The sequence below is a fragment of the Sus scrofa genome, chromosome 9, assembly GCF_000003025.6.
Source record: "Sus scrofa isolate TJ Tabasco breed Duroc chromosome 9, Sscrofa11.1, whole genome shotgun sequence".
Classification (NCBI taxonomy): Eukaryota; Metazoa; Chordata; class Mammalia; order Artiodactyla; family Suidae; genus Sus; species Sus scrofa.
The window spans coordinates 50993947-51111291 of NC_010451.4; the positions used below are offsets into that span (position 1 = coordinate 50993947).

A 117345-nucleotide genomic window follows, 5' to 3' on the forward strand; every position below is an offset into this window, starting at 1 on the left:
GGGCTCTTCCTTCCAATCCCAAATCCCCAGGCACGAGGACATGCTGTCGGGTTCAGAACACTCACTCCTGCAGGTAAGTCTGTGATACAGTTACTTTGCAGTCTGTGGGCTTCCCACTCTGTGGGGATGGGGTTGCTTCTATCACATAATTGCTCCTCCTACCATCTTGATGTGGCCTCCTCTTTGCCTTCTGGAGTAGGATATCTTTTTGACGGTTTGCAGTCCATTTGGTTGCAGGTTGTTCGGCATTTGGTTGTAATTCTGGTGTTTTTATGAGAGAAGGTGAGCTCTAGTCCTTCTATTCCCCCATCTTAATCCCGCCTCTCTTTCTTGATGCTTGACATTGTTTATCCATTCTAAATGCAATAGTTTGCGTCTACCAACCCCAGACTCCCACAAGTCTATTCTCTGTCTGTGAGTCTGTTTCTATTTTGTAGGTAGGTTCATCTGTGCCATATTTTAGATTCCACATATAAGTGATATTATATGATCACTTTTTGACGTGCCTCTTATCTACTAAGGCAAATTAAAATCCTATGTACTTGGCTTTACTGAATAAAATATTAATTTTAAAAGTTGTATTTCATTAAATATAAATATTAAATATACTCAAGACACATATAGAATCTACATTTAATAGAAATAACTTGGGTACAGGTTTTAGTTATGCTAGAGGAAGAAATTCTAGAATAAGCTCCATGATTTGGGGAGCATTATGTTTTTTGTTCCTAATTTTCCTCATCTGTAGAAGACGTCATCAGAGTTTTATGAGGTTTAAAAAAGACTATCAAGCACTTTTCCTTCCAGATAGACTCTTTTAAGTTTTTTAAGCAAAGGAGCTGTTTCTGAAACTCAGCCTCTCTTGACCAGGTTCTGAATAGAAATGCAGAGACAGTGTTTTGGATGAAACAGAAAAGTATAGCTTTCTTGCCTTGCCAGGCAAAAGAGGCCACAGTAGGCTACTGCCCTCCAAATTGTGTCTGCCCTGGAGGGGGTAGTGAGGGTCTTATAGTGTTGAAGGAGCGGGGCGTGATCAGCTCGTGGACATTCTTTTGATTGGTTGCTAGTAAGGTAACTGGGAGTCAGCATCATCAACTTTCTGCTTTCAATCAGCCTGGGGTCTGCGTGCTTGTGGGCAGCATACAGTTAACTTCCTCCACGTGGCAGGAGTGTTATCTGCAAAACAGCTCAAAAGACATGGCTCAGAATATTATGTGTAGTCCTTGAGGAAGAACTAAAGATCCTTGACTTTGTTGAATGGCTAAAGTATTATTATTTTATCTTGCTTGACTTTTTTCCTTGCTTTCTACATTTTCTCACTTCTCTGATTAAATTGATTCTTGACTTTTTTTTTTCCCCAACAAAAGGAGGACATGGGTGGGGTCCATTCTGGGAAGGCCTCATAGGATTATGTCTAACCATCCCCTCCTCCACTTTTCTGGCTTTCCTGGAAAATAATTCATGCCGTGCCTAATATAATTGGTACTCAGTTTGTGGGAATAAGTGGATCATATATGCATAAGCAAGTGAATGAATGTGTCCAATGAGGAATTTGATAGTCTACTTCAATGATTCCTTGAGTTTTCAAGGCATTTATCTTAGAAGCTTGAACAGATGACAGTATCAGACAGATACTTCCAGTTATAGCCCCAAATTCTTTTTGGCCTCTCAGCATGTTTCTTCCCCTTTTCTCCTGGCAATAGGCCTTTCCCCTACCCTTTGGAGAACTGCCCATCTCCATGCCACTGTACCCGGTACCCTGGCCACAGAGGCAGGCATGTGATTCCACCAAGGAAATCAGATTTGAATCTGGAGCTGAGACACCCAGAAGTAAAGGGCACCCGAGGCTGAATCATCAGATGGCAGTGCCCTGAGGCTGCTCCATGTTCTTACTGCAGAGACCCCTGGAGCCGTCCTAGTTCGTACCCTTCCATGAGACCAGTTTTTCATTGATTTACTCAATTCTCTGAGCTACCCTAGTTACTGTGGCTTGCACTGTCATCCCCACCAATACATGAAGTAAAATAACACAATTCATTTATTAAAGCAACACACACATATGAAAAGCAGTCAATATATGTGCGTACGAATAAGTGATACATGTGCCAAATGGATTTTTAAAATTATTATTCCACTGAAGTATATTTTATAAGGGATATCATAAGAGATTTAATCTTTAACCACTTTCCTCCTCTCTCTTCCTGTCTCTATCTCATTTCTAAGGCCCTTGTTTAGTAAGGTCTCTGACTTGGATTAATACTGAAAGAGACCAAGGTTTTTTAAAATCTTTGATGTTTGGGAATTACTGCTATTCCTGGAGTTAGAGAAGAAATTACTCTATGGAGTTCAAGCATGTTTAGATTTGTAACATTCTATTTGAAAGTGATTGAAAAAGAGAAGAATTTGGGACATCTACCAGGAGACTGCAAGCTTGTGGGGATTTAGCAGGAAAGGGCTCCTTCCTTCTGTGTTGGAGACCACCGAACTGCTGAACTCTGCAGAAGGCAAACCTGGTGCAGGTGCAAAAGCACAACAAGCTAAGGAATGAAGAGTTCTAAGGTACAGGATCTCCTTCAAAAACAAGTTAAGGGAGTTCTGCATTAACCTTGAGCAGCTGCACTATGCCCTAGAGGTATGCACCTGTAACTAGTTGCTAGCAGTTTCTTTTGTCATTCACTACGAGATGGCTTTGTCATTGCCTGCACCTGATTTGGCTCATTAACCTATGTTGCTACCCCTAATAAAAGTCCTGAGGGCTAAAGCCTAGGCACCTTTTGTTCTGAGGAACAGTGCCTCCTGGTTCCCCTACTTTCTAAATGTAAAAGAGTCTTGTGTGTTTTGTTATACTGCACCCCATCCCTCTTTCAGGATCTCCTGTTGCCCTGCAGTGCTGAACAGGGCACTTCTGTTAGAGAAGAAAAGTAAAACAACATTCATTAGCATCAGCCAGTTATGTTCCCTGTTTGCCTTTTAAGTGTCCAGGTTTGTTCTTTCTTTATTTCTTAAATTTTAGGTCACATGCTCTCCCTCCCATCATAGTCACCAAGAGGGGGAAAGGGGGATAGAGATAGATAGGGTCTTAGGCAGTAGAATGTATGAGTCGATCTATAAAGACTTCACTGTGCTGGAAGAGTTAAAACAAGTTGAAAATGTTATGACAGTTTCAAGATTGGAAATTGAAAAGGAACCTCTACTACACTTATGCTGTGCTTTCTCCTGCTATAGAATTAGCCTACTGCTTAACTTGGATCTGGTTAGATTATTACAGGTTTTTGGAAACCGAAATAGAGGCTACCAGTTAACTCTTGTGTATTAAAATGTGGGCCATAGGGTCCCTGGTAATGTAGTTATCTGTTCATTAAGTACTTATTAAGAGCTAATTTTGGAGTGTTTTGTATTGCTGACCCTCATACTCAGGGAGATAAGGTGGAAAAGAGTCTGTATCTTTTGTTATGTGTGACTTGTATGATCCCAAATGATTTTTGGAGAGTTAAGGTAACAGTTACATTAGATGTTAAATGAGTGTAAGAAACTTGGGTGGGACTCTGTTGAGTCTTTATATTTGTCACTTTAGAATCACGGATGGCTTCAAAATGAATGCAATTGAATAGGATATGTGAAGAATGGAAGATAGGAGAGTGGTCGTGTCAGGCTTCTTAATGAGACTGTAATAATGAATGGAGGGTTTGTAAGTAGAAATTGCTTAATTTAGGATTAATTAACTGAGGATTTAGGTTTATTAATTAATATATATATATTTTTTTGGTCTTTCTAGGGCCGCTCCCATGGCATTTGGAGGTTTCCAGGTTAGGGGTCATGTCGGAGCTTTAACCACTTGCCTACACCACAACCACAGCAAGGCAGGGTCCGAACCAACCTACACCACAGCTCACAGCAATGTCGGATCCTTAACCTATTGAGTAGCGCCAGGGATCAAACCCACGTCCTCATGGACACTAGTCAGATTCATTTCCACTGAGCCACAAAAGGAAATCCTTAATTTAATTTTTATTGTGTATTAGACTACAGTAGATTTACAATGTGTTAATTTCAGATGCATAGCAAAGCAATTCAGTTATGCATATATATATATATGTTCTTTTTCAGATTCTTTTCTCATATAAGTTATTACAGAATTTTTTTTTTTTTCTTTTTTTTTTGTCTTTTTGTCTTTTGTCTTTTGTTGTTGTTGTTGTTGCTATATCTTGGGCCGCACCCGCGGCATATGGAGGTTCCCAGGCTAGGGGTTGAATTGGAGCTGTAGCCACCGGCCTACGCCAGAGCCACAGCAACGCAGGATCCGAGCCGCGTCTGCAACCTACACCACAGCTCATGGCAACGCCAGATCCTTAACCCACTGAGCAAGGGCAGGGACCGAACCCGCAACCTCATGGTTCCTAGTCGGATTCGTTAACCACTGCGCCACGACGGGAACTCCCCAGTTATTACAGAATATTGAGTACAGTTCCCTTTGTCGTACAGGAGGTCCTTGTTGATTATTTGTGTTATATATAGTAGAATGTATATGTTAATCCCAACCTCCTAATTTATCTCTGCCCACAACGTTTCCCCTTTGGTAACGGGAAGTTTTTTGCTGGAATCTGTGAGTGTGTTTTGTAAATAAGTTCATTTGTTTCATTTTTTAAAAGATTTCTTGGCATTCCCATCGTGGCTCAGTGGTTAACGAATCCGACCAGGAACCATGAGGTTGTGGGTTCGATCCCTGGCCTCACTCAGTGGGTAAAGGATCCAGCGTTGCTGTGAGCTGTGGTGTAGGTTGCAGACAAGGCTTGGATCCCATGTTGCTGTGGCTGTGGTGTAGGCTGGTGGCTATAGCTCCGATTAGACCCCTAGCCTGGGAACCTCCATATGTCGCTGGAGCGGCCCTAGAAAAGGCAAAAAGACAAAAAAATAAAAATAAAAATATAAAAGATTTCTTATAAAGTGATATCATATGATATTTGCCTTTCTCCGTCTGACTTCTCTTAGTATGATAATTTCCAGGTCCAGTCATGTTGCTGCAAATGGCACTGTTTCATTCACTTTCTATTACTGAGTGATATTGAGGGTTTGTTTTTTTTACCTTTTATTTGGATGGGACTATAGTAATATTTACCCAAAGGATACTTTATTCCTATTACTAAGATGTGCTTCTTGGGGTCTTTCTTGAATGTCCTGATGTTCAGTAAGAACTTTCTGTTTTGCCTGGTCAGAGTTCAAACACTTCTGAACCCTGAAATGGGGCCTCCAGGAATTGTTCAGCTTACAGACACCAAGCTTCTAGCCATATAACCTAATGGAATTTCATCCTACACGTGCACAAATTTGTACTCATGGGTTTCTACAGAGAAATCTCTGTATTATGAGGAAGATATCTCTTACCTTCTTTTTTAAAATGATCAATCATTTCTAAAGTGGTTCTATAAATGTATACTCCCTTCAGCAATTTGAAAGTTCTAGTGTTTGTTGATTGTGATATTTACTTTAATGAAAGTCATTTTGCACTTTTAAGTTTTATTTCTTAATCCTTAAAGTGAGCAAAATTTTTGGTGTTTATACGTGATTTGCCTTTTATTTTGTGAAGCCTAGTCATTTGCTTAGTTTCATATTAGGTTGCTTTTTTTTTCTTTTTTTTTTAAGAAATCTACATTGTAGGAATTCTTTATGTAATTTGAATGAGACGTCATTGGGAATGGGCTATAAATGACACCTCGACTTTCACTTTTTCTTTCTTCTTAAAAAAAGTCTTTTAATGTTATTCTCAATTTTAACAACCAAAATTATCAAAGTTTTCCTCATTTTTACTAGCTTGTCTATCTGGGTCAAACAAATTTATATTTGTAAGTTTATATTACCCCTGAAATTGATTTTGTATATGGTATGTGGTAAGAGATTAATTTTATTTTTTCCTTGTTGATTCACTTGTCCAAGCACAACTTAATGCCAAAAAATAAAAAATTCCCTATAATTTTCCATGTCACCTGTGATGTAAGCTAATTCTGCCTATATCCATGTGGTGTGATTTGATGCCCTTTTTTTTTTTCTATTCCATTCATTTATTTGTCTAACCCTTCATCAATACATTCTTGTAATTGCTATAGAAAAATAATAAACATTTTAAACATATTTAGCTTTAGGATTAACCCAAAATGAAGATTAAAAAATCTTGATTTAGTTGTTAATGGCTTATGAAATAACCTTTTAAATGTTTAGCAACATTAATACACATTGCTGGTAAAATTGGCCCTCATGAGCACTGCTGCTGACAAAGTAAACAACTTGACAAGAGTCTTAAAAATCATTACATTCACAATTCCTATAGGATTTCTATTTAGTAAAGCTTATCTTTTTAAGAATTGTTATTAAAGTGTAATTTTTTTTTTTTGGTTCTGTTTTGTCTTTTTTTGCCTTTTCTAGGGCTGTGCCTGCAGCACGTGGAGGTTCCCAGGCTAGGGGTCTAATCAGAGCTATAGCCTCTGGCCTACGCCAGAGCCACAGCAACTCGGGATCTGAGCCGCATCTACCTCCACCACAGCTCACGGCAATGCCAGAGCATTAACCCCCTGAGCAAGGCCAGAGATCGAACCCACAACCTCATGGTTCCTAGTCAGATTCTTTAACCACTGAGCCATGACAGGAACTCCATAAAGTATAATTGATTTACAGTGTTGTGGCAATTTCTGCTGTTCAGCAAAATGACAGTGATATATGTATACACACACATATATTATAATGTATATACATAGATGCATTCTTTTTTCTTATACTATTTTCCACCATGGTCTACCCCAGGAGATTGTATATAGTTCCCTGTGCTATATGAGTAAAACTTATCTTTACTAAAGACTCATATATGGATAATGTGTGTAAAAGAAGAGGTTAATCATAGTGTATTATATATGTGCATCTGTCTATGTACTTATGTTTGCTTATTTGGGGAAATATAAGGAAGACTATTAAAAAGTTAAAAGGATCATATGCAAAACTACAATTAGGGTACGATTGTAACTTGTTAAAAATGTAACCATGTATTTACAGTATTTGGAAGAAAATATTAAAATGTTAACATTAGTAAGGTTAAGGTAGAGAAAATAGGGTATTTTTTATCATTTTGATTATTTACCAAATAGTTTATAAAGCTGTCATTCTACTTTTATAATGAATATATATTTTGAAACATACAGTAGAAAAGGGGTATGGGGAAAATCAGGAAGCCTCTAATTACTCCCTTTGCTCCTTCAGGCTTCTTAAGTCTGAGGATTGGGCCACTGGGGATATTGTCTCCAAAGATACTCTCTAGTTTGAAATATTATAAATCCAGAATTTCAGGACCAGGCTACATAGCAAGGCTGAGTGTGGAATCTCTGGTCTTGAATTCAGGGGCAGAAGGTGCAGAACCCTGGCCCTATGCCATGGCCTCTTATGCCAAAATGGAGTTCTGGCTTTAGAAAAATATTCTTCTTGCCTTCTTGCTCATATTAGATGTGTTTTCCATTGCCTTGGTTTGTGTCTAAAATTCTCCCTGCTTCTATATAACTCTTGTTTTGCTTACAATACTCTTAACTCTCTGTGTCCTACTTTTATTCTCTATTTGTCGTGGTCATGAAAAGGAGACTCATGGAATTTACAAAGATTTTTATGTGTTGTTGAGGTCATTGATCCATTAGCAAGTTGAGAAAGAAATGCCAGGAGAAGACTGTGTTAAGGGTGCTTATGTGGCAGGAGAATTGTTTAAAGGGTGGAAGGTAGATGATGTTGAAGGGGATAGATTCTTTGTTTATGAATTCTATTTTGCAGTTAGTATAAAAAGTAAAAATTATCCCCACTCTTCACATCTACTTTCTAATCAGTTTCAGTCTACTCGTCTTATCAATATGAGAATTTCCTTTTTAACTGGCGTATGTGCTTTCATTCTGTCATTAAAGACTAAGAGTTAAAAATGCAAATATTAATGGATATGGTGATAATGAAACAAGATTTATAAGAAGCGAATAATGTAAAATTTAGAATTCAGAGTTGTAAGAAAACCTCAAATTCCTTTTTTGTTTCCAAAAGAGAAAAGATTTTCTACTTGAAATTATTCCTTCTTCTGATTCCAAAAGACATAAGGATTTCTGCTTGAAAATCTCTGATGGAAAGTCAGAACTTTTCCAAATGACTTTATGATTATGCAAATCTGTTCTTAGGATTTTTTTCCTCAATTGATAGCAGATTCTTTCCTGAGAATTGGTTTGGATGGAGATAAGGCACTGAGTGCTGACTGCAGAGGAGGAGCAAGAAGAATTTTGAAAGTGAATCTAAGGTAATTTATGAAATTTACATTTTCCCGAGGACATGTTTTGACCATACACATTTGTGAATTTGGTTGCTGAGGTAGAAGCAAAAAGGTTCAGATTAAGGGGAGAGTTTATGCACTTCTAGCCTACAAAGATATTTTTTAATTCTACCAGATATTTATAGAATACTCTGTTGTGGGTCTGACGAAAATACAATTTTCCTTTGCTCTTTAAAAAAAAAAAAAAAAAAAAAAAAAAACTTTTCTTTTTAGGGTCACACTTGGGCATATGGAAGTTCCCAGGCTAGGGGTTGAATTAGAGCTACAGCTGCCAGCCTACACCACAGCCACAGCAATGTGTGATCCAAGCCACATTTGTGGCCTATACCACAGCTCATGGCAAAGCCAGATCATTAACCCCCTGCTTGAGGCCAGGCCAGGGATCAAACCTGCATCCTCATGGATGCTAGTCAAGTTTGCGTTAGCCACTGAGCCACGAAGGGAACTGCAAAAAAAAAAAAAAAAAAAAAAAAAAAAAAAAAAAAAAAAAAAGAGGGTTTTATTTTTTTAGAGAAGTTTTAATTTCACAACAAAACTGAGTGAAAAGGACAGATTTCCTATATTCCCCAAGCCCCTACATGCACAGCCTGCCCCTTTATCAAACATCCCCTCTAGGGTGGTACATGTGTTAACAAATGTTGAATCTTAATTACCCAAAATCTCTAGTTTACATTAGGATCCACTCTCATTTTTGTACATTCTGTGGGGTTGAACAAATGTATAGTGATGTATATCCAGCTTAATCGTATCGCACAGAGTATTTTCACTGATCTAAAAATCCTCTGTGCTCCATCTATTTACCCATCCGCTGTCTTTAATCCGTGGCAGCCACTCATCTTTTTTACTGTCTCCAGAATGTCATATAGTTGAAATCATATAACATGTGGCCTTTTCACTTAGTGATATACATTTGCAATTTCTTCCTTTCTTGCATGGTCTGATGGCTAATTTTAGCACGGAATAGTGTTCCATTGTCTGGGTGTACCATAGTTTATTAATCCATCACCTACCATAGGACATCTTGTTTGCTTCCAAGTTTTGGCAAAGCTTCTTTAAACATTCATGTGCGGGGTTTTATGTTGGCATATGTTTTCAGTTCCTTTGTGCTAATATTACGAGTCACGACTGCTGGATCATATGGTAAGAGTGTAGTTCGTTTTGCAAGAAACTGCCAAAATGTCTTCTAAAGTGACTGTGCCACTTTGCCTCTGTACCAGAAATGAATGAGAGAGTTCCTGTTACTTCTCATCCTCACTGGTATGTGGTGTTGCAAGGGTTCTGGATTTTGACCATTCTCACAGGTTTGTCATGGTATCTATTAGTTTTAATTTGCGTTTCCTTGATGGTATAAAGTGGAACATCTTGTTTGTCATCTGTATATCTTCTTTGGTGAAGTCATTGTTAAGATCTTTGGCCTAATTTTTAATTAAGTTGTTGGTTTTCTCATTACTGAAATTGAAGTGTTCTTTGTATATTTTGGCTAAGGGTCCTTTATCAGAAATATCTTTTACAAAATATTTTTTCCCTATTCTGTAGCTTGTCTTCTCATTCTCTTGACAGAGATGTTGTTGTTGTTTTTAAATTGTAATGAACTTCAGCCTATCAATTATTTCTTCCTTGGATTGTGTCTTTGGTGGTGTGTCTAAGAATTCATTGCCACACTCAGGATCATCTAGGTTTTCTCCTATGTTATCATCTAGGAGTCCTATAGTTTTCCATTTCACATAAGGTCTGTGATTCATTTTGAGTTAGTTGTTGTGAATGGTGTAAAGTCTGTGTCTAGATTCATTTATTTACATGTGGCTGTCCTGTTGTTCCAAAACCATTTGTTAAAAAGAGCATGTTTTCCATGACATTGCCTTTGTTCTTTTGTCAAAGATCAGTTGATTACATTCATGTTTTCTCCACTTTTTTCAAATCTCATGATCCCTTTTCAAGTCCATTTCTAATTATATCTTCCTCACACCAGCAATGCTCTTCTTCTAACTACATCATCACCATCTTATACACACGAGGTTAGTATTAAACTAACATTGAACATTAACATCCACTAAGTGCCAAGCACTGAATAAGGCATTTTATTTTTATCTTATTTGATCCTCACCAAGACTGTATGAGGCAGACAATACTATTATCTACTATTCTTTCATAGGAGTTGAGGCTCAGAGGGGTTAAGTAAGTTTCTTATGGCCCCAGAGGCAGCGCATGGTAGAGATAGGGTCAGGGTTAGAACCAAGTTTTATGCAACTCTAGAATGAGCTGTTTACGAGATAATACCTTACTTTATTCATCGTTATAATATTTCTAGCTGGTGGATAGAAAATGGATGCTTGTGAGATTAAATTGATTGCCATGGCCTAAACTCAATGTTTAAATTATGTTTTGGGCTGGACTAGTCTTTTTGTCTTCCTGTCTGTATTTTTGTCAGAATCACAATTCATTCAAACATTGTGTGCAGGACAAGCATTATGCAGGGACCTGGATACAAAGATTGATATGAAGAATGTTCTCAAGAGCCCCCATTTTCTCCATTTCTTCATTCTTGCCATAAAATCTACTTATTGATATTTTTTTCCTCCATGGCCATAGGCTTTACTCTTTTTAAAAAAGAAAAGAAAGCAGGAAGTGGTAGAAATTGGCAATTTACAAATTAGTGTGAATAGATTTATCGGATTATTTCCAAGAACAAATACTGATCATAGGCAGAGGAAAATCAGTTATATGCAGTGACAACATATGGAAGGCTAACATAAAATTGGATACAATGACACTGATGCCATTGAAATTTGAGTTTGTGAGATCTTGGTGTAGAAACAAATTCTCGCTGAGGAGAGAGAACATTTCCAGTGGGATGCATAATTATTTCTGTTACCCACGCAGTGCTTTCTTCTAGAGTCAATCCAATTCTTGTGTGTGTGTGTGAGTGCAATTTAGCATTTGTATTCAAAAAAATAGTATATAATTCATATTGATAAAGAATGGAAAGAGTCTGGTTGAAAGTAAAAATAAGTAGGTAAGTGAATATCATTTTTGTTTGGGTTCACATTTTTATATACATCTATTTGGGTAATTGGCTTATTTACCAACTAATAATGACTTAGCTGATATTAAAATGAGATTGTCACATATTGACAAATTTTCCGTGGGGAAGTTGGTTCTGAAATATGCCAAATTGTGTGTTTGGGAGAAAGTGCATAAAACCTTTAATGAGTGGGTTACTCTGAGAAGTTCGCCAACTATAAAGATAAGTTATTCTGCTAATTTAACATGTGAAACAACTTAGGTCCAGATTTATTATTGGTCTCCTTTTCCTCTTTTGGTCTTCTTTTGCTCATAGTCCCTGCCTTAGGAATACCTCTATTAGAAAGGTATTTTCTCAGTGATTTGTGGTCTTCTATCATGGTGAATGCTTTGCTTTTCCAGGACTGCCTGGTGCATACACATGCAGAACTACACTTCCGTGACCGAGTTCATCCTGCTGGGGATTCCTAACACCGGAGGGCTGGAGATCATGCTCTTTGTCCTCTTTTTGGCCTTTTATCTCTTCACCTTGCTGGGAAATGTACTCATCTTCCTCACCATCCTGGTTTCCTCCAACCTCCACACCCCCATGTATTTCTTCCTGGGAAACCTGTCAGTGTTTGACATCTTTTTCCCTTCCGTGAGTTCCCCCAAGATGATGCTCTACCTAGCGGGACAAAGTCGGACCATTTCTTACCAGGGCTGCGCCTCCCAGCTCTTCTTTTATCATGTCCTGGGTGGTACGGAGTGTTTCCTCTACACCGTGATGGCTTATGACCGCTTTGTGGCTGTTTGTCACCCTTTGCGGTACGCGGTTATCATGAACCGCAAGGTGTGTATCGGCTTGACCTTGGGCACTTGGCTGGGCGGCTGCCTCCACGGCGGTATCCTCACATTTCTTGTCTTCACGTTACCCTATTGTGGCCCCAATGAGGTGGACAATTTCTTCTGTGATATCCCAGTGGTGCTGCCCCTGGCCTGTGCAGACAGCTCTCTGGCTCAGATGGTGAGTTTCACAAATGTGGATGTTGTGACTCTGACATGCTTTTTCTTTATCCTCACTTCCTATGGCCGCATCGTCCTTTGCATACTGAAGATCAGTTCCTCTGAAGGCAGGTGCCGAGCCTTTTCAACCTGCAGTGCCCACCTGACTTCAATCGTCTTGTTCTATGGGCCTGTGATGCTTATTTACCTCTGGCCTGCTTCCAGCCCCTGGCTAGATTCTGTTATTCAAGTGTTAAATAATATTGTCACTCCTTCCCTTAATCCTTTGATTTACACCTTGAGAAACAAGGATGTAAAATTGGCTCTGAGGAAAGTATTAACTCAAGTGGTCCCCATTTCTGGATATAAGGTCCAGGGGCAATTCCTCTCTGAAAGTCTTTAGGGAGTTGCTTCAGGCCCACCCGTGGTACAACAGGATTGTTGCCAAATAGGGAGCTGGGCGAAGATACGATCAGGCATTTTCTGGGAGTTCTAACAGCCACGTGGCTGGGAATGTGTGGACTGAGCCACTGATTTATTCCTTCAAGGAAGCTTTCCAGATTAACCCAGACTTTTTTCTTTTTTAATTTGCCAAAAGAATATATCTTTTCTTCTTTAGACAATCTGTACTTATTGGAACTCTGTTTTGATCACTTACCATAAGACTGCAAGTTTCTGGAGAGCATGGACTGCCTTCCCTCCTTCCTCCTCCCCTTCCTTCCTTCAGTGTTTCCTTCCTTCCTTCCATCCATCCATCCATTCATTTTTCCAAACTGTATGCCTTACTCTATTGTAATCTTTTTGGCCATTCAGTAAAGCTAAGGTGTGAAATTTAAAAGCAAGATTGCATTGTTTGGTAAATTTAAGTTTAAACTGAGTTTATGACTTCTTTGGCTTTAATCATGTCTCCTCAGTACAAAAAAATTCCATTTGGAGCTTCATGCTTTTGGCCATCAGAGAAATTTGGCCTTAAATTTTACCCCAATGTCTGAAGTACAAAGCTGGCCATTCATCTGTGTTTTTATTTATTTATTAAATTTTATTGGAATGTAGTCGACTTAGCAAGTTGTGTTCATTTCAGGTGTACAGCAAAGTGAGTCAGTTCCACATCTACATATATCCATTCCTGTTCAGATTCTTTTCTTGTATATGTATTACACAGATTGGAATAGGTTTCCCTGTGCTATACAGGAAGTTCTTGTTATCTATGTTTTTATATATAGTTGTGTATATAATTTAAACCTCCCCACCATATTTCCCCTTTGGTAACCATAAGTTTGGTTTCTAAAACTTTGAGTCTATTTCTGGTTTGTGAATAAGTTCTTGTGTATTATTTTTATCAGAGCTCATATCTAAGTGATATCATATAGTATTTGTCTTTCTCTGTCTGACTCACTTCATTTAGTAGGATGATTTCTAGATCCTATGTTGCTGCAAATGGCACTGTTTCATTCTTTTTTATGGCTGAGTAATATAAAATAGGAGAGTGGATTTCTGTAAATTTGCCAAGCCGAGTCTTTTTGCGCCAAAGTTCTCTATTCATTATAGGTTTGGTTCATTTCCTGAAAATCTAATATATCTGTAATTAATTAAAATCAAACCGGTAACATTATAATATTTACTTTTTTAATCTTTCAACATTTAAATTTTAATCAAAAGAATTTCTGGTCAATATTCATCCAAGTTCATCCACTCAAACACCTGGAAGAGAAGCTAACACTTAAAATCTTCTTCCTATGTGGATGATAGTCCTCTAAGCACTTTGCATAATCCTAAATTAACTCACAAAATCTGCAGACATAAGTACCATGACAGCCTTTCTTTATAGATGAAGCAACTAAGGATAGAAAAGTGTTTACATCCAGAGAGTCTGAATTTAGAACTGAACTGTTTCTGCCTAATAAAAACTGAAGAGTCATAAATTCTACATAATAATAGCTATCTTTACATCTTGCTTTGTATATATTATTTACCCTTCTATCTATTTTGCATGTATTAATGAATGTACTCTAAAGAGCATCTTTATTAAGTACCCTTATCCTCATTAATATATAAGAAAACTGGGGCACAAGGAGGCTAGGTAACTATGTAATGGAAAAAGAGTGATGACATTGAACAAAACTGAGGAGGCACTCTGGGTAACATTCATAGAAAAGCAATGATGGGAAAATAATAACTTAAGCTCATTTTCACTGTATGATAATATCCATTCCTTCAGTCAGTCACTGATTTAATTTAAACCATTTATCTCTCTGGTGTCAGACAGATCTGGGTAGAGTTCACCAAATTATCCATATTAAAAACTAAAAGGGGAGGAGTCCCCATCCTGACACAGCAGAAGTGGCCCAGCTCGGATCCTCTGTGGCTCTGGCATAGGCCAGCAGCTATAGCTCACATTCGACCCTAGCCTGGGAACCTGCATATGCTGCGGGCGCGGCCCTAAAAAGAAAAAAAAAAAACTGAAGGAACAACATCTACCTATCTATGATTTAAACCAAGTATATATATATACAATTACCTGATTTACTCTAACAGTTACTGATATTACTACTTTATCATTCAAGGGCCACTTTATCTTATCTGAGTTTTTGGATTCCCCCACCCCAAAACTATCTAGGATATTGTATCAGTTATCCATGTAGTACAACACATTACTCAGAGGAACAGTTTAAAACAAAATCATTTGTTGTCTCACGCAGTTTCTGAGGATCAAAATTCCTGAAGTAGCGTAGCTGGGAGATGAGGGCTTGCTGTCTCATGAGGCTGCACAACAGGGGCTGGAGGATCTGCTTCCAGAATGGGTCGTTACATCACTTTTGGCAGAAAGCCTCAGTTGCTCACCAACCACATAGACCTCTCCAAATAGTCACTCACATGTCCTCCCAACATGGCAGCTGGCTTCCTCAAGAGTGAGTAATCCAAGAGAGAATCTAAATAGGACCCTGAAAAGCCATAAGGCTTAAGTCATAAGATGTCTCCATACTTAACACCATCACTTCTGCTGATATTTTCTCTGTTTTAGAAGTGAGGCACTGGAGTTCCCATCATGGGCTCAGTGGGAACGAACCCTAGTAGTGTCCATGAAGATGCGGGTTCTATCCTTGACTTCACTTAGTGGAAGGAGCCAGCATTGCTGTGAGCTGTGGTATAGGTTGCAGATGGGGCTCGGATCCTGCATAGCTGTGGCTGTGGTACAGGCTGGCAGGTACAGCTCGGATTCAACCCTAGCCTGAGACCCTCCATATACCACAAGTATGGCCCTAAAAAGACCAAAAAAAAAAAAAAAAAAGAAAAAAAGAAGTCAGTCACTCTGTGTTCAGCCCACAATCACTGGGAGAGAAATTGGGCTCCACCTTTTGAAAAGAGTGCCAAAAAATTTTGTTGACACATTTCCATTGGCCCCACCACCAAATACATCCACTTTCTTTAACTTTTTTCCTTATTGGAACTATTTAGGGTTATTTTATATGCTACATACATATCCTACACCACGTATTTCTTCATGTGGTTTTCGTGATTTAGAAGGTCCATGGTAATTCTTCCTGCCTTCATGAGAAACGCATATATTTTTCATTTTTGTTCATTCTTCACCATTTCCATGGCACATCTCATTCCACAGTGAGCCGTTGCATTTATCAGCACAAAGCTCTTATTGCTTAAATGATTCATTTCATCATTAAGGAATAGAGATTACAACAGTTCTTATCTTATCATTTTGGATAGTTACGTGATTCATAAATGTTCCTGTTTTCTAGGAAAAAAATGGCACTCTTGACCAGGACTTTCAGTGTAATAAACATATTATTTCAAAAAGTAAAATAACAAAATATTTTAATGAATGCCTATCTTCTCAAATAGTCTGAAATCCTTCTGAGGTAAAAAATAATGCATAATATTCCTGCATTGCTCTAAGGTACTTCTCAGGGTGTTGTTGGCATTGCAGGCACTTCCCCCAGTGGGCTCTAAAATGTAAACATTCTATCCTTATTCAAACCCCTGTAAAAGTTTAGAAAATGATTTCCCTCATCCACAAGAAAACTTTGCTCTATTAAATTTATGTCGGGCTAGGGAAGTCACAGCTGCCTCTGCACCTGTTGGGCTAGAGACACCCTTTGATTTTTGTCACCTCAACCACAGCCCTTTACATCAGCTCAGTACAGTCACACATCCTGAGACTCATTAAATCAACTCGCTGTCACTCAGAGATTTGTTTCATACCTTTGTTGATTTGTTTCCCCTTAGGTGCCCACAGCTGGATTCATTTCCTGTGCAATTACCAACCCATGGTGTTATCTCCTCTTACTGACGTTTGAGGGGATCAGTAAACAGCATTCTTGCATTTCCCTCCCAAATCCAGAAATAACTGAGATGAAAGACAAAGCAGTCAGACTACATCAAAACAGCAACTTAATTACTGATACTTAAGTTATATAATCACTAAATTAAGGATTATTGTTTAGATCTGTAGACAAATACATTTCTTAATCTTTCCTCTAGTAAATATATTTGGTTTCCCTTTTTTCTGTCTCTAGAATTCTCCCTTAAAAACTTTTATAGTCTCTTTTCCTTGTGTGCTGATAACGGGTGACATATCCCACTGTAGATGGCTTATCCGTTTCTAAATCACATGGTAGCATAATAGTCCAACGGGTAGCAAGTGTGGTAGGCATGGAAGTGACCTTGTACGTCTGCTGCAGTAGCCTGAGGAAATAAGCAGAAGAGTCGGGAGGACACCAGCTTTTAGCACAGGGATGGCTACCATTTCAAAGTGAGGTATTTCTATTTCCGATGAATTATTGTGGCTTCAAGCTATTTTGAAATGATTCATCACTGAAAGATAGGGATACTCTTAGGTGTGTATTGTGTAGAGTGCTGGTAAGCTGACCCAAAGGCTCAGGAAAAGAGCCGCCTTTGAAATAGTATGTAGTAAGAATAAACATTTGAGGGGTGAGAGCGAATGCCTACAAAAACCATTCTAAATTTAGTTTGATATTATGAGGTTCATCACTGATATGAGGAAGAATATATTATGATAATCTTATCTAAATCTCAAGGAAGAATTTACCAGTCTTTGATGGTAGATGGAAAGAAGTGAATACCCAGGAAGACTTGCATGCAGTTTATAGGAGAATCGCTCATAATATTCAATACTAGAAACATCTCAAATGTCTGTCATCTAGTGAAAGGATAAACAAAGTGTGATATATATTCATCCTATGGAATACTGTTGGTTAATAAAAAGGGATAAACTCTTACATGCTACAGCCTGGGTGAACATCAACAACATTATGCTACATTGAAAGAAGCTGGATTCACAAGGCTACATGCTCTATCATTTCATTTCTATGAGATGCCTAGAAAAGGCAAATTTTTAGAGACAAAAAGCAAATTAATGGTTGGTTTCCTGGGGAGGGGAGTAGGAATGGGAATTAATTGCAAATAGGCCCCAGGGCAATTTTCCAGGGGATGGAAGTGATCTGAATTTTGACAATGTTTACAGAATTCCATAAATTTTCATAAAAAGTTAAATTTTGTTCTTATAGCTATAGAATTGCACATGTCGTCTGTGCCCCAGTAAAGCTGCTGAACAAATGGATAGTATATCTCTAATGTCCAGGGGAGAGAGAACACTAGCATTTCAGCCTGCTTGGCAGGTACACCAACACAGTAGTAAAAGTGTGTCAAATTATTGCAGTAGGAGAACACTTGGTTATAATCATCTAAGTCACTTTGCTTTAACTTTACACTCACTACTGGCCTTGTGAGAGAGTATTTTGCTTTGAAGGTAAAACTTTCCTATTTGGAAAAGAATATGTTAACCCACTAATGCATACATGCTGATAAACCTGGCATTTATTCCTTCCTGTAAATTTATATATTCAATGTTCATGTGTAAATCAAATTTTTATAAATTCATGCATAAATCATATAGGTATATACATATGTGTGTGTGTATTTTTTATATATGTATTTTTTGGAAAATGAATGTACTGTGAAACTAATTTAATCTGGATAGGCAACAAATGAATTTTCACAACAGATGCTTGTTGAATAAATTAATGCTATGGAAAGTCTAGGGATAACATTTAATATAAAGAAATATACGATTTGGGGCTATTATGTTACTTGTTACTTTGGTAGCTCTCATGATTTTGCCAAGAACAGCAGTTCTGGGAAGTTGAGATGAGATGATGTCTAAGGAGACTTATTGTGGCTTCTATCTTTTCCTAATGTGTGTTTTAATGAGTCATAGAGTAATTATGGGGTGTATAAACCTCTTGAAGAATTAATCTTGGAACTATTTAGGTGTGAATAAAATATGCAATATTTAGTAAGGCCAATTGAAAAAGGAAGGATTGGGGCACATTACTAATTGTAAATTATTTCAATGCTGGGCTGATTCAGCACTGCTTTTCATAGCAAAGAAGTCGAGATGACAAGCTGAAACTAAGTAATCAAAGCTATATATGTATGTTTATAAATATGTATGTATGTATGTATTCAGAATTCAGCCACTAAACCATTTAACATGTTTGACCCAATCCACAATAATTCATCTTTGACTGGTTAATGATGATGATGATTTTGAGATACTGAAAGTGTTTGTAATTGTACCAATAATTTTTTTAAGGGTCTGTAGGTACTAGGAATAAAATTAGAATTAGTTAAAAATTAGCCTATGGTTCAGGAAATAGAAATGTCTGTATGCTACAATACTATTCATCAATATGCAGTAACGAATACTTATACATGTGACAGTAGAGATGAATCTCAAAAACACTGTTCAGTGAAAGATGACAAAAAAAATAACACATATTTTATGATTCACTTGTAAGAAACATCCGAAAAAGTCAAATTCATAGAGAAACAACATAGATTAATGGTTGCCTAGAGCTTGGGTTAGGGATAAAAACAAGTGTAAATGGACGTTTTTTTTTCTTTTTTTAGTTTGAGGGAAATGTTCTAAAATTAGATGGTGATGGCTGTACAACTATATATATATTTTTTTTTTCCTTTGGTAACATATTCTCATTGAATTGAACACTTAAAATGGATATTTTATGGCATACAAATTATATCTCAATAAAGCTGCTTAAAATATTAAAGAAATCATTGCTAGTCAAAAATGTTTAAGCTTTTATGATGATCTAATATCTACATTTTGTAAACAAAGCTAATGAACAAGAACATGAGTAGAATTATATGACTAAACATGTTTACTTTTATTTTTTAATTAATTATAGTTGATTTACAATGTTCCTTCAATTTCTGCAGTATGGCAAAATGACTCAGTCATACATATATACATACATTATTTTTTTCATACTATCTTCCATCATGTTCTAACCCAAGAGATTGGACATAGTTTCCTGTGCTTATCCATTCTATATGTAATAGTTTGCATCTACCAACCCCAAACTCCCCATCCATCCCACTCCCGCCCCCCTCCTCCCTTGGAACCTCAAATATGCTGTCTGCATCCATGATCTATTTCTGTTTTGTAAGTAGGATCATTTGTGCCCATATTTTAATTCCACATATAAATGATACATGGTACTTTTCTTTCTCTTTCTGACATAACTTCATTTAGTCTGAGAATCTCTAGTTGCATCCATGTTGCTACAATGGGCATTATTTTGTCCTTTGTATGGCTGAATAATATTTCATTGTATATATGTAGCACATCTTCTTAATCCATTCATTGGTTGATGGACATTTAGGTTGTTTCTATGTCTTGGCTAGTGTGAATCTGTCTTCTTTGGAGAAATGTCCATTTAGGTCTACTGCCCAATTTGCAGTGGGGTTGTTTGTTTTTCTGTTGTTGTTGAGTTGTATGAGCTCTTTGTATATTTTGGAGATTAGGCACTTGAAGTTTATATCATTTGCAAAGATTTTCCCCATTCTGTGGGTTGCCTTTCATTTTTTAATTTTGTGTGTGTGTGTGTGATTTTTTTTTTAATGCTTTTCTTTGCCGTGCAAAAGGTTTTGAGTTGAATTAGGTCCCACTGGTTTATTTTTGCATTTAAGGTCATTATTCTGGGAGGTGGATCAAAGAAGATGTTGCTGTGATTTCAAGCAGCATTTTCCTCTGGAAGTTTTCTAGTATCTAGCCTTACATTTGGGTCTGTAATCCATTATGAGTTTACTTTTGTATATGGTGTTGCAGAATGTTCTAATGTCATTTTTTTTTATATGAAATTGCCCAGTTTTCCCAGCACTTCTTAGTGAAGAGACTATCTTTCTTCCACTGTATGTTCTTGCCTCCTTTGTCATAGATTAGTTGACCATAGGTGCTTGAGTTTATTTATGGGCTTTCTACCCTGTTCTGTTGATCTGTATTTCTGTTTTTGTGCCAGTACCATACTGTTTTGAAGACTGTAGCTTTGTAGTATAGTCTGAAGTCAGGAACCCTGACTCTTTTTTTCTTTTTTTTTTTTCAATATTGCTTTGGTTATTCAAAGTCTTTTGTGTTTCCATACCAATTCTAAACTATTAAGAGACATTATTTATTCCATTTTGTTAGAAATGAATAAAAGTTTTAAATACAGAGAAACTGAAATTCAAATCCAAGCTCTGAAATTGACTTTCTGTGTAAACTCTGACAATTATTTAAGCGTTTTGAGCCCTGTTTTTATCTTTAAAAAGAAAATAACATACACTGATAGGGTTGGTGCCAGCATGAAATAAAGGAGCCTTGAAGAGTTTGCTTTGAAAAAAAAAAATAGTGTCATTAAGAAGTAATGATGCTTTCAAAACTGTATAGAGAGAAAATGCTTCTGAATTACTCAGCTGAAGAAAGACATTGATTACTAGAATGTTGTAAAATTACTTGAACCGTTGTCATTTTGGTGAATTTTATATTATCTCAAAGTGATTTTAGGTATAACATTTTTCATAGATCCATGGACCTGTTTCATTGAAAAGTCAGTAAAAGTAATGTGTGCATAGCCTTTCCTAATTCTACCTTTGTGTGCTCTGGTTCTTTGTCTACACAGCAATCAGCAGAATGATTCTTAAAAAATAAATTGAATCAAGTTACAGTGGTTAAAATATTCTAAGATAAACATTAGGAGCAATCTTAAACAAAATCAAAGGTAAGAGTTATTAGAAAAGGATAAGATGTTAATTCAGGCAGTTGTCAAAGTGATAATGGGGGACTATAAAGCTAATTATTAGAAAACAACAACAAACAGTTTTAACACCCAATGGGATTGTTGCCTGTTTTAAGTGTTTGTTTTCCCAATCCTCACCTCCTTCTATAAACCCAGTTCTTCAAAGCACAAAGTCACTGGGAAGTTTCAAATAACTGAACCCATTGGATGGCTCTCCACTGGAGCAAAAATATGCCCAAGAGTTACTGTTAATCAAAGGGATTTAGAAAACTGAAAATAACAAAATGCTTTTACACAATTACATTTTAATTCTATGAATTAATGAGGTAGAGGCAGCTGGTAGAGGAGGGAAGGGAAAGTTCCCAGTCTAATTGCTCCCTCTGTTCTACACAATAGAACAGAGGATCTATTGGGTAGAGGATCCCAGAAGAACATAAAAGACACCTATCTGCTCTTGAGGTAAGAGAGGCCATGCCACTCTCGGGGCCCAGAGGCACTGTTGTGTCTAGATTTTCAAACATGCCTGTCTGGGTCTGAAAAGCAGTGTGTTCAGCACTTTTGGTTTCAGAGCCTGGCCCTCATGTTCCACAGCGTCTAGAAACAGAGGAAAGTGGATGTGGAGCCTGACTTTTAGCCCAAGACCACTGTTGTCGCCCTTCCATCTGTAGGTGCCTTTTCTCTAGAATGCTCTCTTCTCACCTGACGGGTTATACGTATTAGAGGATGGTGAGAAGATGGGAATTGTCTGTCTTTGAGTTTGGGGTCATACTAGCTTAGCTCTCCGTGGATTTTCTTAAGATGTTCCCTAATTAATGAAGCTTAACCTTAAAGATCTTAATGGTTTTGCATATATTCAGTTAAATTGCAGCCACAATTTCCATTGAGAGACTAAATTTTACATTGAAAGAATATAGTTGCTTTTAATATTGGTAATTATCTGCTGCTGTTTCCTGTATTGAATACCACCCTTTCCATTCTGTTTTGCTATATTTTCACCAGACAGTTCTGAGTTGTCACTTGTTCCAGTTGGTGATGGAGAAAGCATTTTTTTGTTTGTTTGTTTTGTGGTGTGACTCATTCACACCAATAGGTAATTCCAAACTGCTGCAGGTCAGCCTGAGAGAAATATTGTGTGGTGTCAGGTATACTGAAATCAGAATATCAGTATCTTGAATGAATTTTTTTAACAAGGGTTGAAGTAGGAGCTGATATTATATTAGAGACTTTAATATACACTAAAGCATTAATCTTCACAAATAAGATATTATTAGGAGTTCCCATCATGGTGCAGTGGTTAACAAATCCGACTAGGAACCATGAGGTTGAGGGTTTGATCCCTGGCCTTGCTCAGTGGGTTAAGATTCTGGCGTCGCCGTGAGCCGTGGTGTAGGTTGATGACGCAGCTTGGATATGGCGTTGCTGCAGCTCTGGCATAGGCTGGCAGCTGCAGCTCTGATTGGACCCCTAGCCTGGTAACCTCCATATGCTGTGGGTGCAGCCCTAGAAAAGACAAAAAGACAAAAAAAAAAAAAGATACTATTATACTATGAATACAGAGGAGATTAAGAGTTTTTTTTTTTTTTTTCCAAAATTGTCCAAAGTCACAGAGTAGGAAGTAGATTTGGCATTTAAACTCAGATATAGCCAACTGCAGGTTTCGTTCTCTGCCCTCTATTCTGTTCTGCCTCTTGTATGATCTCTCATCCTTCTGAGGAAACAGATGACAGATAGTTCCCTCCATGTTGTACGTTAATTAGTGACAACAGGTCGGGCTCCCAGTTACAAGTTCTTTGTAGTATACAGACATCATCACTTTCTAGTGGGTTCTGCGCAGGCTTTGGTGTTTGGGGAAAAGCTCATCTCAGTGAGGCCATTACTTGATCTTCCAGGTGTGACTAGGTTTGAAGATGAGGAATCACACTCCAGTAACTGAGTTCCTCCTCATGGGACTCCCTCACACAAATGGGTTGGAAAATGTGCTCTTTGTGGTATTTCTTGCCTTCTACTTGCTCACTCTTCTGGGGAATCTGCTCATTCTGCTGGCCATCCTCACTTCCTCCAGCCTGCACACCCCCATGTATTTCTTCCTGGGAAACCTGTCAGTGTTTGACATTTTTTTCCCTTCTGTGAGTTCCCCCAAGATGATGCTCTCCCTAGTGGGGTCAAGCCAGACCATCTCTTACCAGGGCTGCGCCTCCCAGCTCTTCTTTTACCACTTCCTTGGTTGCATTGAGTGTTTCCTGTTCACTGTGATGGGCTATGACCGCTTTGCAGCCATCTGTCACCCCCTGCGATACACAGTCATCATGAACCGCAGGGCATGTGCTGTTATGACTCTGGGCACCTGGCTGGGGAGCTGTGTGCATGCATCTGTCCTCACCTTCCTCATCTTTAAGTTACCCTACTGTGGCCCCAATGAGGTGGACAGTTTCTTCTGTGATATCCCGGTGGTGCTGCCTCTGGCCTGTGCAGACACCTCTCTAGCTCAGCTGGTGAGTTTCACCAGTGTAGGCATTGTGGCACTCATGTGTTTTCTCCTTATCCTCGCTTCCTATACTCGCATTGTCATCTCTGTATTGAAAATCAGCTCCTCAGAAGGCAGGCGCAGAGCCTTCTCCACCTGCAGTGCCCACCTGACTTCCATCCTGCTCTGCTATGGGCCAGTGATCCTCATTTATCTCCGGCCAGCCTCCAGTCCTTGGCTGGATTCTGTGGTTCCTGTGTTCAATAATATCGTGACCCCTTCCCTGAATCCTTTGATATATACCTTGAGAAACAAGGATGTGAAGCTGGCTCTGAGAAAAGCATTAATCCAAGGACTACAAACTTGTAAAGGGTAAGCTTTCATGTCATTATCTGTCCTTTCAATGCTGCCTCATATTTATCTGGGGCAACTCGTCTCTTAGAGTTGGTGTGACTGCGAAGTGGGATTGGGGACAAATCGGTTGAAGGGATTCTGCTGTGATTAATGTGTATATATTTATATATTTTTTATTCAATGAAATCTTTGACAGTGCTTACCATATGCCAAGCACCCACACAAATACTGATGTATGTTATTGTTATAATTATCATATGGAGTAGATAACATCATCCCAATTCACAGAGGAGAGTATTAAGGCCCTGAGAGGCTAAGATACTCCCACAGGATCATATATAGTACAAAAATGCTGAGCAAGGATGTGAAGGAAAGGGTCTTCACTTTGTGCTAATGCTGCTGCAGTATTGTAAGAATTGTAGTATAAATGTTTACTTCTTCCAGGAGTGTCTTTTCACTTTACATGGAATAGTCTCCAGTTTGCCAAAAAGCTGTAGTCTGTGAAATTTGTTCTATTGATGTCTGTAATTGTTTTGTCTATGTTTCGATGAATGTTGTGTATTAGAGTCTGATACAAAGAAATTGAGGTACGTGCATATATATACTGACATGTGCTTTCATAGATCCTCTACTCTCAGGTTAAGTATATCCATTCTTGATGACAATGGTTTGAATTCTGTATCAATGACTGCAGATTTCCTTTCATTAAGTTAAAGACTGTGTTTCAATTCCAGAATTCCTGGACCTTCCCAAGTAATGATCCTTTTTTTTTTCATGTAAATAAATAGGTCCAAAGAAAATAGGAAAATTGTCAAAAGGTAAAGTGAATAGAAGTTGCACATTAATATTACTACACAACGATAGGTACTGCTGACATTTTGGCATTTCTCCTCTATCTCTCATTAGTGACAAAATTGGAACTAAATTTCTGATTTCCTTTTTATAATGACTCCATCTATGTCTATGTCATCTTTATCTATGTCTCTATCATCCTTATACCTATCTATATATGTGTTTTTGTACAGCTGTCATAAATAGTGTTGTTTGGATAGTGTATCTGTTTTAAATCTTGTTTTAATAGTTATCAAGCATTTTCAATGCAATAATTTTTAAAAATTTCATCGATACAATTCACATAGCAAATAATTCCCCCTTTTAAAGTACACAATTCACTGTTTTTTAGTGTATTCACAGATAGGTGCAACCATCACCATGGTCAGTTTTAGAACATTTTTATCATCATAAAAAGATATTCTCTACTTTCTAACGATCACCATCCTACCACCCTTAAGCTCTAAGCAACCATTAATCTACTTCGTTATCTATTGATTTGCTTTTTCTGAACATTTTATATGAACAGAATCACATATTATGTATTTTTTTGTGACTGTCTTTAACTTAGCATAATGTTTGTAAGCTTCATTCCTGTTGTAGCATATCCCCCCCCACTGTGATTTTTATCTTATGTGGTCTGAATGTCCTTTGTTTCTTTGAGGCCACTCTTTATTTTTAAAAAGACTTGATTCTCTTAGAGCCGTTTCGGGTTTCTAACAAAATTGACAAGAGGGTACAAAGATTCCCATGTTCTTCCTGTTTCCACACATGCATAGCTAGTCATCTCTCAATAGAATGGTACCGTTTTTTTTCAGGGCCACACTTGTGGCACATGGAAGTTCCCAGGCTAGGGGTCAAATGGGAGCTGCAGCTGCTGGCCTACACCACAGCCACAGCAACGTGGGATCTGGGCCGCATCTGTGACCTACAACACAGCTCACGGCAATGCTGGATCCTCAACCAATTGAGTGATGTCAGGGATCAAACCCACATCCTCATGGATACTAGTCAGGTTTGTTAACTGCCGAGCCACGACGGGAACTCCTAGAATGGTACATTTCTACCAAGGATAAGCCTAGACTGACACATCATAGTCACCTAGCATCTGTGGTTTACCTTAGGGTTCACTTTTGGTGTACATTCTCTGGGTTAGCATGTTCCTTTTTGTGGCTGGTATTCAATTGTGGATATACCACAATTGTATGTATATATTCATCAGTTGATGGAAATTTAGGTTGTTTCCATCTTTTGGATGTTGTGCATAGTGCTGCTATGAACATTGTACATATTTTTGTATGAACACCTATTTCATCTGGGCCTATACTTGTTAGTAAAATTGCTGGATCATATGGTAATTCTATGTTTAACCATTTGATAAGTCACCAAACTATTTTCCGTAATGTCTGCCTTATTTTACATTCCCATGGCAATGTATGAGGATTCTAATTTTACTTTATCAACACATTATTTTCCATGACTTGAATAATGTATAAAGTCAATGGTTGCAATGTAGTATCTCACTGCGGTTTTGATTTGCATTTCCTTGATGACAAATTGTTGAGCATCATTTCTCATACTAGCTGGCTATTTGTATATCATCTTTTTTAGAAAAAAGTGTATTCAAGCCCTTGGCCCATTTCTTTTTTTTTTTTTGCCATGCCCCACAGCATGCTGAAGTTCCTGGGCCAGGAACCCGTGCTACAACAGCAACCTGAATCACAGCAGTGACAATGCCAGATTCTTAACCCACTGAGCCATTAGGGAATCTGTTTTTTTTTAATTAAAAATATTTAGATATAATTGCCATGTAACATTGTATAAGCTTAAGGTATATGTGTTGATTTGATACATTTATGTATTGCAATATGATCACCACAGTGGCATTATCTAACACCTCTAACGTCATTTAATTATCATGTCTCCTTTGTGGTGAGAACAAGTCCTATTCTGTTTAGAATACAGCCCTTGAGATTGGCTTCTGAAGCAAGGTGAAATTCCCCACATTGGCCGGCAGATGGGACTCTTGGGGCACCGACAAGCTAGATTCATCTCTGCACTGACTTGGGCTACGGTAAAGATCTAGGAACTGAATTGAGAGGATAAAGCATTGTTGAAATGATGATTAGACCTGCCTGAGAAAGATCCATGAAACTCATGGTTTTCTGCTGACACTACCATGTGCAAATATCTTTCTAGAGAAACCACTTCAAATTAGTGATTTTTTACATATTGGTACCACTGTATGTACTATTCTTTTTGACTTAGAGATTGGATATAAGAGGTAATTTAGGTAGAGAGAGTCTTGATGAAGATATGGCTGGCAAAGGGCTCAAAGCCCTGCACTCCATTCACAGAATGCAGAAGAACCACTCTGGTGCTAATGCATATATTTTTTCCCTCCTCTCAGGGAATTGGACATTTTCTTTTCATTCTCTCTCTCTCTCTCTTTTTTTTTTTTTTTTTTTTTTTTTTTTTTTGTCTTTTTGCCATTTCTTGGGCCACTCCCGTGGCATATGGAGGTTCCCAGGCTAGGGGTCTAATCAGAGCTGTAGCCGCTGACCTACGCCAGAGCCACAGCAACATGGAATCTGAGCCGCGTCTGCGACCTACACCACAGCGCAGGGCAATGCCAGATCCTTAACCCACTGAGCAAGGGCAGGGATCGAACCCGCAACCTCATGGTTTCTAGTCGGATTCATTAACCACTGTGCCATGACAGGAACTCCAACAATAATCTTCTTGAATGAATCTTCTAATAATTGTTTTCACTTGATGTTGGAATCTACTGAGTCCACTAGAGAAGGGTAGATTAAAGGGAAATGATCTCAATGAATTCTTAACATACTCTCAGAAGTAAGAATGGTAAAGTAAAAAGAAAGACTTCTAAAGGATGACATAAGATCGGAACCAGAGGATGGGGGGACAATAGCAGGCCTAGCTCTGTAATTTCAGAAAACTCAGAAATAATTTCTAAGAGAAACTCCTTAGAAATAGTCAGGTTTTATGTTTTCTCTTTTTTGATTTTTTTTCTTTTTTTTGTGTGTGTACTATATTCTAGATGATTTTTGGAGTGCAGTCTTCTGGCTCAGTCATTTATTCTCTTTAGTCTGCGATATTTTTTGAATGTTTCCATTCAGCAATATTATTTATATTAGAGTTCTGATGGTTTCTTTTCATAACTTTTCTTGCCCTTGTTTAGAATTTCCTATTCTCATTTCACAATAATGTTCTCTCTCTCTCTCTCTTTTTTTTTTTTCTTTTCTCTTTTCACAGCCACATCTGGGGCATATGGAAGTTCCCAGGCTAGGGGTTGAATTGGAGCTGTCACTGCAGGTTTACACCACAGCCACACAGTGCCAGATCCGAGCCGCATCTTTGACCTGCACTGCAGCCTGTAGCAACACTGGATCCTTAACCCACTGAGCAAGGCCAGGTGTAGAAACCACATCCTCACTGACACTATGTTGGCTTCATAATCCACTGAGCCACAACAGGAACTCCATCTTATCTCTTTAATTGTCTCTTTTATACTGCTATTTTAAATTCTTCTCGATGCCTTATTATTCTTATTTCCTAATCTATAAATTCTTCTAATTTTTAAGTTTTTTGTAGCTCTTTTCAGAATACTGGTTTCCTTGAATAGTGGATGGGGTGTGTAGCTCTGGCCTCCAGCTTCAGATAGGTGCTATGGGTGTCCTGACTTAGTATTTTCAGTTTCTTATTATATAGAATTGTTTTTCCTTGTTTTCATCTAAAGTTGTATATTTATTCTATTTTTTTATAATCACTCTGTGTGTAGAGAAAGAAATCAAAGTTTAAGTATGTACTTAACCTTTTTCTAGAATCATAAGCCCAAGATTAATTTACTTTTTTCCACCATACCTTGATCAGCTTTTGATACTTTTGCTTTTTGAACATCCTGTAATGACCAGTGGTAAAATCTTTGGAATTAAAAGGAAGTGGTGGGTATGACCTACTGGAGCACAAATACACTAGGAAATGTGTATCATGTCACATTCTTTGCCTAAAGAGAATCAGCTTAGATGGGAAAAACTGAAAAGTGAGAGATGGGAATAAAAAAAGTTGACAGCAGGCTGACTCTATTTTAAAATCATTAAAAAATGGTGTATAGCAATCAATGTCAAGATCAGGAAGTGGACACAAACAGTACCACTTATCAGGAGGCCAGTGTGGGTCTCCAAGAATAAACCATTTGAAAACATAACTGTGCTATAATCACATGACTGTGAGATAATCTGAGTGTGTTTTAAAGAGATAAGAGGAAACCAACTCATGCTTCAACATTCAGTGTTTGACAAGATATCTCACTTGCCATCATATTATCGTTTATTTCTAGGGACTTTTAGTGCCCCAGTGTCACTTATGATTGGGTCAATTTTCATATCTGACCATCTCTCTGGTTATTTGTTCCCATATAGATTTTGCTACAGGAATTGAGTTCTTTGGTAATTTGCTGCTGTTGACCCAAAAACTGTCTTTAACAGGACCTGAGTTTTCACCTTTCCTTTAGCGGAGGCAATCTAGTTTCCACTGAGACACTCTACCAACAACCTGTTGACTGGGCTCTAGGAAGAGGGAAAACAAAAAAAGAGAGAGAATTAAGGGCATAGAACGTCCGATCTCAAAGTTCTTTCACTGTGTTGTGCTCTGGGTTCCTTATGCCACAGCCTGACCTGTGCATCAGCCTTTTCTCTCTCTGGCTGCCTCCTCTTCCCCAGGATGTCCTAGGAAGGCAGGGTTTATGAAATACCTCTTCTGAGTTATTCCCTCAAGTTGTCCCCCCCAGTACTGTGTCTTCCTGCTGCTCCTGAGCTCTGTTATGCCCTCTGGTCATTTCAACCCCAGGACCTCCTGGATGGTGTCCCCTGCAGAGACAGTTTCTCCATGGGTACCGGTGAAGGAGAGAGTGCAAGTGAGCTGCCACTGGTCGAGCTCTAAGGACTTCACAGTTTGATAAACAGACTCTCAGGACACAATGAATTCAATACCAAGCCCATCTAGTTTAAACGTCCTTGCAGCATCTCATGAGCATCCCTAGTGAAATTTCCTAACATAGCTTCCAGACCCTGCACTGCCCGGGGCCATATTGTTTATGAGACTTGAGGCAAACTAGCACAAGAAAGCTGGGATCCCCTATCAACCATGTAGATTCTTGGTTGTGTGATTTGTTCCCAGCTTTCTCAGAGCTGGATCACATTATTTATGCTACACAACAGACAATCTCAAGAACCGGGTTCTGATGGTTCTGAGAAACATTTCCCAGAATGAGGCAATCTGAGAAACATGCCTCGGCGATGATCACTGCAGTCTTGATGTAAGTAGTGGGATCCATTTTCACCTCTGGGCCTGGGGGGGAGTTTGACAGCCTAGATGTTAAGTCCCCTCCTTCTGGTGGGAAAGCCCACATATCCTCCTCCTGTTTCTTTTCTTTCTTTTTTTATTTTTTGTCTTTTTAGTGCCACACCCACGGCATATGGAGGTTCCCAGGCTAGTGGTCAAATCAGAGCTACAGCTGCCAACCTATCCACAGCTACAGCAACTCAGGATCTGAGCTGTGTCTGTGACCTACATCACAGCTTACAGCAACGCCAGATCTTTAACCCATAGAGCGAGGTCATGGATCGAACCTGCATCCTCATGGATGCTAGTTGGGTTCATTACCACTGAGCCACAGTGGGAACTCATCTTTTCTTTTTTACAATACCCCACACAAAGTTGTGAAGCTATATGAAACCCTTTATTTGGTGCGATACAGGGATGTATAATATACAAAATGTACCCTTTAATGTTGGCTTTTTCACAGTACTAAGGACATTCATTCAAACAGACCCGTTGCAGAAGGATCCCTTCCTTTTGGGTGTTGACATCTCTTATCTTACTTCATTCCCTTCAGGCCCACACTTTTCCATAAATTCTTCACTGCGTCACACACTTCACTGGCAATCACATTTCTAAAAGCCTAACTCTTACTCCTGGGAATAAAGCTCACCCCAACATCCATTACCCCACCTCCGCAGCACTGCCTCCAATCAGTCTGCTTCACATTGTCCTCTTTGCTTATTTTAATGTCTGTAAGGTAATATTTAATCAGAGCCTTACAAATCTCCCATGTGAAAACATTAATCTTCAGAATCAACATAGTCTGAATTGATGAGAAGGAAGAAACATGTTTTAAACTGTGATAATTTGTAAGATTTTCTCTCTCACAATGGAATTAGTATTTTCATTACTGGGCAGAACACTAGTGATTTTCCCCCCCTACATTCTCCCTATCAATTCTAGCTCTTTATTATTCAAGTAACAGCTTTAACAATGAGTCATCAAATTTTCAATTGCCTCATATAGCTGTTTGAAAGTAATTTAATTTCTCAGGCACCAGTAGCTAACTTATTTCAATAATAGAGTCAGGATGCATAAAAGGTAGCATTTTTTTTTAATAATAGCCCTTGAATTTTGTTCTTTTTAATAGAAAAAATCTGTAAAGATAATGTAAGATAATTCTCTCCACATGAGCATAAAGAGATACTATCCTATTATGCCAATTGAGGTGAGCCTTAGTTTATACAGTTTGGCTTTATTCAAGCTCTTATCTGATAGCTTTCACCTATTTTTGCTCATATAGGATTTGGAAAGAATTTAATTTATTATTTAATCATGCATAGGAATTGGAAAATATTTAGTATTTAATTTTAGAAAGTTTCTTCAAAAAGTGTTTGGAAATTCCTGTTTAATATAAGGGAAATATGCTTTTTGGGTGAATGTTTTGCAGAGCCATAGTCTCCTTTCCCGTGTTTTCTCCATAGAAACAAGAAAAGAATAGAAATTGTTCATTTGGGGGCAAATCAAATGATAACAAGCAGTTCAGTTTCTGCTGTTTACACAATAAACTCTAGCTTTAAAGCATAAGTGCCAGCAAATATCTCCACGAGGGCGTAAGATTTGGGAATGAATTTAAAGACATAGTACTAGTTAAAGCACCGTTCCTTGAAAGCTGCTAAGAAAACCATAATCAGGATTCCTCTAGAAGTTATGCGTGTTCTCATTTGTCTTTATAAGTTAAGTTTATCCTTTAAATATTTTATATATAAAATTTTTGTTTCTCAGGCTAGAGATCACGGAGTTCAATGAGAGGGTCACAAAAATTTAGTGGCCAAATCAAAAAATAAAAGAAGGCTCTCGTCCTGGGCTTCTGTTCATGGCCATAAAGAACAGCTGTCTGGTGGGTGAGGCCGGCTGAGAAAGCTCCATGCATTCACTCTGCTGAGAGAATTTTTGGTATGGCAATACCATTGCAATATAAGAAGAGTAGGAAAGAGAGAGAGAGAAAAAGACCAACATTAGAGAAACCTGTCCTCTGGGCTTAGCATGTGTTTTTGTAAGTCATAGGTTAACTTCAGGAATGTTCAGGAAATGATAGCCCATCTCTTTGCCACTGGACTAGGGTGACTGTAAGGTGAAGAGGCAGGAGACTGACATGTGACCAGCATCCTATCCAGACCCCTGGGATGAGCAGGGATCATCTATCATGGTGACCATGTATCACATATAACCAATGGCAACAAACTTTTGGCCCTGCATCACTGCGCACAGGGAAATCCTGGTGCAGCTTAGGCCCAGAGAAAAGGGAATAAGGGCAGCATAAATTTGAAAATAGATGATCTGGCTCCGCCTGAAAGGTAAAGCCATCACTGAAGACAAATCATGTCAAATGTTTTTCACGGAACAACGAAAAATTGCATGGTAAGTCATGTCCAAAGGAACAAACTCTAACACCAAATATGTTATTTCCCAAGAAGATACATAATTTAAAAGATAAGAACAGAGTAATAAAATTCAGTTGTCAGTCCTTAGCAGTTCCCAGCAGGATAAACTCAGACATTGCTGTATGACTGCATTTTAGAGAAGAGTCAACACTGGGTAAAAAGGAAAGGAATATGCATAAAGTTTGTATTCATACAATGGGCCATGGAGATCGGGTGGTTCTAAACATGTATATGAATCAGTGTGGACAGGGGACACCCTTAGCAACAGTGGTGGATGGTGGCCAGGATTCCATTTACAAGGCCATCAGGTAGTGATGGGGGTGTGAAAAGAGCTGTTGCCAATTAGGAAGGAGAGCAGATGATAATTAGGGGCAAAGAGTTAGAAATAGGATAGTGTAGCTTCATGGATGACCTCTTGAGTGGGAATGTGTAAAAGTAAAGGTATGCTCTTGGTTTCTAATGGGAGCATTTGAGCATGTTGTAAAATTGTTACTCAGAAGCTGGTAGGGGAGTTCCCGTTGTGGCTCGGCAGTAATGAACCTGACTAGTATCCATGAAGACGTGTGTTGAATTCCTGGCCTCGCTCATTGAGTTAAGGATCCTGCGTTGGATCCTTATGGCTGGATCCTATGGCTGTGGTGTACGCCAGAAGCTGCAGCTCTGATTCAACCCCAGGAACTGCTATATGCTGCACCTGTGGCCCTAAAAAGCAAAAAAAAAAGAAGCTGGTAGGGAAAGGGGAGATAGTAATTTCTCTTGCTTAGTATCTTAATCATTTAAAAAGGCTCTGATAATAAAGATAAAGAGCTTAGCTTGATATGCACTTGGAAGGCATTTTTGCTGCTTCTTTGTATATATTAGGCAGAGGGTAGGAAGGATTTTAAACAAAGTTATTGAACTGTATTTCATAAATCCATCAATTCATCTATAAGAAATTTGGGCTGCGTGAAATATCATAAGGACCTGAGGATAAAATAATGTGACAGTGTATATCGGGGAAACCTAATCAATCACTTTTCTGCTCACTTCCTTATCCTTGAATACTAAAAATCGATGAATAAACATAAGGATCCAACTGAGGGTCAAAATAAAATATTGATTTTTATCACTAATAAAGCTGGATTAAGAGTAAGAGAATATCCTATTTTTCTACCTCTAAAACCTTGGAACCAGCAGCATTTTGATTTGCCCTCCCCCATCCACTGCCACCTGGGAGGAAAGCAGGGCACCAACTGCAGCTGGTTGCTAGGCAACCCAGGGAGCTCTGCCTGGATCATCCCGCAGACTATCTCCCCGTATCTCTTCAGAATAGAATGTAAATTGATTTAATATCAAGGCCACTCTGCACCCTCAGCCAAAAATGAATTCTCTAATCTACTTCTCATCACGAATTTTGTCTAGCCACATTTTTCAGTATAGCTCAACAGAAGAAGCTGTAAAATCAGTATTCACAGCAGTGTGAAAACATGCCAAGTAACATAATGCCAACAAAATGAAACGGTATATGAATATTAATGCTGAATATGAATTTTCTTATTAAATTTCATAAAGAAAATATACATATGATATGCCCCTTTGTTGAATATTAAAATCCAAAGAATGAGAGTCCAAAATTCCTTCCTCTACTATTTCAATATTTATCTTATTTTAGGGCTGAGGAGCTTTATTTGGGGTCAGGGTTTCTTCTGTGCCTAGTTTCTGGGCTTTCTCCTGATGGAATGGGTGAGGTTCATTTAATACTTTGCAGTTTTAATTGCCCTAACATGGAGGCTTTTAATTAATTTCCACTTTCCCAAATGGAAATACATCATTTTTACCAGTTCAGTACCTAAGATATTAAAAACAAAAGCAAATTCCTAGCCATATAGTAATATCTTAAGGAAAATAATATTTCCAGGACCCTGTACATGCTATAGTTTCAACCCAACTGCTGTTCTAACCAAAATCTCTGTGAAAGACCCAGTGGTTCTGGGAGCTAGGAGTGCAGACAGAAATGTGAGAGAAAGGAGAAAATCTGGCTGTCAACCTTGTCAGAATGTCAGCCATTCTGTGCAGGTTGTCTGGAGCCTATAAACTCTTAATTTGCATTTAAAATTCATTATGGGAAATAGCCTACTAACAGGTTTATGATGGTATTAGGTTGCCAGATCCTAAGGAAGAATTCACTATAGATATTTCTTCCTCTTTTGTGGAGGAATTTCAGATGTTCCTGTGGGGTGTGTATGTGTTTTAAATTTACAGTGGCGACCTCATAGTCTCTGAGTTTTACTTAAAACATAGTGTCTATATTCACTTTATTAACTTCCTATTGTACAGGAAGTGTAACATACTATCTACATTATAAATGACCAGTAAATAGGAGTTTCATTGTGGCTCAGCAGGGTAAAGACCTGACATTTTTGTCTCTGTGTGGATGTGGGTTCAATCCCTGGCCTTGCTCAATGGATTATGGGTCTGCCATGACCGCAAGCTATGGCATAGGTCACGGATGCGGCTCTGTTTCGACCTCTGGCCCCAGGAACTTCCATTTGTCTCGGGTGTGGTTGTAAAAAGAAAAAAAAAAAAAAAAGATTGGTAAATATGTGTTGAGTAATAACACATAATTAAATATTTGCTTAACCTGTTAAATTCCATTTTTCGTGAGGCTAGTATTGAAGTGCAGTTTGTCTAACTCACCTTACTGACAGGGTACCCACGATGTAACTCCGTAGGTAATGTCTCCCCAGACAGCATTGCTTCCCCTCTGCACAGGTGATTTGCTCTAACTTTGACTGTACAACACTGAATCCCATGCTCCTCAGTGTCAGTCCCCTACAATTGTCCCCAAACTGTAAGAGATTTGCTCTTTAATTATGTCTTGCCTACTTAAGTGAGCTTTGGACAAAGTTATGTCATACTATGCTCTCACTGGTGACAGTTGAAGGAGAACTATGAAGATTTAATATTAATCTGTTAATGGGCAAAGCCACTGTGTTTAGAGCTGTTCTGGTCCCAGGGCACTGGTTTCCAGGGCCTCTGGTTAGTACAGGGTACAGGACAATTTTGTATTGTAGAAAATGGTGAACTCCTAAAACAGCATCAGGTGGTATAAGAATGTAGATGGAGACGAAGTGCTGAGTGAGATGGAGGATGGAAATTTTGATGTGCTCCCCTGAGAATTTTGGGAAACAATTCCTTTCTCATTCTGCTGCACCCAGTCCAGGACTGTACTTAGGAGACTCCATGGGCTGCAGAGTCTGAGAGCAATGGTTGAGGACTTTGTAAAGGTGCGAGCTTACTTTTCCTCTGTCCTGCAATCATAGTGTGTACTCATGTAGTACTGAGATTGATGACATATCTGCCCCAGGCTGAGGTAGCTGGCAGCACATATATACAGGAATGGTCCAATCTTAAGTTGTAATATCCATTAGTCTGGGTCTGAAGGGAATGAACAATGTTTCCAAGGGTAGAGTTACTCATTCCCATATTATCATGAACAGCTCTGTGTTCAATGGTGAGATTTAGGTCCAAGAACCTGCACTTTCTGTCTTGAAAACCATCTGCATTTCTTCCTCTATCCATAGTCCCATTTCTCCAACCAGATGAATTGGCCCACAGTTATAAGATAACTATATGGAGTCACAGAATAAGTATTTCAGAGTTGGAAGAGAGTTATAAGCGATCTAATCCAGTGGAAGAACTTTCTTTTGAAACTTTTTACATCTCCTCTCCTGAGGTGCCCAATCAGATAAGGTCTAGTATGATCCTCTTACCCCGTAATTCCAGCTAATAGCCTCTGCCATAGTCTCAGCAAGATTGGATCATATATTTTATTCAGTTTGTTAGAATGTAATTTTTATATGAATAAATAGGGGAGAAGGGAAAGCTTTCCTAATAATACAAAGCCAATTAGCAAGTAGCGTAGGAATGACTACATTGAAAAAAAGTATATGGCAATTATCATAATAGTTAATTCCAGCAAGAATCATCCATGGATGTTAAAACTAGCAGGTAAAAATTTGAGGCGTAACAGGATATTTACAAACTCAATGATGGATATTCTAAAAAATACCAGGCCTATAATCTTCAAAATCATTAACGTCCTAGAATATAAAGCATATCTCAGGAAACATCCTAGATAAATAGAAACCAAACAAAAATAACATTGCATAATGCATGATCCTAGATCTAAAAATCTAAAATATATCTGGAGATTAGATAATAGTATTAATTTTATCAATGTCAACTTCCTAGTTTTCATACCTATATTATAGCTATATAAGGGGCTGTCCCTATATAGAAAACACACTCTCAGTAAAGATATAAGGAAAGGGGGCATTATGTCTGCAACTCTACTACTTATTCTGATTCAGAAAAAAAAAGTGTGTGTGTGTGTGTGTGTGTGTGTGTGTGTGTGTGTGTGTGTCTGTGTTTAAAGAATATAAGAGTGGAGGTTGTAAAACATGTCTATTTCAACATTTGCCTGTCAAAAGCAAAGATAGCATGGGTGTTTACATTTAGGAAGATGGAAAGCAATTAGTATGAATCCTTGGAATCTAGGGGAAAAGAAGTGAATTGGATGGGTATGAACACAGCACTTAAAAAACAGGAGTGATTACAATAAACCCCCTTCGTCCTGGGGTGATATAGTCCAAGGCCCCCAGTGGATGCCTGGAACTGTGAACAGTACCAAGCCCTAGATACACTGTTTTTTTTTTTTCCTATACATGCAAACCTATGATAAAGTTTAATTTATAAATTAGGCACAGTAAGAAAACAATAATAATAAGTAATAATAAAATAGAACAATTATATGCTGCAATAAAAGGTAGGTGAATATAGTCTTCTCTCAAAATATTTTATTGTAAAAATTCAATGCCTTTTCCATATTAACTAAGCAATTATCCCACACTGTGGTCATAACATTTGCAGTTTGAGATGCAATGACAAAATTAGAACAACTTTCTTTTTCCTACTTCACAGTTTCACAGGTAAAAGATTCATTCTTACCAGAGATCATAGCAACATCAACATATGATTTTTTTTTTCTTTAGTTAAGTTGAGAAAGTTTGCACTTCCACTTAAAGGAAGCCATTTATGGCTTCTCTTTGCCATATCTGAATTGCTAGCATCACTTCTCTGGCACTTTGGGTCATTAGTAAATAAAATAAGGGTTACTCAACACAAACACTGTGATAACACAACAGTCGATTTGACAAATGTCTACTGGCTGACAGGCAGGCAAGATGTGCTAGCAGGCAGGTGACTGGCTGGCAGTTTAAGACCTAGGAATTATTTATTTCTGGAATTTTTCATTTAATATTTTCAGATTGAAGTTACCTGCAGTTAACTGAAACCACAATACTGAAACCGCTGAAAATGGAATTTTGGTTAAGAGGGAAACTACTGTCTTGTGTTTTCTGGTTAACAGAACCAGATGTTGAAAATGATAACTTAGCTATAATGAAGGTTATTAATTGTCTGATTTCACATTAAAGAGATAAGTGAAAACCGAGCCATTATGTATGTGTTATCCTTTAACACTTAACATGTTTAACATTTCAGTTCAATTGTTGATTATCTAGAAAGACCTTCAGTGTAACTGAGGTTGATTGAAATTGGACTAGTGTTCTTTGGATTTCTAGCTGGAATGACTACTGAATTCCTTGTTAGGTGCAATTACAATATCTAAATAAAAGATTCTTATACAACAGACCATAAGGCACAGGAACCCATTTAATATTTTCCAACTCCATATTCATTGTTATGCTTATAGCTTCTACCTGGAGAACTTATTTTTAATTACCTGCATTGATAGACACAAACTGAAGGTAAAAGAAGAAAATGATCATTGCCTTGTTTAAAATGCTGCTTTTATTCTTAAATACAGCTTATTATTATTATTATTATTTTTAGTGCATTTTTTTTTTCCTCAAGGACTTAGTGTAGTTTGCAAGAAAAACCATAAACAATTGGTAGGTAAAGTATAACAAGAAAAAGAAAACAAAATCAAGAAAAGAAGAATGAGAATATGTTAATTATAAAATTTAAAAAAAAAAAAGGAGTTTCCATCATGGCCCAATGGTTAACAAATCTGACTAGGAACGTGAGGTTGCGTGCTTGATCCCTGGCCTCGCTCAGTAGGTTAAGGATCCGGCATTGTCGCGAGCTGTGGTGTGGGTTGCAGACGCGGCTCGCACCTGGCATTGCTGTGGCTCTTGTGTAGGCTGGAGGCTACAGCTCCAATTCAACCCCTAGCCTGGGAATCTCCACATGCCACAAGGTGCGGCCCTAGAAAAGACAGAAAGACAAAAAATAAAATAAAAATAAATAAAATTTAACTTAGTTTCTATAAATAAAAAAGTACCTATTTTTTCCTTAACATTGTGGAACATAGATTAATAGAATCAAAATAAGTTACATAGATCTTATGAGAAAGGAAGAAACATTCTTTTCAAGGAGAGGCACATTTGCTATTGCTACCTGAATTTAGATGAAAATTCCAACAGCCTTTCTTTTTTTTAATAGATAAAGCAAAGTTGTTGTTTTAGAAAAGCACGTAATAACATTTAAACTTTATTGTATTTGTTTTACTCTATTTTATAAAAGTAAAGCTGGTTTTTTTAGAGGCTAATGAAAAATGACTCAAGTTCATATTCTTCCAGGCATCTAATAATGCAAGAGGAATATCAGATCCTAAAGGAATGTGTACACTAGAAAAATATTAAAATCAAACTGGAATAAGCATTAGAAAGATTTAAGATCTTACCATACTCATTACTCAGGTTAGTTTGAATTTGGTGTTGACTGGAAGTAAATTGGAGGTTATACTCTAAAAAGAGAGAAGACAGAATTCTGATATTCTGTATTAGGCTGGGGTTTCTTGAATGCTTTTCTGTTCTCTCTCCTGTTTAGATATATATGAATGTACTTTTAATTGAGACTATGAGAAAGAAAATATGTTCTCTTAACTCTTTTAAAGATGTTTTGGGGAAGATGGTGGTGCTGGGAAGAAATCCACACAGGACCAAGAATCAGTTTGATGTTGGCAAAGCGAATCTATTAATTATAATTCGATATAAAACACCAGAAAATATGAAAATGGAGTTCCCGTCGTGGCTTAGTGGCTCGGATCCTGCATTGCTGTGGCTCTGGCGTAGGCCGGTGGCTATAGCTCCGATTAGACCCCTAGCCTGGGCACCTCCATATGCTATGGGTGCGGCCCTAGAAAAGACCAAAAAAAAATATATATATATATACACACACACACATACACACATACATACACACACACACACACATATATATATATATATATATATATGAAGACAGACACACATTTTAAAACTTAGTGAGATTAAGATTAACTGGTAGACCAATGCAGAGTACACTAAACTGCAACATGCCTAGGAAGCTGAAGAAAATAATGAGTCCAAAGAAATGGGAAAATCACACTTTGTCCAACAAAGATTTTTCATTTATTCTCCAGAGTGAAGTCCTCTCTTGGGAAATATGTTTCTCAGAGCTGATTTTACATCCTTATTTCTCAGGCTGTAGATCAGTGGGTTCAGCATGGGGGTTACAAGGTTATTCAATATCTGAATTATAGCACCCACCAAGGCACTGGAATCGGGTTGAAGATAGATGATGATTACTGGCCCATAAGCACAAAGAATTGCAGCAATGTGTGCACTGCAGGTGGAGAATGCTCGTTTCCTGCCCTCTGCAGAGTGAATTTTTGATATGGCAATCCCAATCCGAGTGTAGGAAACAAGGATGAGAGAAAAGCAAATGAGAGACAAAAGACCAACATTTGTAAAACCTACCCTCTGGGCTAGAGATGTATCCCCACAGGCTAGAGGTAAGATTGCAGGTATGTCACAGAAGTAATAACCCACCTTGTTAGAACCACAGTAGGACAACTGGAAGGTGAGGGAGGTTAGGATAAAGGCATGGATGCAACCACCCATCCAGGTCCCTGTGGCCAAGAAGGAGCACACTCTGTGGTTCATTATGACCATGTATCTCAAAGGATAACAAATGGCAACAAAGCGGTCATAGGCCATCACTGTGTACAGAAAACACTCAGTACATCCCAGGAAATGGTAGAAGAAGAGCTGAGCAGCACAGCCCTGAAAAGAGATACCTTGACTCTGCCCTGAAAGGTATGACAGCATCTTGGGACCAGTTGTTGAAGAAAAACCCAGATCAAACATGGAGAGGTTTCCCAAGAAAAAATACATAGGGGTATGAAGCAGGGAGGAAGAGATGATAGCTGTAAGGATGAGCACATTTCCTAAGAGAGTACATAAATATAATGAGGAGAACAGAGAAAACAGCACAATCTCTAGGCCCTCTGTTTCAGGGATTCCCAGCAGGATGAACTCAGTCACCATTGTGTGATTTCTCATGTTTATGGAAGAATCAACTCTTGGGTGTCTGTGAAGAGAAATCTGGGGTTAAATTGAATATGTATGTAAATTAGCTGTGTTTAAATCAGTGATATGGAAACAGGGCAAATGATCTAGATAGTTACAGACTAGTGTTTCCTGATAGAAATGCCTTGATTGACTGGGTCATTTTGCTGTACAGCAGAAATTGACAAAATATTATAAATCAACTGTAATTTAAAAAATTTTTAAAAAGGAATTGCCTTGATTGTCCCACTTTTCTCCATACTGGATCTGTCTCTCTGCAGTGCAGTTTCTACTTACAACCCCCTTTATTAGTCTCACCAAGAAGCCTTGTATGACCACTCTCCTTTATCTTCTATTCTTGACAGATACTATGCAAACCAATTGCATGGATTTTGAATACTCATTTGTGGTTCTAAAAGGAAAAAAAATACTCAACAAAGATCCATCCAAATTTCTTATGTTCACCTAAGACAATTTGGTTAACTCAAAAAATCATTTATAATCCTATAAGCCACATTGTTTCTCTGGGTAGGAGAGTCAGCAATGGGAAACTAGGGTATTAGCTCTAAATGAACAGAAATTTACAGGTCTAGAGCTGATAGGCTTCATATGTAATTTTTTTTAAATGTGTAACTTGTAGCCTCTATTTCCCTGAATTAAGTAGTAGGTAAATTGGTGGTCTTCATTTCAGGCTCCCAAATCTATAATAGTCTAACCAGATATACAAGTTAAGCAACACTGTAATTTTGTGGCATTAGAAGGCACAGAGATAGGCATAGAGGGGGTTTCTTTCCAATTTTCATATTTTCAAAGATTCTGCTGTTTTTGTCAGTTTGTTTTAATTTTTCCTGCACAGTGAGCTCTTTATATTATAGATCAGCCAATGAATCCTATCGCCTAAGACCCTACCTATCTCTATTTTAATTTATTTTTTAGTGATTATGAGGGGAAGGAGAGAATAAGAGTTAAAAAAAAAAAAAAAGTGAAGGACAAAATTTGGGCACTTACAAGGCAAACAGGGAACATAACTGGCTGGTGCTATTGCATGTTGTTTTTCTTTCCTTCTCCAGCAGGAGGAAGGAGTCCTTTCCTGTTAAATCCCCACCAGCTTGCAGTCTGCTGGGAGATATCCTAAATTCTTCTTTTTCAATCACGTACAAATAGAATGTCACAAATCTAGGTGTGCTTTAACTTCCCTACAGTAATTTCCCCTCTGACTCTAGAAACTGCAATAATTCCAAGACACTAAAGATTTTAAATAAGCTTGGTGTTCCTTTGAGTATTAATCCCCCAAGTCAGGGACCATATTAAACAAGGGAACAATTAAATGTTTGGTGTAATTGGAACTCAGAAATGAGACAGAGGAGTTCCCACCATGGCTTAGCAGTTGACAAATCTGACTAGCATCCATGAGAACGCAGGTTCGATCACTGGCCTTGCTCAGTGGGTTAAGGATCTGGTGTTGCCATGAGCTATGGTATAGGTGCGTTGTTGTGTCTGTGGTGTGGGCCAGCACAGCTACAGCTCCGATTCTACCTCCACATGCCGCAGATGTGGCCCGAAAAAAAAAAAAAAAAAAGAAATGAGAGAGGAGGAAATTGATTAAAGATTAAATCTTTTTTCTTTTCTTAAAAGGTTATGGCTGCACCCGTGACATATGGAAGTTCTCAAGCCAGGGACTGAATCAGAGCCACAGCTCTGACCTACTCTGCACCTGTGACAATGCTGTATCATTTAACCTCTGTACCAGGCCAAGGATCAATCCTGCACCTCAACAGTGACCCGAACCACTGCAGTTGGATTCTTAACCCACTGCACCATGATGGAAACTATAAGATTAAATCTTTTATGATTTCCTTTGAAAAATATACTTCAGTGGAATAATAATTACAAAATTTATTTGGCACATATATCACATGTTTATAAATACATTTGTATATTTAATACTTTTCATATATATGTGGGGTTTTTTCGGGGGGGGGCTGTACCTGCTGCATGTGGAAATTCCTGGCACAGAGCTAAACTTGTGCCACAGTGACAACCCTGGATTCTTAACCCACTGCATCAGAAGAGAACTCCCTGTATATGTTGTCCTGATGAGTTAATTATGTTATTTTACTGTGTGTATCAAGTAACAGTAACTAGGGTAGCTCAGAGAATTTTAAAAAAATTGACAAAAAACTGGTCTCATGGAAGGGTAGGAACTAGGATGGCCCCAGGGATCTCAGCAGTAAGAACATTAAGCAGCCTCAGGGCACTGCTGTCTGGTGATTCAGCCTCAGCTGCCCGTTGCTTCTGGGTGTCTCAGCTCCAGATTCAAATCTGATTTCCTTGGTTGAATCACATGCCTGCCTCTGTGGCCAGGGTACTGGGTACAGTGGCATGGAAATGGGCAGTTCTCCAAAGGGTAGGGGAAAGGCCTATTGCCAGAAGAAAAGGGGAAGAAACATGCTGAGAGGCCAAAAAGAAACGAATCCGAGTAGGAACCATGAGGTTGCAGATTCAATCCCTGGCCTTGCTCAGTGGGTTAAGGATCCAGTGTTGCAGTGAGCTGTGGTGTAGGTTGCAGATGTGGCTTGTATCTGGCGTTGCTGTGACCGTGGTGTTGGCCGGCGGCTACAGCTCCGATTAGACCCTTAGCCTGGGAACCTCCAAATGCAACCCCAAAAAGACAAAAAAAAAAAAAAAGAAAAAGAAAAACTCAAGGAATCATTGAGGTGGGGTGGACTATCAGATTCCTCATTGGACACATTCATTCACTTGCTTATGTATGCATACATGGATCCATTTATTCCCATAAACTGAGTACCAATTATATTAGGGCATTAATTATTTTCTAGGAGAGTCAGAAAGTTTGAAGGGGCAAGGTGGTTAAACATAGTTCCTCTGCCCAAAAATTTAGAGTATGTGTGAAAGTAAAAGAGTGTTGAAAATAAACGTCCTATTGAACCCTCATAAAACTCTGACGAAGTCTTCTACAGATAAAGGAAGTCAGGATCAAAGAACTTAAGTTCTTTTTAAGCACCAAATCATGGTGCTTACTCTGAAAAGAACTGGGATTTGACCTCCTCTTTAGGGCTTTTGGCCCCAAATTTTCCAATAATCAAGTTTAGTGTTTAGGAAGTGTTTAGGTAGTTATACTATTCCAAATAAATCTGGCATTATGATTTAAAAAGCAAATTTAAGGCAGAATGCTCTTTAACATAAATGGCGTTGCAGCAATAGCTATTTAGATCCATATTCTAAAGTAATGAAAATAAAAACAAGAATATACAAATGGGACCTAATTAAACTTAGATGTTTTTGCACAGCAAAGGAATCTATAAACAAAATGAAAAGACAACTTACAGAATGGGAGAAAATATTTGCAAATGATGTGACTGATAAGGGATTAATTTCCAAAATATACAAACAAGCTCATACAACTCAATAAAAAAAACCCAATCAAGAAATGGGCAGCAGATCTAAACAGACACTTCTCCAAAACATACAGATGGCCATCAGGTGCATGAGAAAATGCTCAAGATTGCTAATTATTAGGGAAAAGCAAATCAAAACTATAATGAGGTTGCACCTCATTCCAGTCAGAATGGTTATCATAAGAAAGTCTACAAATATAAATGTTGGAGAAGGTGCAGAGAAAAAAGAACCCTCCTATAAACTGGTGCAACCACTATGAATAACAATATAGAGGTTCCTTAAAAAAACCAAAAATAGGAGTTCCCATTGTTGCTCAGCAGTAACAACCTGACTAGTATCCTTAAGGTTGGTTTGATCCCTGACCTTGCTCAGTGGGTTAAGGATCTGAAATTGCTGTGGCTGTGGTATAGGCCAGCAGCTACAGCTTCAATTCAACCCCTAGCCTGGAAACTTCTATACGCAGCAGGTGTGGCCCTTAAGAAAAAAAAATGAAAAAGAAAACAAACTAAAAATAGAGTTACCTTATGATCCAGCAATCCCATTCTTGGGCATATATCTGGAGAAAATGATACTTCAAAAAGAGACATTCATCCCAGTGTTCACTGAAGCACTATTTACAATAGCCAAGACATGGAAGCAACTTAAATGCCCATTGATAGAGGAATGGATTAAGAAGATGTGGTACATATATGACATATATACAATGGACTATTACTCAGCCATATAAAAGAATGGAATAATGCCATTTGCAGCAACATGACTGGACCTAGAGATTATCATACTAAGTGAAGTAAGACATATAAAGACAAATATTATATGAAATTCAAAAAACTTATGGTTACCAAAGGGGAAGGGAGGGAGGAAGGATAAATTAGGAGTTTGGGATTAACATATACATACTACTATATAAAAATAGGTAACTAACAAGGACCTACTATATAGCAAAGGGAACTATTCTACTATTCTACTATACTCAATATTTTGTAATAACCTATTAGGGAAATGAATATGAAAAAATGTGTATATATACCATATATAACTGTATATGATTCAGATATATATATGAAACTGAATCACTGTGCTATATCTGAAACTTACACAACATTGTAAATCAACTACACTTAAAAATAAGTAAATTAGTAAATTTAATATTTTTGTTGCACATCTATGATGAGTCCACTGGACTATAGCATTTTGAGATACTTTAAAGGTGATAAAGCTAGGGTGGGGATGTGTGTGTAAAAGATCAAATATTTATTTTGAAAGTTTCAGAAAAATTGCTATATTAAGTATAGCTGCTTGAGGAACTGAGACGGAATCCTAATTCTATCCACAAATAAATTGTGTGATTTAGCAAAATATACCCAACATCACTAAACCTTGTTTCACCTTTTGTAAAATGACCTCAGCATTCTTTTGCAGATAAACTAGTTAACCCAGGCAAAGCAATTGCATTACAGTGTCTGGTGAGGAGGAAAGACTTGATAAATGGTAAGACTAGGCAGATTCCCTGAAGGCCACCTTAGGTTACATTTCTCAAATTTTCTCTGCCCATACCAAATTGAGGTATTTAACAACCAAACAGTGATTTGAGAGGGTTCAACAGTTGTTGGAGCTATAAAGAAAAAGGAGAGAACTAGTAAATTAAAAAATCCCAGGATATGTGAAAACTAGATAGGCAGGCTTATTTTTAAAGAGTTGTTAAATACATAAAGCATAAAATTTTCTCTGTTCACCATTTTCAGTGTACAGTTCAGCAGTGTTATGTATATTCATGCTGTTGTGCAACTGAACTTCAGGACTTTTTATCTTGCAAAAGGAAATTCTATATCCATTAAAAAAAAAAAAAGACTACCTATTTTCCCCTCCGTTAGCCTCTGGCAATCTCTGTTACACCTTCTTTTTCTGTAATTTGACTACTCTAAAAACCTCATTTAACTGGAATCCTACAGTATTTGTCTTTTTGTGACTGCTTATTTCACTTAACATAATATCCTCAAGGTTAATTTTCTTCCTTTTTTGAGTCTGAGTTGTATTCCATATCAATGGATGCTTGAATTGCTTCCTCCTCCTACCTATTGTGAATAATGCTGCTATGAACATGCTGTAAATGTGAGTATCTCTTCAAGACACTTTTGGATTTATACTCAGAAATAGAATTGCTGAATCGTAAGATCATTTTATTTTTAAAATTTTTGAGGGAGCACCATACCATTTTCCATAGTAGTTGCACCATTTTACATTCCCACCAACAGTGCACAATGGTTTCATTTTCTCCACATTTCTATTATTTTTTTTTCTTTCTGTAAGTCGTTCTAATGCATTCGAGGTGATATTGTGAATTTGGTATGCATCTCCCTAATGATCAGTGACATTGAGCATCTTTTCATAGGCTTGTTGGCCATTTGTATGTCTTCCATGTAGAAATGTTGAAGTCCTTTACTCCCTTTTTAATTATTTCTTTTTTGTTGTTCATGGAGTGAGATTTTAAGAATTGGTGTGTGCCTGTGTATGTGTGTGTGCACACATGTTTTAAGTAACATTTTATGTGTGTGCTATACTAAAGTTTTAGGTATAGAAAGGATTTAAACTGTGTTAATTTTTTTGCAATGCCAGTCACTACAACACTGATTTAGGAGGAGCCAAAAAAGTGGTCAGAATTCATCCAGATTTGGCTTTCTTGTATCTTCAATTTTACTTCAATGAGAATATACACTTAAATTAGTGTATGTGGTTGTTCTGTATCCTAATTATTTCACTTAGGTTTCTGTTTTTATGTAAATAAATATATACAGTTACATCATACTTTGAAAGTCTAAGTAGTGTCCATTCATTCATTCAACAAACTTACACACAGTGCCTACTATGTCCTTGGGCCATGTCTTGTGAATACGATGGTGGATAAGACAAACATGATCTCAATCTTATGGAATTTTCCATTGTACACAAAAGAAAGCTGTTGAACAAGTTAAGTGTTAATATGACAAGTCTCTGTCCATAACAACTACCTCGGCTTTACAGGATGTCATAGTATGTGGATTCTTCCACCAATTTCCAGCCTTAATAAGACAGCAAACTAATGCTAGAATTTTTTGAAGACAGCATATTGTCTAAGATACATTCCCAAAGCAGAGGCATAAGATTCTTTGTGATCTTAGATTTTGCAAGTCAGGTTGGGATGGGCCATAGAACCCTCATATTTATGCTTTGTTCCTTTTGTCTCATGCCTTTTGTAATGGCAGCAATTTATTTTATTTGGGATTTGCACCTTTATATTTTGTTTTAATGGTTTCAAATCATTTCAAAAATTTTGAGAGTAAAAATGGAACACAAAGACTACAAATCACTAAAATGTCATAAAAACTAAGGGTAGATGTGTCTGTGGGTTCTCTAGTAAATATTACCCCCTTCTTCCTCCCTGGATTCCAGAGAATTTTGAGAAGTAATTTATCGATTTGAGCATTGTTGGAGGCCAAGTTGGAAAATGTAACTTGGTGGGAGAACCAGGTAACCATGGTAACAGAACCCAGTAATGACATCTTTTCATTAAACAACACTGAACAGGAAGGCTTTTCCAGTCTTTCATACTAAAGGGTAACTTGGGATATTGGCAGCATGATACAGTAGGAGTTAAGATGGCTTGGGGCTGGATCTGGCTTTACATAACTAAATGTGCTATGAAGGGTGAAACAGTAATTGCTATATCTGTCACCATGTACACAGAGGTGCAATGGGTGTGCCACAACATTAGTGAAGATAATTGCAGTCAGTATATAAACATGACTTATGCCAGTGCATATTTTACCAATTGTTGAACACTTTCTGTGTTATCATAAGCTCTAGGGAGGGATAAGCATATTGCTAGAAAGGTCCTCTAGGGTGGTCATGTGCTAGAGGAATTGAGAGTAGGGGCTTTGGAGTTAACTGGAACTGAGTGTGAGGTCTGGTTTGCCACTTAATGTGCAACCTTGGGTTCAACTGAAGCATCTAATTCTCAAAACTCTATTTTACAAAATGGAAACACTTTTATGGGAGATGATATGAAGATTACATAAGATGGAGTCTATGAAATGTTCATCACAGTGCCTGGAAACATTATGTTCTGTCAATGGAAAGTATTCTTAGCAATATGGAGGAAGTGAAATGCTTGCAGATAGAAAAGGGGAACGGTTACATTCTAAGTGGAGCAAAGAAATGGAATGAAGGGTGACTCAGCACAGAGATGGCTGTTGAAAGGTGGTTCTTGGACTCCTCACTATTTCCACCCTGGCTATCATAAGAAGGAAACAAATTTGTCATCAGCTGCTTGCTATTCCCTTTGGATTTCTTTCCTAGAATTAGGCATGGAGGATTATATTAGTTACACAGTTACTCATGGGGCCTGAGACATTACACACAAAGAAAAACGTATTGGGTAAACAAAATATAATGTTTTAGAGGAAGCATTTTCTATCATATGTTTATTACAGAGAAGAAATAGGAGAATGATGTCAAAAGACAAGACATTTCTAAAATCCATTACAAAACCTACAATTTATTCCAGAGCAGTAAATACTACTTTGTGGAAAACCCTTTTTAGGGAGCTTTTTACTTCCTTGTTCCTTAGGGAATAGATTAAGGAGTTCAGCATGGGTGAAACAATATTATTCAATATTTGCACCATGGCACCCACCAAGGCATTGGGGGTGGGCTGCAGATAGATGATGATTACAGGCCCATAGGCACAGAGGATTGCAGTGAGGTGGGCACTGCAGGTAGAGAACGCTTTCTGCTTACCCTCTGCTGAGCGGATTCTCAAAATGGCAATTCCAATGCGCGTGTAGGAGGCACAAACGCTGAACCAAAACAATAAAACCAGAAAGCCAACATTAGTGGAACCTACTCTCTGGGCCAGGGAGCTGTCAGCACAAGCCAGGGGTAAGACAGCAGGAATGTCACAGAAGAAGTAGGCCACCTGATTGGGGCCACAGTAGGGTAACTGAAAGGTAAGGGACATGAGGATGGTGGCATGAAGACAGTCCACCAACAAGGCTGCCATGACCAAACCGACACAGACTCCAGGTCTCATGATGAGCATATACCTGAGTGGGTGACAGATGGCAACAAAGCGATCGTAAGCCATCACAGAATAGAGGCAGCCTTCGGTAGAACCCAGGAAATGATAGAAGAAGAGCTGCGCAGCACACCCCTCGTAGGAAATGGCGCGGCTCCGGCCAGAGAGATAGAAGAGCATCTTGGGACAGGTGACAGATGGGAACAATATGTCCAAAATAGACAGGAGTCCCAAGAAGAAGTACATGGGGGTGCGAAGGGTAGAGGAGGAAGTAATTGCTACAATGATGAGTAAATTGCCAAGCAGGGTGAAGAGGTAAATGGCTGAGAAGATGACAAAGAGCACAGGCTCCAGTCCCTCTGTCTGAGGTATTCCCAGCAGGAGGAACTCCTTCAGCTCTTCTGTGTCATTCCTCATGTTCCTGGCCGGAGGGTCTTGGGGAGATGAAAGGCAGGAAGCACGGATGTGGGGGCGGATCTGTGACAGATACAATCCCAATGCATTGATCACGACGAGTCTCTGTTTAAAGATGATGTTGAAATTAAGAATTGGAAATTCTGGAGTTCCTGTCGTGGTGCAGTGGAAACAAATCTGACTAGGAACCATGAGGTTGCAGGGTTCGATCCCTGGCCTTGCTCAGTGGGTCAAGGATCTGGCTTCGCTGTGGTTGTGGCATAGGCTGGCGGCAACAGCTCCGATTAGACCCCTAGCCTGGGAACCTCCATATGCCACAGGTGCAGCCCTAAAAAGACAAAAGACAAAAAAAAAAAAAAAAAGAATTAGTTCTGCCAAGAACATTTAGGGACTAGTAAAGAAAACCCATGTCTTCATATCTTGAGATATCACAGTCCTTCATGAATAGGGATACAAAGGAAAACAAAGCTTTAATGTGGTGAAAAACTACATGTGCTAAGAGAACAAAGATATCAATACGGAACAGATGAATATAGTTTGATTCATGTCTGTAACCAGTTATACAACAATAGATGCCCTGAAATAGACCAACTGGAAGTCTGATCCTCCTATTCCTTTACAGGTCATGTCTAGTTACTCAGACATGTGGTCAAACACCTTAATATCCATCAAATGTCTATGAGAACACCCACACCTCTGTTGAGAACAATGGATTGTGATGCAGCGCAACAAGCATTAAGATTTGGGTTAGATACATTTCTTAGTTAGAGAATTTTTTTAAATTTGGCAATGTTGATTTGGCTAAAAAGAAACTTAACACTAATAAATTTGGCCATTATTCTGGTGCTTTACATTGTTTAAAGTTTAGCAGCTAGATTGTCTTATGTAGACTGTAGGTGTTATTGAAGTTGATTCATATATAAAGATATAGATATGCGATACTTGGTGTTTGCTAACAGCTGAAAATTTGAATCCAATAAAAGTCCTTAAATTCTGCAATTTTTTGTGTATTTTCTGATTTTTAAAATTTTCAACTTTTATTGTAATAAAATGAGATCTAACCTCTTAGATTTTTAATTGTACAAAATTACAAGGCTCAATGGTGTAAGCAGATCTCGAGACTTTATTCATCTTGCATCAGTAAAACTTTATACATGTTAAGCAGTAATTCCCCATTTTCTCCCCATGCCCTGCCTGTGGTGACCACATTTTGCATTCTGCTTCTAAGAGTTTGACTTTTTGATTTATTTTAAAGGAAAAACCAGATATACTGAGAACATGAAACAGCCAGTAGGGTGTGCTGTGGTCAGTTGTCTGCTACAATGTTTGAGTTTATAAATCATTCAAGAAGAGATGCTGTTTTCAGTTACAGTTTTTACTGTTATGATTTGCTTTTTGGAGATCCAGAGTCTATGAAAATTATCTAATTATAATTGCCTGGACTTATAATGACAATTTCTGGTCACTTTCTCTGATTTTATTTTATAATAATTACTAATTGATAGTTTTGTCTTCTAAAAAATTGAAAGTGGTGAGATAAATTAATATCCATATTTACAAAAGGAATCGAGTACAGGTTTTATTAGAATATAGGGTCCCTGAGATTAAAGACTATAATTTGTAATTATCTGCAGTATTTATCACAGTGCCTGTGAATAGATGGCATTTAAATATGTTTAGACAGATTACTGAATGAAAAGCTAGAAATTAGTTTATGAGTATATTTTTTTAAGTTTCATGAAGATGCCATAATTATTCTTGTTCACTGCTGTGACCTAGGAAATAGAACCCAATAGATGTGTTTTTAATAGAATTTTAAAATGCTCTGAGATAATTCCTTTTGTCTTTTGGCTATTTTAAATGTGTTTTATTAATCCCTTTTTATTTTTAATTTTATTTTATCTTTTGGCTGTGGTGTGCAAGGACTTGAGGTGGGATCTCAATTCCCATGCCCTACGTACAAGTACCGCTCCCCTCTCAATCATTCAAAACACAGTAAAATATAAATCATGCTAACGCATGATGTCAGTGCCATGCAAGATAAAACAATTATACTTCTACTGGTTCTGAAGCAGCATAAATATTATTTTCTGGGAGTTCCTGTCATGGCGCAGTGGTTAACGAATCCGACTAGGAACCATGAGGTTGCGGGTTCGGTCCCTGCCCTTGCTCAGTGGGTTGCCGTGAGCTGTGGTATAGGTTGCAGACGAGGCTCGGATCCCGCGTTGCTGTGGCTCTGACGTAGGCCAGTGGCTACAGCTCCGACTCAACCCCTAGCCTGGGAACCTCCATATGCCAAGGGAGCGGCCCAAGAAATAGCAACAACAACAACAACAAAAGACAAAAGACAAAAAAAAAAAAAAAAATTATTTTCTGTAGGATAAAAGCTGAAAGCAAAAATAAACTATGAGAAAAATCCATGAAAATAACACCATTTATTTAATATGCTTTTTAAAATTGTCTTTATAACTTCAAACATTATTTTTTAAATCCTAAACATTCAAGTTTATCACCATTTCATTTCCTCACCACAACCCGACAGGTTCATAGGCACCACATGCAGGGAACTGAGAATGATAATTTAAACAGTAGTAATGCAGGGCTGCATCCATAGTAAGAAACAGACACAGCTTTCTAGAAGGTTCAATTCAAATGCATATGCTTGTCTAGGCAAGAGACAACACAGCAAATTAAAAGGAACTTGAATTAGAGGTCTAACATGTCAGGAAATATATGCAACTAATTTTTTAATCCTAAACAAGTATGGATGTTTGGAATGTGACAGATGCTGAAATAATAAGGAACAATAAAAAAAAGAATAAATGAATGCATTTCTGCATGCTGTTTGGTGGAGTGAATGGAGGAAAGAACTCTAGGCATTGCAAAAAATGGGAAGGGAGTCCATAGTTGTGATTTCTTCCAATAATCCTTGCTACCTGGGACTCCAGAATGAGAGATAAAAGGAAAAATTAAAGAAGATGGGGAGAAGATCTGAGATCTTACTTTGCCAAAAGGGCCATGACTGGCTCAATTAAGGAAAACAAACATTTTTACCCCCACCTTTTAATCTTCAGTTTCTTCTATAGATTGTGGGATGCTCCATCCCTAAGTGGCATAGAATTGGACATGCGTTGTTTAACCACAGATCTCAAATGGTCCTTTTCCTTCAGAATTACAGAGAGAGAGGATGGGGCTGATGGTGGCCCATCTCCAGGGTGATTTCTTCAGTGTTAGCAGAATAAAAATATCTCCTATTTTGTTGGATGTTAAATGATCTCATAGTCCCTCTGGAGCCCCACCCAAGATGTATCCTGAGACTCAGGGATCAGAAGCTCTGGAGGATAGGGAGCAATTAAATGCTGGATATTGAGTTTAAGAGGGAGAAGGTGTACAGAGATAAAAACAATCTTTAATTGTGAATCAAAGAGCTTGTGGATCCCCCATGGCCACCCTCCTTTTCTGTTCTGTGTAGACATCTATGAACCACTTTTGTTCTCAACAGATCTCAGGGATGTGACCTCTTTATCTGTCTTTTTTCCAGCTTCTATCTATTTTTTTTTAAATTCTTATAGTTGTGGAAGAATTTGTAACATAATGAAAAAAGCACCCACTTTGGAAGGTTTTGGTATGAAGAACCAGTCTGTTTCTCATTAGCTTTAAGTCCTTTAAAAGGTCACTGATCTTCTCTGAACCATAATACTGTCATTCATAAAATGGAGTTATAGTAGTACTTCTTGGGAAATCAGAGGAACATGAGATAATGCTTATAAACTTCCTGACACCTACTATTTACCTCTATGATTTGTAATGTAATTGGATGGAACATAGATTTAACTTCATTGCTAGAATCTTATTTTTTTTCTTACTCCTTTCCTTTCCCATTTTAAGATGATGGTTTTTATTTGTTTGTTTTGTTTTGCTTTTGTCTATTTTCTTAACTTGGTTTGGTTTAACTACCACCAATTGCAATGAAAGAGATGGTGAGAAATCAAACCAAATCAAAACCAAACTAATATTTACAAAGTCAGAAAAAATACAGGTAATCTCAGAATCTTCTCACAACAATGGCCTATTCTCTATGCAATCGAAATAATATTTTCCAGATTCTCAGTATTCAACTGGCCAATCCAAGAAAGGGAAAGTGAAACTAACATTTAAAGAGCACCCACTTGTGGCAAATGTCTTTAAAATCTTGTTTTACTTAACTCTTACAACATACATATAGAGTAGCTATTATTAGTCCACTTCACAAATGTCATGGATGATCAGAGAAGTTGTTTTCCCAAGATTACACAACTGTTAAGTAGCTGAGGTAGGAACTGAGCCCCAAACTCTTTGAATCTAAAGCTCACAGACTTAATTCTGAGGCACAGCCAAGTTGGCTCTAATACATCAGAACCTGGTTCCTAGTGTTCTCTCCAGTTTTGACGCTCTGGATGAACAAGGTTTGCCCTTTGGAGCCCTCAGAGAGTTAGACCCTTGAGCTTCAACTTTCTTATCTTCTTTCACACCAGTCCTACCACTCTACCCTGGAGAAGGAAGGATTTATTACTACTTGCAATAAGTAAGGAGAACCCAGGGATCCTTCCCAAAGCAGTGAACAGCAAAACTGGGGAAGTTTTAAGCTAATTATACATGCATATTCATGAGGGGTGTTAAGTGGAGGAGAATTCAGCCTAGACTCGGGGCAATGTCCAAACTTTACTTGACTGAAATCAGGAGTGTCAATACCATCATTCCATCCTCCACCTGGGTGGGGGCCTTAGTTCTCGGCCTCAGAACTTACTGAAGTTCAGGTTCTTTGTGTCTCAGCACAGAAGAGACAAAATTATAGGTAAGCAGTAGATTTATTGAGAGAGATCGAGAGTGTGGGCCATCTCAGAAGGCATGAGTGGCCTGGAAGATACACATTCTACAGTTAGAATGTAGTCCATCTCAAAAGGCAAGAGAGCAGCCTCCTTTCATACTTCTTTATGCTCTGTTTTGCCCAAAGCATATTTGCTTTACTGTATGACTCTTCACCAATGACTCAACACCAATGAGTTATTGCTCTTCACCAATGATAAGCATCTTCTAAGGAATTTTTGGACAAACAACTAAGCGGCTTTGTGATGACAGCCATTATTTGCGTCTCAAATTAAAGCTGTCTGTCTTACCAGGTAGAAGACTTAGCATAGGTTTACAGTAAGAACTCAATGTATAATAGCCAATCTAGCCTATCTACTAGTCATCCACCTATGATATGTTTCTGCTGGGCTTTGTTTTCATGTGATATTTACAAACATAAAATTTGCAAGTTACCAGTAATTACAAAAAAAATGATGCCTATTAATTCTACTTGTGATCACAAATAGGTCTAAGAACAGCTTATAAGACTTGTGTACCTTTGTGAGCATTTGCTCATTTGGTTGTTTTGAACTCTATTTCAAAATAGCTATAGTGGATAACAATCATAAGGCCTAATAGTAGACATCAGCATGTATATATTCTTAATTAACCACGTTATATATTTGGGGCATTTATTTACCTAAAGGTTTAGATGGTTTAAGACCACATAAAGGCTTTAAGTATGATTAGAATGATAGGAGTCTAAAATGATTTGCTATGGAAACATCAAAGGAGAAAGAACAGGGAGACTTAAATGAAACTCCCTGATGATAAAGATGATAGATAAAGAGGATAATGACACAACAGCAGGACAGCAGGAAATGAGGATAAGCAAAAGCATTGAAAGTCTCTTTTGAACCAGTGCTAAGTATTCTGTGTGGTAACACAAATGGCTCTTGTTTCAGGAAGGGAAATGACTCTCAGAACTGGAGGAAAGTAAGAGGCATCCTGGAATCAACATACACTGGCACACTTTAGGGCATGTGTGTTACACTGGTGGGGACTGAAACGAATTATGTTCTCATAATGCACAGATCTCTCTCTCCGTTTTATGCACGTAATCTTTTCATATTCAAAAGAAGATAGTTTCCTTAAAAGTTTACTCTTGTAATTGATCACAGTCAGGTGTCCTAGGTAGGATATGGGCTGTGTGGCACAGAACTCATATAAAGAAATCATAAACTTAGATTCATGAACTCATAGCCTCATAAACTCATGGAGACATTCATAACTTTCTCAAGTTAAAGTCTATGCTGATACAGCAGTTCCACTCCATGAAAGCCTCAGGGACTTGGAATCCTTCCCTTTTGTTGCTTCTCCATTCTTACAGCCCTGGTCCTCAGGGTCCAAAAGGCCCAGAATACATCTGCATTCTCCCCAGTGAGCAGGAAGAGGGACAAGGGTGTGATGTGCTATTGCATATATCATTTCTTATATGCTCTTGGTCAGAACTTAAGGTCACACCTAGCTTTAAGGGAGTCTGGGAAATGTCTTTACTCTGAATAGTCACAGATTTGGCTATCCTTAGGCTAATCTATATTAGAGAATACTTAGCAACATTAAATCATAGGGCAGATTTTGGAGTGGAGATACCTAATCTAATGTAGCTTCTATTCATTCTTTATTATACTATATGGTTTGTTTTCTTAAGTACTTTTATTACCAGATATTTTCTTGTTTATGTATTTTCTTATTTACTGAACATTTCTTCTGGCAATGTAAACTCCAGGTGGGTAAGGATTTTTGTGTCTTGTTAATTGCCATAATGTCAATTTCTAGCACAATGCCCCAATATAGCTGAAGTGTATGGTGACTAAAAGAATGAACTACATGTTTGTTTTTCAAAAGTTTGATCATGGGATTCTTTAATTTATATGGGAAGAGTGAAATCATTCATTGCAGTTATAAATGAATAAAAGATAAATAAAATGCATTCATATTTTTAATAACTATAAAGATTATATATATTATGCCTGGTTCAGAGACTTTTCATATAATTATCCTTCCAATAGCCAGCAGCATATGTATATTTTCTGATTCAGTTCCTTCCAAACAAGCTGCTATGTCCAGTCTTTGGAAGACTTGTAGTTCTAACATCTTTAGTCCTGCTGCATCAGTGATGAACTCTGCCCACTTTTCTAGCTTCTCCCTATTGTTGGCCCAGATGTTTCAGCCAAAAGAGAGAAATTATAGCCAAGAAAAATGATATTAGACATGATTTCTACCAAAGGGGAAAGATTAGTCCCTCTCACAATTAGTTGGGTACAAGGGAAGAACATGGTCCCAGGACTTAATACTCATAAAACAGAATTTGTGCTAATATTATGTTTTACTGTATATGTAGATCACATCCACTAAAATGTACTGGATCTTTTAGTTACCAAAGAGGTAACTTTGACATCCCCATTTTACACAGAATAGAACAAACTCAGAAGAAATGTGCTGCAGCAAATCCACAGCTGAGACCAGAATCAAACTAAGCCTTCCATACACATTGCATATTCTGTACCTGCTGCAGATTCTCATCAGCAATAGGACCCTTTCTTTAAGCCTCATGTTTAATAGGTCACTTTGAAAGAAAGATGATATAGCAAGCTGATCACTTCCAGTGTCCTTTAGCCAAGAAAATGAGCACAGATATTCTCAATTACTTACACTGCTAGCTCCTCAAACATGATTTTACACTCACAGTGAAAAACCCAAAAGTGAACCATGACTCGAAGACTTGGTGCATTGCCCGGTTCCTCATCTTCCCAGCTTGCATCTTGGGACAAATGACTCAAATTAGAGATGAGGAGTCAGTGATATAAAGCAGATAAAGTTCACAGCCTAGCACACAGCATGCCTGTGGTATTTAGGTCTATTACAGAAATATGTAGTTTTTGATATTTTTGATGTTAACTGTTACAGCATTTTCACTTGGAAAAAAAAAAATCCCTTCCTTTGGTCTGTCTTCTGATTGTTCCTTAGCTGAGACCAGGCAAAAGAGAAAAGTGAACATTCCGAGGTTGTAGCATTTTCCCTTGATCCAGAGAAAAGTGAATGTTAGAATATTTGTTTAAGAATTTCCCGTCGATCCCTTAGTCACATAGTTGCTACTTTATAACCGGTCCCTGGGAGGGGGCGGGTCTTCCTGGAAATTTTGTCTGCAGCAGTTTTCTGGTGCAGTGACTCAGAGTCCTCAGACCTGCAGGAGGAGGGAGGTAAGGGACCAGACAGCCCGAACTGGGGCTGGGTCATAACCCCTGCCCATGAGAACTAAGACCTGCCCATTCTTACTCCCTTTCTGCACCTTTAAATCATTTGGGGCTCGTTTTAACTGCAGGCCTACGGTGGGGAATCTAGTCCTGGAATGCGATCCCCTGAGGGTTTCCGTGGCTTTCGCAGTTCAGGGGAATCTTGGTGGGGGCAGGGGATGGGGGGAGAGGGAAGGGGGATTTAGCTCTCTCGAAATAATCTCAAGACCTGTCTTCCTACTTTACTTCTTTTTGGAGCTTTGAGCCTTCTCCCTCAGTTCCCCCCACCCCACTCCAATTGGATTGCAGCTCCTGAGCTCTTTTATACAGAAATTCAGGACCGACTCTGATCTCTTCTGTTAGTATTTGGAGGCTGAAAAACCTGAGCATTTAAAGATTAAATCACTCTCCGGTTCTATCCAAGCCCTACTTTTCACCCACTCTCAGGGTCCCTCGTTCTCCACTTCTCCCTGCAACAGGCTGCAGGGGGTGTGGCCCACTGCGCCACCCTCTCCTCCCTGTCCCTGCTGTACCAGGACTTCTGGACTCCCAAGGATCTGCCAAATGCGCACCCCCCTGGCTCTCTGAGCCACCCTCTACTCTCCCAGCTGCCTGGGATTCAAGGCATTGACCTTTGCCAGCCCCTGTGGCCATTCTTTGCCCACCTGTTGCTGAGTGACTTTCTGAAGTGCCCCTTGAAGGACAGAGAGCTGATTCTGTCACAACATCGTTATACTGGGAAAGGGGTGCAGAAAATCAAATTTCTCTCCGTGAGGAATTTGTCCTGCTGTTAGAATCCGGAAACAAGCTTATCTTGTTGTAGGAGACGTGGCCTTCTGCTTCTCTCTCCCCATCTGAGAACCAGCCTCGGTAGGTATTGCCTGCCCATGGGGCTTTGGTTGCCTGACAATGACTTCTTCATCTATTGTACCCCTGTGTCATTTTCCTGCTTTCAGCACCCTGCTGGCGTTACTAGAAATTCTTCCTTCTCTAGCCCCAGTCTGTTCTACCGGGGAACTTACCCCAGTCAAGGGTCTGCATGGAAACCTGCCCCACCTCCGCGACACTTGACCCCCTCCTAGCTGCTGCATGCCTCTGTGTTTCTGTCAAATTGTGAGTCATTCTGCCACACAGAGTTTTTACCCAATTGCTCAAAAGACAAACGGACTCTGGAGGGAAGAGCCTGTTTTATTGACTCCAATTTGTGGTGGTGGGGCACAGTGTATAAGAAGCAGGATTGTTGGGTTCAGAATAGTCCAGGGCAGGGTTCCAGTGGTATAAGGGCCAATGACTAGGACTAGTGCCATCTGTTGATTCTCTGAAAGAAATCAAGTGAATTATAATCTATGTACATAAATTTATGTTATTGCATCACATGAAATGGTTGTTTAAGATTGTAAAATTTGGAGGATATGTTTAGAATGGCCTGATTTAAAATAGAGGATATGTTGCATACCATAGATATATATGAATACATATATATATATGTATATATGTATGAGTACATATATATATATGTATATATATATGAATATCTTAGACAAGGGAAATCGACAGTGGTTTCAATTACGAGCCCCCTGCAAAAAAAGTCACAAGGTAATTGCTCCATGTTATGGGGTGCATTTTTTTTTCAATTTTAGAAAGGGGTACATTTTGAATCAGGGAGTTTCCTACTTGCAGGTGTCTGAATAGCATGACCCAAAGTTATCACAGAGATCTCTTTAACAATAGTAACAACAATGACAGGAACAATACTAATGTCTATCAGCATTGATTAAAGCTTTCCTATAGGCCAGGTACTATTCTAGGAACTTAACATGGATTATTTCATATGTGTATATACAGTGTATGAGTATTATGGTTTTCATTTTAGAAAGAAAAGATAGGTTCAGGAGTTCCCGTCATGGCGCAGCAGAAATGAATCCAACCATGAGGTTGCGGGTTTGATCCCTGGCTTCGCTCAGTGGGTTAAGGATCCGGCGTTGCTGTGCGCTGTGGTGTAGGCTGCAGACACAGCTCGGATCTGGCGTTGCTGTGGCTGTGGTGTAGGCCGGCGGCTATAGCTCCGATTAGACCCCTAGCCTGGGAACCTCCATATGCCGCCAGTGCGGCCCTCAAAAAGACAAAAAAGACAGGTTTAGAAGAGTGAAACTAATTACACTTATTCAATATATCTAAGGAGTGGTGTATTAAATACGCCTTTGAAAAAAGTGGAGCCAGAGTTTGATCAAGCCTCAGAGTGTTTCAGAGATTTCTTGTTTAGTGGGTACTTACTAAATCTTTTGCCTTCCCCACTTGGGTCTGGCATTTAGAAGGTCTCCACTATTATGCTGGAGAGAAGCACATAAGGTTCTGGTACTTGAACGGATAATTCCCAACATGTCACTCTGTTCACAATATATCTTTTCCACAGTAACCTTGTGTCACCATGGTGCAGCTCTGTGGCCTCCTAACCTGCCAGGAGGAGCCAGGTAAGCCTGATTCGGCACTCCTATTTGCTGTTGCATCCCTGGCACCTAGCACAATGCCTGGCCTGCCGAAGGCATTCTGTTAAAGTTTGGTGAACTTTTGAACTCTGGTCTATCCCCAGTGCCACTGAAGAGCATCTCTGTGACCTTGTCCATTTGTGAGTTTGTGGCTGGTGTGTCTGTAACCTTAAACTACGAGAATGAGGAGAAAGTTCCTTTGGAGGTCTTCTTTGTATTCCCCATGGATGAAGACTCAGCTGTTTACAGCTTTGAGGCCATGGTGGATGGGAAGAAAATTCAAGCAGAATTACAAGAGAAGATGAAGGTACTAGGGATAAACACATTCTCTCCTCCCTTCTTTTCCTAATGATGCTCTTCAGGACCTCTAGCAAATGCAACTTCACAAAAAAAAAAAAAAAAAAAAAAAAAAAAAAATGCCGATATGCTTTCTTCTACTGCCTTCTAACTGCTATTTTCCTAAAATCATTTGGAGGGAAAGTCAGTCAGAGGCACTCAAAGTATAGCTGTGAACTTGGCAAGACCAATCATAGCCCCTTCCCACCAGTCTTTTTTTTCCTGTACCATTTGCGCCTTCATCAACCATGTCCTCTTTCTTTCACTGTTCTCCTTAGGCGCATTCCAACTATGAGAATGCCATTAGCCAGGGCCAGCAAGCCTTCCTATTAGAGGAGGACAAGTGCTCCAGGGATGTCTTCTGCTGCAACGTGGGGAACCTCCCCCCTGGGTCAAAGGCAGCGCTCACCCTGAAGTATGTGCAGGAGCTGCCTCTGGAGGCAGATGGGGCTCTGCGCTATGTGCTCCCAGCTATCCTGAATCCTCGATACCAGCTCTCTGGTGACTATTCTTTCCCTTTGAGTACTACTGGTGGGTGGATAATTGAGGAAACCCCTTCAAAGTATAGGGTGCTCAAAAGTGTGGGAAAGGAAAACAGAACTAAGGTCACTTTTTGTAGGTGGACCTGAGGACAGTTGCCTTAAAATGAAGGCTCCCGTCGTCCCTTTGGAAGACCTGCCCTACACAATCAGCCTGGTGGCCACCATCAGTTCCCAGCACAGCATTGAGAGGATTCAGTCTAACTGCATCTTGAGTCCCACTGAGTACCTTGACGATAAAAAGACTTCTGCTCGGGTAACTCATAAGAGACCATTATTGTTGCTGGTACCCCTTTTCTTTAGACCCTGACCTTGGTCCATTTCTTCCTAAATGGTCCTTACTTTTTCTTCTTAACCCAGAAGGAATCACACTGTGCTCCTTCTTCATTTGCCTTTAGTCACTAGGGCCTTCTCTCCACTCTTGCCCCAATATGAGCTCCTGATCATACTCCCTCCTGGAAGAAGCCTGTAGATCTGGGGTCTTACCTCAGCCCCAGGCAGCAAGCAGTGATAGTTCTAACATGGCTTCTTTGCTTGTTCCCACCTCAGGTTTCCTTGGCTGATGGACATAAGTTTGACAGAGATGTGGAACTGCTGATTTACTACAGTGATGTGCATACCCCCAGTGTGGCTTTGGAGATGGGGAAACCTATGCAGAAGCCAGGTATTTTCTTTCTCCCTTCATAGTCAACTCCTAAAGGGGTAATTCCCTGTTGGAAATTATCTTCAGATTACTTTCAGTTTTCTTTCTTCTATCCAGTAGTGGGTAAAACACTGAAATAGCTTACACTATGATGCGTTAAAATGTTTGAATATCATGAAACAATGAATATCATACAGTTATGTCTTCTAGCCAAATTTAAATGAATCAGTAGATAATTGAACAAAGGACATGAATAAATAATTCACAAGATGAAATACAGTTAGTTTACAAACGTATGTGGCAACGATCAGTCTATACAAATGCAAAATAAAACAAAAATAATAATGTAACATTTTCACTTTTCAAGTTATCAAAGATTTCCAAATCTGGTGATGCCTCATGCTATTAAAAAGTGTGGTGAATTTGGCACTCAGAGCTTGCTTGAAGCAAAATAATTTGTTATCAAGCTTCTGAGAGGAAATGTGGTCAAATGCATCAAAGTAAATATTTATTTTGGTAATTCCATCTTGGGAATCTTACATAGGAAAATAAACCTAAATACAAATTTTAAAATGTGCTGAATGTCCTATAACAACATCAAAAATTGATAAACAATCAAAATGTCCTACAGTGGCTAAATTCACTATGTTCTAGGTATTTGATGAGTTATTATGTGGCTTCTAAAATAATGTACATTGACACATTGAAATAATATGAAAAAAGGCTTCCAAAGAATGTTAAAAGTGAATTGTATAAATAGATGCCAGTAGGAAATAGCCTATGCACTGGGAAAAACATTTGAAAATACAAGAACACTAACATAACATTGTAAATCAACTATATTTCAATAAAAAAATTTAAAAATTAAAAATAAAAGCACAGGAAGTATGTAAGTAGTAATTGTGATTGAGTTAAAACTAAATTTATTTTTACTTTTTAAATCTAATAAATAACTTTTATTGATTCATACACTTTCATGTAATCTCACTTGGTATTCTTTTTTTACTGTGGTAAAATTTATAGAACATCAGCTTTACTATTATAATTTTTACATGTACAGTTCCATTACTTTAAGCACATTCACCTTGTTGGGGATCCATCACTACCATCCGTCTCCAGAGATTTTTCATCTTGCCTTAATTTCCTTACTTCTCAGACTATGTTTAGTTTCTTCATATTTAGTTTATGACTTTAAGTAGTTTGTGACTTCTTTTTTTTTTTGTCTTTTTGCTATTTCTTAGGCCGCTCCCACGGCATATGGAGGTTCCCAGGCTAGGGGTCGAATCGGAGCTGTAACCACTGGCCTACACCAGAGCCACAGCAACGTGGGATCCGAGCCGCGTCTGCAACCTACACCACAGCTCACGGCAACGCCGGATCATTAACCCACTGAGCAAGGGCAGGGACCGAACCCGCAACCTCATGGTTCCTAGTTGGATTCGTTAACCACTGCGCCACGACGGGAACTCCCAGTTTGTGACTTCTTAAAGTTTCTCTTATTTTCTATATTTTCCTTAATATATGTGTACTTTTCCTTGTCATTATGACTGATATTACCCATGTCAGTCTGTTGTTCTGTTGGGCCTTTCTGGACTGCCAGGCCACATGGTTGCAGGGACCATGACACCCAACTGGAGGGATGCTGCTGTTTCACCCTTGGGGACAGTCATAGTCAAAGCCCTATGGCTTGAGTTAGGCCAATAACTCTTATATAACTACAATAGCTGTGAAGACAATTCCTGGTAGCTGATCTTCGATACACCTTTCTTCTCTGTCACTGTCCATGTTGGGCCAAGGTAGTTCTATATGTGGGTTCACAAACTGGTTCATCTCAACATGCTCTCACTTGTTCAACCATTTTTCTTGGGAAGATGCTCATGCTAAAGCCATTCAAGGGCCCTCCAGCCTCAACCAAGTGTGTAACAGCTCCTCTTCCAGGAAGCCCCACATTCTGTCTTTGTACATGAGTTACCTGGTTTTGTCCTTTCCTTTTAGGAATTTTCCCCCTTGAGTGCCCCTGAAATCCCCCCACAACAGTGACCTGGTCTTTAGTCAGGATTATTTTAGTCTCCCAGAGAAGGTTTTATAATGTTGGCCCTCAAACAATGAGGGTTGAGATCTTGAGCCCTTTCCTTCCAAGAAGTTCCCTTGGCCCCTGGGCAGATTTCCTCATCTGTTCCCTTTGACCAGCCATAGGGACATATATAGGCCATTAGGGGGACATCACAGGGGCAGCTTTTAAAGTCCTATGAATTCCTTCCAAAGGACCATTCAAATCTTGCTTTCCAGATCATCTATTTGGTCAAGATGACTTGCCATTTCCATCCACACAAAGAAGCAAATGGCAACTGACTGCTTGACTCACTAAAACCATTTAGAAATCTGCCAAATGAACCATACCACTACATAACAGAAACACACAGCATATTTTTGTAAAATTTAGAATGTACTTTCCATATTAAGAACATGACATAATTTTAAAAATCATATTTATAATTTAATAAAAATTGCACAAAACAATGTATAAATAATGAAATTATTATTAAGAGCTTAATTTGAGCTGAGCCTTAGACTGAGTTCCTTCTGGATATTATATCACATAACCCTTAAAATAATCTTGAGAAAGGTATTACTACCTGGATTCCATAGATGAGGAAACTGAGGCTAGCAGGCAGAGGAGCTAGGGTTTGAAATGTTTCATTTAAAGAAGAGGAAGCTGTGGTTCGTGGAGGTGAAAATAACTTGAGCTATGCCAAAAGAATTATGCTGGGTAATACATATATAGTGCTTCCTGTGTACCTGGCATTGTTCCGTGGTTTAGATATATTAACTCATTTTGCTGTCATGGCAACCTTTCTGACTTCTCAGTACAGTGCCAGTCCTACTGCAAGCAGGTGTCTCTCAGAATGGAAAGGACCCTACCTTGCCTATTAAAAAAAAAAAGAGGAAAAAGCTGTTCTTCCATCATATATCCAGAGACTTGGATTGTGTACAAGTTATTTTTTGAACCAATGTTCTATCAAATATTTTCTGAGCTGTACCCATTTTATTTGGAAGCCAATTTGGTTATTGAGGTATTCCACAGCTAAGAGATTAAACTGAGCCAGGTCCTGTGAACATTCTGAATCCCAGGGCTACTGACAATTTAAACCTGTAATCTCAGAAGCACTTTATAAAAATAGGATATTATAATTTAATTCTAAGTCTTCTTATAGTCTCTGAACAGAAAAACTAGAGTTGCTATAACCCAGCCACTTTCATTTCATCTCCTGCATCTGTTTTCACTTGCTTCTCAAAACAAACACAGCTATGGCTTTCACAACTTGGCGACACAGGCTAGGCTCCCCTGGTCTCTTCCACATTACTGTTTGGATGATGCTAGTATTAGAGTCCAACACGTATTCAAGTGTTTCCCTATCTTTGTTCTGGAGAGTATCAGTAAGTGGTTCATACTAAAAGCAGATGGATTTCCTTGTCATGTATGATACTTACTATACTCTCAGCTCTTGTAAACTGTCAACATAAGAACTGTCCACATGAGCATCATTTTTTCAAATGATTAAGACTTAAGGACCCATGTGATGCATTTTCCATTGATTTGACTTCAGAGAAGTTGTTTCTGCAGAAAAATTAACTTGATTCTTATGGCAAATATTGGGACATTTTAACTTGGTATATTTCACTCCTAGCTTCTAAGAGATTAGCATCCAGGTATAGTGTTTTAATTATTGCTTGTGTGTGGTAACCTCTACTTTCTTTCTTCTCTTTCATATCTGTTTACTTCCATATGTTTTATTTTTCATTTTTTTAGGTTTTATTGAAGTATAGTTAGTTAATTTACAATTTTGTGATAATTTCTGCTGTACAGTAAAGTGATTCAGTCAACAGTAAGTTATATTTATAACTTACCTCAAACCCTTTGCCAGAAGATATGGTATAAAGATGAAACTATTTGAGATTTGTATTTTCTCAGCTCCTTATGAAACAGTACAATTGATTTTGGGGATCTTTAGGATTCTTGAGTTCCCTTTTGTCTTACAGCATCCTTATCTTTTTTAAATGAATTTTATTATATTTATACTTGTACAACCATCATCACTAACTAATTTTAGAACATTACTATCCCAAACCCCCAGTCCCCCACCCCCACCCCCGGCCACCTGTCGCCTTTGGTACCCATAAGTTTTTCAAAGTCTGTGAGTCTGTTCTTTTCTGAAAATAAGTTGATTAGCATCCTTATCTTTTCCGAGTAGATTCTTTGATGGGAGATACAGCTGCAATGGTAAGTTTCTATCCAGATATCCCAGAAGCTGAGCCAGTTACCTGTGGAGAATTTGTCTTCCTCATGGATCGCTCAGGAAGCATGCAGGGCCCCATGAGCAAACAGGATAAATCTCAGTCGCGCATAGATGCAGCCAAGGTAAAACTAGTTTCTTTTTTTTTCTGGTCACTTGCTCAAGTGGGAATGAATCTCGGTGATTAAATCAGGGTCCATTTGGAGCTACGGGTCTGTTTCCCATCTAAGCTAGCTAACATGGCCACTCTGAGGCGAGCCTTGGAATATAAGGGCCTGGGAGGCATGAAGAGGGCAGAAGCCATTTTCAGGGGTCTCTGTGACTGAGGATCCCCTTTCACGTCTCTTCACACTTTCTTTCTTCAGGAAACACTAACTTTGCTTCTGAAGAGTTTGCCGATTGGCTGTTATTTCAATGTCTATGGATTTGGATCATCTTATGAAGCTTTCTTTCCGTAAGTTTCTAGAAAGGCTATAGAGAATCCACAAAACTACTTTAAAGAAAGGACTAGATTGTTTAAGGGGTTATTGCAGAATTGATTCAGCATTGGATATTTCAGAGAAGGTGGTTTACTTTAGCTCACAGTTCAGGGACTCACTACTGGGCGATGTCTGGTAGCCATCATTTCACTAGAGTTTTGTTTTTTTTTTTCCCCTTAGGAATAGTGTGCAGTACACTCAGCAAACCATGGAGGAGGCCCTGAGGAGAGTTAAGCTTATGCGGGCTGACCTAGGGGGTACGGAAATCTTGATACCCCTCCAGTTCATTTACAGAGGACCTTCCATCCCAGGTCACCCCCTTCAGGTAAGAAATGGAACAGAGCCAACAGGGGAGGCAGGGAGAATGAAATCTCTGTTCAAGAATCCAAAGGTTCTAGGCAGCTCCCACTGTGCCACAGCAGGTTAAGGATCTGGAATTGTCTCTGCAGCAGCTTGGGTTGAAGCTGAGGTGCGTGTTCTATCCCCAGCCTGGCATAGTGAGTAAAGGATCCAGCATTGCCACAGCTGTCATGTAGATCAAACTGTGGCTCAGATTAGATCCCTGGCCCAGGAACTTCCATATGTCATGGGTGCGACCAAGAAAAAAAAATCCACAGGTTCTTGTTAGTTATCTATTCATATGTAGTAGAGTGTATCTGTTAATTCCAAACTCCTAATTTATCCCTTCCCCCAACCATTTTGGTAACCATAAGTTTGATTTTCAGATCTGTGCGTTTGTTTCTATTTTTTTTTTTTTTTTTTTTGTCTTTTTGCCATTTCTTGGGCCGCTCCTGCGGCATGTGGATGTTCCCAGGCTAGGCGTCCAATCGGAGCTGTAGCCGCCAGCCTATGATAGAGCCACAGCAACAGCAACATGGGATCCGAGCCGTGTCTGCAACCTACACCACAGTTCATGGCAACACTGGATCCTTAACCCACTGAGCAAGGGCAGGGATCGAACCCGCAACCTCATGGTTCCTAGTCGGATTCGTTAACCACTGCGCCATGACAGGAACTCCCTTGTTTCTGTTTTGTAAGTAAGTTCATTTGTATCATTTCTAAATTAGATTATAGTACAGGGAACTCTACTCAATATTCTGTAATAATCTATACAGGGAAAGAATATATAAAATGATTCACTTTGCTGTACCCCTGAAACAAACACAACATTGTAAATCAGGTATACTCCAATAAAATTTAACACCCCCCCCAAAAAAAAAATCCACACATTACTAAAGAAGAAAGGAGAGGGGGAAAAAATTAGAAGCTTGAGATTAACAGATATACACTACTATAGATAAAACAGATAAACAAGGTCCTACTGTATAGCCCAGGGTTCTATATTCAATACCTTGTAGTAACCTATTATGGAAAATAATCTGAAAAAGAATGTATATATATAAAAGTATATATTATATATATATGTGTACATATATATAATATATATACATAAATATATCACTTTGCTGTATACCAGAAACTAGCACAACATTGCAAATCAACTGAACTTCAACTAAAAATTTTTTTAAAAAATCCATAGCTATGATCCTCATTGTAGGATTGTTGAACTATGGTATATAATTTAGCCTTATATAATAAAGAGACTAAGACAAGAGGCGTTTACTAGAAGTCCTCTTCCTTCACTCCACCTATGGACTGCGGACGATGGAAGCTCTTTGTGGAGTGCCCCAGAAGCCTTGGATGCAGTGAGAAGGGAAAATGCTAAATATTCCCCAGGTTCTGAATAGACCGTGTGAGAGCATGGTGCCCATGACAGTGGAACATTAGAAATCTCATGCCTGGAGTTCCTGTCTTGGCTGAGTGGTTAACGAATCCGACTAAGAACCATGAGGTTGAGGGTTCGATCCCTGGCCTTGCTCAGTGGGTTAAGGATCCACTGTTGCCGTGAACTGTGGTGTAGGTTGCAGACACGGCTCGGATCCCACGTTGCTGTGGCTGTGGCGTAGGCCGGTGGCTACAGCTCTGATTCTACCCCTAGCCTGGGAATCTCCATATGCCAAGGGAGCAGCCCTAGAAAAGGCAAAAAGACAAAAAGACAAAAAAAAAAAAAAAAAAAAAAAAAAATCTCATGCCTGTCTGAAGAGTCTCTGGAACAAAATTGTTAGGTTTTCAAGGGTAACTGCTGGTATCTTTAAATAAACTCCATCGAGACTTGATGAATGTCTTCTTTCTACAGCTTTTTGTCTTCACAGATGGAGAAGTTACTGACACATTTAGTGTAATTAGAGAAGTTAGGAGCAACCGTGAAAGACACAGGTATGAAGAGAATGTGATTTCTGGGTGACAGGACCCAAGTAATGTCACATGTAACCCTGTACCACCTGATACCAGTGTTGACAATCATTTCAGAGGACAGAACAATTCAAGAATTTTAGTTTTACCAGCTGACAATATTTTTTTATATACTTCCCCTTCTCTACTAATAGAAAAAAGTAATTTTATAAATAACATCAACAGCACATCAAAATCATTTTCCTTTGTTCTTTCTCAATCATAAAGGGAACAAAAATTCAACAGTAAGATTTTTTTTTTACTATAAGCATTTTTTTCAAAGTAATGTATACAGAAAACTACACAACTGTAAGTAGACAACTGGATGAATTATCAGAGTAATCAACACTCAAGTCAGGACCTAGAAAGTTTCCAGTACCTCTCCTTTTATACCCTTTTCCATCACATCCTGTTTTTCATCACCCACTTTTTCTTCTCCAAAGGAAACAGCTTTCCTGACTTAGAGCACCATGGGTGATTTTTGCTTATTTTTGAATAGAAACAATGAGTTATACAGTATGGTTTTTGTTTCTGTCTATTTTGCTTCTTTTCCTCAGCAGTTTGTTGAGATTAGTACACATTTTATATTGGAGCCATGATTTTTATTGGTATATAGTATTCCATGAAATGATTATATTATAATTTACTTACTGATTCTGCTACTGATGGACTTTGGTTTGGTTGCTAAAAACAATACTTCTTGGAGTTCCTGTCATAGTCATGGCTCACTGGCTAATGGCCCCAACTAGTATCCATAAGGATGTGGGTTCCATCCCTGGCCTTGCTTGGTGGGTTAAGGATCTGGTGTTGCTGTGAGCTATGGTGTAGGTCACAGATGCGGCTCAGATCCTGCATTGCTGTGGCTGTGGTGGGGGCTGGCAGCTGCAGCTCTGATTCAGCCTCTAGCCTGGGAACCTCCATATTGCCACTGGTGTGACCCCAAAAAAACAAACAAACAAAAAATACTTCTATGGAGTATTCTTGGATTCTTGTACATGCATTTTTTTGGACATACACATGTATATACATATACATGAATGTATAAATATTTATATAAATGTATATTCACATACACACACACATATACACAGTGCATGGTTGTGTGATTTCTTGGGAATGCCTAAATCATTTCCAAGTTATTGTACTGATTTAATACACACCAGGATTACCTATCAAAAATTTGGCACAGTTTGTCTTTTAATTTTAACTAATTTTGTGGGTCTGCAGTAGTGTCTCATTATGGCTTAAACCATTTCCTGGTGACTACTCAAGTTGAGTGCCTTTTGATATTTATTGACCACTTGATGTCCTTTGGTGATCTTCAAGTCCCTTTCTTACTTTTTTTTTTACCTATTAGATTTTTTTTTTTACTGAGCTATTCTGTTGTCTGGATACAAGTCCTTTGTTGATATATTCTAGAAATACCATTTTCTGTTTGGTAGCCTTCCTTTTAACCCTCAAGATGGTTTCTTTTGATTAATAGCTGTTCTTAATTTTAGTATAGTTTACTTTTTAAAATATTTTCATGTATGCTAGTATATGTGTTCTGTTAAAAAGGCTTTTCCTACCAAAAGTCATGAAGCTATTTTCCTATGTAATTTTCTGTAAGTTTTGTTATATTGTATTTTACAGTTAGATTTACAGTTTACTTGGAATTTATTTTTGTGAATTATGTGAGGTAGGAGTCAAAAAAAAATTTTTTTTTGGCTTCCCCATGGCATATGGAGCTTCTGGGCCAGGGATCACATCAGAGCCACAGCTGCAAACTAAGCCACAGCTGCAAACTAAGCCACAGCTGCAACAACACTGGATCCTTAACCCATTGTGCTGGGCCAGGGATCGAATCTGCGTTCCAGTGCTCCCAAGATGCTGCTGATCCCATTGCACCACAGCAGGAGCTCCAGATTTTTTTTTCTAATGTGGATATCATATTGGCCTTGTACATCTTGTACATTTTATTATAAATTTGGTTCTTCACTGATGTGCAGTGCCATTTTTGTCACAAATAAGCATCTATACATGTGGGGATTGTTTGTGGATCCTTTGTTCCATTCCATTGGTTTCTTTATCTAGACATGTGCCAGTGATACACCATATAAATTAATGTTACTTTCTGGTAAATCCTGATTTCAATTTTGTTCTTTTTCAAGGCTATCTTAGGCATTTTTGACTTTTTGTAGTTTATAATCAGCTTATCAGTTTTTACCAAAAAAAGGAAATCTGTTAGGATATTGATTAGAATTGTATTGTCTTTAGAGATTGGTTTTGGGAAAATTTAGTATTTGTACAATTTAGTATATTAAACACTCCAATATAATTACATGATATGTCCTTTATTTTATTTAGGTCTTTCTTCATTTTTCTAAATGTGTTTTCTAATATTTTATTTAAAAAAATTAATCCAAACCAATAGAGAAATTGCAAGAATAAAACAATAGACACTTATACCCTTTTATCCAGGTCCACCAGTTATCAACATTTTACCATATTTACTTCATATTTTTTTGTCTGAAATATTCGAGAACAAGCCACAGATATCAAAACCCCTCATATACAAACAATTATGCATTCAACTTTTTAGAACTAGGACATTAATATAAACAACCACAATAAAACTACTAAATTCAGGATATTTAATTTTGACATAATACCATTATCTAAATTCAGGCCATATTTGCCAAATTTTCTAATAATGTCCTTTATAGATTTTTGTTTGCTTTTATTCCGGGGGCAAATCTAAGAACAAGTATTTTATTTAGTTATTATGTCTTTTTAGTCTTTTTTATTGCGGGGTAGTTTCTCAGCTTTTAATCATCTTTTGTTTTTATTTATTTATTTTTTACTTTTAGGACTGCACCTGAGGCATATGGAAGTTCTCAGCCTCGGGGTTGAATCAGAGCTGCAGCTGGAGCCTGCACAACAGCCACAGTAATGCCAGATCCAAGCTACATCTGCGACCTATGCCAAAGCTTGTGGTAACACCGGATCCTTAATCCACTGAGTGTGCCAGGGATCGACCTGCATCCTCATGGATACTAGCTGGGTTCTTAACCTACTGAGCCACAATGGAAACTCCCATTATCTTTTGTGACATTGACATTTTAAAAGAGTACTCACTAGTTATTTCAATTTATCTTTGACTATTTAAATTCAAGTTTAGATTAATATTAAATATTTTTGGAAGAAATATTTCAAAAGCAACAATGGACCTGGTACAAATTTGACCACTTAGTTAAAAGTGGTGTCTGGTGGATAACTTTGAAACTTTGTAAATACCTTTTTCTCAGAAAATGTTTACTCAGTAGTTTTAGCATTTACAGATGATTATTGCTCAAATATTATTACTGTCAGTGGTTACAGAATGTTTGGAGAAATCAACTGAACCCTCTAAGCCTCAGTTTCTTCAGTCATAAATGGACATAATACTAGTACTTACAGGTTTATTTTAATGGTTAAAAGACTATACCTACATAAAGTGTTAGGGACTGTGCTTGACAAAAAATAAGTGCTATATAAATTTTTGCCATTATTGTAATTATTATCTTTCTTGTTATCATCCACTTGAAGCATTTAAGTTCTAGACATAGTTAACCATCAAGAAATAGCGCTTGGAGTTCCCGTCGTAGCGCAGTGAAAACGAATCTGACTAGGAATCATGAGGTTTCAGGTTTGATCCCTGGCCTTACTCAGTGGGTTAAGGATCTGGCATTGCTGTGAGCTGTGGTGTAGATTGCAGATGTGGCTCGGATCTGGCATTGCTGTGGATCTGGCATAGGCCAGCGGCTATAGCTCTGATTAGACCCCTAGCCTGGGAATCTCCATTTGTCGCGGGTGTGGCCCTAAAAAGACAAAAAAAAAAAAAAAAAAAAAAAGAAAGAAAAAAGAAATAGTATTTATCTTTCGTTTTATACTCAAAACACTTAAACATATACATAAAAGCCCTTTAATTTATTTTATTTTTTTGGCCACACCTGTGACGTGCAGAAGTTTCCAGGCAGGGATCAAACCCACGCCACAGCAGCAACCCAAGTCACTGTAGTGACAACGGTGGATCTTTAACCTGCTGTGTCACAAGGAAACTCCCATAAAAGCCCTTTATAAGCCATAAAGAACATAGGCTACAATTCAGACATCATGTTGGAAATTTGATGATAATCAAGATGCTGGCAGGCTTTGGTTTCTTGGGGACATTAACAAGGTTAGGTTACTATAATTAGAAGTCAGGCTCTTAGCCCTACTAGTTTAGAACATTAATCCTGATGCTGATGTCACTAGGCTCAGGGATGATGACTCACACTAACCCAGTTGAAAGGAGACTGATGTGTAAGCCAAAATTACAGAGTGTTAATTTACAATGAAAACTATTTTTGTCATGCCTTTTAAAAAATGCTTGTATTCGTATTATCAACATATTCTTTGCTTAAGACAGTTCTATGTGAGAATCCAAATTGTGATTAAGAAGCTATTTGGTGCACATGGACTAGGGCAGGGGGAGAACCTTCTGATTAGAGGAGTAGGAAGCACTCTTTTCCACCGTCTTAAGTCTAGCCTTGCAAGGGCAGATGTGGTTCCAGCACAATGTTAGTCAAGCACTGCTGTTTTTTCCTAATTCTTCTGCTTTCTGATTAACTCATTCTTTGGATTGATTATTAAAATAATTGGTGGGGAGATAGTCCTCTTATTTTTTTTCTGCTTCTAGAATCAGTACAATATATAATGGTTAATGCTATTATAATACTAGCATTATTATATGGCATCTTGCCATCAGACTAGTGATCAAATGCCACTTCTGCCATTTAGTCAGTGTGTGGTCTTAGACATATTTCTTAAATTCTTTTGGGCCTCTCAGTTCCTTATCTCCAAAATGAAGCATCACCCTACTTCTTAGGAACCTTGGGATGGTTTAACTACATTATTAATTTAAGGCATTTGGCCTCCTGATATGTAGAATGTGCTTGATAAATGGTAACTGCTACACTTTTGGTCAAGGAAGAAGACTTGCTTTATGTATTTTTGACTATTATGTATTAATATTTATTGTCTGTCTCTAACGTCTTTTTATAATTACAGATGTTTTTCATTTGGTATTGGAGAAGGAGCTTCCACTAGCCTAATAAAAGGCATTGCCCGGGTTTCACGGGGTACTTCAGAATTTATCATAGGCAAGGAGAGGATGCAGGCCAAGGTGAGGGGCAGGCCTTGTGGTTCGAGGTGACAATCCAGGGAGAGTGTGGAGTGGGGTGGGGGCACTACTGCAAGGGCAGAGGCAACAACTTGCCACCAGGATTCTTTTTCTTACATCCCCAAGGCCTTGGGCTGTGTACTTAGTTGAAGCTACTTTTAGCCTTATGAAAAAGGAGTCCAGTATAGTTTCTGAGGAAATGACATCTGGTTCTAGAAGTTGGAAGCCTAGAGACAAGATGCTGGAAGTTAGGGCTTTGCGTTTAAGACCAGAAGCAGAGAAACTAAGAATTTTGAGTGTCATGATTGAGATTCTAGGTGTGTACTTCAGGACCTCCTTTGGTACTATATCCTATCCTCCATGCAAATGCTACAAAAAAAAGAAGGGAGAACTGTATTATGTCTAATAGGTTGGAAGAGATGGAAGACTGATATTCCATTCGATTAATATGCACAAGGGAAGGCATCTTCCACCTCTAGTTCTACTTCCAAATTCCTCTTTCCCAGATCCCTTATCTAATCCCCACTTCTCCAGGGTCTCCTTTCTAAGACATTTCCTTCCTTCCTTTAAAATTATATTATTAAATCTCTCAGCTTTGGTTTCCTCATCGGTAAAGCAAGAGTAATAATGCCTGTCTCCTGGAATAGTGTTAAGGAATAGGCATCACATGCCTTGTGTTGCATAGCACTTTTTACATGATATTCTGTTAGTATTATTGTTGCCTTTCTTTTTTGTGATTATTCTGTTCTCTTCCTCCACCAGGCTCTTAGAGCCCTGAAACGTTCTCTACAACCTGTGGTAGAGGATGTTTCTTTGAGCTGTGATTTGCCTCAAGGCCTCTCTGCTAAAATGCTTTCCCCAGAACAGACTGTCATCTTCAGGGGTCAGAGATTAATCGTCTATGCGCAATTGACTGGGACAATGCCGGTGAGTTCCCATCCTTGTTTGTTCCTCTAGTTAGAGTAGCTATTGCCCTAAACTCTGCTCTAGACAATTGCATTAAAGCTGACAGAGCCTCATCAAAAGATTATACTTGCCAGGTGGGGCCAGCCTGCCCCCTTCTCCATCATTTCAGGTCTCTGATTTCCTGGGCTGCCTGGTTCTTAGTCAAAAAGTTTAATGTGTTGAGTTGAGGAGCTGCCCCAATTCCACCCTTTCTTTGGATGATCTCATCCTTCTATCATTTCTACCCTTCTCTAATTTGTAGTCCGCAGAGGCAACAGGAGAAGTTTGCCTCAAGTACACACTACAAGGCAAGAGTTTTGAGAATAAGGTGACATTTTCTCTACAACCCAAGCATGATGACAAGTGAGAATTCAGTTTTACTTTGCTGTTTTCTTTCTTTCTTTTTTGGTCTCTGCCATCCACTGGGGTTGGTTTCCTTCTCTTAACATTGGGCTTAATTGAGTCTCTACAGTTGCTTCTCCTTTCCAACCCATTTAAGTTTTATCCTTCCCCTTATATGGCTTTTCCCTCCCTTCCATCCCTAATTTTGATGGCCCCGAATATCTGACCCATGTGCTTATCCCTAAATCATAGGAAACTTTTTCTTTCAGCTTCACCATTCACCGACTTGCTGCCAAGTCTTTTCTCCAGACCAAGGACATGGGCTTCAGGGAGACTTCAGCAGGTGATAAAAAAGAGGTGTTGGAAGTCAGCATTGAAAGTGGAGTCATAAGTTCCCACACAGCTTACATTGCCATCAACAAAGATCTGAACAAGCCAGTTCAGGGGCCGCTGGCTCGTCGTGACATTCCAACGCCATTTCTGTTGAGCACTACTGCAATGACACCATGGAAACGAGCATGTAGTGAGTTTTACCCCATTCAAACTGATATAAAATAAGAAACCTTGGATATCTGAGCACAAAAGAAAAAATTTGTGAGAGTTCCTAAACCCTTCCATGTCTAGGTATTCTGACTAGTGTTTAACTTTTCTTTCCTAAGGAACATGAATATATTCCATTGGAAAGAAGATTTTTAAAAATCCAAGGGAAAAATAAGGAAAATTAAAACAGAAACAAACACGGAGAAGTCACACTGTTTAAATTTGAAACTGATTTATCCTATTGATAATTCAGTGGTTAATGATTAATGAACTACTTGGTAGTATTAGGGAATGGATGCTGATTGTTAGAGCTGTCTAAGGCATAAGCCAAGCAAGCTTGTTATAGACGTTAGGGGCTTCAGGGTTAGAATCAAATGGAGAAATTTCATGGGCAGGATTCTGCAGCTGGAGGGACATATAAGATGCTAGATCTGGAGGCAGGCTTCAAGGTCAGCCTAGATTTTTGTTTGGACCACTGAGTGGATGATGGTACCATTTATTTAAATTAAGTAACAAAATAACTGGGGCAAGTTTGAAGGTGAAATGCTGAATTGTTTTCAAGCATTTTGAACTTGAGATCTCTATAGAATATCCACATAAAGATATCCTGTGGAAAGGGAGTTAGATGGATTTGATGTTCAGAAAAGAGATCAAGGATGGAGATGCAGATTTGGCAATATTTAGCATCTAGGTAATAAGTCAAGTCATGAGGATGTATGTTATTCAAAGGGCAGGTATTATGTGAGACAAGAAGGGAGATGAAATGAAAACACTGAGGAATACCCAGTATCCAGAGATGGATAGCAGAGGATGTTCCAAGTGAGAATAAAAGTAAATGTAGTGGGAAGAAAATAAATGAATGCATATTCAAAACAAAAGGAAACTGTGATGTTCATATAGAATTATCATAGTATTAGATATCACAGAGAAGTCAAAGTAAAAACTGAAGAGACGCTATTGGGTTAATATCAAAGAAGCTCTTACTAATCTAATTAAAAGCAATTGTATTGACTTAGATCAGGGTAGAATCCATATTACAAAGTGCTGAAAAGAAAATGAGAGAAGAGTGTTCAAAATGGCAGCATAGGAAGAGCCTGAGCTCACCTTCTTCCACACAACAAATCTGCAACTGCATATGGAGTAATTCCCTCAGAAACAGACCTGAAAACTAGACGAATAAAGTCTTCACAACAAAGGATGACAGGACAACATCAAGACAGGTAGGAAAGGCAGAGATTTAGGCTTGCCAAGGAAAAACCCACATTGAGCCATGGCAGTCCATATCAAAGAGGGATCATAAAGGTAAAGATCATCTCCCCGAAGAGCAAGGAACTTGAGCTGCACCTCAGGCATCAGAAACCTTACATCCTCCAAAAGAGAGGTAAGCCTCTGCCTTTGAAAACCAATGATGAATATGTCCAGAAAAGCTATAGAGCTGAAAGGAATGGAAAATATACTCTTAAAGGGCTCGTGTAAAAACTTAACTTGATCTAAAAAACAACACAAAAACACCAGACTGAAAAACTCACATACTGTAGGTGAAGGGGACCCACTCATTAACCTTGAAGTGTCTGCCGGAGAAGGAGTAATTGGTAGGGTTGCTCCTCCAGGACTGAGACACTGTCAAGAGCAATTTTCTGATCTCAGTCTTCCCTGATAATGACAGTGCTGTCTGGCACAATTTTGGAATTCTCCCTCTATCCTGTGAGCACCAGTGGCATGCTCCACTGAGATCCCTGCCCATCTGTGACTTGGTCAATCCTCACAGCTGGCCAATGATAGCCCTGCCCACCAGCACACTTTAGCAGCTGCAGCCCAGCTTTGCAGCTGCTCCAGGAGCCAGCCCCACCCATTAGCACACTGCAGTAGCTCTGACCCTACCACAATAGGGTGACACACACAACCCACTTAGTGGACACCCTTTGAGCACCTGGCTGTGGTGGCCAGGTGGGATTGCATTTATGAGCCCCATAGAATATTTCCTAAATAAGGTCATTTGTTCAAGACCTAATGCATAGAAAAAAACATGAATAATTAGGAAAAATGAGACAGAGTAATATGTTCCAATCTAAAGAACAAGACAAAACCTTAGAAAAAGAACTAAATGAGGTGGATATAAGCAATCTACTTGATAAAGAGCTCAAGTAACGGAAAAAAAGATGCTCACTGAACTTGGGGGGGTGCGTGGAAGAACACAGAACTTCAACAAAGAGATAGAAAATATAAGAAAGTATAAAACAAAAGTTATAACTGAACTGAAAAATACCCTAGAGGAGTTCACTAAGGAGGAACTCAAAGAGGAGCTTATCAAGACTGGGTGAATCAGGGAGGTGGAAGACAAAACAATGAAACTTACACAGAGCAGCAAAATGAAAAAAAAAAAAGTGAAAATACCTCAAGGGAACTTTGGGACAATATCAAGCAGGATAGCATTTGCATTATAGTGGTCTCAGAAGTAGAAGAGAAGGGAATGGGCCAGGACTATGATTTGGATAAATAGTGACTGAAAACATCCTTCTTAAACTTTCTCAAGTGCACATGGAACATTCTCTGGGATAGATCACGTGTTAAGTCACAAACAAGTCTCAGTAAATTCAAGAAGATTGAAATGATATCAAGCATCTTTTCCAACCAAAATAATGTGAAATGAAACTAGAAACCAGTTACAAGAAAAAAAGGGATAAAACCTCCAAATTTAACAACATGCCACTAAGCCACCAGTGGGTCACTGAAGAAATCAAAGGAGAAATAAAAAATACCTAGAGACATATGAAAACAAATACATATTTTTATGTACTGAAAAATCTAAAATCTATAGGATACAGCAAAAACGGTTCTAAGAGGGAAATTCATAGCAATACATACTCACTTCAAGAAACAAGAAAAATTCCAATAAATAATTAATCTTATGCCTAAAAGAACTAGAAAAAAAGAGCAAAGGAAGCCCAAATTTAGTAGAAAGAAGGAAATAATAAAGATCAGAGCAGAAATAAATGAAATAGAGACTAAAAAATAAAACAATAGAAATGATCACTGAAACTAATAAGAGGATGTTTTTTGCAAAGAACAAAATTGACAAACCTTTAGCTAGACTAACCTAGAAGGAAAGAGAGAGGACTCAAATAAATATAATCAGAGAACCACAGAAATACAAAGACTCATAAGAAACCACTCTCACAGTTATACTCTAATGTACTGGGCAACCTAGAAGACATGGATAAATTCTTAGAAATATACAAACTTTCCAAAACTGAATAATGAAGAAAATATAAAACCTGAATAGACCGATTACTAGTAAGGAGTAATGAAAAAATCTCCCAACAAACAAAAGCCCTGGACCAGATGGCTTCAGTGACAATTTCTACAAAACATTCAAGATTTAACACCTATCTTTCTCAGACTCTTCCAAAATTTAAAGAGAATGGAAACCTTCCAAACACATTTTCCAAAAATCAGACATAATGGTTACTAGAGGGGAAGGGGCATGGGAGTTGGGTGAAATGGGTTGGGTCAACTGTATGGTAATGAATGGTAAGTTGACTAGTGGTGGTGATCACTTTGGAGTGTCCACAGATGATAAACAATAATGCTGTATACCTAAAACATATATAGTAATTTTAAAAAGAATAAATAGAAGGTGGGGCATGAGGGGCAGTTTGTATAGACACTTTTTATAAATGTTACACTATAAAAGGGAAGGAACAGAGAGTGGTATCTATGGCGGACATTGTAAAGTTGAGGTGGGTTTTTCTGTGTTATATTTCTTTAATATTTCAGAACAGGAGCGATTTGAGCATGTTGTAACTGTAACAGAAAGGTGCACATAGAGAAGGCTGACAATATTGGGGAAGAAAAAGGTAGCTTATTGAGAAAGGTGTTTGAGGAAATGAGAGAGGATGAAACCTAGGGAAGCACTGGAGGGATTACCCTTTAACAGGACAAGTATTAGGACATTCTCTCAGTATTGCTGGGATGTGGAGGAAAGGTGATGAGAGTAGTTTTTTTGGTCATAGACTGAGAGGCAAATTTTTAGAGTTCTGGATGATAGTTTTTCTATAATTGTTTTTGTCTTTTTAAGGTAGAATTTTTTTTTTTGTCTTTTTAGGGATTTTTTTCCATAATTCAAGATTAGCTAATACATATGGGAGTAGAGGTGGTAGAGAATTTGGGGAAAGAGTTTGAACTCTCCCTGTGGACAACTGAAGAATGAAATACCCAGAGAGAAATAGAGCCCTTGTCAGGGAATGTTGAGAGTCCAGTTTAGTTTTGATACTTTACCTTTTTTAGTGGCGTCAAACTACTAAAGGGAATCACAGTTTATGTGATTCATTTCAGCAGTTCTCAGCAGCTTTGGTTGATAAGAATGGAGGGGATAGTGTGTTGGCTTTTGAGGCTTGGGCTTTGTCAGATGAGAATGATGAAAAGGAAATCAGGGACATGGAACTGAAGATGTTGATGAGAGTGGACTTGAGAATTAGGCTAAATAGAGAAGAAAGAAAAGGCAGAAGGAAGTTGATATATAAAGTGCTGGACCTGAGATTTAGGCTAAATAAAGAAGAAAGCAAAGATAGAAGGAAATTGATATATAAGAAAAACAAACGGAGGAAACAAAGATTTAGAATCCGGATAGGGTTAAAGACCATGTGCAATAGGACTCTATGTTAGAAAGATAGAAAAGGGGGATACCATATTTTAAAAATAGGATTTATTTTTTCAGCTTATTCTTTACAGGTGGAACCATCTGCTTGATAACAAGATCCCAGCTTGGGAGGGAACGGTGAAATAGAAGGAAGGCTGAAGCTGTTTGATTTAAGGAAGTCAAGAGTCTTTGAATTAGTGTTGGATGGGTTATCTGCATGGGTACTGGGATCTCTTAAGGCGATTGCAGGCCTTGTAATGAAGTGGAAGCCTGTGCTCTAGCTTTCAGACACTTCTGTGAATGATGGGAAGTGACAAAGAGGTTGCAGGTTGACAACAGTGAGGATATTAAGAAGGTAATCCAGGTGAGGGTAGGGGCCTAATGATCTAGATGCAGCAACTGGGCTTGAACCTGGGAACTGGGGGTGTGGTACCTTGAACAACTGCCATTGGAAGAAACCTCCTGTGATGAAACTAAAGATGCAGGAAGGATCACTCATGTACTGTCATGTAGTGAGGGTTCCAGAAGACACAGAGGGTGAGCGTGTGAACAGGAGGTGGGCTCATGGAAGAAGAAAACATGCCCAGTAAAGATAGTGGCTGAGGGAGTTCCCGTCGTGGCGCAGTGGTTAACGAATCCGACTAGGAACCATGAGGTTGCGGGTTCGGTCCCTGCCCTTGCTCAGTGGGTTAACGATCCGTTGTTGCCGTGAGCTGTGGTGTAGGTTGCAGACGCGGCTCGGATCCCGCGTTGCTGTGGCTCTGGCGTAGGCCGGTGGCTACAGCTCCGATTCAACCCCTAGCCTGGGAACCTCCATATGCCACGGAGAGCAGCCCAAGAAATAGCAACAACAACAATAACAACAACAAAAGACAAAAAAAAAAAAAAAAAGATAGTGGCTGAGCTGACAGGGATACTAGGGTTTGTGTTTCAAATTATCAGGGTCTTTGGCTACAACAGAGAACAGAGGGTGCCTCTGTCTCAATGTATGTGCTGGTGTTTTTCAGCTCGTTCAAAGGCCTCGTCCTACTACCGTCTTCCTGCATCTGAGCCCACGATGATCACTCATTACTCGAGCATGTCACACCAGCAGAATGGTCATGGTACCCGTAGGTCCCTGACTAACAAGATCCTGTTCTCTTTAGGTGAGCATGATTCAGGGACTTTTTCTCACCAGTGTTTGTTTACCACACGTATAGGACTAGACAGATCCCACGCTCTTGGTCATAGACAAAAGAAGAAAGGCCTGTCTCTCAAAGAGACCTCTCCTGAGCTGGAAAGGGCTCATTCTTCCAACAAAAGGACCAACTTGGAAACTCACCATCCAGGTGAGAGGGGCCTCAGTTCTATCCTCTGGTCTTTGGGGACTAAAGCACTAATCTCCAACGCTCTGCTATCCTGTGGCTTTCTCTATCCACGAGGTAATCTGTTTGAAAAACATCAGAGGGTGAGATTTATCCAGTTTCTACATTTGTCATAATCAGCCCAGCTTGATTAGCCTACAATATAGACCCTGAAACTTACCCAGTGGAGTCTGGGTTGAGCCCTCGTTAAACAAACCGCTTTTGCCATCCCAGCTCATATCCCTTCAGTCTGGGGCCTCCTCTTACAGAACTTGCTGTGTTCAGGCTACCTGCTACACTGGTCATCCTGTTACAGGTTGAGTTCACAGATAAATCTTCTTGATGCTGTCTGGCGACTGCAACCAAAGGGTGTTCCTTGGTCACTGCCTTATGTCCCAAGCAGCTACACTTCTCATGTACATGGCAAATGGAGTCTTAAGTACGTGTCACCATGGCGGGGGGGGGGGGGGCTTTCTACTAAAATAGACTTAAAGGCAGAGTCTTTCTAGTCTCTAGTGGTTGTGGCAAGAGTCTTTGCTATACATTTATTTCATTGTTTAAACATCTTCCTTTCTACCTCCTCTCAACTTATTCTCATTAGGCTAATTAAAGGGAGGGCTTCAGGGTCTAAGGTGGATTCAGATCTCTGTGCTTCCAACTGCTGTGGGGTTTTAGGAAAATTAATTCACTTCTCAGAGTCTTAGCTCCTTCCATTGTCAAGAGAACTTTCTCAGTGTTATCCCCAGAGTAGTTTCTCAGTTTGCATTGGTTTTCTATGTTCTCCTAACATCTCAGTAACTTAGATAACCCTTCATTGAACTTTCTCTTTCATGAATCCTCTTTCTGAAGTAGAAAGAAAAATTACAGTGTAATGCTGGTGGTTTTTATGAATTAATTAGCAACTAATATCTGAAAGGAGACAGTTCCAGGGACTTTACATTCTCTCTCATGTGTGAGGCACTCATCTATTTATCTCCAATTTATAGAGAAGGCCAAGATGCCCATTAGTTAAAGAACTACTACATTTTGAGTGTTAACAGAGCAGAGAATCAATCAAACTAAGACTTGAAATTCAGAGCCTTAGATTTTTTTTTCCCATTAGAGTATAATTGTTTTTTGAGTTACAGTTTTTCTTGCCAATTAATTTCTAAGATGTTCTAAGTACATCATCTTATCTGATAGCCAGATGTGAGGTACTGTCTATGAAAATTGTGTGGTCTTTAAGCAATTTTCATGCCACCAGGACTGGACGCTAGACTACTCTTTGAGGTAGACTGTTGGATGAGAGTTTAAACAGTACCACCATAGGGGTCTTTGGTTCCCCATATCTCTCCTTTATGGCTGCATTTTTAGGGGCAGCTTCCCTAAAGTCAGAACATTACCTCAGTGGTCTACTTGCTACAGAGAAAGTGTGTGTATCCTGGAGGAAGGAATGAAATGGGGGTCTTGGTGGGATCTTGTCAGTGCTGAGCCCTTGTTCTGTCCCACCTCTGAATTCAGACCTGTCTGTCTCAGGTATGTGAAGGGGCCAGAAGCTCCATAATTTATCTATCCTCTCTTTTTTCCTTCCCCAAAGTCTTTGGAGAAAATTATCTTGTGCAGCTGATTTCCCTCCAAAAGGCAGATGGTTCCTGGGATCTGTGTGAAGGTCTGGCCATCGTCCTGGGCGTGAAGTTACGAGACATACGGGATGCATTCACTATCAAGGTGAGATTTAGAGAAGAAAAAAAAGGAGTATATTTTCGAAGGGTTGGGGGGTCACTAGTGAGAATTGGGATGAATCATGACTCACCTGAGGAAGGAGAATACAGGAGGCCATAGACTAAATTAATTTCTAATAAATAGAGGTTGAATATTTTCCTGGCTATGTTAGAGCAGAAAGAGCAAGGAATTGATGGTCTGGCTAGAAGGAGTTGATGGTTTAGAGTTGAAGAATGACAAAGGGAAAATAAAAACCCTCTTCTACTTTTAACTACATTCCCTGACAATCATCTTAGTTATCATCACTAATATTTATTACTTTGTGCCAGGCTGTGTGCTATGTACTTAACATCCATGATCTTATTTTTTCAACACAGCAATTAAATAGAGTAAACCCTACACAAGTTGCTGTTAATAGATGAAGAAACTAAAGCCCAGGAGTTCCCGTCGTGGTGCAGTGGTTAACAAATCCAACTAGGAACCATGAGGTTGCGGCTTCGGTCCCTGCCCTTGCTCAGTGGGTTAACGATCCGTTGTTGCCGTGAGCTGTGGTGTAGGTTGCAGACGCGGCTCGGATCCCGCGTTGCTGTGGCTGTGGCATAGGCTGGTGGCTACAGCTCCAATTGGACCCCTAGCCTGGGAACCTCCATATGCCGCAGGAGCGGCCCAAGAAATAGCAAAAAAAAAAGACAAAAAAAAGAAACTAAAGCCCAGAGAAGTATGTTAATGTCTCTGAGTTACTCACCTAGTCAATGGCCAAGCTAGTTTCAATTTAGGATTATCTGTCTTCAGAATCCACATTCCTCCTGCTCATTATGTTAAAGAGAGTGATTCAGAAATAAACAAAATTTCACCAAAGTCAGGATAGGTGAAGTATTAATAGGGACAACCTTATTATTTCAAATGTGTTTAAGTATGCTGACGAGGTCAAAGTACATTCCAGAATTTCAAGTTAATTTACTAAATCTTTGAATTGAGAGATTATTAAATATGAGACAAATGCCAGAAGCCTGAAAGGCAAGTGTCATTCTGAATTTTCAAAATGTGGAAGATGATTAAATAAACTTCAGATATTCTACAACTGTATCATCCAATGAAGATCTACTAGTCACATACAGATATTGAGTACTTGAAATGTGACAAATGCAAATGAGGAATTAAATTTTTTTACTGAACTGAGATGTGCGGTAGTTGTGAAATACAAACTGATTTCAAAGACCTAACAATAATTATTATAAATAATTATGTTTATATTGATTACATGCTAAAATAATATTTTGAATGTATTAGGTTAAATACAACATATTAGTAAAATCATTGTACCTCTTTATTTTTACATTTTAAGACATGGCTGCTAGGGTATTTGTATATGTATCTAGCATTATATTTCTATTGAAAAATATTATTCTAGAACACATAATTAAAAGGATAATTTATAAATAAATAGAAAATATATGAGGATTATGAAGTTTCAGCTCAGTTTCACTGAGAATAAGACATGTCAGACTAACATTCTCTTCCTTGACATGGTAACTGGGCCAATAAATCAAGAAAATTCCTTCAGTAAGGAATTTGAATTTTTTAATGGTGAGTTTATGGACTGAGTACAGACTAGATGAAAACCCATAATATTGAATAATAAATTTTTCAAACTTGAAACTGACTTTTTCTTTTCTTTTTTTTAGGGCCACACCTACGGCATGTGGAAGTTCCCAGGCTAGGGGTCAAGTTGGAGCTGCCCCTGCTAGGCCAAAGCCTATGCCACAGTAATGCAGGATCTGAGCCACGTCTGCAACCTATACCACAGCTCATGGCAATGCTGGATCCTTAACCCACTGTGTGAGGCCAGGGATCGAACCTGCATCCTCATGGATACTAGTTGGGTTTATTACTGCTGAACCACAATAGGAGCTTCCTTGAAGCTAACTTTTTCTTTTTCTTTTTCTTTTTAGGGCTGTACCCGTGACATATGGAGGTTCCCAGGCTAGGGGTCTAATTGGAGCTATAGCTGCCGGCCACAGCCACAGCCACAGCAACGCCAGAAGCTGATTTTAAACTCACCAGCCTCTGAATTCCCTGAAGGTCCATATTCTCAACGAAGTTGGAGATTGATGCTGTTTATATACAACAAAACTGGGAGAACAGCGTTTTAGACAAGAAAATAAGGATCCCCAAATAAATTGCTTCTAAATCTCCAAAAACACAAGTGGAGAACAGAAGCAAAATAACTTAAGGGCAGTTGTTTATAAAAGCTTAGATGATGACAAACTTAATGTGAATCAGCATGTTTGAAGTGGTGGAGGGCAGCAGGGTTGTCAGAAAAGCTATATGTGGAGAATTGGGGGGTTGTAGTCATAGAATTTTAGAAGTACCAGTGCTTTTACCTCCATTTAAGGAGATCTATTTTAAACATCACTGTGAGGGTTACTAGGCTAGGAGAACAAGCATGGGGTTTCCTACTGCTTGGACATGTGCATTTCCCTTATGGATAAACTAAGGGGACTGAGAATTTTGGTCTGAAACGAGACTACTCAGAGCAGGTGTGATAGCTATTTCCAAATTTTCAAAGTCAGGATATAAAAGAGGAATTTTTCTTGATCTGTTGTCTCGAAAAACTGAATTTAGGAGCCATGGGTAAAAACTCATGAGAGGCTTTTTTCCTGTTCTGTGGCTGAGACTTTCAACTGAACAATATGAACAGTATGACTAACTCAAGTCAACATGGCCTCCAGTCCCAGCTCTGTCATTTGCTAGAAGGCTGACTTTGGGCAAATCACTTTGCTTTTATACAAATCAGTTTTCTCTCTAAAAAATAAGGTTACTGATAATTCCTCATTTGGGAATTTTGTTTTGGTGAGGGTTCAAATAAAAATACATGAAGATACTTTAGAAAATATAAAGCAACTACGCATGTGTTTCTCATATCACTGCTGGATGATATATGATGGAGTGTTTTAGGAATTTCAAGCACTGTCCCAGTGGTTTCACTAGATTTAAAACTTAGAATCTTTCTATCCCTAAGGTCCAGGGCCTGGTAGATGAGGTAAAGAAAGACCAGGTAATAACATTTGGTAACTTTTTGGGACATATAAGTGAAGAGGGAATGGAGTTTTTACATGCCCTCGAGGAGCTTCCTGCCAGCCTGGGGGCTTCAGAGATGTCTCTGTCTGTTGTACAGAATGCTGATTTAACAAGCTGGGCCACAGCCCTGGCGGTGCTCTGGCTGCATGCCAATGGTCAGGACTTGAAGTGTGAGTGGGAGCTTCTGGAAAGGAAGGCGGTGGCCTGGATTCACAACCATGCAGGTAGGAACACAATCCTAAGACCCCATCTCCTTCCGTCTTGAGGAAGCTAGCCATCGTCCCAGGTACTGAGCCCCCAGGCCTGATAGAAGGTTGCCAAGGGAGGGTCCCTGTAATCCCCTCCCCTGACCATCCTGGTTCAGACCTTTCCTGGTCTCTAGGGTAGTTCCTTCCTTGGATGAGGGTGCCACCTGAAATTGGGCACCCAATGGAGGAGGTAAGGAGGGAATGGGACATGGGGACATGTGAACTGGGAAGGACATGAGGTGGCATTTATTCTCATTGTTTCAGTTCAGGGATTACATAGACTCTAGGATGGGACTTGGAGCCTTTACTCCTTGGATGTTTATTATCTCACTGCTACTGAATATTTCTGGAGATGGAAAAGATGAAAGGGAATCTGGGAAGTAGGAAAAGAAAAGTCAGGGGTATTAAAGAAAGATAAGCAGGGTTCAGGGGAGATGATCTGGGGTTTGGAGGAGACTGGGAGAAGAGCATGGCCTGTCCTTGCTGTCCCTCAGCCTTAATTCTTATTTTCTCCTCCTAACAGGCTCTGTCAGGCACTTGCTTGTGAAAAATGCAATCGCTTTCCTAAAATCACCTGTGGATCCCTCTGTCTTTGCCCTCTGAAGATAACATCCAGAAAAACAAGTGCATCTTCTATGCTACCGCCTTTTCCTCTGCTCTCTCTTGTGCTGTGATGTATTTTTGTATTTTACTTCTTGTCCTAAAAGTAGTGGATATCCACCCCACCTTGCCTCTCTGTTCTGGGTTCCCTTTGGAACCTGTTCCCATTCTTGGAGGACTTCAAAGCATTCATAGGCAATAATGTTCCTCATAGGTTTTCCTAGAGAGCGACAACATGAACAATGGGTGACATGGACTCTAGACTAAAGGCTGCAGGTTGATGTTCAGGGAGTGCCTGATTAGAGAATTCTCTGCATTTTATTTGTTGATTATTTTTATATACTTCTCAGGATTAGGCTTTTAAGCTATGTAGTTTTCTATTTTTAGATAGGATGAAGAGTTGGAGGGGAGGTAGAAAGCCAACATTGGGCTGAATATATATAACCTTAAGATCACAGAGAGATGGACTCAAGAAGCCCATGGTGAGAGTTGGCACTGCTAGGGACCTCTTGACTGATTCTGCTTGGGCTTTGCTGGCCTATATTACATGCCTTTCAACCTACTGCCTAAGGGACTTGGGTTGGGTTTACCTGACAAAGACATGTTTTCCCTTAATCATTACACAATTCAGTAAGAGGGCAATAATGGAATCCTTAGTACTAACCTGAACCCATGAGGCTTCTAAGTCAGGATGTGACCTAGTATAATAAAAGAAAAAGCAAGTTTGAAAGGCAATTTTGCCTGAGACCTAAACCTAGACCAGTCACCCCATAAGGAAGAAAGGAGCTCCCAATGTTTCTGACTTATGTCCTATATACCCTATCCTAGTGGAAATGACCCTATTTGATGTGTTGTCTCCTAAAATACCATTATATCAATATTAAAACAGCTATCTCTACACTGAACTTTGTTGTATATGGTCTTTTATAGATTTACTCATTGAACCTGTATTGCTTTTATTATCCGTGTTTTTCCCATCCAACTTTTCTGATGCCTTCACTGTTCATGTTGTGTCCTGTCCTCATACCTTCCATAGTAGGCTGATTTCCTGTCTTATATGAGGCAAGTAAAGGGCAGTGGCCAGAAAACCACTATTGGAACCCTGAGCATATGTTTAAATAGTTCTGTGATGAAGGACAAATTATTTAACCCTCAGGAGATTAGAATTCCAATCTATAAAACTAAGGGATTAAACTAGAACTCTGTTATCACTTTTATCTTGAAGACTCAAGAATTCTGAGCAGGACCTTCATATCTGTACATAAGGTAGAGGATAGCCTAGAGCTGAGTTTGTTAAGCTGCTGCATGAACTGAAATGAGGAAGATTTGCCAGATTTGCACAGTGGCAACTGACCACCCAAGACTTTCTTCTAAGTTCACTTAGAGCTAGGTATGACCTATGGGATAGGGTTGTGGCATCACCTGGAAGCTTGAGAAATGCAGAATTTTAGATAATTCTAAGGACTACTGTATAAAGTCTATATCTTAATAAGGTCTCTGGGGGATTCATTAAACATTAAAGTTTGACACTAAACAAAATGAAAAGACAACCCACAGAATGGGAGAAAATCTTTGCAAATCAATCAACTGACAAGGGATTAATCTCCAAAATTTATAAGCATCTTCTGCAGCTCCATACCAAAAAAACAAACAGCCCCATCAAAAAATGGGCAGAAGATCTAAACAGTTCTCCAAAGAAGACATACAAATGGCCAAAAGCCATATGAAAAGATGTTCAACATCACTCAGTATTAGAGAAATGCAAATCAAAACCTCAATGAGGTACTACCTTACACCAACCACAATGGCCACCATCAAAAAGTCTACAAACAATAAGTGGTAGAGAGAGTGTGGAGAAAAAGGAACCCTATTACACTGTTGGTGGGATTGTAAATTGGTGCAACCACTACGGAAAACAGTATAGAGATTCCTCAGTAAACTAAAAATAGAACTACCATTTGATCCAGCAATCCCACTCCTGGGCATCCATCCAGAGAAAACCATGACTCACAAAGACACATGTACTCCGATGTTCATTGCAGCACTATTTACAATAGCCAAGACATGGAAACAACCTTAATGTCCATTGACAGAGGAGTGGATCAAGAAGATGTGGTACATATACACAATGGAATATTACTCAGCCATTAAAATGAACGAAATACCAGCACTTTTAGCAACATGGATGGACCTAGAAATTATCATGCTAAGTGAAGTCAGCCAGACAATGAGACACCAACATCAAATGCTATCACTGACATGTGGAATCTTACAAAAGGACAGACAACTTCTTTGCAGAGCAGATGCTAACTCACAGACATTGAAAAACTTTTGGTCTCCAGAGGAGACAGTTTGGAAGGTGGGGGGATGTGCTTGGGTTGTGGGATGGAAAGCCTGTGAAATTGGATTGTTATGATAATTATACAACTACAAATGTGATAAATTCATTTGAGTAATAAAAATTAAATAAACATTAAAGTTCGAGAAATGAGGGCTTAGTCTTTTCATATAATAGGGTGTATCCAAGTTTGCCATCTAGATACACTCTAACGATGTAATGACAGAAGAGACAGCTTCCTAAGGACCATAAAACTTGTGGAATGAGTCTCTGCCCATAAAATAATGGCCTTTTGCATTTATCATGCAGAATATTTATATTTGTTCTTTTCCCCTTTTCTCACCCCCAAATTCCACACTTAGAAACTTACTAAGCAAAAAATAAAGAATAGCCTTAATTTTGTCTTCTTTAAAATACAGAATCAACTAGTTTTAAAGTAGCATGGTTTTATTTTTTTTCATTTGAATTCTCATGCTATAAAATGTTGTACTAACTGTAAATTCCTTAAATCTACAACAAATTCTGTTTTCATAATCAACAAGGATATTTTGGCACATGTACTAAAGCCGACTACCAAAGCTGGTGCTTCATGTTTTAGGAAAATGTAAAGCACCATCTGTACTTTCAGGAACTGATGATCTGGGCAGGAAGCCCAGGAGAGAAGCTGCTCCTATTTCTCATTGGTTGGCCTCACTCTACAGTTGTTTCCTGGATGATGCACACTTGGCCACAAGAAGGAAGGCAGATAGCATTGCCTCAGGATTCTCGCAGGCAGACAGAGCCCAGTGCTTCCAGTGCAGGACACTCTATTCTATGTAGACTTAGTGAAACCCATTGCTTATTTCCCCCCAATTCCAATATAGTCATCCTGGGGATTAAATAGCTTTGCTCTTTCTCTCCCAACTCAGTCATTGCTTCCTTAAAAGCAGTCCATCTGCTTGAAGTATGTGATTGACAAGAAAAACAAGAAAAACCCCATGAAATAAGCTAACTCCATGAATCACTTTTCCTTTCAGTTCTATCAGTTTTTACCTCACATATTTTGATGTTCTTGAGTTAGGTACATACATGTTTAGGGTTAAATATTCTTGGATATTTGGTTATATATTCTTTGATACTGGACCCTTTTATCATTAGGTAATAACTTTATCCCTGATCATTTTCCTTTTTCTGAAATATGCTTTGTCTAAAATAAATAGTTACTCCAGCTTTCTTTTGCTTAGTGTTAGCATGCTTTATCTATCATCTACCTACCTGCCTACCTATCTATATTATATATCTTTATTCTTTTAACTTAAGTCTTTATAATTAAATAGAGTTTCTTGTAGACTACATATACTTGGGTGCTGTGTCTTTAGCTACTTTCACCATCTCTAAAGGTAATCATTGATATAATTGGCCTATTTATGGTTTTTTTCTATTTGTTACATTTGTTTTAAAAATTTCCCTTATATTTTGCTTTCATTGATTTTAATTAAGCACTTTATGTGATTTCATTCTATCTATCTCTACTCATCAATTTTATATATATGTCAAATATCAAATATCTCACTTTATGTAGTTCAGGTACCTTTAACAGAGTTTTCCTAATTCTTCTATCCCATCCATTGTGGCATTTCTGCTATTCATTTCTCTCATCCATATATTATAATTGTCAAATGCTTTATTATTATTACTGCAAAAAGTGATCTCTTAGATTAGTCAAAAAGGAGGCAGATCAAGATGGCAGAGAAGTAAGATGTCTCGCTCACCTTCTCCCACAGAAAAACACATCCACATGTAAAATGACTCACACAGAACATCTAGTGAATGCTGGCAGAAGAACTTAAGCCTCCAAAGAGGGCAAGAAACCCTTGACATAACTGAGTAGAACAAAAGAAAAAGAGAGAGAAAAGGAATCAGGACAGGACTAGCATTCCTGAGAGGGAGCTGTGAAGGAGAAAAGGAACCCACATCCTGGGACGCCACCTAACTGATGGGGAGATCAGCCAAGATGGAGGGACCTCAAAGTTGCCGAGAAAAGCACAGCAGCCGGACCGAGGAGGGAAAAGTAGAGTGAGAGCTGCACAGATCATCTGAACCACCGGCTCTGTCACCACAGCCTGAGACACTCTGGTGGGGACTGGGTGCTGAGACTTAGGCTCTGGAGGTCAGTCCTTGGGAGAGGACCGGGGTTGGTTGTGTGGGAATAGCCTGAGAGGCTAAGGGGCTTGTGCCATGGGCAGGGGAGTGGTGTACTATGGCCTGGGGAGTGGAACACCACGGCAGAGGGAACCCGGGAGAAGGTCTGGGCCCGCAGAAGAATCAAGGTGCCATTGTTGGGGAGGGTAAGAGGGGGAAGGGCAGACCACCGTAGGAATCTCCCTGCACACGCACATGCAGGCTCTCAGAGGGTTGAGTAACTCTGGCACAGGCTATGGGTGGCAAGAAGACACTTGCTCAGGCTACGGGAGATTGGTCACTTCTTGTGCAGGCTGCAGGAGGCTGGGCACCTCTTGTGTGAGCTGGTGGTAGCACAGGGCTAAGTGCGATGTGGTGCCCCTTGCGTGATCTACTGGTGGCAGGGACAGTCTGTGACAGTCTTCTCAGAAGCTGGAGGGAGGCGTGGCCTGCCACCACTGGAGGCCTGTGAGTGGCCCCACCTGCAGCCCCAGTCACCTCAGGGGTTGGCCAAAAAAAAAAAGAGGGCACTGCAACCAAGTACCACATGTTGTTGCTCTCATGCTCCTGGGAACACACCGCCCTGCAGCTGCCACTGCCAAATGCTCTGGGTGGCACTCAGATGCTTGATCACTGTCCCTTCCCAAGACCCTACAACAAGGAGAAGTTGGTGCAGCACCTCCTGCATGGGTTAAGTGGGACGGGGTGCTTCCTGCATGGTCTGCAGGTAGCAGGGGCAAACCACTGCAGTTAAAACTGACTCCAGAGGTAGGCATGGCCCACTGCCACAGGGAATCCCTGAACGAGAACCACTTGCATCCCCAACCACCTCAGAGAGCACCACAGAGGAGGACATTGTGACAGAACACCATCTGTCGTTGCTCTTGCTCTCCTGGGAGCACACCCACCCAGCTGCTGCAGTGCCCAGATGCTTGATCACTGTCCCTTCCCAGGAACCTACAACTAGGAGGAGCTGGTACAGCACCTCCTGTGGGGGCTAAGTGGGACAAGGTATTTCTTTCATGGTCTACAGGTGGCAGGGGCAAATCACCACAGTTATCACTAACTCAGAGGTGGGCATGGCCTGCCACCACTAGGGGTCCAAGAACAGGCACCACCTGCAGCCCCCATTACCTCAAGGGCACCACAGAGGAGGGCATCATGACCGAATACCACCCGTTGTTGCTCTTGAACCCCTGGAGGCACACCAGCCCAGTGGCTGTCACTGCCAAATGCTCTGGGCAGTGCCCACACGCTTGATCTTGGACACTTCCCAGGATCCTGCAACTAGGAGCAGACTGTGTAGCACCTCCTGTGTGGGTTAAATGAGACTGGATGCTGCTGTTATGGTCTTCAGGTGGCGGGGGAAAATCACCAGTTATCACTGAGTCCAGAGATGGACATGGCCCACTACCACTAGGGGTCCCTGAACAGGCACCACTTGCGGCTTCAATCACCTCAGAGAATGGCACTGCAATCTCATACTACCTGCTATTGCTCTTATTTCTCTGGGAATTCACACACCCTGCTGCTGCTACTGCCAGATGCTCTGGGCACCTTGTCAATCTGCATAAGGCTCATTACCACTTCCCAGGGCCCTGCAACTAGAAGTAGCCAGTGGTACCTTCCTGCAGGTCATTGCTGCTGTTAAGAGCCCAGCAACCAGGCACTGACTACTAGCCCTACCCACTGTCTCCTTCTCCCCAGAAACACACTCAGAACCCTGGGGATAACAGCCTGCTCACACCAAAGAAAGATACAGCAAATATTCAAATGCCCACACCAAAAATAAATAGTAATCTCCCCACAAAATGCAAAGGGGTGCTCTTGCATAGAAGTAGCCCCCCAAGACTACAGTTTGGCTTCCCTAAACTCACAGAAGAAGAAAAGCATAAGCAAATGAAGAAGCTCAGAAACCATCCCCAGTTAAAGCAACAGGAGAATTCACCTGAAGTAGCAAACAATGAAACAGACCTCTGCAGTCTGATGGACACTGAGTTCAAAAGGGAGACAGTGAAAATACTGAAGGAATTAAGGCTGAATATCAATGAATTAAGAGTGGAGATAAAAAGGGATGCAGATTCCTTTACAAAGGAACTAGAAAATAGAAGGAAGAATTTAGAAAATGTATTTGCAAAGATGCAAACTGAGTTAGAGGCAATAGAGACCAGAATGAGTAATGCAGAGGAATGAATTAGTGACGTGGAAGATAGAATAATGGAAATCACCCAAACAGGACAGCAGACAGAAAACAAAATTAAAAAAAAAAACATGAAAGCAATATAAGAGATCTATGGATAATATAAAGCAGGAAAATCTATGCATAATAGGAATTCCAGAAGGAGAAAAAAAAAACAAAAGGGGATTGAAAATATATTTGAAGAAATTATGGCTGAAAACTTTCCAAATCTAAAGGATACTTATATCAAGATACAGGAAGCACAGAGGGCCCCAAGCAAGTTGAACCCAAACAGAACCAAACCAAGACATTTTATAATAAAAATGGCAAAAGTTAAAGATAAAGAGAGGATTCTAAAGGCAGAAAGAGAAAAGCAAAGCATTAATTATAAGGGAACCCCAATAAGGCTATCAGCTGATTTCTCTACAGAAACACTACAGGCCAGAAGGGAGTGGAAAGATATATTTAAAATGCTGAAAGGAAAAAATATGCAACCTAGAACACTCTATCCAGCAAGAATATCATTTAAAATAGAAGGGGAAATAAAGAATTTATCCAACAAACAAAAGCTGAAAGAGTACAGCAATACGAAACCCATTCTAAAAGAAATACTGAAAGTGCTTTTCTAAATTAAAGAAAAAAAAAGAAAAACTAGGATGGAGGAAACCACAATTGGAAAGCAGTCACTTAAATAAGCCAGCATATAGATCCAAACATGAAGACGTTAAAAAAAAGAAAAAACAAAAAAAGACATCAAAATCATACAATATGGGCAAGGGAAGTAAAAAAAAAAAAAAGATTCTTTTTTTATTTTAATAATGTGTTTGAGCCTATATGATTATCAGGCTAAAGTAAGCAGATATAGGAAGGGGTTAACATACTTAAAAAACAGGGTAACCACAAATCAAACCCAAACATTATATTCACAAAAACTGAAAAGTACTCAAGCATAAAATAAATGGAAACCATCCAACCAAAAAAAGAAAAGAAGAGAATCATAGAGTCAACTGGAAAACAAGGTTTAAAATGGCAATAAATACACATCTATCAATAATTACCTTAAATGTCAATGGACTGAATGCTCCAATAAAAAGACACAGAGTGGCAGACCAGATAAAAAAGCAAAAACCTTCAATCTGCTGCCTACAAGAAACTCACCTGAAGGAAAAGGACACATACAGATTGAAAGTGAGGGGATGGGAAAAGATATTTCACGCCAATGGACAAGACAGAAAAGCAGGAGTAGCAATACTCATATCAGACAAAATAGACTTTAAAATGAAGGCTATCAAGAAAGACAAAGAAGGACACTATTTAATAGATAAAGGATCCATTCAAGAAGAGGATAACAATCATCAATACATATATAGCCCTAATATAAGAGCACCTAGATACCTGCAGCAAATACTGACAGACATAAAGGGAGACATTGATGGGAATACAATTATAGTAGGAGACTTTAACACCCCACTCACATCAATGGACAAATCCTATAGACAGAAGATCAATAAAGCAATAGATATCCTAAAGGAAACAATAGAAAAATTAGAAGTAATTGACATTTTCAGGACATTACATCCAAAAATATCAGAATATACATTCTTCTCAAGTGCACATGGACCATTCTCAAGCATCGATCACATACTGGGGCACAAAGCTAACCTCAACAAATTTAAGAGTATAGAAATTATGTCAAGTATCTTCTCTGACCACAATGGCATGAAACTAGAAATAAACCACAGGGAAAGAAATGAGAAAAAACTTACTACCTGGAGACTAAACAACATGCTACTAAAAACCCAATTGTTCAATGAGGAAATCAAGAAGGAAATTAAAAAATACCTCGAGGAGTTCCCGTCGTGGCGCAGTGGTTAACGAATCCGACTAGGAACCATGAGGTTGCGGGTTCGATCCCTGCCCTTGCTCAGTGGGTTAACGATCCGGCGTTGCCGTGAGCTGTGGTGTAGGTTGCAGACGCGGCTCGGATCCCGCGTTGCTGTGGCTCTGGCATAGGCCGGTGGCTACAGCTCCGATTCAACCCCAGCCTGGGAACCTCCATATGCCGCGGGAGCGGCCCAAGAAATAGCAACAACAACAACAACAAAAGACAAAAATAAAAAAAAATTTAAAAAATTAAAAAAAAAATACCTCGAGACAAATTATAATGAAGACACAACCACTCCAAATCTTTGGGATGCTGCAAAAGCAGTGCTCAGAGGGAAATTCATAGCAATACAGGCCTTCCTCAAAAAAGAAGAATACTGACAACTTAAATCACGACCTAAGTGAATTAGAAAAAGAACAAGAAAAACCTAAAGTCAGCAGAAGGAAGGAAATCATAAAGATCAAAGAGAAAATCAATAAAATAGAGATTCAAAAAACAATAGAAAAAATCAATAAAACCAAGAGCTGGTTGTCTGAAGGGGTAAACAAAGTTGACAAACCTCTGGCTAGACCCACCAAAAAGAGAGAAAAAAACCAAATAAACAAAATAAGAAATGAAAAAGGAGAAGTCACAACTGATACTATAGAAATACATAAAACCATGAAAGAATACTACCAACAATTATATGCCAACAAACTTGATAACCTAGAAGAAATGGACAACTTTCTAGAGACTTACAGCCTACCAAAACTGAATCAAGAAGAAACAGATCAACTGAGCAGACTGATCACCAGAAATGAAATTGAATATGTTATAAAAACATTACCTACAAATAAAAGTCCAGGACTAGATGGCCTCACACGCAAATACTACCAAACATTCAAAGAGGAACTTATACCCATCCTCCTTAAACTTTTCCAAAAGGTTGAAGAAGGAACACTCCCAAAGACATTCTGTGATGCCACCGTCACCCTAATACCAAAACCAGACAAAGATACCACCAAAAAAGAAAACTATAGGCCAATATCTTTGATAAATATGGACACAAAAATTCTCAACAAATTTTAGCCACCTGAATCCAACAACATATAAAAAAGACTGTACACCACGACCAGGTGGGATTCATCCCAGGTTCACAAGGATGGTTCAACACACACAAACCAATCAACATCATACACCACATTAACAAAATAAAAATGAAAAACCACATTATCATCTCAACAGATGCATAAAAAGCATTTGACAAAGTACAACATCCATTCATGATCAAATCTCTCACCAAAGTGGGAATAAAGGGAACATTCCTTAACGTAATCAAAGCCATTTATGACAAACACAGAGCAAATAGAATACTCAATGGAGAAAAGCTGAAAGCCTTCCCACTAAAATTGGGAATAAGACAAAGATGCCCACTCTTGCCACTGTTACTCAACATAGTATTGGAAGTCCTAGCCACAGCAATCAGACAAACAAAAGAAATAAAAGGCATCCAAATAGGAAGGGAAGAGGTAAAACTGTCACTGTATGCAGATGACATGATACCATATATAGAAAACCCTAAGGACTCAACCCCAAAACTACTTGAACTGATTAATAAATTCAGCAAAATAGCAGGATATAACATTGACATTCAGAAATCAGCCACGTTTCTGTATACTAACAATGAAATATTAGAAAAGGAATGCAAAAATACAATACCCTTTAAAATTGCACCCCCCAAAAATCAAATACCTGGGTATACACCTGACCAAGGAGGTGAAAGACTTAGATGCTGAGAACTATAAAACATTCATCAAAGAAATTAAAGAAGATGTAAAGAAATGGAAAGATATTCCATGCTTCTGGGTTGGAAAAATTAATATTGTAAAAATGGCCATATTACCCAAAGCAATCTACAGATTCAAGGCAATCCCTATCAAATGACCCATGACGTTTTTTCACAGAACTAGAACAAACAATCCAAAAATTTATGTGGAACCACAAAAGACCCAGAATTGCCAAAGAAATCCTGAGGAACAAAAACCAAGCAGGAGGCATAACTCTCCCATACATCAGGCAATATTACAAAGCCACAGTTATCGAGACAGTGTGGTACTGGTACCAAAACAGACACACAGACCAATGGAACATAAGAGAGAACCCAGAAATAAACCCAGTCACCTATGGTCAATTAATCTTTGACAAAGGAGACAAGAACATAAAATGGGAAAAAGACAATCTTTTCAGCAAGTATTGCTGGGAAACCTGGACAGCTGCATGCAAAGCAATGAACCTAGAACACACCCTCATACTATGCACAAAAATAAACTCAAAACGGCTTATAGACTTAAAAATAAAACAAGACACCATCAAACTCCTGGAAGAGAACAAAGGCAAAACATTCTCTGACATCAACCTTACAAATATTTTCTCAGGTCAGTCTCCCAAAGCAACAGAAATAAAGGCAAAAATAAACCAATGGGACCTAATCCAATGGACAAGCTTTTCACAGCAAAGGAAACCATAAAAAAACCAAAAAAAAAAAACCTTACAGAATGGAAGAAAATAGTTTCAAATGATGCAACTTACAAGGGCTTAATCTCTAGAATATACAGACAATTTATACCACTCAACAGCAAAAAAGCCAACAACCCAAAGGAAAAATGAGCAAAAGACCTGAATAAACAATTCTCCAAGGAAGATATACAGATGGCCAACAAGCACATGAAGAAATGTTCAACATCCCTGATTATTAGAGAAATGCAAATCAAAACTACCATGAGATACCACCTCACACCAGCCAGAATGGCCACCATTAATAAGTCCACAAATAACAAATGCTGGTGGGGGTGTGGAGAAAAGGGACCCCTCTGTAATGTTGGTGGGAATGTAAGCTGGTACAACCACTATGGAGAACAGTATGGAGATACCTTAGAATACTATACATAGAATTGCCATGTGACCCAGCAACCCCACTCTTGGGCATACATCTGGACAAAACTTTCCTTGAAAAAGACACATGCACCTGCATGTTCATTGCAGCACTATTCACAATGGCCAAGACATGGAAACAACCCAAATGTCCATCGACAGATGGTTGGATTAGGAAGATGTGGTATATATATACACAATGTAATTCTAATCAGCCATAAAAAGAACAAAATAATGCCATTTGCAGCAACATGGATGGAACTAGAGACTCTCAAACTGAGTGAAGTAAGTCAGAAAGAGAAAGACAAATACCATATGATATCACTTATATCTGGAATCTAATATATAGCAAAAACAAAGCTTTCCATGGAAAAGAAAATCATGGATTATGGAGAATAGACCTGTGGTTGCCCGGGGGGGGGGGGGGAGGAGGGAGTGAGATGGATTGGGAACTTGATGTTAATGGATGCAAACTATTGCTTTTTGAGTCGATTAGCAATGAGATCCTACTGAGCACTGAGAAGTATGTCTATTCACTTATGATGGAACATGACAATGTGAGAAAAAAGAATGTGTATATGGATGTGTAACTGGGTCACTATGATGTACGCTAGGAAGAAAAATGTATTGGGGAAATAACAATAAAAAAAAGAAATCAGTCGTATTTCTGCATACTAACAATGAAATATTAGAAAAGGAATACAAAAATACAACACCTTTTAAAATTGCACCCCAAAAAATAACATACCTGGGAATAAACCTGACCAAGGAGTTGGAAGACTTATATGCTGAGAACTATAAAACATTAATCAAGGAAATTAAAGAGGATGCAAAGAAATGGAAAGCTACTCCATGCTCCTGGGTTGGAAAAATTAATAATGCAAAAATGGATATACTATCCAAAGCAATCTACAGATTCAATGCAATCCCTATCAAATTACCCATGATATTTTTCACAAAACTAGAACAAACAATCCAAAAATTTACATGAAACCACGAAAGACCCAGAATTGCCAAAGCAGTCCTGAGGTGTGTGTGGAAAAAAGCGGGGCCACAGAATGTGGCTCAGATCCGGAGTTGCTGTGGCTGTGGCATAGGCCGGAGGCTTCATCTCTGGACCCCTAGCCTGGGAACCTCCATATGCTGTGGGTGCGGCCCTAAAAAAGACAAAACAAAGAAAGTTCTGCTAAATGGTTAGTTGAAAACCAGTTGTTGCTAGAATATTCCAGTGATTTACTTGAATTTCTGAGGTAGAGAGGAAAGGAATTAAACCAGGCAGGCAGTTTTCTCTAATTAAAACAAGAATAGTCTAAGTAAAACGCAAAATTTCCTATAAGCAAACTGAAGCAAGACAGCTCCCTTGAGAAATATCTATTGAACTTTCTGAAACTCAATCCTTATGAAAGAGGACTTAAGCTGAACAAGTATTTCTCTTTTTCTGTCTCTCTCCCTCCTCTCCTCTCCAACTCCTTTTCTCTCTTTCTCTCATTATAATTTAAGACCATAATCTTGTCAGGAGATACATGATAAAAATGCTAAAGACAATAGGGTATACATAAGAATCTCCTGAAACTCTAAAGTGAATCTATTTATAATTCTCCTCTCATACAGAGACAGCTGCTTTCTGTATGGGGTCGTATTGGAAATCAGTGATGATGTAGTGGGAAGAGAATGAAGCCTGGGAGTGCCTGGGCTCCTCTGCTGTCCAGCTTTAGGAAAGTCACAATTGCTGAGTTCTAATGTCTTGATTTGTGAAATGGAGTTAATAAAAAAGCCACCTTACATAGTTCTTGAGAGAATTAATTTAAAAAGCATAAAAGTGCACTGAAAAACCAGAGCAACCACAAATGTAAAGTAATATTAGTTATGGACCAGCATTTGAAAATGAAAATTATAAACTTATTTTTCATTATGACTCAAAGGGAGGAGGCATGTAATTCTGGATCCATTAAAATTCTATTGCCTAGTTTAAGTTGCCTGAACACTTTGAGACTAAATTTTCTACTAGAAATGGGGAGAGTAATTCTGCCTGCTTATAAGTTTCTAGTGAGAATTCAAAGAGAAAATATTAACATGTAGGGCACCCAGCACAGTGCACAATAAATGTTAGCTGGTATTATGAAGATGGTCTATCCACAAAGACATCCCAACAGGCCACTCTCTTCTTGTGAAACACTGTCAGACTATCATCAGGAATCCCTCCATAACTCGTGTTCCTTCTCTTTTAAAATGTTTTCACAACAGTCTTGTTATTACCATAGCTACTTTTGTAGGCACTGTGGTATATTCATAATTTCTTTTGCAAAGGGGTTAGCAGAATCATCATTATTAAAGTTCCACGTTTACTGTGTTAGGTAACATTGAAAAGTTTTACAGTATAGATAAAATCAAACAATTTCAAAATTAGTTCACTCACATTGGGAATATCTTTAAGGGCATACATGACAGATGATTCTTTTTACACTTTCTTGGGTATTTCCAGACAAGAAGATAACTACATCATAAGCGTTGCTTATTTTATAGGCTTACATTCTCTAATAAACTTGATTTCTACATTGAAAATAAATCTGTCTTTCTACAAGATCCACCCATGATTCCTGAATTACCACATGGAACAGTGCATATAAATTATATCTACCAGCCCTGCAATCATTTGAAAATCACATTATATCTGTTTCTCTCTGGGTGCAAAACAAACAAACAAAAGTCTCTGGAATTCGTCATAACATAGAATTTAAAAGTACTGGCTTTAAAATTACAATCTCAGCTCAATCAGTTTCTAGCTGGTATCTTCAAGTTATTTAATCGGCTTTGTCGAATAACGTCCCCTAACTTTATAAGGTTTCTCTGGAGATTAAATGTAATAATACATTTTAAGAATTAGCATAGCACTTAGCATGCTTACGATGTAATTGTTAACTAAATACTAGGTATTTAGTCAATCATTTTTCTTTTGAGAAGGTTTACAGCCAACTCCATTATTTATACTGGCTACCTACCTAAGAACATGTCCAGTACATGAATACTTCTTTTTAGGAGTTTTGAAATGAAGGACACATAATAACAGTAGATGCATAGTAAATAATAAGGAACTTATTAGGTTTATACTGGAATAGCGATGTTTATTAGAGATAATTATGTCATCACAAGGGTGTACAGATAATTTCAAATGTAGCAGCAAAGGTTTGAAGGTGTATAGGCAACCAAAAAAAAAAAAAAAAGAAAGAAAGAAAAAAAAGAATAGCATTGCAGTGATCTACAGTTAGAATTGAAGCTCATTCTATCATCCAAATAATCCTGGAGGAACACAGACATTTTCCACCTTACAGCTTCCCTTTCTGATGATCCCCCTACTGTTATTTCATAGCTGGATGATGAATAAGGTTGATGAACTAATTGCTCCCTCAGAGCTATCACTGAATCTCAAATAGGGCTTAAGGGGATCTGAATACACTTCCAAGGAAGCAATCCAGGAAGTGTGAGCCTTCACTGCACAAACCCTATGAGACTCAATTCTTTATATAAGTAGGAGAATGTAAACTCCTTTGGTTGGAGCACTCTGTGCTCTGCTCAGAAACAGTCAAACCTGAGGTCTTGTTACAACATTGGGAAATGTGACTATATTCTCCTGTGGACCGTGTGAGTATTCAAACTGCTGCCTGAGTCTTACCATTTGCCTCTACCTCTCCACACACACACTTGGGCACCACAGACAAGGAACTTTCTGGTCCTTAGAGCTTCGTTTTTTCCTGAAATTGACTTAAAAATCAAACAGTGTGAGAGAAAGGACCAAAGACCTCTGACTTGGCTGACCAAGGATGATCCAGAGTTCACAAAAATCTGCATTGCTCAGAGACACTACTCAGCTAAGGCTAGATGTAGTAAAAAGAAGCAGGCTGTCAGCAGCATTTCTCCCCCAGGATACCCCTCCTTTATTTTCCTTTGCTGTTTTCACTTTTGCCCAATTCTAGGATGGGCTGTGAGCGGCTCATTTTGGCTTGGTCATTTGCTTTAGTCATGTTTTCCAGTGGCACTTGCCACAGTTTATGATTGGAATCCCTGTGTTGAATACGGCTCTGACTGGAAAGCTAATATATTGGAGTTGACAGTAAGATAGAGTATCAAAGGGATGGGAGGAGTCTGTTGTCTCCTCTCTGAAACTGAATTAGACATTAAGTAGGTGTGCTCTAAAGTCAAGTTTGCAACTGACCAGGAAGAAGTAAGAAGATTTTTCCCACCTTAGTACAAAACAGTGATGTGAACCCATTCAGAAGGGTGTTACTACTCAGCAGTGGATCAGGCACATGGAAAACAGAGGTAGATTTTCCTAATGATTATGGGTATGGAATGAAGCTATGGAATGAAACAGGTCTGAATCTTGGCTCCGTCACATGCTAGCTTTGTAACCTTGGGCAATTTGCTTAATCTCTCTAAGCTTCAGGTTTCCGATCTATAGATGGGAATAGCAATAATAGTTTCTTCCTATAGATTTAATGAACACAATGATTCATATTTTTAAAGTGTTGAGCCAAGTCCTTGGAAAGTAGTAAATTTTCAGTAGTATTGAATGAGTAATGAGAGGAAGAATCCCTGTGTCTTCCAGGCACCATACCTTGTTGTTGAATCATTTAATGTTCTTTGTTAGCGCTGTTATTTGACTTTCTGCTCTGTGGGTTATTGCATTTCTCTTTTTATCAAAGTAACATGAATTTGATGCCTTACTTGTTGCTATTATTTCTTTTGCTTAATATTTCAGAGTCACCTTAAGTCAATTTAGAAAAGATTAAAAGGACCAGAAGAACCAGAGCAGCGCCTCCTGATTTATTTTTTAATCTGCAACCATCAAACTTAATTATTTGAGATATTTTGGGAGTTCCCATCGTGGCTCAGTGGTTAACGAATCTGACTAGGAATCATGGGGTTGAGGGTTCAATCCCTGGCCCTGCTCAGTTGGTCAAGGATCCGGCGTTGCCATGAGTTGTGGTGTAGGCTGCAGACATGGCTCGGATCCTTTGTTGCTGCAGCTCTGGCGTAGGCCAGCGGCCAAAGCTCCATCCTGACCCCTAGCCTGGCAACCTCCACATGCCCTTGGAGCGGCCCTAGAAAAGACAAAAAGACAAGAAAATAAATAAATAAATAAATGAGTGAGTGAATCCAATGTTTAGGATTTAAAAAAAAAAAAAAAAGATATTTTGCATGATTTTCTTTTAGTAATGCTTTTTTGTGTTAAGTTTGTATGTTATAGGAGTTAAATTTAATTCTAGGTTTACTGTTTCCAGAGAATAATGATAAATACGAAAATCTTTAATAATTTATTTCAGAGGGCTAATTTTTAAATTCACAAACATACTCATCTTTTTTTTTTCTATGTAGAGGACTTAGATCATTTTCTATTTAGTTCATTTTCATGTTTGGAACTCCTTCTTTGTTTAAATCAAGTGAAACCATAATGTTTTGAAAATTCCTGTTCATGCCTTTTATATATAGCAGCACTAAACCATTAGAACAGAATGCATTTGTGCTGGTTATGCCTTAAAAACAAAATAAACATAGCAAATTCTATTAATCTGGATCACATGGAAGACTATATTTTGAATTATCACATAATGATTCCAACATTCCTTATGTTCCTGAGAAGCATTCAGAAACTTTTCTCAGCATCTATTTTTAAGAGTCACAGAAATAAGAGTGTGTGTAACAATCCCTCTCTTGTCTGAAGGCAAGATTATGCTCACCTTATCCCAGGTAGGAAGCTCTAGCACTTTCAAAGTGTTTAAACCGCCCTCATATGGACAAAGTGTTTACATTGGAAATGCCCCACACCCCAAGAGAGGAAAAGACAATCATAATATTTTTGAGGGGCTGCTGACAAGTCTTATATCCCTTCCCTTAGGCTATAAGCATTTTTCTCGTTTTGGCTTATCTTTTCCTTCATACTATTTTCTTTTCTTTCCTCCTTCTTATGGGTCTAATTATTTTTTCCAAGAAAATGGATGATTCAGAAAGAGGAGTGACAGTTTGAGGGCAGTTAGAGGAACACTTTAAATTAGGATTTATGTTATTGCCAGACACTTTCACAGAAATTGCATAACTTTACTATAATAACCAGGGTATCTCTGTTGTTGATGTTGTTATTACAATAATTATAATTTTCATTTTGTGTATGATAAAACTATGTCCATGGGAAATATTATATTTATTGTTTGTACTACTATAGCTAAAAAGTGGCAAAGCTGGGATTCAAATTAAGTGTTCTGATTTCTAACGCAATTTTTTTCTTGATATTTTTCAGAGCGTAATACATAGTGGGAGTCTGCTTCTCAAAGATATTGGGAGATTTCAAAATACACATATGCCTAAAGAGAGTAAATCCATGAATCAAACAACTCTAAAAATGTTTCTGACTTAACTTGAGAATGATTTGAATATATCTCAAAACTTCTGATCCTGCCATAGACAACCATTAGCCTCTACCAAACATGCTGTCTAGGAGCTGGATAGACTGGCTCTAAAATAGCTTTTTCTTATTATTTGATATTTTTATATAAAGTTTGCTATTCATAAGAAGGCAAGTTGCTGCTTGTTGAAAACAGAGCCAAAGTGCTCATCAACAAAAAGCTTAATAATGAGATTTTGGTGTTCAGACTTTTGAGGCCTTGGGTCCTTTTTTGAGGTCTGACTTTCTCACAGTTATGAGGAATGCCTCAGTGGTGACCATGTTTATTCTGCTGGGCATCCCACACACAGAGGATCTGGAGACCATGCTCTTTGTCCTCTTTTTGTCCTTCTACATCTTTACCCTTATAGGGAACCTGCTCATCCTCCTGGCAATTGTCTCCTCCACTCGGCTTCACACTCCCATGTACTTCTTCCTGTGTGAACTGTCTACGTGTGACATATTTTTTCCTTCTGTGAGTTCCCCCAAGATGCTCTTCTACCTCTCAGGGAATAGCCGAGCCATCTCCTATGCAGGCTGTGTGTCCCAGCTCTTCTTCTACCATTTCCTGGGTTGTACAGAGTGTTTCCTATACACAGTGATGGCCTATGACCGCTTTGTTGCCATCTGTTACCCTCTACGCTATACAATAATCATGAGTCACAGAGCGTGTGCCCTCCTGGCCATAGGGACCTCTTTTTTTGGCTGCATTCAGGCCATCTTTCTAACTGCTCTCACCTTCCAATTGCCCTACTGTGGCCCCAATGAGGTGGACTATTACTTCTGTGATATCCCAGTGATGCTGAAGTTGGCTTGTGCCGACACCTCTGCCCTGGAGATGGTGGGGTTCATTAGTGTGGGTCTCATGCCCCTCAGCTGCTTCCTTCTCATCCTCACCTCCTACAGTCGCATTGCCTACTCCATCCTGCAGATCCGCTCTGCAGAGGGCCAGCAACGTGCCTTCTCCACCTGCAGTGCCCACCTCACTGCCATCCTGCTCTTCTACATGCCAGTGGTCCTCATATACCTAAGGCCAACCCCAAGTCCTTGGATGGATGCAACTGTCCAGATCCTGAATAACCTGGTTACCCCCATGCTGAACCCCTTGATCTACAGCCTCAGGAATAAGGAGGTGAAGTCATCTCTGAGAAAGGCCCTACGTCAACTGGGCTTCCATCCTGAGCAGTTGCAGAGAGATGAGTAACTAACACTTCAAATGCACATCATAGTTTCTGAAACATTTTTACATGGTTCTCACAAATAGTTTTGAATTTGAGAGAACAAGTATTACTATGATTATCTCCATTTACAATATGAGGACTAAGATTGGAAGAGTTCAAGTGATGAGTTGAAGGACACATAAGGATTGAACGGCAGATTGAAAACTCTAGGGCTGGCTTCCTGGCTCTGGGACCTGTGCTTGCTCCAGGATAACATACTGTTGATGAGGCACATATAGAGATTCCCCCCAGCAATCAGAACAGCCTGGACCACCTGCTTCTCAATATCCCTTTTCTTCATCCTCCTGCATCCCCTCCCTCTCTTCTTTTCCCCTTCACCCTGACACTTCTTCATTTTGATACAGTGATTTTCTCCACAAATGCCTGCATTGGAGAAGCCCTCATTTTGCTGGTCTAGGAGTTGTTTAAAAAATGGTAGAGCTGCATTCCCAAGGTTACGAGGAAAACTCTAAAAACATAAAACATAGTGCAAAGAGAAGGACTTGGGGCTGGGACCTGAGGCAGTTCTCTCATGAGTGAAGCATGAGTGTACTCTATTACTTAAAATCCTATTTGCCGGGCTTAGACCTGGAGGCAGGTCCTGGCTGTCAAAGGGCAGCACGTGGATGGGAATGTGGAAAGGGCAGATGGGGGAGTCCATAGAGCAGTGACTGTGCTGTGATGCTGTATTAAAGAATATGGACATGGCTCTGTATTCCTCAGAACAAACAGGAGCCAAGCTGTCATTGTTTTGTAACTTTGACTTCTCTGTTTTACAGGAAGGGTTTGATTTTGGTCTCCATTCCCACATTTTTAAACATTTTTTTTTTGGCTGAAACATGCTATTTCATTACAGGGAACTATCTTTTTTTTTTTTTTTTTTTTTTTTTTTTTTTTGTCTTTTTAGGTCTGCACCCGCGACATATAGAGGTTCCCAGGCTAGGGGTCCAATCAGAGCTGTTGCTGCCGGTCTACGCCACAGCCACAGCAATGCGGGATCCGAGCTGCATCTGTGACCTACACCATAGCTCAGGGCAACGCCGGATCCTTAACCCACTGAGTGAAGCCAGGGATCGAACCCACAACCTCATGGTTCCTAGTCGGATTCGTTAGCCACTGAGCCACAACGGGAACTCCATGAACTATCATTTTTATGACTGAATTCACTGAGCATGCTCTCACACTGGGGAAACAGAATTGTTATGAAGTTCATTCTAACAGTGATATAGATACAGGACACTTGAAATAGAATGAGGGAAGAGAAGGGGACAGAGGCAGAGACCAGTTTTTTCTCCCATCTCTGTACTTGTCAGAATCAGAGACCAGCCAAGGAGCCTTCCAGTCCTGACCAACACCCCTGCATCTGTGCCTCCTGACACTGGGCTGAGCTAGCACATGCTCCTAGAACCAAGACAAACTTTTGCCTGGTCACTTACCTTAAGTTCTTAAAACTCCTTCTGTTCTGTTTCTCCCTTGTTTTCTTCATGAAAAGGGAAGGTACAGATACATATCAAATGATTTCAAATTTAGTGTTTCCCAAACCCTTCTCAAGCCTCTCTCAGTCCATACAAAGATGCCGTCCCATTTCTTAACTCCTGGTTGTAGCTGCTCAGATTGTCAACTTAGAAAAATTTGTAATAATAAAAGAGGGGATCCAATCTCCCTTCATTTTCACTCATTCAGATGTCATCTGATGAATAGCTCTGTGCTAGGAGTAGGGGATGCAAAGATCAAGAAGACACACATGATCCTACCTGAATGACACCGTAGTCTACTGGAGAAAACAGATATACAAGTAACTAGACCATCCCAGGATAAATACTCTGGTTAAGGTGTGAACTAAAGCAGAAAATGTGGAGTATATTTTTTTCTGGGACTAGGGAGGGGCCTCACAGAAGAGGTGTTAAAGGTTGGAGAGTTGTTTTTTGCTTGGATGAATGAAATGAAGACTATCTGGGAAATGCTGTACAGGGAGAAACAACACAATTTGGGGTGTGTGTGTGAGCGCATGCTTGCGCGTGTGTGCATGTGTGTGCAGGCAGTGGTGAGATGATGGCTACCTGCATGGTGGGGTGTGGGGGGTGGATTGTGGAGAGAAGTTTTCTGTGTATTCCTTGCTCTCCCTGCTGATTTGTTCGAAGTCAAATAGATTGAAATGAATGAATAACTAGTCCAAAAATGAATGTTTTCAATACCTAATTTGCATGTTTTTTTTTGGTCAAGAATACTGGCTTTAGCTTTACAAAACTAATTATTCAAGCTAACAGAATAGAATTATTTTTGTTTCACTAGTTCGCTTAGGATATGCCTGTGATTACTGGGATGCTAAATTAGTGAGAAACAATGTCATCAATTATGTATCAGCCCTTTATTTTACATCCCATTGTTTTTTGGTTTTTGGTTTTTTTTTTTTTTTTCTTTTTGTCTTTTTGCCATTTCTTGGGCCGCTCCTGCAGCATATGGAGGTTCCTAGGCTAGGGGTCCAATTGGAGCTGTTGCTGCCAGCCTACGCCAGAGCCACAGCAACTCGGGATCCGAGCCGTGTCTGCAACCTACACCACAGCTCACAGCAATGCTGGATCCTTAACCCACTGAGCAAGACCAGGGATTGAACCGGCAACCTCTTGGTTCCCAGTTGGATTCGTTAACCACTGCGCCGCGACGGGAACTCCTACATCCTATTGTTTTTTTTAAAAAATTATTTTAATGCTTGTTTCAATAATATTCTATAACATCAACAAGTCATTGTCCTGTTGAAAGTCTTTGAAAAATGTTTTCATTAAATAGTAAAAAAAAATTAATAGAAAATATGTAAAACTATATACAAAACTATGATATAATACACACCTGAGTCCTACTATCTAGTTTAAGGAGGAGAGAAGCATCTGTGCCTTGGATGTTCCCAGAGAAACTTGGGTTGATTCCATGCCCCTCACTCCCTCGAGAAGTCATCACTCTTCTAAATTTTCTATTTATTTTTCCCTTGTTTTTAAGTTTCATCTTATATGTTTGTGTCCCTACACACCATCTTGCAAGTTTTTAAATTTTATTATATAATAATGATTAATTATTATTATTAATTATTATTAATAATTATATTAATCTAATTCTACTGAAAAATTTTTTTCACTTACACCCTACTTTTTTGACACGTATTTCATTGCATTGTATGTGGAAGGAATTCATTATTGCCAAAGTGTAGTACCCATGGTGTGAATATATCAGTATTTATTTTCTGCTGTTTTTAAATTTATAAATAAATGTGAATTTCCAGAATGTAAGAACTCTTTTCTTTTAAAAAGCCAGAAAGTGTGGGTGGGTTCTTCATAACTACTTCATACCTTCAATACCTATACCTATGTATAGATATGACACAGAGATACTGTCACCAACCTCCCCACAAAATTTCCTTCTATTAGGGAAGAGAAAAATAATAGAAAACTTTATTTAGTTTGTATTTGTCCAGTAGCAGACACTGAGACAAGGGTTTGGGTATAACCCAATTTATTTGGAAGATGACCCCAAGAGACATGATAATGAAATGGGAAAGTAAGACAGGAAAGGACAGGCGATTAAGCCAATGTCAAGGAATGGTTTACCACTACGGGGAACTAGGGCCAAACCCACTGGAGATTTTCTATAAAGTGTTGTGTAACTATCTCCAAGTTGTCCTACTGGGGTGCAGAAGAAGCTAAGATATTTTTATACCAACCTCTGCCCCATATATGTAGACCAAAAAAACCTCCTTGGCCAGAGACTACTTCTGGGCAGATGTGGGGAGCCCTCAGGACACCCTCTGCAGGTGATCTCTGGAGTGGGCTGAAGGGATATGAGCAGAAGTCCTAAGAAAATGCTATGGTCATAATTCATTCATTTCTTAAACTAGCGTCTCTCCAAAATGCAAACTGCTTAATACTACTCTGCTTCTTTAGGACCTTCAACATTTTAAAAATTGCTTATAGGTTGAATTAAAATAACTTAGTAACTTTCAAGTATCTATGGAGTTAACAATGAGACCCCCAAACCATATATTCACACAGAAACATATACATCTCTCTCACACATACTCTACTATTTAGCTAAATTGTCCTCCCCATTTCCTAAATGTACCACTTTGCAATTTTTTATTCATTCACTGACTTGTTCTTTCAGAAACAACACATTTATTGAGTATGTATTATGCTGAGCACTGGAATTACAAAGATCTAAAAGTCCTATTCTTTAGAAGCAGGAGAGTAAATGTACACTTGGTGAAAATAAAGTTTTTAACAGAAATGTATAGAATAAAGACTAGTAAATGAAAGCAAAAATGATTGTGTATGGATGTTGTTGAAGTTTCAAAAAACCATTTAAAAGAGACTCAGTCAAAATTATGTGACTTTATAAATTTTATCTTCTCTCCTGGGATGCCCTTCCCTGATTCTTCTGCAGGAAAGACTTCTATTCATCCTTTCAAACCCAAGCTAAGTACTTGTCTCGTTTGCAATATGTCCCAATATCAGACATAATTAAGTTCCTATTTCTTTTGTTTTTCAACTTTATGCCATGGCATAAAGCATCAATTCATCAATTGAAAATAATATTGGCAAAATGATTCTCAAAAGTAACAGTTAACTAACTAGATGCAGGGAGGTGAGGAAAAGGAAACAGGTGGGTATTTACAGTTCAGAATGGTTCCGCCCTTCGTTTGTTAGCAATAAATGAAAATATGACTCTTTTTTTTGGTCTTTTTGTCTTTTTCCAGGGCCACACCCACAGCATATGGAGGTTCCGGTCTAATTGGAGCTGTTGCTGCTGGCCTACGCCACAGCCACAGCAACGCGGGATCCAAGCTGTCTCTGCAACCTACACCAAAACTCCTGGCAATGCCGGATCCTTAACCCACTGATTGAGGCCAGGGATCGAACCTGCAACTTCATGGTTCCTATTTGGATTCATTAACCACTGAGCCACGAAAAGAAGTCCTGAAAATATGACTTCTTTTTTTTTTTTTTTTGTCTTTTAGGGCCGCACCAGCAGCACATGAAGCTTCCCAGGCTAGGGGTTGAATTGGAGCTATAGCAGCCAGCCTACGCCACAGCCATAGCAATGTGGGATCTGAGCCATGTCTGTGACCTCACCACAGCTCACGGCAATGCCAGATCCTTAACCCACTGAGTGAGGCCAGGGATTGAACCCATATCCTCATGCATGCTTGTGGGTTCATTAACCACTGAGCCATGATGGGAACTCCAAATATGACTTTTTAATGACATTTTGTTGATGGCCATAATGATGCATTGTATAGGCTATACATTTATTAGATATTATTAAGCATCTTTTAGGAATAGATTCACGCTCTTCTTTGACAAGAATAGTAATAGTTAAGCCAAGAGAAGTGACAGAATCAGACAGACACAGTTTTAATTTGACCTTAACATGTATGCATTTTGTGGCTTTTAAAAAGTTAATTAACTATTTAAATCACTATATTTTAACAGGTAAAATGGAGACATTGAAATCTACACCATTAAATTGTAAAAATTGACTTAGATGGTTCTTTAAAGCACTTAACATTGTATCTTGATCATAATAGGGTTTGGTAAGTGTTACCTTCCTCTCTTCTCTGTTTCTTAAGAAATATATTTTCAGTTATAATTAAAAAAAAAAGCAATAGGAAAGCAGTATTTACTTCGCACAGTTTTCCTTTGGATATAACTATTCAAGAATATTAGGGGTAAAGAACAGTGTTCAAGGGTATGCTGGGGTTTGTAGCCAGACAGATCTGAGTTTAACTTCCTACTTGTCATTGGTGTGGTGTTAGGCAAGCTCTCTGAGCACATGCTCTTCAAATGTGCTATGAGAAGACTATAGGTACTCAGTTGACAGGGTCACTGTGAAGAATGGATTCTATTATCTTCCTTCATTGGAAGTCATTTAGGTGCTAAACCGTATAAATATATGAACTCACAGAAGTGATAGATATTGGAATATTGGAACTACACAGTTTTTCTCAACCCAACATCTATTTGGGTTTTAGCCAGAACTAAAATATTCTGGGCAGGTATAAATAGCGCCTTAGAAAGAAAAACAAACAAAACCCTGTTTCCAATTTGTCTGAAAAAGTAAATAAGATACAAAATTCTTAAGAAATATCAGCAATATGGATGGCCAATAGGCACATGAAAAGATGCTCAACATCACTAATTATTAGAGAAAAGCAAATCAAAACTACTCTGAGGTACCACCTCACATCAGTCAGAATAGCCATCACTAATAAGTCTACAAATAACAAATGCTGGAGAGGGTGTGGAGAAAAGAGAACCCTCCTACACTGTTGGTGGGAATGTAAATTGGTACAATCACTTATTTGTGGAGTCTAAAATATGGCACAAATAAATCTATCTACAAACAGAAACAGACTCACGGACATAGAGAACAGATTTGTGGTTGCCGAGGGGGAGGGGAGACGGAGTGATATGGATAGGGGTGTGTGGTTAGTAGATGGAAACTATTACATTTGGAATGGATAAGCAATGAGGTTTTGCTGTATACCACAGGGAACTATATCCAGTCTCTTAGAACAGACCATGATAGAAGATAACATTAGAAAAAAGAATGTATATATTCATATATATATATATGAATGTATCACTATGCTATACAGTAGAAATTGGCATAACATTGTAAATCAACTATACTTTACAAAAAAGAAAGCAAAAGAGAAAAAAATTTTTTAAAAAAAGACATGCTGTTGTTGCTTGAAACTACTTCCAGAAATTGAGGTTTTGTCAAAATAATTTAAAAGAAGCAAAAATTCAAGATTAAACAGTATATTAGACTGAGTGGACTTAAGAGAAGAAACAAGCTTATAGACATTAAATTATAACTGTAGAGGTAAAAGGATAAATGGAAGCTACCGTCAGGAAGTATTTAAAATACTGTCTAGTCACTTATAATGGAATATGTAATGTGAGAAAAAAGAATGTATACATGTATGTGTAACCGGGTCACCATGCTGTACAGTAGAGAAAAAAATATATATATAAATAAATGATAAAAAAAGAAAGAAAAAAATACTAAGAAAATTTAAATAGCATTAATCATGTGCCAAGCTACTATGCTGGCTCCTTAGCATTCTCACATCATTTTATCCTCATAGTGACCCCATGAGGTTAGTACTTATTGTTATCATCCCTGTTTTACAATTTAGAAAAACAAGATTGAGTTCATGCGTAACTTATTCCAAACCGTACTTTGGCTGGCATTCAGCCCTATGTTTGTCTTACTCTCTGTTGTGGGGTGAATTGGGCTTTTCCCACAATTTGAATGTTGAAGTCTTAGGCCTCTGTCTGCCAGAATTGTCTATATTTGGAGACAGGACTCTTACAGAGGTAATTACATTAAAATGAGGCTGTTAAGTTGGACCCTAATCCAATATGACTGGTATCCTTAAAGGAAAAGGAAATTTTCAGACACAAAGAGACACCAGGGGTGCACATGTGGAGGAATGACCATGTGAAGAAGCACCAGGAGGTGGCCATCTGCAAGCCCAGGAGATAGGCTGGAACAGATCCCTCTCTTGTCCTCCCAGTGGAACCAACACTTCTGTCACCTTGATCTTAGACCTCTAGACACCAGAACTGTGAGAGAATAAATAAATTTCGGTGTTTCAGCCATCCAGTTTGTGGTATTTTGTCACCATAGTGCTAAAAAAACTAAGACACTTCAAGCCCAGCTCTGCTCACATGCCTTTCATGGACAACATATGATTTGTGCTGTTGATGAAAGGATGTACTTCCTATGTCCATTCCTATTAACATCATTGTTCCAAACTCAGAAAATGGTCTTTTTTCCCAAAGTAGGTCACATAAAGTTCCAGATAAAAAACAAAATTACAAAAGTTTTCTTACTACTTATGCTAAGCTATAAGATTTCTCTAAGGGAATCATTGTGAAGAGAACATTTTAGTTAATTAATCTCAAAGGTATTCACTCCTATGAGATGCTTCTCATGCTTGTTATGACTTTGGATTTTTTTTTTATCCTTTAATTTTTGGTTCCCAGTTCTGAGCTGCATAATGGGGCCAAGTAGATTAATAAGACTGGGAATTGGCTTAGGAGGTGCAAGAAGGCTTGTTAAAGTTTTATGGTCTTGGACTCTTTCTGTAATTATTATCCCAGGGGAAAACTAAGTGTGACTGTAACATGCATGTGCTATATGCATACACTAACCTATGCTTTCCACACATATGCTCATGAAATATTTCGTTCATGTAATTTTTCCAGTATTTTGAAAGTGAGACTACTTCCTAAATCGCTGCATTAAAAGAGAGATCCTATGCTGTGAGACTTAGTGATAAAAATGTGACTTGCCAGTTTATGATGCAATTAAATACCTTTGACAAAACAATGAAAACATGGAGTTTGTAACGTCAGGGTTTCAAATGGCCACGTATTTTGAGTGTGGAATCTTGTTACCCACAAAAGAAGGATCAGTGGAATCTGTCAATCATATACCAGTGATCTGGGCTGGCTTTGCCTAGCACATAGTGAAAAGCAGAACTACATAAGGGCAGTTAGAGCAGCAGGGCTGGGGTGAGCAATATGCTACTGAGTGAATTTCAAAAGGGAATGAAGAAAGCTCAACTTATCAACCCTTATGATTCTCATGACTTAAATTAACTCGGTATTTGCTAATTCTTTCCATCAGTGCATGCTGTGAAAATTTACTATATCTCATGTCACGCCCCCCGCAGTTTTGATATCCAAAATCTAGAAGTACTTTACATTCTTATTTATTTTGAGAGCAATAAGGGATATTTAATTACCTTAAATACACACAGAAAATACACATGTGCACACACATGATATAATCATAGGAATGACAACAATTCTGATAATACACCAATAGAATAAAAGCTGCTATTTTAAACTAAATATGAGAGTTATTTAGGGCCCCCAATAAACAAACCATCTCTATAAAAATTAAGAGCTACATTCTTATCTCCTTTTAGACATTAAAGAATAGATTAATGAGACCTTAAATATCATGTGAAGCAATAATCTCATTTTGTACATGATGAAACACCTGAACCCAGAGAGGCCAAACACCATACCTACAATAACACAGAGCAAGTAAGAACAAAGTGAGGGACTCTGCTCTCCAATATTACTTCACTGAAAAGAATGCGTTGGTATCTAACTTAGGATTTAAACCTTCTATTGATTTTGCCTTTTAGAGTAAGTTTTTATAGTTTCTTTGTACTTGTCTTACCCATCTTATAGATGGTGAATCCCCAAGAAAAGGCACTGTGTGCCCCATGTCTTGCACTGCTAACCACATCTTTATTCCCTCTACAGTGGTTCAGCACAGAGCCTGAGCATAGGTGAAAATTTATCATCATTTTTAATGCCAAGTTGGATGTCCATAGTCATCAAGACACTGTGGCACTGGTACCAAAACAGACAGACAGACCAATGGAACATAAGAGAGAACCCAGAAATAAACCCAGTCACCTATGGCCAATTAATCTCTGACAAAGAAGGCAAGAACATAAAAGGGAAAAAAGATAGTCTTTTCAGCAAGTATTGCTGGCAACCCTGGACACCTGCATGCAAGTCAATGAACCTAGAATACACCCTCACACTATACACAAAGATAAACTCAAATGGCATACTTAAATGTAAGACAAGACACCATCAAACTCCTGGAAGAGAACATAGGCAAAATACCCTGACATCAACCTTACAAATGTTTTCTCAGGTCAGTCTCCTAAAGCAACAGAAATAAGAGCAAAAATAAACCAAATGGGACCTAAGCAAACTGATAAGCTTTTGCACAGCAAAGGAAACCATAAAAAACCCAAAAATACAACTTACAGAATGGGAGAAAATAGTTTCAAACGATGCAACTGACAAGGGCTTAATCTCTAAAATATACAAGCAACTTATACAACTCAACAGCAAAAAAGCCAAAAACCCAATGGAAAATGGGCAAAAGACCTGAATAGATATTTCTCCAATGAAGATGTACAGATGGTCAACAAGAAGATATACAGATGGGCAACAAGAAAAAATGCTCAATATCACTGATTATTAGAGAAATGCAAATCAAAACTACCATGAGCTACCACCTCACACCAGGCAGAATGGCCATCATTAATAATTCCATAAATAACAAATGCTGGAGAGGGTGTGGATGAAAGGGAACCCTCCTGCACTGTTGGTAGAAATGTAAGCTGATACAACCA

The 117345-nt window shown here is 38.8% G+C and overlaps 6 protein-coding genes across 18 annotated transcripts; 4 read left to right on the forward strand and 2 right to left on the reverse strand.

Moving 5' to 3' along the window:
• LOC100519165 (olfactory receptor 958-like) lies at positions 11742 to 12743 on the forward strand. Its single transcript, XM_013977528.2, has one exon. It carries the CDS (start codon positions 11742 to 11744, stop codon positions 12741 to 12743), a length of 1002 nt encoding a protein of 333 aa, XP_013832982.2.
• Positions 23361 to 24409, forward strand: LOC100519326 (olfactory receptor 958-like). Its single transcript, XM_003130010.2, has one exon. It carries the CDS (start codon positions 23361 to 23363, stop codon positions 24291 to 24293), a length of 933 nt encoding a protein of 310 aa, XP_003130058.1. The 3' UTR covers positions 24294 to 24409.
• Positions 38648 to 41927, reverse strand: LOC100513751 (putative olfactory receptor 10D4). Its single transcript, XM_003129984.4, has 2 exons — positions 40369 to 41927; positions 38648 to 38690 (listed from the first exon to the last, which is right to left on the reverse strand). Exons 1-2 carry the CDS (start codon positions 41277 to 41279, stop codon positions 38648 to 38650), a joined length of 954 nt encoding a protein of 317 aa, XP_003130032.2. The 5' UTR covers positions 41280 to 41927.
• Positions 48804 to 50372, reverse strand: LOC100513942 (olfactory receptor 148-like). Its single transcript, XM_003129985.2, has one exon. It carries the CDS (start codon positions 50362 to 50364, stop codon positions 49240 to 49242), a length of 1125 nt encoding a protein of 374 aa, XP_003130033.2. The 5' UTR covers positions 50365 to 50372; the 3' UTR covers positions 48804 to 49239.
• Positions 58167 to 106103, forward strand: VWA5A (von Willebrand factor A domain containing 5A). 13 transcript variants are annotated; one of them, XM_021063049.1, is made up of 19 exons: positions 58210 to 58262; positions 59119 to 59165; positions 60709 to 60766; positions 60886 to 61088; positions 61396 to 61618; positions 61737 to 61912; positions 62206 to 62320; positions 66553 to 66719; positions 66960 to 67048; positions 67254 to 67398; positions 69271 to 69350; positions 74436 to 74550; positions 75310 to 75474; positions 75755 to 75855; positions 76104 to 76357; positions 82021 to 82158; positions 83933 to 84063; positions 87236 to 87362; positions 89212 to 92131. In XM_021063049.1, exons 3-19 carry the CDS (start codon positions 60724 to 60726, stop codon positions 89298 to 89300), a joined length of 2361 nt encoding a protein of 786 aa, XP_020918708.1. In that variant the 5' UTR covers positions 58210 to 58262; positions 59119 to 59165; positions 60709 to 60723; the 3' UTR covers positions 89301 to 92131. The 13 variants fall into 13 exon arrangements, with proteins under 13 accessions (XP_020918705.1, XP_020918706.1, XP_020918702.1 ...); XM_021063050.1 differs by lacking the exon at positions 89212 to 92131 and adding an exon at positions 87910 to 88891; XM_021063044.1 differs by having other exon boundaries at positions 58221 to 58262; positions 82021 to 82341.
• LOC100514309 (olfactory receptor 149-like) lies at positions 106113 to 107997 on the forward strand. The gene has a single exon (XM_005653713.3). The coding sequence runs from the start codon at positions 106151 to 106153 to the stop codon at positions 107096 to 107098; it is 948 nt and encodes a 315-aa protein (XP_005653770.1). The 5' UTR covers positions 106113 to 106150; the 3' UTR covers positions 107099 to 107997.

What these genes read in the sequence shown, in the direction of transcription:
- LOC100514309 (XM_005653713.3), top strand. Translation starts at nt 106,151, where the DNA reads ATGAGGAATGCCTCAGTGGTGACCATGTTTATTCTGCTGGGCATCCCA.
- LOC100519326 (XM_003130010.2), top strand. Translation starts at nt 23,361, where the DNA reads ATGAGGAATCACACTCCAGTAACTGAGTTCCTCCTCATGGGACTCCCT.
- VWA5A (XM_021063043.1), top strand. Translation starts at nt 60,724, where the DNA reads ATGGTGCAGCTCTGTGGCCTCCTAACCTGCCAGGAGGAGCCAG. An exon ending in TCCCAGGTCACCCCCTTCAG is followed by an intron (nt 67,399 to 69,270) that starts GTAAGAAATGGA and finishes TTCTTTCTACAG; the next exon opens with CTTTTTGTCTTCACAGATGG. An exon ending in ACCATGGAAACGAGCATGTA is followed by an intron (nt 76,358 to 82,020) that starts GTGAGTTTTACC and finishes GGTGTTTTTCAG; the next exon opens with CTCGTTCAAAGGCCTCGTCC.
- LOC100513942 (XM_003129985.2), bottom strand. Translation starts at nt 50,364, where the DNA reads ATGGTTCCTAGTCAGATTTGTTTCCACTGCACCACGACAGGAACTCCA.
- LOC100519165 (XM_013977528.2), top strand. Translation starts at nt 11,742, where the DNA reads ATGCTTTGCTTTTCCAGGACTGCCTGGTGCATACACATGCAGAACTAC.
- LOC100513751 (XM_003129984.4), bottom strand. Translation starts at nt 41,279, where the DNA reads ATGAGAAATCACACAATGGTGACTGAGTTCATCCTGCTGGGAATCCCT. An exon ending in AGAAACATATTTCCCAAGAG is followed by an intron (nt 38,691 to 40,368) that starts AGGACTTCACTC and finishes TACCTTCAGTTT; the next exon opens with GTGTCTATCAATGCAGGTAA.